Raw genomic sequence first — 142,719 nt, 5'->3', positions numbered from 1 at the left:
CGGACCCCCAGGAGTATGCCTTACCGTTTTTAGTGTCGCTGCTGCTGGGTGGCGGCAACACTCATTAGCTTTGCAGTGCCTTGTCCAAAGGAGTTGCTTGTTCTAAACCATGATGATGAATGGATGGCTCCCCTGCCCCAGGACCCGTGTTATCAGTGCAGGCTCCCAGCTGGCTGCACATGCGCCAGCCCCACAAGCTGCTCAGGGTGTCTTCTTCAAGCCGCAGCAGACAACGCACGTCTTCAGAAATCCAAACTGCTAGGTTAACTGACAAAACTCAGCAGCAGGACTGGGGATTGGTAGTGAAGTTGGCCAGATGTTTTAGCCTGAACATCACTTGTATAAATATAGCAGAAAAGTGCTGAGCAACCTAAAAGGTTGGGAGGTAGAAACCTGTCCCCACCTTGCTGTAAATGACACGTGTGCCTCCCAGACTCGTGAGCTGGAGAGCGGGGCTCTGGGAGATCAGAGCGTGAGACTGGGGTTTCATGGCTGCCCTTGTAAACACCTGGGAACCACCCTGAGAGGGTCTCCCTGCCAGGTGGGAAGTGACGCCAGGTGGCCGTCTGTACAGCAGAGACAGAACCCTCAGAGGGAAATGAGTCGGTCAGCACCTTGAGGTTGGATCTGTGAGGGTGAGTGCGTATTGCATAGACACTCGGTCGATGCTTATTAAATGGCCTCCTAAGACATTCCTTGTCAGAGACCGTTCCTGCAATTTACAAGCAGAGTAACTATCCCTAAATTCCTCTTCGGAGACTCAGTTTGCTTGGTATTAAAATGGGTGTAATCATCGTGCTACCTCATAGAATGATGAGAAGGCTAAACAACTGTGCTCAGCACAGGCTCTGATCAGCAATAGCAATGTTAATCAGTATTAAAATAACAATTATGGTTCCCTTCTCTATATCATAGACACGTGTTTTCCATATTGTCTAGATACAAGTTAATTTTATTTGAAATATTTATCTTTTTAAAGATCCACTCACTTGCTTGAAAGGCTGAGTGACAGAGAGGGAGACATCACGCATGTGTTGATTCACTTCCCAAATGCTCCCAGCAGCCACACCTGGCCCCACGGGCTCCGGCCCGGGCGGAGAGCAAGCCTCCACGGACGTGGGCCGTTACCTGCTGCCTGGCCCCACGGGCTCCGGCCCGGGCGGAGAGCAAGCCTCCACGGACGTGGGCCTTTACCTGCTGTATCCTGGATGCAGTGGCAGCAAACTGAATCATGACCAGAGTTGTCAAGACTCCAGCCATCGCCCTGTAGGAGTCCCAAACCACAGACAGCATAACTTGCTGCACCACGCTGCCTGGCCCATTATTGTTGTTGTTGTTGTTATTTTTATTGGAATGTCAGAGGAAGCTCTTCTGTCCATTCATTCACTCCCCAGGCGGCTGCAATGGCCAGAGTTGAGCCAATCCAAATCCAGGAACTCGGGCTGTGCCCATATCTGGCCCTATTTAAAAAGTTTACTGGGGGGCCCGGCATGGTAGCCTAGCGGCTAAGTCCTCACCTTGCACACACAAGGATCCCATATGGGCGACAGTTTGTGTGGCCCCACTTCCCATCCAACTCCCTGCTTGTGGTCTGGGAAAGCGGTGGAGGATGGCCCAAAGCCTTAGGGCCCTGTACCCATGTGGAAGACCCAGAAGAAGCTCTGGGCTCCTGGCTTCAGATCGGCGCAGCTCTGGCTGTTGTGGTTAATTGGGGAGTGAATCAGCAGATGAAAAATCTTCCTCTCTGCCTCTCCTCTTCTCTGTATATCTGACTTTCCAATAAAAATGAAATAAATCATAAAAAAAGTTTACTGGGGTGGCGCAGTAGTCTAGTGGCTAAAGTCTTCACCTTACACATTTCTGGATCCCAGGACACCAGTTTGTGTCCCAGCAGCTCTACTTCCAATCCAGCTCCCTGCTTGTGGCCTGGGAAAGCAGTCAAGGACAGTCCAAAGCCTTGAGACCCTGCACCCATGTGGGAGACCTGGAGGAAGCTCCTGGCTCCTGGCTTCGGATTGGTGCAGCTCTGGCTATTGCAGCCGCTTGGGGAGTGAATCATCGGAGGGAAGATCTTCCTCTCTGTCTCTTCTCTATGTATAGCTGACTTTCCAATAATAGATATTGCTCTGACCCTCCCTGGTGAAGGGCTTGAGTGAGCCGCGAAGCATTGTTCTTGGAATACAGTTCTTACGAAGATGTAAGAGAAAGAAAAAAGCCCAAGGCAATAAAACATCAAGGGAAGGCTTCATAACAGGTTACTGGCTGAGAGCCTTTGGACAAGGTAACTTGGAAGCATAACAGAGAAAGATGAATAGGCATGCTGTCCAAGGCAGGAGCCAAGGCGGCCTGCACCGCGACGGTGGTTACAACCTCTCGAGATGCTGCCAAGCCACCCGTGCTGGCTGACTTGGGCTCATTTGGACCCCTCAGGGTCTCTGACCCCCGATCCGAAATGGAGGAAAGCGAAGCGCGATGCAGCGAGGACACGTAGCTGTTCCCAGGGAGCCCTGGCAGAGTCCGCACCTAACTGGACCCCAGAAGCCAGGCCGGGTGCACTGCCTGGGGTCTGGCAGGGTCAAGAGTTGGTGTTCTGGAGGGTTGAAGAGACAAGTTTGGGCAGAAGGGAAGGAGCAAGTAGACAGGAGAAAGAAATAGGATTTTAAAAAGGAAAGAAGTCGCTGCCGGGCCAACCTGCCAAAACCCAAACACACAAAGCGCTCTTGTTTCAGCTCCGAGTCCTGCTGCCGTCTTATGTAACAGAGGCCTGCGGGCGGCGGCCTTTGCCTGGCCCATCACCTCCTTTGGCGAGCCCCAACAGAAAGGAGACTGTTCCCGGACGGTTCAAGGCCCTGGTCTGCTGGCTTCCCTGGCCTTCTGCACCCGCAGCCCTCCCTGAAGCCATGGGGAAGAGAACCGCAGTGCCCATCTTCCCAGGGGACTGGAGTGCGCACTACAGACCCCGCCCCCCCCCCCCCACCTCCCAGAGCTGTGCCCTCCCGGAGCCTTGCCTGCAACACACGAGCGAGCGCCATTCTCAAAAGCAAACAACCTCCACCTCCAAGTGCCCTCGCCTGGCAGGGCCCCAGGGAGGACATTGTGGTCTTATTGGTTTCCCAGATTAGAGAGCAAACCCCCAGCTGAGTTCTGCAGAGGGCGCACATGGGGACCCCCCCCCCCCCCGACAGCCTAGTGGCTTCAGCCAAATCCACTTTCAGATCCTTTCAGCTTGGGTAAACCCGCTCACGTCAACCCCAGGCTTTTCTATGGTGCTGTGTATGTAGTATGGATGGTTGTTTGTTGCTGGGATTCGGCCTCGCTGACTTGGCTACACGGAAGAACGGGACTTGTTACACAAACAGCTGCACACCACCAGCTTATGTTGGAATACAAACAGGTGTTTCACACCCTCCTAGGCATGGATTTCAATAATGGTTTGCATCTAAATAAACATAACCTCAACCTGTGAATTCCTTGTTCCGGGAGTTTTCTGTTTGTTTGTTTGAAGTGCCTTGACACACTTCTGTATATAGCGTGAAAAGCTGGACACTCCACCAACCCATGATGCTGCTTTTAAGTAACTCAACAGTTGTACACATTTATGGAGTTCAGTGTGGTATTTCTTTTTAACGATTTATTTTATTTTTATTGGAAACACAGATATGCAGAGAGGAGGAGAGACAGAGAGGAAGATCTTCCATCCAATGATTCACTCTCCAAGTAACCGCAACGGCCGGTGCTGTGCTAATCCGAAGCCAGGAGCCAGGAACTTCCTCCAGGTCTCCCACATGGGTGCAGGGTCCCAAGGCTTTGGGTCATCCTCAACTGCTTTCCCAGGCCACAAACAGGGAGCTGGATAGGAAGTAGAGCTGCCGGGATTAGAACCGGTGCCCATATGGGATCCCGGCGCGTTCAAGGCGAGGACTTTAGCTGCTAGGCCACCACACCGGGCCCCAGTGTGTTATTTTGACACGTGTGTACAATTTGTGGTGTTCACAGGGTAGGGGGCAGGCCTGGTGGGGGTTATTGGGAGTTGCCCCAACTAGGCTGCAGCTCCCACTGGTTTGCAGGAGGGTCGAATGTGAAGTGGGCAGAGTCAGGCTTGACTGCAACAACCATTGGTTCTCATGGAAGACAGGGCTGGAAACAGAACGGACCCAGCAAATGCAACCACTAGCATATGCATAAGCTGATTGGGGTGACGGACTGTGTAAGACCCTGTACTGGCAAGCACACAGAAGAATCAGGTCTGGGATCATCTCAGATGAAGTTTCTTTGGGTATCCCTCCAGCTAAACTGCTGATCTCAGAACCCCAACCATGAAGAGACTGTGTCAGCCAGTTGATTCTGAAGAGATTTCATCATGCTTGGAATGGTGAAACTGGCAGCAATTAAGAACTATTGAACTATCAGTACTGCTTGAGCAGGACCCTCGGAGTGTGCCCCACATTGGGGACCTGGGACGGGTGGGGCTTCTCCCTTTATCTCTCCCCTTAACCCAGATACAGAAAATAATAATAATAATAATATTAGTGTGGAAACAATGGTCTTAACCACTTTCCTGTAGCCCTTGACCCTTTGTGCCCTAATCAACTATGTAAAGATTATCAAAACAAAAGAATAAAAATATTTATGGTGTTCAATCAAGGTAATTAGAATATATGTCATCTCAAGCATTCATCATAGGCATAGTGGGTTAAGCCGTTACCTACAGTACCAGCAACCCAGCAAATAGTCACTGGCTGGCAACACAGCCAATGGGAAAGTGTAGAAGATGGCCCTTGTGGTTGATTCCATGCACCCGCATGGGAGACCAGAAGGAGCTCCTGGCCCCTGGCTTTGAGCTGCCTAACCCTGGCCATTGTGGCCACTTGGGGAATGAACCAGCAGATGCAAGATTGTCTCTCTGTCTCTCCTCCTCTCTTTGTAACTCTGCCTTTCAAATAATTTTGTTTCAATCTTTAAAAAAGAAAACATTGGAAAGGCAGGACTGTATAATTACTGAGCCTCTGTGGCCCAAAGGAGGCACCAAACAGGCAGCATTTGGAACCACATGTTGGTGTGGCCATGGGAGCCTCCACTTAGCAGACGCCTCAGGCACCATTAAGGAGCTTGTACGTTAAAGTTGGACAAGGTTATCTGCAGTCTAGGCTGCAGAAACATGAGGTGAGAAATGAAGGCAGAAGGTAGGGTGGGCCTTAGATCCTTCCCTGGTTCATGTGTAGCTTGTAAGTCTCAGGTGAGCCTACCTGCGTGTGCCACTCCCAGATCAGTGTTTGGTCCCTGCATTCCTGGCCCCAGTGTCTGGTCCCTGCACTCCTGGCCCCAGTGTCTGGTCCCTGCATTCCTGGTTTGCCTGCATTCCTGGCCCCAGTGAAGCCGTTTTCCCCCAGGCCGTGCAATGTGGCTGCGCCCCTTCTCCCAAAAGCAGGAGCTGGACGTTTCTCTTCCTTGCTGATAGAGTTAGCAATGAATCACTTGGAAGGGTACAGGACATTAGCAATTGTAGTTACTATAACGAAACACTTGAGGCAAGCTGCTTGTAAAAAAAAAGAAGTTTGTTTCAGTTCATGATCCTGGTCCAAAGACAACATGCTGCAGCTGGGGGATCCTGAGGCAGCATACAGCGCAGCCAGGAAGCGCATTTGAACATGGGAACTCTCATGGTCTTCTTAAAAAGATTTATTTTATTTGAAAAGCAGATTCTACAGAGAGAAAAGCAGAATGTCTTCCATCTCTTGGTTCACTCCCCAAGTAGCTGCAATCATCAGAACTGAGCTGATTCAAAGCCAGGAGCCAGGAGCTTCTTCCAGGTCTCCCTCATTGTGCTGGAGCCCAAGCATTTGAACCAGCCACCACTGCTTTCTCAGCACACTGGCACAGAACTGGATCAGAATTGGAGCAACCAGGATATGAATCAGCACCCATATGGGATGTTGATACCACGGGGTAGAGAATTAGTTTGCTATACCACCATGCTGACCCCTTAAGAAGTATTTATTTATTTATTTCAAGCACCATGGTGTAGTAGGCTAAGCCAGCCTCTGGCACCAGATCCTATATAAGCGCCATTTTGAGTCCCACTCACTGGCTCTACTTCTGATCTAGCTCACTGCTTGTGGCCTGGCAAAGCAGCAGAGGATGGTATAAGTCCTTAGGCCCCCGTACCCATGTGGGAACCCAGAAGAAGTTCCTGGTGCCTGGCGTAAGATCAGCTCAGCTCTGGCCTTTGAAACTGTTTCAGGAGTGAGCCAGCAGATAGAAGATAGCCCCCACCCCTAGATCTTGGGCCTGCCAGTGGGTACTGTGATCCAGCCTGACATGACTTGTTATCCTTGATTTTATTCTTTTGGAGATTTTTTTAAAAGATTTAATTATTTTCATTGGAATATCAGATTTTTTTAAAAAGATTTATTTATGTTTATTGGAAAGTCAGATATACAGAGAGGAGAGAAAGAGAGGAAGATTTTCTGTTGATGATTCACTGCCCGAGCAGCTGCAATGGTTGGAGCTGAGTCAGTCTGGAGCCAGGAGCCAGGAGCCAGGAGCCTCCTCCGGGTTTCCCACACCTCCCATGCAGGTGCAGGGTTCCAAGATTTGGGCCATCCTCGACAGCTTTCCCAGGCCACAAGCAGGGAGCTGGATGGGAAGTGGAGCAACCGGGATTAGAACCGGTGCCCATATGGGATCCTGGTGCGTTTAAGATGAGGAACTTAACCATTATGCTATCACGCTGGGCCCTGGAATAGCAGATTTACAGAGAGAAGAAAAGACAGAGAAAATGATCTTCCATCTGCTGGTTACTCCCCAAGTGGCCACAGTGGCCAGTTTGAAGCCAGGAGCCAGGAGGCCTCTTCTGGATCTTTCTCGTGGGTTCAGCATCCAAAGGTTTTGGGTCATCCTCCTCTGCTTCCTCAGGTCATGAGCAGGGAGCTGGATCGGAAGTGGGGCAGCCGGGACATGAACCGGTGCCCATATGGGATGCTAACACTTACGATGGGGAGTTAGTCAATGAGCCACGCCAGCAGCCCCTCACTTTTATTCTTTCACTCTAATTGTAGTGGGATGAGAAAAACAATTCAGATAAATGTTAGGTGTCCAGCCTAACATAACCTGAAGCTTGCCATCTAGGGAGTGAACCAGCAGATGGAAGATTTGACTCTCACTGTAACTCTGGCTTGTATTTTTAAGACTTATTTATTTTTATTACGAAGTCAGATATACAGAGAGGAGGAGAGACAGAGAGGAAGAGCTTCCATCCAATGATTCACTCCCCAAATGACTGCAACAGTGGGTGCTGCGCTGATCTGAAGTCGGGAGCCAGGAACTTCCTCCAGGTCTAGCTTTGTGCCCTTCCTCGACTACTTTCCCAGGCCACAGGCAGGGAGCTGGATGGGAAGCGGGGCTGCCGGGATTAGAACCGGTGCCCGTATGGGATCCTGGCACGTTCAAGGCGAGGACTTTAGCTGCTAGGCCACCACACCAGGCCCTACTCTTTGCATGTTAATGAGATGTGTCTGACATGAGAATGGTCTTCCATCAAAGTGAAGAGAGGACCCTGACAAATGCAGCAAGGTGACCATCCTGCAGCTGCGTTGGCACAGGACCCTAGCCACGACCTGAGAGACTGTGAGGCTGAGGGAGGGGGCTGTGCCTTCCTCCTGTTCCTCACATCCTCAAGCTAAGGCCCCAGAACGACTGCAACTGTCACTCCAATTTCTTAAAAAGCCAAAACTGTGCAGATAACTTGACAAACACGCCTGAGAAATTGGCGTAGCCTAAGCATTTAAGCTAATCTGGAACACACTTTTGCTTCTTCCATTGAAACCTTCAATTTACCTTAACATTTAGTGTTCTAAAAATAAGGGGTATCTAAACTAAGAAAAATCAGGATTTGACAAGAGATGAAAATAACAGATCGGCTGACCACTTTCTAATAATTTGAATTTCACGTTTTTTTTTTTCCCCTAGTCAATGTGAATTTCTTCTCTGGACTTTGGTGAGGGTACTGTGACTGCTAACTGAGTGGCATTTGGCCTCCTATGACAAAACCATTGGGGAAGAGGATATTGTCAGCATTTTGTGGCCAGCTCTGTGTATCAGCAGCAAAGGATGTGGCTATAAGAAACTTGGCATCATGAACTACGGTGTAACAACTATAAGGGGATACAGGGAAACAAGGGGAGCACCCAGGCGGCAGTGAACATCAACATCAGATGGTCCCATGCAGGGCTTGGGTGAGAAGCTCTCCAGTGACTACCCGTGGCGGCTGGACGGCAGGCTCATCCTCTGTGTGTTAGTGCCACCTGCTGCTGCCTTGTCACAGGACGGCCACTGGAGAATCAGCACGATGAGGACCACAGCAGCTCACTTTGTTGACATCAAATACTCAATATTGATGTTAATGAGCAGTTAGCACAAATATGTTCTTCTTTCCCTTTCTGTGAGTCATAAAAGTCCGTAAGATGTTTGCGGAGGACAGGAAGCTTCTATTTGGAAATTTGTTTCTATTTCCCAGCATGCAACTAAGTACATTCATCCTAAAGTCTGCTTATGGTAAACAGTTTAAAATGCAGGAAAAATTATTAGGAAATAGATTGCTTTTTGCAGCACTCTATCAGAGGGTTCATATACATCAAATCCTTTTGAAAAAAAATAATTGCATGAATTCATCCTAAGTTATTTAGAGCAGCCAATCCAGAGCTTTATATAATGAAAGTGAAAGCAATTGTCCTGGCTGGTCCGATGGTAGTGGGTTATCAGAACTTATTAACATTAGCTCACTAAAGTTGGTATACAACCCCCCACTGCTAAATTTGACTGGCTTTTTGCCATTTGAATTCATATTCAATCCAAAACCCAGATTTGTCAAACACTCATTCTGGGAAAAAGCACTCTTATGTGAATTCACTTTTAAAACAAAGAACAATGTCGTTTTTCTGGTTTCAATCACATCCTTTTTAAACCAAAAATGGTATTCTGCAGATTATTTGTACCTAGACTAAATGCTAAACAGTGTCCTGTATCTTGGGAGATTACAGAATGCCTTGTCTTTAATAGCCACCTGCCCCAGCTGTCAGATTTCAGCCCCTCTGGCAGGTGTTCAGCCAGAGGGTGGCATGCTGAGAGAAGAAAGGGCTGTCAGGGCACTTGCCAAGGTGGTCTAGGGTCGACCACTCAAGAGGAATGGCCAGTGCTCAGGGGCCCATGTACAAGGTTATATGATGGCCTCTCCTGAGGTTGTCTGTGAGGTCTCTCCTTCTCTCTGTAACTGCTTTTCCAATAAAAATAGCTTCTTTTTTTTATGATTTAGTCATTATTTTATTGGAAAGGCAGATAGGAGGGACAGCAGCAAAAGTCCTCGCCTTCCACACCCCGGGGGTTCCCATATGGGCGCCGGTTCTAATCCCGGCAGCTCCACTTCCCATCCAGCTCCCTGCTTGTGGCCTGAGAAAGCAGTCGAGGTCGGCCCAAAGCCTGGACACCCTGCACTCAATGTGGGAGACCCAGAAGAAGCTACTGGTTCTTGGCCTCAGATTGGTCAGCTTTGACTGTTGCGGCCCCTTGGGGAGTGGAAGATCTCTTTCTCTCCTCCTCTCTGTATATCTGACTTTCCAACCAAAAAAAATTCTGTTTCCACTCAACTTTCTAGTGGGAAGTTGAGTGGAAGCAAAATTGTGATGTTCTGTATGGTTAAAAAACAAATTTGTGTAGGGGCCAGTGTGATGGCTCAACTGGCTAATCCCATGTGGGTGCTGGTTTGTGTCCCAGCTGCTCCACTTCCCATTCGGCTTCCTGCTTACCACCAGGGAAAGCAGCAGAGGATGGCCCAAAGTTTTGGGACCCTGAACCCACATGGGAGATCCTGAGGGGGTTCCTGGCTTCAGGTCAGCTCAGCTCCAGCATGGCAGACTTCTGGGAAGTAAATCAGCAACGGAAGATCTTTCACTCTGTCTCTCCTTCTCTCTGTAACTGCTTTTCCAATAAAAATAGCTTCTTTTTTAAAAAGATTTAGTCATTATTTTTATTGGAAAGGCAGAAACAGAGAGGAGGAGAAACAGAGAGAAAGATCTTCCCTCTGTTGGTTCACTCCTCCAGTGTCTGCAATGGCTGGAGCTGAGCTGATCTGAAATCAGGACACAGGATCTTCTTCCACATTTCCCACGTGGGCGCAGGAGCCCAAGGCCTTGAGCCATCCTCCCCTGATTTCCCAGGCACATGAACAGGGAGCTAGATTGGAAGTGGAGCAACCGGGACTCAACTGGCATCCACTTGAGATGCCAGCACTACAGGCAAAGGGTTAGCCTGTTAAGGCACCTAACCATCCTCGCACTATACATTTTCATTTTTGTGCTTCTCTGATGGCTGGAGCTCCATTTGTCCTAACAGCACCTGCTCTGTGCACACACCCAAGTCCCATCCAGCCTGCACAAAAGTGCCTTTGCCAGCTCATCTTAGTTTCTTTTCTTTTCTACCTCTTTCTCTGGAGTTTTGACAGCAAGAGTGCATCAGGCTTGAAATAAATAGTCATATAAAGCAAAAAACTGTCAACTTGGAGCTGGGAAGACAAACACTGCTTGTGACCCCAGGTGAGGAGGCTGCAAGCTGCAGAGGGAGGTTGGGGTGGGTTTTTATTGTAATGTTATCAGCTGTGACACAGCTAACAGTTAATCACCACATCAATCCATCCATATGACATAATTATCATCTCTGCTTAAAACATCAGAGCCTGCTAGCAAGTATCATTAAGTCTAAATTGGTTCCCTGGGCAATGTTCTAATTACAACGTTTGAATTTTTTAAATGAACTCAAGGAAAGATTAGTTTCATGCTGTAATTATTGATTTCCTCCTATAGGACAGGAATATGCACAATGTATTCTGGAAGTAAATGATCATGGTCTCCTTGTAGCACAAAAGTGGGCTTATTTGATTAATCAAAGTAATTACTTCTCATTTCTTATCAGAATATATACCAAAATATATTATATTCCACTCACTATATAGTATATATAATACAGTAATATATGGTACTATAATGTAAATAATATAAAGAAATGTGAATGCAGAATGCAACTTTTAATATTCACGATAGTGTACGCAACATCGGATATCAGAAAATATGTTATATTTCACATTGTAGATATTCTTTTTAGGAAATATGCGTAAGTAGGAAATAACAAAGTGTCATTTCCAGAAACAAGTTAAATGACTGTGCAAAGTAGCACAGGTACACAGAATGTGAAATAAATTAGGCTGCAGGGAAGTTGTCTTTTGACTAAAGTAGCCATCGCAGTCCTGGAATTCAGCCTGTATCTCCCTGGGCCCTGCAGTGTGGGCCTGGGGGCAGCTGGGCTGGCCATCGGGCAAGTCTGCCGGGAATGTGGCCCAGGACTACATGTGGAAGTCCAAGTGTCCATCCACTGCCAGAGGTGTAAGCAAAACACAACGTGTGCTTGCACAGGGACGCGTGCGTCACGGAAAGAACTGTTGATCCTCATGACCTGCGTGCATCTTGAAATCATTACGCTAAGGGAGAGGACCGTGGTCCCATTTACATGAAACATTCAGACTATGCAAATCTAGACAGATGGTAGGTTAGTGGCTATCAAGGTTTGGCAGTCAAGGAAATGTGGTGTGACTGCTGGTGGCTTGGGGGTTTCTTTTCAGGGTAATGCAAATGAACCCCACCGCATCAGTCTTCACACACCTTCCCGCTTCCCCCGCCAGTCCATGAAAGTTCCTTCGTGACAGAAGGCACAGGGAGCTCTCTTCTCTCGGGCAGGAAGCTGCCCCTGGGGCCATGATGCTCTCAGATGTTCTGGGAGAGGTAGTGATTGGCACAACCTGGTCGGTGAAGCCAGAGCCGTCCCCTGTCCACGTCCCACCAGCTGCGTTAGTTATCAACAGGTGTGGTTCCATCTTCTTGTCAGGCAACCACCCATGGCCCTGACCGCACATGGATGGCCACTTGCACTGCACCTCGGTTGGTTTCTGTGAGAGCAGGTGAGAGTGGACCTTGCTGGCCAGAAGCAGCATGCGTAAGAGCCGAAAGCAAGTGGCATGAACAGGTGTCTGTGGAAAGTCCTTGCTTTGCACGCGTTGGGGTGCCATATGGATGCTGGTTCATATCCTGGTTACTCCACTTCCAATCCAGCTCCTGGCTTGTGGCCTGGGAAAGCAGTCGAGGATGGCCCAAAGCCTTGGGACCCTGCACCTGCGTGGGAGACCAGAAAGATGCTCCTGGCTCCTGGGTTCAAATCAGCTCAGCTCTGACCGTTGGGTTCACTTGAGGAGTGAGCCAGCGGACAAAAGTCCAACACAGAACAAAGGCAGGAGGAAGCAGCAGCACAGGAGTCCGATTGCTTCTTCAACTGGTTCAGGACCACCAGGACGCAGGCCCCGCAGGGGGCGAGCTCATCAAGGACCACACGTGGTGAACCTGTTGGAGTACTACTTGGTTCCAGATACGCATCATGAGACTGATGATGACGAAGAAGGCAAAGAAGGAGAGTGGGATGAAGAAGATGACCAGTGGAAGACACTGAGGGATTTCTCCAGTCCCTGGAAGCAAGTTGCCGTCTGCTTGTTTTTTATTTTTCCCCCGCTTGATGCTCACTCGGTCTGTTTTTGAGGTCTGTTTACTCCAAAGCCATCACCTGATTGTGGGTTAACACCTTAGGCAGAATACAGCAGGAAGAGAATCTCGTACCCTTTCTGTTCCAAATGCGTCATCACCCCTTCTGGTCTCCACACACTGTTCGGAATCAACACCACTGTGCTTTGGGGAAAAGCGAGCCTTCCTGCTCCCCTGGCCCAGCCCGGAGCTGGCAGCTGCCAGGCCCTGTGTCGTGCACAGAGTTCTAGCTTTTCCCTGCTTTCTCTGTATGTTGGGCTCAGAGATTACACTGTGTCTTTGATGTGAATATGGACAGCACTGGCCAACATGTATCTGTCTACCTTCTCTCATTTAGAAAAAGAAAGAAAAAACTTTTAAAAACGTGGTACTAGAAAGTCAGCGAAGGGTCGTTTTGAGATGTTTGGGTGGGTTCTGTGGGCAGTCTGACCACATGGCTTCTCCCTTGGCATGCTTCGTTGTGATTAACAGACATTCTTGCAGTCTAAGATGACACTTACAAAATAAAAATTCTCTCCTAATGTTGACCTGAGCCCTGCCACCCAACGGGAAGAACCAACAGAACCTGCGGGGTCTTCTTTGGAGTTGACATTCTCTATTGTAGTTTTGTTCCTGTTTATTTTTAAATTTTCTTTTGGTTTTACCGGAAGAGAAAACATGTTAATCGTTTTTAATGTGTACAAGTTGTTTTTTTTACAATAAAACTAATTGTGGACACACACAACGCATTGGCACACACCACCCCCTCCCTGCCTTCAGCTCAGTTTTGCTGTGAGCTTAAAACTGCTCTGAAAACGGTGTGTTTTAAAAACAAAAGCAAAAAGACCAAAGCTCCACAGGCTGGCGATTGTGCATACAAGAAATAGAGCTGTTCACAGTACATCGCAGCTTGAAATTCTTTGAGGCTTAATTGAAAATGTCATTAATGTTAAAATGAATGGATGTAAAACTACATCTCAATTTGATTACTTTAAAAGCTAAAAAATAATCTTTAAAAATAGGGGCCTAGGACACAACAAAATGAAATTCTTTTAAATTTGGTAAGAACAATGTTCAGTTCGTACATGAAATACTCAACCAAATTTGAACATGAAAAAATCTTTACGATGGCAGTTCCTTTTTTCCCCCCTGCAATTGTTAGGGGCCTGATTTAAAAGTGAAGGACAAATAGAGAAAACAATGGTTGTTGCAGATGCCCACTCGAGTTGCCCTGAAAGCCATTTTGTCGTCCAGGACTGTTCACAAGGATCAGCGCGGAGTCCACCTGCTGAGCCTGGAAGCATGAAGGGATCGCGCGGGGCTGAGTGGCCGCAGTCGCGCCCCATGCGGCGGGCAGGGAGAGGCGGTCTGCCCGCTGGCAGGCGCTGGAACCGAGGACCTTGCCCAGGCCGCCAGGAAGGCTCCAGGCCCCGGAGTCTGCGGCAGCTGCTGTTTTGCATAAAAATCACCCAGAATGCTCAGAGCGGGGCTGCTTCAGAGAGCTTTGATTTCAACGACTTTTACTAATAAAGTCAAGGTACTTAGTATATACAGTGTAAGTTTGAAGCGTGTATTTATATATTTTAAGGCAAGGATGCCTATGAAAAAATCACCATAACTGTAAAAGCAACAGCAGTTTTGAGGCTTATATTGGTAATGGCATATCCTGTACATTCGGCTGGTCCGAGTGCAGTGGTGCTTACAACTAATTGATCACAACCAGTTACAGATTTCTTTGTTCCTTCTCCACCCCCACTGCTTCACTTGACCGGTCTTTTGCTGCCAAAGGGAACTTTAAAAGTGATTTTGCTTTCCTCCGAGAATACTATTCCCTTTAAGACTTGGTAGCACCAAACTTTGCTTTCCTTAATTACTGACAAAATAAAGACCCTCCTCTTATTAAATACCTGACTTTTAGCAAGTAAGATTTATTTTTGGCTTCAGATTACCGTTTTATGCCACGTTAGCAGAATGTGTTATATCTAATTTGGGACATATACTTCTAACTATTAACCCAAATTCAAACTTGACTATTGCTGCGGTCTAAATAGGTCCCGTGAGCTTCGTGTGTTGGAAATACAATCCCTTCTGCAGGTGTTGGGGGGTGAGGACACAGGGGAGATGTTTTGGGCTTGAAGATTTAGAGCCACTGTTTCTAAAATGGGCTTGCAGGAGTGGGTTCCCGCTCCTCTGGCATCTCCCACCTGTGCTGGCCCAGACGCCCACGCCCACGCCCTGATGGACTGCCCAGCCTTCAGAACTCGGCCAGAAATCGCCATCCTTTCCCAAGAGCCACAGGGTCTGCGGTGTGCTGCGACAGTGGCGCGGCTGCTTAGGAAAGAACTTACCCCAAGTCTTTCCCCCCACCCCTGGAGTTATTGTGGGACTCCAGGTTCCCTCTTCCTGGGCATCCATTTGCTCTGCTGGTGAAGAATCTTCAGGAGAGCCTGGACTCCTGACCAGCCTGTGGTGTCCTGGACACCTGACCAACCTGTGGTGTCCCATAACCTGCGTGCCGAGAGCTGTGTGCCAAGGCGAGAGAAGCGCACGGTGCGCTCTGTGCTGCCTAGCTCCCCGGCACCAGCGGCTCTGTGTCCTCCGAGCTGCCTAGCTCCTCGGCACCACCAGCTCTCCCACTGTCCCCCAGACGCGTTCTCTCTCCCATTTACTTGCTTGCAGTGCTCGGCTCTACCAGCTGGGCAGTAGGGTGATGGGTTCTGTGGCTCTGTTGCCGTGATTTTGCTGTTTTTTTTTTTTTTTTTTTTTTTTTTAAATCAGGGAGTTACAGAACGCTCAGGCGTGCTCTTGGCCCTGAACACAGTAAACTCAGCAGCTGCCCTTGGGAACTCCAGGAACCTCAGCTTCTCCCTTTGCAAGATGGCAGTGGCCTGCCCTGCTAACTCAGCAAGCCCGTGCAGAATATTAACTGAAGAATGCAATAACTCTGCACCTTGCGAAAAAGAATACAAATGTATTGGTTGCCTTGATCCCACATGGACCATGGCCAACAGCCGATTGCTGTAATTTTTTTTATCATGGTTATTTAAAATTTTTAGGGTATCATTTATTGCCATTATTCTTCAGAAGCAATAATGGCCGCTGCCAGTTGCTGGCAACTGTACATGGTGATATCTGCCGGCTGGACAAGTCCGCTCTAAGACAGACTGGAAAGGCATGAGGCCTGGACGGAGACCCATGCCTTGGCTTTCCTGAGGCGTCTGCTAGGAATGACACCCTCCTTCTTGGGGCACTCCTCCAGACTGAAACGCGATGGTAACCATGGAAGCACTTAACAAGAGTGCCTGCGCCTAGGCTAGCACCATTTCACCTTATTAAACACCCAGCTGTGGCAGGCACCCTTCAGTGGCCCATCAGCACGGCAGTCCAGCGAAGGGACGGGGCAGAGCCGCTGCAGGTGCACGTGTGTGTCTGGGGGGAAGGTAGCTGGAGCCTCCCGGCGGGACGCTGCAGGGCCCAGCAGAGCAGGGAGGAGAGAACAGCTCCCATGGCCACGCTGCAGCGTGCGCTGCCCTCTCCCGCCCCCACGCTGCTTGCACACCCGCAGACTTAGTGGTCCCCCCTTCCAAAACACATTCTCGTTGAGCGCTTTCACATTTTCATCTTCAAAACGAGCGTGTCAGCTTTGAAACGTTTCCCAGTGCTGTCTGCTGGGTGTGCGTCTCTTGTTCTTTGTGTATCAGAACAGCTGAAAACCCTGAGTTTCAGAGACTCAGCCTTTCATTTTCCTGTTTTTCTCCATCTCTCTTTCTCTTCTTTGTTTGCAGATGACTTACAAGATGTAGAAATGGCACGCAATCCACACAGTATTAAGAAGTGGCAAAAAAAAATATCAAAGCCCTACTCACTCTGCTGCATTCCTTCTGCCACAAAGAGAAAACATCGCTGCTCTGAGTGTTGACTTCCAAAGGCAAAAGACCAGTCAAGTGCAGTAGTGAGGAGGGGGGAATTGTTGAACGAGGAGTTCGACCTGTAACTGACTGTGAACAATCAATTGTGATGGCTCACTACCTTCGGACCAGCCAATTGCAATGCCTGCTGCTGGCGGTATTTAAAGCTCACACAGCTTCTCACTTTTACCTTAGAGTGATATTTCTGCACGCACTGGGCCATGACTATACGAACGGTCTCCATGACCTACACTTTCTGAACATTCCCCCAAAGCATCCCGTTATCCATCGGTGGAATAAACGTGTTTCGCAGCAGGAACCAGATGTGGCTGTTTCTTGCTGAGCATCCTGGGAAGCACACATGCAAAACTAGCCCTCGTCACAGGGCCGGCCCCTGCGAGCAGAGCCGCCCAATCGGCCTCGCTTCCTTTGTCTCCTTCGCGAGCCTCGGGGCAGCGCTGGTTCCGGACCCCAAGGACACGGTCCAGCCGAGGAAGCCCCGAGTGAGGGCAGCGCCCCCCCGGCCCGGCCGGGGAACATGGGGCCGGAGGAGGCGAGTCGGACGGCACCTTGGAGACCTCCCAGGTTGTCCGAGCTGGAAGGGGCAGCCGGAGGCCAGGGCGGCGGCCCGTGGCTGACGGTGCTGCCCAGAGCCCGGGGACGGCAAGCCCTTGGGGTCCGCAGGCGCTGGACAGAGCCCGAGGACCCGCCCGCGCCACACCTGCGACGCTCCTGGCCCCTGCACAGCGTGGAGCGGTGCCCATTGTGAGGCCTGGACACTCCCAGGGCACCAGCAGCCAGCGGCCAGGGACTCCGCTTCCTCCCCGGGACTGGCTGATGGCAGTTTGGCTGGAAGGGGCTGACCACACAGAGCTGCCGGTCACCCTTCCCGCAGCAGGTGGGGATGGGCTTCTCGGGGTCCCCTGGATCCTGCCAGCAGCACTTGCTGACCCAGTTGTGTGACTTCCAAGACCTCTTCACCACCTCCCCTGAATGGCTTCAGCCTCCAGGTTTCTTATTTATTTATTTTTTTAAAGAAGATGCAATTTTTGTTAGTTTGAAAGAATTACACAGAGATCTTCCATCCACTGGTTCTTACCCCAGACGGCCTGCGTGGCCAGGGTGGGGCCAGGCTCAAGCCAGGAGCCAGGCACTTCCTCCCTGTCGCTCGTGTGGGTGCAGGGGCCCAAGCTGGTGACCATCCCCTACTGCTTTCCCAGGTGCAGTAGCCGGGACTCAAACCTGCGTAGCTGCAACGCCCACCCAGCTTCCAAGTTTTCTCTCCCACATAAATGTCCCTTTTGCTTTTAGGAAGGGCCGCTCCTTGTCTCCGTATTTGTCTGACCACGGATCCTCCAAGCACAGCAGGGAAGGGCTGTAAGTGCCAGTGGGTGACACTGGCCCTGTTCTGCCGGCTTTTTGGGATTTGCCTTCTGGAACGTTAGGCCTCCCCCTGTGACTGCATGTGTGGCAAGAACACACAGGATCTTGGACACAGCCCCCTGGGAAAACAGCACAGCCCCTGGCTTGCAAAGCCAGAGGAGCTGGTGGGAAGGAGTAGCCCCGTTCTCCGCGATGGTCATGGCGAGCCTGGCAACTAGTTCACTCCTCCATCGGAGCTGATCCTCCAGGGCAGGGGCCTAAGGCATCGGGCCATTTTCTGCTGCTTTCCCAGGCCACAAGCAGGGAGCTGGATGGGAAGTGGAGAAGCTGGGACAGGAACCGGCTTCCTTATGGGATCCCAGCATGTGCAAGGCAAGAATTTAGCCAATAAAACACATTTTAAAATATTTTAAATTCCAACATAAAGATTCCGGCTTTTCTTGAGTAATCAGAATAATTGCAGCAGGTCTAAATCCCCACAGGAAGTGCTGGGCTTGCCAAGCATCAGCCCTACTTTCAGGTGGAACATAGAACCTCAAGTGTGACCTGGGTACCCCCGCTCCCTGTTGCCTCTCACTGCCTTACCTTACCTGTGAGCTTCCTGGGGCACTGGAGAGTTCAAGGTCTCAAAAGGTGCTTGTTAGACCCCAGTTGGTTCTCATTTCTGAGTGAGGCACTTGTCCTAAACAGGGAGAGGGAGGATTTGAAGGCGTCACTGTTGACAGTGATGTGGCTGCCTGAGCCAAAGCCACACAGTCACACCCACACCAGAAAAACCTGCAGGAAGCACTACAGAAGGGCTTCCCTGCACCAGGGTCCCTCCTCCACTCACCACCACTCTCTGCAAGACCCTTCCCCGTCTTCACTGACCAACAAGCACGCCTTTGTCCTCCTCTGCCTTCCACGGCTATCTCAGTAACCCAAGATGTGAACAGATGCACATACTGTGCTCCTTTTGTTTTGCTCTGAGCCAGTGAGAAGAGGGTGAACCGAGGGGAGCCCCTGGGTCGGGCAGTCGTGCCCCTCCCGTGCCGGGTCCTCCAATCCTCCACTTGCTCATTCAGGAGTTAAATTACAGCGTGCTGGACTCTAGGTGGCCTCCTGCTTCTGCTTTTTACCCAAGTCCTTGGCACGACAGGCAGGCAGGTGCGGGTGGAGGTGGGGGAGGATTGAGTCAGGGTGGGAGGAATCAGAGGTTCCCCTCCATCCCGGCAGGGTCTGAGCCCTCTGCCCGACCTGTTGGAGTGACACACACGCTCCTTGCTCTTTGAAATTGTGCACCGAGGTGCCTTAAGGCTCCGGTTTGTCCTTGGGTACTCTAGAGTTCTTCTTGGCCCACAGTTCTCACCCTGGATCCGATCCACAGATGGGGCCCTGGTAGCCAGGGCCTCGAGGAGGAGCCGAGGGCAAGCGTGCTCTCTGAAGGCTGCTGGCACACCAGGGGGGCACGCTGAGGGGCTCTGGGAAGTCCCAAGTGAAAGTCCACGGAGCAGGGCCATGGTGGTCCCTGGCACCTGGAGAGGCAGCTCTGGCCTTTCCCATGCCAGACTTGAATGTGAATGAAGCAGCTACAAACCTCCTTCAGATGCAGGGCGGGTAGTGTGGGAGGGAAGCACACTAACTCTCTTATTTTTTTAAGATTTACTTTATTTGAAAGGCAAAGTTACTGATACACACACACACACACACACACACGCACCCAGAGATCGCCCATCTACTAGTTCATCAGCAGAGAGAAGGATTGGAAGTGGAGCCCACAGGGGATGCTTGTAGATCAGGTGGTGTTTAACACGCTGTGCCACAACTCTGGCTCAGAATGCCAGTCCGGCTTGCCCACATACACAGCCAGCAGTTTTCGAAGAACTTGTTGAATCACTCAGCCCACCTTTGCTTTTCTCTTCTACGGACAGGAAAACCTGCCCTGCCTTTTACACATCGCGTGGGCGAAGGAAGTTTTAGGAAATAGATGCTGAGCTCCAACCTGCAGGTCGACTCTGCAAGCAGGGTTGGCTGCCTTGCACAGGGCCCCACACCCGCAGCTGAGTCTCTACGGTACTGTGGGGCCGGAAGTCACAGCTGAGGACAGGAGCGAAAAGGCCTTCAGGTCGAGGTCTGGCACCTCTCATGTGAATATCATGCTCTGCGCACCAATTTCCTTCAGTGCACGCTGGGAGGCAAGCACTAATTCAGCACACAGAACCGTTGTGAAGGGGGAATGTGGCCACCCCTAATCAGAACTCTGACCCTGGGACTCAGCTGCCACGGTGGGACCTGGAGCAAGGCCCACTGGTTTCCTGATGGCCACAAGCTGGGCACAGCACCAAGCCTGTGCACACAGCTCGTTGACCTTACCAATCCCATGGGAAGTTTTATTATTATTTGAAAGGCAGTTACACATAGAGGGAGGGAGCTCTTCCATGTACTGGTTCACACCTCAAGTGGGCTGGGTCAGACTGAAGCTAGGAGCCAGGAGTTGCATCCAGGTCTCCCATGTGGGTACAGGGGCCCAAGCGCTTGGGTCATCCTCTGCTGCTTTCTCTGGGTCAGCTTAACCCATTAAGCCACAATACTGGCCCTGGGGAAGTTGTTCTTTACAGCAAGCTCAGAGAGGGAAGAGCTTGTCCAAAGCTAAGCTGCACAGCTGAGCAGCAGAGGCAGCTTGGGTTAAAGTTCTAGTAGTTGAGCAGATAAACCGTGCTTGGGATGCCCACACCCGACACGGGAGTGCCCGAGTTTGTCTTGCTCTGTTTTCCATTGCAGCTACCTGCTAAGGTGCACCTGGGAGACAATGGATGATGGCTCAAGTCACTGAGTTCTTACGGACCACGAGTGGGCCCAGACTGAATTTCCATCTCCCAGATATGACCAGGTGCAGCCCTGGCTGTTGCAGGCATTAGGGGTTTGTGGTCTGTCCTTGCCCTGGGGGAATTCCTCCCCCTCCTCTCTGGCTGGCTGCTCTGGACCCCTGCCTGGGGGTCACCCTCTCTGGGCCTACCATCTTCCTGCATATATTCACGATGATATGCTTACCCTGGGTTGGAACTGATGCGCTTTCCTCCGCGGCTCTGAGCCAGCTCCCCGATCCGTGTGGAGATGTCTTCTGACGCAGGGTTACCTCCTGGGCGCTACGGTCTCCAGACTACACCCCTGCCCTCCTGGTTCCATGCAGGGAACATCAACTCACGGTATTTCTCAAAGGTTTGTGGAAAGTAGAATTAGAACATGAGTTCGTTTTGGTGCAAGACTTTTGGAATGTGCGTCTGAGCATTCCAAAAAGTCCATGAAGAACGCCTATGACAAAAAAAAAAACTACATGGATATCAAAAACTTTGTGGCATCCATCTGTTAATTCCACTACCCTAGGCAGACGGGAGGACACGCAGCAGGGTACAGCACACCGGGTCACTGTCGATTTGGAAGCCCTGCAGGCAGCGGGTGCTCTGTGCCTTGGCACTCCCCCTCCCACCATGGCCTGTGGAAAAGCCCAGCCAGGCCCCGGGCCCCGGCCTCTCCACTGCCAGGCTATGTGCACACAGTCACTGCCCACAAAGCCAGGGAGCTGCTGGGTAGGGCACCTGGGTCCTTCTTGGGAGTGCCTGCCTGGGTCAAGTCCTGGCTCTGTTCCCAATTCTAGGTTCCAGCTGACATGGTCCCTAGGCGGCAGCACGTGATGGCACAAGTGGCTGGGTCCCTGCCTCCCCCAAGTTCCAGTTCCTGGCTTCGGTCCAGCCCAGCTCAGTCCTGCTTGTGAAGGGGATCCCAGGAGTGAAACAGCAGAGGGGAACTGGTTTCAAGTAAGAAACATTTTAGAAACACAAAGCTTGGAGCAGGTGACAGGCAAAGAGGAAGGAGTAGCAAGACTTATCAACAGGAACAAATTCCTGGGCGAAATACCACACGAAGCCGTCTGAGCCACAGCACCCTCCAGTGAGGGCAGGCCGGGCTCCTTCCCCAGCCCGAGACCAGCGCTTTGCCATCTCCTCATCCTTTGCCCCTTCCCCAGCACGACAGAACCTGCCTGAGATCACCCCCTGCCCACCAAGCTGGGGCCAGGCCTTCTGTGGCTCCTGGGACACAAGTGACATCATCACTGAGGCTGATGCTGGCGTTTCTGTCCTGCCCTGCCTCCCATCTGTCCACTCCCACCCTGGAACGTTTGTGTCCGGGTCCGGGTCTAGCTCTACACTGACAGGCCCATCTTCTTAGGGTAGCCATCCCTCAGACAATGAGAAAATAAAGGCAAGACCAATGTGGTGTGGCAAAGGTTTTTTTAACTTTAAATTAAAAAAGAAAATACTTTCAGAACAGATTCAGCTTACAAGCTTTAAGGAAATATTAAAGAAAGTGGAAAGCCACCCCCACCCCCAAAAAAATCAAACTCCCAATAAAAATAAATGTATCTTCCATAAAAATCTGGACTAACTATTGGGTCATTCCCGGTTACCCAGTATTCAGAATGTGGGCTAGAATACCAAAATATAAAAAAATTAACAAAACAAAACAAACCCCAAAAGGTCATGGTACTGCCTTGTGAGGCCCCAGCCAAGGCTGCCGCAGCGTCTGCTCGCCCCCGCCCCGTGCAGGCTGCAGGCCTTCAGAGCTCTTCCCTGGTCCGGCTCTGTGTGGTCACGTGTTCGTCTATAAACTTGCTCAAATGCTCCAGATCTCTGTCTCCACCCTCAAACTTAATTGGGTTCTTTTTGTCCCCACTGGGAGCGAAGTAGATGGTGGGGAAGCCATCCACCTTGTAGCGGTCGCTGGTGATGTCGTTGGCGGTGGCGTCCATCTTGGCGATGACCAGGCCCTTCTGGCCTTTGTACTTCTTGGCCAGGCTGGTGTAGACAGGTTCCAGCTGCTTGCAGTGCCCGCACCACGGCGCGTAGAACTCAATGAGGACGTCTTTCTTGGGGTCCAGCACGATGGAGTCGAAGGTCTTCCCCACCACGACTTTGACGGGCCCCTGGTTGCTCTTGGGCACCGGCTGTGACTTGATGACCGGCTTCAGTTTTCCTGTTAAAGCAGGGACGCAGTGGGAAGGCAGTGTCAGTGATCCGGGCTGACCCAGGGGCACGTCACGTGCTCCCTGAGCCAGGAGGGCCATGTCCTCAGCAGCCTCACCCTGACCAAGGGGCACCTTATTCCTCCAGTAACCCATCTCCTACTCTCCCAGTCCTTGCCAAGTGAACCCGGCCTGTGGTCTAGTGGGCTCCAGGCTCTGCCCAGAGCAGGAGTCACTGGGGCCCAGGAGCACTAGGACGGGCACTGGGACATTACTCTCTGACAGCCGCAACAGCCAGGGCTGGGTCAGGTTAAAGTCAGCAGCTTCTTCCCAGTCTCCCATGTGGGTGGAGGGGCCCCAGGCACTGTCCCAGGCCCATTAGCAGGAGTGGGACAGTTTCAGCTGCACAACACAATGCCAACCCCAAGAGGCCTATTTTGAAGGTGTGTTACAATTCCTGACACATTTGTCCTTTTTCTTAAAAGCAAAAACCAAAAGAAAAAACCCCCATAACCAACCAACCAACCAACCAACACCAACCACAGAGAGGAAAGCAGAAGGGCCGGGGGCTGGCTCTGTCCTCGGATTCCACAGAGCCAGGAGGGCAAACAGCTGGACAGAGGCTCCCAGGGGACATGGAGGCCACCGAGGTGCCAGCAGTCACACCCCAACTCTGCCCTTTCTTGGCTGCAGCTGCCAACGCCTCTGCCGGCAGCGAAGCCCTGCTCTTGCCCTGAAATTGAGCTTGCTGAGGCTATGTGATCCTCAACAAACCTATGTCAGGACCCAAATGTGCGCCTGCTTTCAAAGTGAGCAATGGAGGATCTGTTGAAGGGAAAATATTCCTGAATGCTCCCAACTCCTGGCTACCTTTGTGGCTTGAGGTTCAGGCTGCATGGGGGAAAGTGAGAGCGTGCGTGGGAGGGGCCCAGCTGGCCACGCTTCCTGCCCGTGCTGTGCGAGTTGGCACGTGAGGCAGGCAGAGGAGAGCAGCTGACCTTTTTTGAAGGCTGTGACAAACTCGCGGAGGACGTCCGAGTCAAACTCCTCGGGCTCCATGGCGAACTTCCTGCCGCCCTCGTCCAGGATGGCTGCGTTCACGTCCTCCCCGCTCTCGCTGAGGCCCAGGTCCTTCACCTCCGTGCCATAGTCCTCCTCGTCCGCAATGGCAAACGTGTACTCGGGGAAGTCCTTGGCCACCTCCAGGACTTTGTTCCGCCAAAATTGAGTGGCTGCAACGACAAGCCAAGGGCTGTGAGCTCAGCGGTCAGTAGAGCGCCAGCCCCAGCCAAAACCCCAGGAGGGGCTTGAGACGGACACTGTTGATACCCTCCAGCATGGCATCAGTCAGGGGAACATTCCCAAGCACGGTACGCGCTGTGAGCACAGGTGGGTCACGGCCCACAGGCCCAGGAGACACAGCTGCTGCCAGGGAAGGCGTCTTAGCTCTGCCAGCTCCCTCTGAAGAGAATTCCTGACTCAACATTAAACTTGTCTCTCGCTAAAAAGGGAAGGAGAACAGAGCTATGCAGCACATAATGAAAATCTACCCCGGCCACCAGGGCAGGGTTTCTAAAGTGAGGTGCCCTGGGCCATGCAGGTCTTGGGGACTCACCAGCTCTGTAATCGAAGCTGAAGTCGACACTGTAGTAGACGACCACCAGGGGGCGCTTGCTGTAGCGCTTGGCATCGTTGGAGCTCTTGCGGTGGCCGACCAGGGGCAGGGCATGCTTCACTATGTGGTCCTTGATGGCTGATCCCTCCGTGGAATCCTGGCTCCAGGGAGGGCATGGGTTAGGGTGGGCTTCAGTGGACAGAGATACCTCCCACCCCTTTCCAAACTCATCCCTTCTCTTCCTGGGAACACTAACGCTCTTCATGGAGCCCAGAGATTGTTTCAGGCATGTCCTGGGCTGTACAGAACCATCCTTCTTTAGCTCTCCTCCTCATCACAGCCCTGCGAGCAGGTGAGACGAAGCCTGGAGAAACCACATTCTGGCCCACGCATTCTGCCGGGCAACAGCATGGCCTTGGATAAGTAGGAGTCTGAGGGAGCTAAGAGGCTACCACGCGGAGACCAAACACTTCTCTCTGGAAAAGAACCATGGGCTGGCGGGTGTACAGAGCTCAGTGGCCAGGCCAAGGTGGCAGGACTGGGGGGTGCACAGAGCTCAGCGGCCAGGCCGAGGTGGCGGGGCAGGGGGGTGCAGAGAGCTCAGCAGTCAGGCCGAGGTGGCAAGGCTCGTACAGGATCCACACTGGTGCTCTACTCTACGGCCAGGTGGGAGGTCTCAGTGTTAGGTTAGCAGCTGGGCACCATGTTCCAAGGAGGGCTCTGGTTTGATGGCACGAAGTGGGTACAGTGTGTGGAAAAAACACACAAGGAGGGCCCTGGAAGCCCCAGTAAGCAAATGAAAGTAACAAAACCAAACCAGCGCCAAGACACCACCATGTTCCTGCTTTCCCTGCCTGCCCTGTCCTCTTCCGGGTCCACCTCCATGCAGTGGGGTCAGCACAGCCTGGCAGTGACCCCCGGGATGGGTTCAAGAACCCACAAGCTGATTTCCTCCTAATCTTAAGCTCTATTCAGTGAAGCCCTCTGGCATACGGAGCTAGACCCAGGCTTGTCCTGGTCTGGGTGATCCTCTGTACTTCTAGAACTGAATGTGCCATGCCCTTTAGGAAGATGACGTGGGTCTGTTCAGAGTGGGGGATTGGACAGAATCCAGAAAACAGAGAGGGCTTGCCCTTGGCCTGCCAACAAGCGAGGCTTGGCTCTGCCAGCCACACACCTGGTGACAGCCTGGCTAAGCCCACAGCTGAATGGTTGCCAGGGGAGCCTGGTGCTTGCCTTCCAGGAGATATGAGCGGCAGAAACAACTGCTCTGGCAAAAGCAGGTAGAGCCTTGCTAGAGCCTCGGCTCCAGGAGGTACCAGGTACATGAGTTCCCAACTCTGTCCAGTAGACGGGGACGATGAACCAGCCACCTGGCGCCATGCTCCAGTCCCACGCCTCCAGGGAACCGGTGAGGAAGGGCAGGGAGCCCTCAGGCCAGGTGTCCTGGGTGCCCTAGGTAGCCGTCCCTCACCTGTATGTCCACCACGTGGCTCTTGGGCTCAAACTTGGACTGGAATTTCTCAGGCTGCATCACCACCAACTTTCCTGGAGAGACTTTCAAGAACTTTGCTATTTCAGTGCTAAAAGTATGGTGAAACTTGTAATCCTCTCTTAAGTCGTTAGCTGAAAAAAATGATCAGAATAAAATGCAGTTTAATTAAGGTGCCTGAGTGATTGAAGTCTTTTTTTTTTTTAAAATACAGATCAGCCAAAACTACTCAGCAAACAGGTGCCACCTTGCCCATGCCTCTCTGCTGAGGTTTCACATTAAGCACCCACAGAGGGGCGGACAGCGGGTGGGAGATGGAGGCACGCACCCACACGCGCACACACACACACACACACACACACTCTCCCATCTGCTGGTTCACTCCCCAAATTCCCACACAGCCAGAACCAGGAACTCAATCCAGGGGTGCCTGCCTTGTCTGCAGTAGCAGAAGCTGGAGTCGGGAGACACGGCTGAATAACAAACACCTACGCTTGGACATGGCCTGTGGCCGCCTTAACCACTGGACCAAATGCCAGCCCCTCCATGGGGCGTCAACAGTTCCCCCTGAGGTGGGATTCAGCCCAGGATGCAGCCCTTTTGCATTCAACAGACCCTCCTTTATGCAGTGGGTCCTGGGGAAGGGGCTCCTCAAAGGAGGAAGGCAGACAATCAACTGGAAGAGTCCGACTAGGCTCCTCCCCCACCATCCTTAGCAACCAGGCAGAGAGGCACAGTGAGTCTCCCCTACTCCCAGCATGACCACCCCCTCATCCCTGGGCAATGAAGGAGCCAACCCCAGTCCCGGAAGGGAGAGCTCATTCCCACTGAGGCTGTGGGAGTTGTGCCACAGTAGCCACCTTCCCCTGGCCTGGTGGGGCTGTGGGGTGACAACTCACCAGCATCCTGATACTGCTGGTAGGCCGGGTCAGTGTCCCCCTTGAAGACCCCGATGATGATGACATCGTCTCCGTCCTTCAGGAACTCCTGCACCTGCTTCAGGGTGGGGACCTCCTTGGAGGGAGGGCCGGACTGCTCGATCATGTAGTCCACAATCCCTGGGGGCAAAGCAGGCATCTGACCGGGGGCCCTCGGAACTGCCCGCCCCGTCCCACCAGCCAGCTCCTGGCACCTTCAGCGACAGTGCCATCCCACAGGGCGGAGAAGAGGAAGCGGCATACCATATTTTTCTCGTGGACCGTTGTAGTCAAAAGGTCTTCCCTTGCGGAAGATTTTGAGGGTGGGGTAGCCGGAGACCCCAAACCTCTTGGCCAGGTCTGTTTCTGCTGTGGCATCAACTTTTGCCAGGGGAATAGGGGGAGAGCGCTTGTTGAGCTCCTTGGCCGCCTTCTCGTACTCAGGGGCAAGTTTTTTGCAGTGCCCACACCTGCCAGGAGGAAGCCAGCTGTTGAGACCTGCTCCCCTGCAGACTTACCCCCAGCCCATCCTGTGTCCCGACCGAGCATGCCTGCTAGGTGAGGGCGCTGCACAAGGCCCCTCGGGAGACACTAACACCCGGGCAGAGGGGGAGGGCATGCTCACATGCACCTGCGTGCTGCCAGAAGCACCAGGCCAGGAGAGACAATGCCCTCTCCAAGAGAGAGGATTTTCTTGGCTGGGAAGTTGGGGACCAGCATGGACACAAGTCAAAGATGGCTTCATGTAGGCAGTGACAGCTGAGCTGGGATGTGAGTGAGCAAGGAGAGGTGCAGTGGGCAGAGCCAGTGATACCAACAGGAGCCACAACAGCAAGAATGTAACAACCACCCCCTCCCCGACACACACCAATGAGGGTGGAGGAGGAGTGCCCACGAGAAGAACTCTCAACTAAGACAACCATGACACCCGGCCAGGAACCCTCAGGGTCCCCAAAGATGGAGGCATGCATCCCAAGCAGTGACTCAAAGCGAAGACGAGCATTCTCCAAGTAGCACAAGCCTGATGGGCCCACACCACACACACGGCCCGAGCCGTGCCAGCCAGCACCCAGTCCTGGGCCATCCATCAAGGGATGGCACGGTCATTGCTGCATTTCTTCCCATCCACTAGGCCAGTGCCCCCTTTGTAGCAGACCAGCACCTGTCCAGTACCACAGGAGGGTCTTATGGGGGTGCCCGGGACCCACGGCTCCCCACATACAGTGGTATTTTCTTTCTCTTCACCTAGCTTATTTTTCTCTTCAACAATCCATCTGTTGGGGCCAGTGCTGTGCTGCAGTTAGCTTAGCCTCTGCCTTACGGATGCCAGTTCAAGCCCTGGCTGCTCCACTTCCCATCAGGCTTACTGCTAACGTGGCCTGGGATGGCAGCGGAACATGGTCCAAGTGCTTGGGCCCTGGCACCCATACGAGACACCTAGAAGAAGCTCCTGGCTTTGGACTACCCCAGCGCATCATTGTGGCCATTTGGGGAGTGAACCATCAGATGGTAAATCTGTCTCTCCTCTCTGTAAGACTGCCTTTCAAATATAAAATCAAATCTCTTTTGAGCCAAGCACAGTAGCCTAGTAACTAGGGTCCTCATCTTGCACATGCCCGGATCCTATATGAGTGCCAAGTTTGTGTCCCAGCAGTCCCACTTCCCATCCAGCTCCCTGCTTGTGGCCTGGGAAAGCAGTAGAGGATGATCCAAAGCCTTGGGACCCTGCACCTGTGTGGGAGACCTGGAAGAATCTCCAGGCTCCTGGCTTTGGATCGGCACAGCAGTGGCCAATGTAGCCACTTGCGGAGTGAATCAGCAGACAGAGGATCTTCCTCTCTGTCTCTCTTCCTCTCTGTGTATATCTGACTTTCCAGTAAAAGTAAATAAATCATATATATCTTTTGTCTTTTATCTCATACATTACCAGATGTAGTGGTTTTTAAACCACAAAATTTTACATGGTGAAACCCAGAGAGCAGGAGGTTTGTGTGCACAGGGGAGCATGCTGGCCTGGTGCCCTCCCCTCCCCCACGTGGACGGTGAGGCCCTGCACTGAGTGTCGGCCCCAGCCTCTGCCTCTGGATTCGAGGTCCCAATTCTTCCTCTCCTCAGTGAACCCCCAAGGCTCAGTCACAGCATGCATGCTCTAGAGGCAAGTCCTTCTGGGCGGATGGCTCCTAGTCCAGACTCAGTCTGCTGGCTCTCACTCTGGGTGTACACAGCACATTCTAACACCAGGCCTACCCAGGACCAGAACCATCAGGTGACTCCTGGTTGTGCTCCGGGCCATTTCCTGGAATGGCTGACCGGCCCTCACTACTCTCCCTTGCAAAGCCTTTACTCCTTCGGCCGTCTACCCAACCCGACTGCTCCCAGCTGACTCACACAGTTGGTCACACCCCTTCTCCAACAACCTCCCCAGGAAGCAGGGTGGTTGCAGCCACACTGGTTACCGAAAAACTGGGTCCCTCACACACACATTTTTTCTATTTTTCTTGTGGTCGTTCTCTTGAAGAAACAAGCCCTCTCTCCTCTCCCATCCCTACATCTCCCTTCTAGTCACCTCTCATCAGCAGACTGGCTCCTCTGCTTTGGCCTGCAACCTGCAGAGGCCTGCTGTCTGTCTGCCACGCCCTCACCCAGTGCCCAGGAATGTGCTGAATATGGGAAGGCCCCAACCAACATGTAACAGTATGAGACCCAGACCCTTCTTACCAAGGTGCATAAAACTCCACCAAAATGATATCTGCGCCGTTCACCACGTCATCGAAGTTCTCTTTGGTCAGCACCAGCGTGACTTCCGGCGGGGGGGTCCAGTTGGGCTGGGAGACCTCTTTGACCTTAGCGACAATTTCTGAAAGAAACCAAACAAGACCCTGCTGGGTAAGTCCTTCCTCCTCACTCCAGGGCCAGAGGCGGGCAGGACAAGAGAGTGACAGTGTCCCCAAGGAGACCAGGAAACATGACCTCCTGAAATCCAACAGCACCTCTGCAGCTGAGAGAGCTGGAAAGGAGGAAGGTCCACGGGCCCACCTCTACCCCCACAGGCACACCCTGCAGGCTTTCCTACATGGTGCAAGATCTACTGTTGAATCAAACTTCTTTATTCCCAGGCTACAGAACCAGCTGCAAATGACCTGCACTCCATCTGTCTATTAATGCGACCGTGGGTACCTCCCTACCATGTCCAGAGCACTGCTCATGGTATTCAGTCACACCCAGCACAAGTGCACGACTTGTGTCACAAATGAGTTCCAAAATCAAGAGGGATGTCAGAGGAGCAGGGGCTTGTAGCTTCACGCCCCTAAGATGGATTCAACTCCTACAGTGGGACACGGAACCTACTAAAACCCCACTGGGTGGCTCTCAGGACCAGAGGCTGCTGGATCCAGCAGGAAGCCAATCCCGAGGTGTGAGCACAGGCACAGTGGTGGATCGGGGCACACACTGCGGGCCCTCTCCAGCGTCCAGTGGGAGGCACTCGGAGTGGGCCAGCAGAGTGAGCAGTCCACTTTGGCTTACGCTTTCTCATGGGCCAAGTTCCACTCAGTTCAGTGCAGGGGACACACCTCCAAACAGGCATGGATATTTACTTTTAACCTGTTTTACTTATTTTTATTTATTTCAAAGGCAGAGAAACAGACAGACAGACAGACACAGAGCTATTCCCTGATTCACTTCAGGAGGCCGGAGCACGGATACAGGTGGCAGAAGCCCATTTTCAGCCACCACCACCTGTACCTTCCACTGAGGTGCACACCACACCCCAGGCGACCAGGATGGGGAGCAGAGCTGGGTCTCGGACTCTGGCACTTTGATATGGCACAGAGGCATCACAAGCAGCGCCTTAATGCTCCGCCAAACACCTGTTGCTACAGCCATTTTTAGATACCATTTCTTAGGCACTGATATGGCCAAGATATATTTGTTAAATAAAAGCATGAAGGTGCAGAATGGTATTTAAGATAAGCTAGCAACTGCAAAAGCGAGAAACATAGGTACAAACATATTTGCTTTTCTGTACACAAAATACTTCTGGAGAACATCAAAGAGACTTGCCATTCTGGTCACAATCATGAAAGAGACGGTTCACTCTGAAAGACACTTCACTGCACGACCTGATTACGAATCACATACACTTCCCAGTCAACAAACAGGCTGTAAAATTGAGCATCAGGTGACCCACAGTAGGTTCTACCACTGAAAGGCGCAGAAGGGGACTGTCACACCAACTGGAAGGAACCAGGCCACATCCAACTGATCTCATGTTCCACCACTCCAGCACATGTGCCTAATCTGTGGCTTTAAAGAACTGAGCCCTGAGGCCCAGCGCGGTAGCCTAGTGGTTAAATCCTTGCTTTGCATCCAGCTGGATCCTATATGGGCACCAGTTTGTGTCCCAGGTGCTCTACTTCCCATTCAGCTCCCTGTTTGTAGCCTGGGAAAACAGTAGAGGACAGCCCAAAGTCTTGTGATCCTGCACCCATGTGGGTGACCCAGAAGAGGCTCCTGGCTTTGGATTGGCCACTTGGGGGGTGAACCAGTGGATGGAAGATCTTTCTCTCTGTTCCCTTTCTCTCTGTGTATCTGTCTTTAAAATACAATAATAAAGTAAAATAAAATAAAATAAATCTTAAAAAGAATAGAGCCCTATCCGATGGATGCAGCGTCAGGGGCTGCTGCCGTTAGGTCACTAAGAGACACACTGGACAAGCATCTGGGTGCTGCTGGGCACGCCGGCACCCCAGGTGGGGCACCCGGTACACATTCCAGCACCCATGCTTCTGATACTTCTTTGATGCGCACCCTTGGAGGCAGCAAGGTGATGGCTCAGGTCCCTGATACCACAAGACACACAGATGGAGTTCAAGGTCCCTGGTTGCAGCCTGGTCCAGCCAGAGCTGTTAGAGGCATCTGATGAGCCAATCAGTGAGTGGAAAGATCTCTGTCTCTCTCAAATAATGTGAAAATAAGCTGGGGGAAGAGGGGAGAGGAGACGGAGGAACGACATGGCCTTGCTACAGGATGCCATACTTTCACTTGTTCATTCAGTGAATGTGCGCCACGCCAGATGCGGGCCTGAGGGCAGGTGCCGTCCAAGGCCCCTTTGCACGCAGCACTCTGCAGCAGCGGTTCTCGTCATGAGGCTTTGCAAGCCCTGGGTGCCTGTAAGAAACGCCAGTCAGCTGGCTCAACCCGAAACTCACTGAGCGGAAGTCCTCCAGACAACTGTGATGTGTACTAAATGCTGAGACCCACTGAGAGCCAAGGCCGCAGGGGCTGTTTCTCAACACTCCGGGTCTGAGATCCCCCCTGTGCTGGTCTGTCCTACCCAAGGGCAGGTTTAACCGAGATCTCGAAGACCCTAAACCTTCCAGTGAGGAGCTGCCACTCCTGGGGAAGCCAGTTCCCAGTCTCCCCAACTTTCCTTCCTTTCCTACTTCACTGGGAAGAGTCCTGGCCAGCGTCCTCCAGCAACGCAGGTACCTGCTCACCTTCCTGGGTCCTGGAGCCATCGTAGTCCACAGCCTGCCCCTTCTTCAGGATCTTGATGGTAGGATAGCCGCTCACATCAAACCTGCTGGCCAGCATGGACGCTGAGGTCGCGTCAATTTTGGCAACAGCAATGGGAGGATCGTTCTCCTTCAAGACTTTGGCAATCTTTTCGTACTCTGGAGCAAACTGTTTGCAATGTCCACACCTAAGGATCAAGTTTAGCGAAGGTGAAACAGGTTAATGGTACCCCAGAAATTTGAATTCAACAATACACACAGAAACAGGAGCTTTGGGAAGGATCAGGCAGTTAAAGAAGAGACACAATGGGAGAGGCCTGAATGGCTTGGAAGTCCAGCTGTCTCAGGGCTTGTGGTCAGTTCTGCCCGGGGAAACACAAGCTCAGTTTTCCCATCTTTAAGTCGCTCAATGGTCGGTGTGGTGATCCTTCCTCCAGGAGTCTATGAGATGGGACCTTCTCACAGAACTCGTTATCTCTGGTACTCTTGCAAGTGTGCTACAGAGTGTTCAAGAGGCTCCCGACTCACAAGCAAGTCAGCCTTCTGCTGCTGCTATCCTTTCAAAATGAATAAGCACCTTTAGACACTGGTAAGTTTTACAAACACAAACAGCTCTTGGGAGCTGTGAATTGTTAGGTGTTAAGGAGTCCTGATATCAGGACCATAAAACGGAAATAATATCATAACCTTGTTAAAAGAACTGATTATTTATTTGAGAGATAGACAAATATAGGTCCCATATGCTGGTTTGTATCACCAATGCCTGCAACGGCCAGGGTTGGGTTAGGCCTACCGCCTGCCAGGATGTGCATGAGCAGGAACAACAGAGCTGGGACACAGACCCAGGTGCCCCCAGAAGCATACAGCTGCCCCGACAGGATGTTAGCTGCTGGGAAAGATGCCCACCCCCAGCTACCATACAGAAATGTTTGCACTATGCTTAAACATCAGGCACTGGACAGATAACACACACATATCCCTCTCTTTCAGTAACAAAACAGGGAGGGCAAGAAAGAGAAGTGGTTGAGACAAAAACAGAAGAGAGTTGGGGGTTGAGGGACAAGAGTTATCAAGTACTACAAAATGATGGGTCAAAAATAGGAAGACAAGTGGGGTGTCACACTCAGGGAGGCCACCTCCATCGCAGCCCTGCATGGCCAGGGAGCAGGGAGGTGGACAAGAACCTGGCTGTTCCTGGCACTGGTCTTTCAACATGTCTTGCGAAATGCCCACGCCCTAGCTGTGACTACCAGGATGGGTCTTGTATATATAACCACCACCCCGGAAGCCAAGAGGCTCATCATTCAATACAAAGCAGCTCCCAGGTGACAGCGTGTGACTCCCCCACCCCTCACTGGGGGAGGAGGTAGAGCCAGGCCCTGGCTAGCTGTCCTTACCATGGAGCATAGAACTCCAGCAGCACCGTGTCTTTGTCAGCCACAAAGTTGTCAAAGTTCGCATCATTCAGCACCAGGACACCATTTTCTTCCTTAACTTCTAAGTCATCTTCCTCTTCATCGTCCTCTTCCTCCTCCTCTTCTTCATCCTCGATGGCATTTTCTGTTAACACAAGAATTTGAGCAGAAAATATCCACAGTGGTTAAGAAACCATCTAACTCTTTAAAATTCGTCTAGACCCCCAAAACCTCAAAACACTACTACTAGTCCTTGGGATCCACAAGAGATGGGTGGTCACACGCCTCATCATGGAGTTTCTGCTCTATGCGTGCCAGCTGGGGCCACTGGCATGGCTTCATATTCAAGTCACAGTCCAGAATTTATAGTCCGAATGCCTGGACGGGATTTGAAGGGCAGGACAAGCTGCTTCCCACGGTGGAGGCATGTTCAACAGAACTTCTTAGGAGCCCCTAAGACAGCCCAAACAGGGAGCGAGTACTCATTCTCCATCTTCCATCATGGAGGACAGAAAAGCAGTGGCATTTACCTGCAGAATTAACCGACAGCTCCACAGGCCTTAGCACTCCTGAGGGAATCTCCCCTGCACCATCTACAGGGTGGCAAGTTTGTTTTGTTTGCTTTTTGTTTTTAAGATTTGTTTTTTTTTTTTTATTGGAAAGACAGATATACAGAGAGAAGGAGAGACAGAAAGATGTCTCTTCACTGGTTCACTTCGCAAGGGACAGCCACAGTTGGAGCTGAGCTGATCTTAAGCCAGGAGTCAGTAGCTTCTTTCCAGGTCTCCCACGTGGGTGCAGAGTCCCAAGGCTTTGGGCCGTCCTCGATTGCTTTCCCAGGCTACAAGCAGGGAGCTGGATGGAAAGTGGAGCAGCTGGGACACGAACTTGTGCCCATATGGGATCTTGGCAAAGTGAGGATTTAGCCACTAGGCTGCCGTGCTGGGTCCTAAGGTGGCAGTTATTGAGATGATGAATTGAGGGCCCAGAATGTATGACAAATATACAACAAGCATGGAGTGCAGCAGTTGAGACATGCACATCCTATACTGCAGGGCCCGACCTAAGTGCCAGCTGCACTCCCATGTCCAGCTTCCTGCTAAAGGACACTCTGGGAGGCAGCGGGTATCAACTCAAATGGGTCTCTGCTACTCGGGGAGAAGGCCTCGTCTTGGCCTGGCTGAGCCCTGGCTATGGCGTGCATTTGAGGAGTGAACCAGCAGACAGGAGATCTCTGTAGCACACACAGCCTTTCAAATACATGCAACAAAATTTAAAATACATATAAAATTACACCCACGCTTGGAAGCAAAGGGTCCTTTCCAGGACGTGAGAAACTCAGTATGTCTTACTGTAAAGGTTTAACTTAATTTTCTGCCAAACACAGAAAAAAAGAAATTGTGAAACTACAGTTATTATTAAAAGGGGTTCTCCAGTTACCGTTACAACATGAACAGAACTGAGTGCAGCCAGCAGTGCGATCTACGAACTCTGAAGCCAGAAGCTTCCATGGGGCCAATTATTTTTCTCTTCTGCAGAGGATTCCCAGGAGGCACATCAAGAGTGCCAGTTACTACTGGGGGTAAGGTGATGGCCTGAACACCTGCCTGGCAGAGGGCCCCACAGGGCACCTTCCCAGGCCCGGCTGGGAGAGCAGCTTTATCCTTTATTCCTGAGGTCCACTTCCTCCCTCAGACTAACGGCCACCTCCCCCTGCGCATGGTCTCATAATTCCACACACCCTTGCCCCGCAGACAGCCCTGCCCTTTCCTGACCAATGGATTCCTCTCTCCCACTTAAGATAACCTCCTCTTTAGTTTGAAGAGGGACAAGCAACTCTAACACACTGCAAGAAAAACCCCCACTTGAGACACAGGCTCCAGGCTGGCTTTGGGATGCTCCTCCTCACCAGCCCAGAGAGCCAGGCCAGGGCTCAGCGGGAGACACCCGGGGCCCACGCACGACCCCGCCTGCGGGAGGACAGCCTGCCCTGGGTGTGTGTGCTATCCCCACATCTCCCAGGGGAGACATGGGCAGCTTCCTCCACTCCTCTCAGACCCCTCCAGACAACCTTTCCTCGTCTATTTACGTTTCTCAGGAAAGAATCACAGGAGATTAAAACACACATGTTGCTCTGATGTTGTCGGCTAAGAATAAACTGAAAGGGCAAGGAACAGCCCACGCCAAGGCTGACAGCCACCACAACCCAAAGCTGCTTCCACCCCTGTCCCATGGCCCAGTCGCCATAAACCAGAGGACCTCACACTGGGACACTGGTTCTCTGGAGTTACTCTTCAGGTACACAGGGAGGTGTGGCTGCAGCAGCCCTGCCCAGCTGGGAGCTTTCCAGAAGCTAAGCTGGACACCCCTCACTCAAACCCTCCAAGGAATCCGGGGGGTTGACTGCAGAACGTTTTCAAGTTTCTGAAGTTTGCAGCTGGGGTCTGGTGTGGGCCCACTCTCCCTAGCCTGGATCTCTGTTGGTGCCAGCTGGATGGCCCACTGTGGGCAGCCAGGAAGGGTCTCCCACCCACAGCTCTGTCCAGGAAAAGCGGAATTGACATGCAGGTGGAGAAGGATGGAGAGAAAGCACTGGGGGAACTTCACCCACTCTGCAGGTGAGGAGGGCAGGGAGAACTCCACAACCTACCCAATACACAGGGTGCAAGACTCAGCCAGCAAAATGTCTAACACATGCCACATGGGCAAAGACTTTCTGGAGTTTTAAAAATACTTATTTTTATCTGGAAAAGCAAAGTTATGGACAGGAAGGGAGAGAGACAGCAGGAGAGAGAAAAGAGGGAGAGACATATCTTCATTCTGCTGGTTCACTCCTCAAATGCCCACATGGCCAAACACAGGCTGGCCCAAAGTCAAGGGCTTCACCTGGTCTCCCAAAAGTGTGCAGGGGCCCAAGTACCTGGGCCACCTTCACTGTTTTTCCAGGCCATTAGTAGGGAGCTGGATCAGAAGTGGAGCAGCCGGGACTGAAACTGGTGCCTATACAGGATGTCAGCATTGCAGGCAGAGGCTTAACGTGCCTCACTACTAGGCCTACACAGGAAAGCAGATTCCCAAAATGTGGGACCCTAGCTAAGTGGCTGCAAGACCCCCACTCCCACACACTCACCTCATAGCAGCAAGGGACCCTGGCCCAGCCTGCTGTTCACGCTGCAGGCTATGAGCAACAGGATAAACTGCTGCTGTTAGGCCACCACAGGGCAGCTGATGGCAAACACCGGTATGCAAACTGCTATCGGCTATTTGTCATTAGCCCGTGCCAGGCGGTGTGCCAAGCTCAACACATTATTCCACCCCTGGAGGGAAGTCGCTTACACGTACTTTACAGAGAAGGAGAGAGAGGTGAAGTGGAGTGGAGTCACTTGCCCAAAGCTCGTGTGGCAGGTGCCTAATCCCATAACTGTTACGCATCCTGTCACCTTCGATTTCTTTCCCCAACGCCTACGGCTGTAGGTGGAATCGTTCAGGCTGCCCACGTGTTGAAGGCCCGGGATAGAATTCCTTCTCAGGAGTGAAGATACAGGACAGGGCTAACAGTTCCTTAGCACAACACACAAGTGAATTTACACTAAAGTGAATTTACATCTAAACCAGCCAACCCGCAACAAATGCAGGTAACAATCAAGGGCAAAGAGGGCAGGTGACGACACAGAAAAGCCCATCAATGCTTAAGACCTACACAGTATTATGTGCATTTTGAGAGCGAGCGAGAGGGCGGGGGAGGCAACACTGTGACATAAAACTCCTACAGCAGCAGAGGGGGAAGCACAACACCTTGAAGTATCGGGGGCAGGAGGCAGGCACAGCCTCTCCTGTCTGTTGTCTAAGTATCTGGTCGGCCAGGCAGGCCCTCAACCCAGCGGACTTGCTCTGCGCCACCAGGATCCCAGGCCAGAATCGCAGCTGCCATAAGTACCCTGCCACCCACAGTGAAAGCACCCTCACTGCTTCCCAAGCCTGCTACCTGGCCAGGCTGCTCCAGAATCCCTCCACCACTGACTCAAAGCCAAGGCAAGGCACCCACCCACCCACACCTTCAACCCCAAAGTGCATCCCAATGTTTTCTCCGCCCCAGACAGCGTGAAGAATTTGCTTAATCTGGAGCGCCTGGGACCCACCCATGCACCCTGCCACAGTGCGTTGGGGGGGGGGGGGTACCTGAATTTACATAATAACAGGTGATTTGGATAAAGGGGCCAACACGGCCCTGCTACCTGTTTCCCTTCCACAGCTGCATCTTTCAGAGGGCGTTGCTTCTTACTGCCTCTCCTATTTGGGCAAACTCAAACCGTTTGAAAACAGAGTGTAAAGTTCAGATTTCTCCCACACATTCAGATTGGAAATGGGCGTTTATTTGTATTGGAACGAACTCAGCAGGTGAAAGAAAATAGTTCTGAGAAGAGTTACTCCTCATCAACAGGGTGACAACAGGCTGTTTTCTAGGAATAGCGAGTTTTTTTTGAAGCCAGACTTTCTACTTTCCAAAGTTCTCTGGTGTCTGCCTTCGCGGATTTCGAAGAAAACTGCAGACCCCGCGCTTGCCACCCTCGCCGCCCAGGGCCTCCGGGAGGACCGCGCTAAATACTGGTACAAGGCAGGCAGTCTCTAGTTTCCAAAAGACGCAAGCCGAGCGTCTCCCTCGCCCTCACGCCAGAACGCCTGGGTTAAAAATTTGCAAATGTAGAGCCCGTTTTTTTTTTTTTTTTTTTTAATTAGCACGCTCGCTACACGCGGCGGCTCCCGCTCCGGTCCTCACACCCTCACTCCTCCTCCGACACCTACTGAACCATGAGGGACCCTGTCCCATTTCACACTCGGCCACGCCAAGTACTGGCCAGTGTCCACGCTCCCCTTCCCGGGAGCGTTACAAGGGACCACTTTTCCTGCCTCAGGTGGCAGGGGATTCCTCCCCAGCCCAGGCCTCTCGGCCACCCACCTCCCCCTGGATTCCCTGCTTTCGCCACCGTCCCCTGGGACTCCATCAAGTCACCCCCCTTTCCGGAGGGGATGTGTGCTGAGTCCCCTCGGCCCAGTCGCGGGGAGCGCAGGGCGCTGCGTCCCGCCAGGCCCGGGGCACGCACGCCCAGCTCACCTTCCTCGTCCGCCTCCTGGGCGCTAGCCACAGCCAAGAGCTGCGCCAGCGCCAAGAGCAGCAGCAGCAGGCAGGCTTTGCGGGTCCTCATGGCTGCCGGGGCGCAGCGCGGCCTGCTCGCGCCGAGGGCTGCGGGAGCGCTCGGCTCGCTGGGTCCGCCCGACGGACTCCGAGCTGGGCTAGCGACACTGGACGCGAGGAAAAAACCCTCCAGGAAGTCGTCCCCGGCGATTGGCTGGGGGCGGAGGAAGCCGCGGGCCGGCCAATGCGCGCGCGACGCCGGGCGCGCGGGTCGGGGCGCCTCCCACCCGGCCACCCACACCTCCCGTCCGGCGCGCACCCCTCGGCTGCGCGTTTAAAACTCCCAGCGCTAGCGTGAGGTGCCCCCTCCGGATTGGCTGCGTGGCGACCACCAATCAGCGTCTGCCACTCGGTTTGCGGGGAGCGCACAGGCCGAGAGAGGCAGCTGGGGAGAACAAAGGCGGCGGGCCGAGCTCGGCGGGGCGGGCCCTGACGACGCCGCGGGGCCCGATTGGCCGGCGCTGCGGTCGGGGCGGTGCCTGGGAACTGGGATGGGGAGGCTATGCTGACTCACTCCAAACTCGGCAGGAAGAACACGTGTCCATTCCTGGAGCGAAGGCCAGCCAGGCGCTCCGCGCGCGCAGTTGGCTGCGATTGTGAGAGGTCCCATGCCGGGACGAGCAGAGGGGCACGAGTGGGCAGAGGAGGGCACGGGGCTCCCGAGTCTGCTTCGGGTTGCTGGGCTTCTTCATGGAACTTACAAAGGTTGCGCTTCTTTCCTGGTCATGGGCGGCTGCACGGGGATGGGCGCACGGTGTAGTGCATGCTTTCAGGGGCTCATGTGAACACGGCAGGGTATTTTCTAAACGATGCCCCCTGTCATTTGTGCCTCTGGGGATTTTCTGCAAGAGAAATACCACATAGGTAATATAGGTGGTTTGCCTAGGTCCAAGCGGGGTTTTGAGATTTTCCACTCTTGACCACTTTGGAGAAGCAAGCAGGTTAAGAGAATAACTTGTTGCGTCAGGAAAGAAACCCCTGATATGCGTTAGGATTTGAGGCTTTTGACACCTGGAGAGGACAGGGCAGAAACAACGGAAAACCACAATGAAACTCAAGGGTTCCACAGTGTTTTTCTCCATGAAGATTTTGCTAGGGCGATGCAGTGGCTCAGTAAACTAATAATCCGCCTGAGAGCTGCATCCCATGTGGGCACTGGTTTGTCTCCTGGCTGCTCCACTTACCTTCCGATTGTGGCCTGGGAAAGCGGTGGAGGACGGCCTAAAGCCTTGGGACTCTACACCTGCATGGGAGACTAGGAAGAAGCTCCTGGCTTCAGATCTTAGCTCTACCCTTGTGCGGCTGTTTGGGGAAGACCTTTGTCTCTCCTCTTTGTAAATCTGCCTTTACAATAAAATTTTTAAAAATCTTAAAAAAGAAAAGTTTTTCTTACCCTCTTTGAGTTGATTTGTCCATGGGAGTTTGGTAAAGCAGAAAGGTGTGAAGGTAAAATTTTTATTTTTGATTAGGTTACCATAGTTGATTAGAGTGGGGAAGGGTTGAGGGTTAGGGGAAAGTGGGTGAGACCATTGTTTCCACATTTTAGTTTTTCTTCTTTCAGTGTCTGGAGGAAGGGGGGGATAAGGGGAGAAGCTGCACCCAGCCTCCCAACCGCCACAGTACCAGGGCTGGGGAACGGCCACCCGATGTCATCCCAGGGTCCCCAGTGTGGAGCATGCTCCAAGGATTCATGTGCAGGTAAACGTAAGAGCAGTGATTGTTCTGAATGATTTATGAGTGATGTGTCAGATCTCCAGCAGTTCAAAGATCACCCTAAAGAATTCTTCCAAGGCATAAGCACTAGTTGGAATTGTGTATTTTTTCAGAGTGTCCTATGAACCTTTATTAAAGTGAGAAGAAAAAGGACCCCATTGACCCAAATACGCAACCAATATAACCGATTTTCCTAAGCCCCTTTGTTAAGTCAGGTGTAGGAAGGAAGCTTTTTAAAGTGCTTTCTGCTGTGGGTTAAGCTGCCAACTACAGTGCCAGCATCCCAATTGGGGGCAGGCTTAAATCCCAGCTGCTCCACTTTGCATCCCACTCTAGGGAAAAGCAAAGCCCAAGTATTGGGGTTCCTGGAGATATGAAAGAAACTCCTGGCCCACCTGGCCAACCCCTGGCCATTGTGTAGGAAGTAAACCAACAGGTGGAAGTGTAGTCTCTCTCTCATGTAACGCTTAAAAAAAAGATTTACTTATTTATTATTATTGGAAAATCAGATATACAGAGAGGAGAAATACAGAAAGGAAGATCTTCTGTCCACTGGTTCACTCCCTAAGTGGCCACATTGGCTGGAGCTCAGCTGATCCAAAGCCAAGAGCCAGGAGCCTCCTCCAGGTCTCCCACGTGGGTGCAGGGTCCCAAGGCTTTGGGCCATCCTAAACTGCTTCCCCAGGTCACAAGCAGGAAGCTGGATGGGACGTGGGGCTGCTGGGATTAGAACCAGCACCCATATGGGATCCTGGGGGCATGCAAGATGAGAACTTTGGCCACTAGGCTACTACACCAAGCCCTTCTATAACACTTTAAAATAAATAAGTAGCATATATATGGATAGACCAGTGATACCTGGCAGGTGAAAACAAAGAATATTTTTCAGTTTCCTAGTTTCCCAAACCTGATAGTCCAATGAGACCAATGATTAAGATCACAGAGAAAAGACCTTGGCTAAAGTCCTCACACATGCCAGGATACGATAATTGGTACTCTTTGAGATAGAATTGGATGTCTTTTCCCAGTTGGTTCACTATTCTCTGTATCCCTGGCACCCACCTGGTGGGCTTCAACATTTAAAGGAACATTTTGCTATCTTGGGCACACAGCCACTCCTCTGGCTTCCACCTACGGACGAGCCTGCTCAGTGCAGTCATGGGTTCAAGGCTTAGCTCTGACTAGAGACCATTATTTCCCTTAAACTTATATGATACTATGCCTTGATTTTCTCTTCTTCTTCACCACAGACTTATTTCCATGTTTGCATGTGGACATTCACACAATTAATCCTTTCGGTGAGGTTTTTGGTCTCTTCCAGGAAGCTGCCAGTCACCTCTCTGGGACCGTTGAGTTTTTCCTGTTTCGTTTGTACTCTTCTTTCAGATTTTGAAAATTCCCCCTCCTTTTGTTTTTAACTTTTGGCAACAAAGCAACTCATGGAGATAACTGCTGGTTGGTTTCTTTGAGCATTTGGCCGTTATTCCTAGAAGCTGCATTTCCTGGATGTCTGATTAAGGGTGGTTCAAGATTCCCTGCCTGGAAACCAGGACACCTGCAGAGTTCCAGCACAATCCCCAGTTAGGTGTGAGATTCTGAATGAGACATGTATGGTGGGTTCTGTTTTCTTCTCTGCAATGTTGGAGATTGGATAAAACAAAACAAATCCGCCTTAAGCTCCTTGTAGTTCTAAAATTACTTAAAATTGTTAAGTTATTCTATATGCTGTAAAAAAGACTTCTTTCAATGTTTATTTGAAAGGCAGAAAGACACTGCCATCTTCCATCTGTAGATTCAGTCTGCATTAATTCTGGCTGAGCCGTGGTAAAGCCAAGAGCCTGGAATTCCATCTGTATGTCCAAGGGCTGGTGAGGACCCAAGCATCTGAGCCCACATCTACTGTAAGATGAGGCAGTAGAGCCAAGGATTGAACCCACAGAGTCCAACGTGGGACTTGTGCGTCATAACAGCATCTTAACTGGAGCTGCTGGGCCAGACACCGACCCACAATTTCACATAAACGCATAAGAGGCCATCAAGTCATTTCTGGGACTGTGTACGTATGTGTGCTGTTTTCCCCTTATTTGCATGAACTCCCTCCCTCACTCCCTCCTTACACATTTACAACATATATAATTAAGACATGTATGCATGTGGGCTACAAATTAAACAGAACACAGGATCAGAACCCCAAAGTACCAGAATTTGCACAATTTGTTGTCTTCCATTTATTTTCCTATTTTCTACCTGTTGGATCTTCTATTTTACTTTCTACAGGTTTGTCACTAATCCTAAAATTTTATTAATCCATTTCTCTCAACAACTTAGAAGTTATTTCCACATGCCTTCTTTTCCGTAAGCTTAAGTTCTTATTTCACAATAATGGTATTTCCTCCAATTATTATGAGTGCTTTTTTTTTGAAATTTTTGTTTTCACTTCCTAAATTATGATTCACTGAGGATTTTTTCTTCCTCTTTATATGAAAGTTCAAGTGCTTATAATCTTTGCAAATCTTCATCTCTAAGATTGAAGCAACAGACAATTTAATTAGAATCTTTATGTAACTGTTCATGCAACACTTTTTTTTCCTCCTTAAAGATTTATTTATTTATAAATCTGGATCAGATTTATAGAGAGAAGGAGAGACAGATCTTCTGTCTGCTGGTTTACTCCTTAAATGGCCTCAACAGCTGGAGCTGAGCCAATCTAAAGCCAGGAGCCAGGAGCTTCTTCTGGGTCTCCCACATGGGTGCACAGTCCCAAGGCTTTGGGCCGTCCTCTACTGCTCTCTCAGGCCACAGGCAGGGAGCTGGATGGGAAGTGGAGCAGCTGGGCCACAAACCAGTGCCATATGGGGTCCTAGTGCATGCAAGGCGAAGACTTCAGCCATTAGGTTACTGCGCCACGCCCTCCTGAACTGTTCTGCTGGGTTATGTTCCCTCAGCTCCAGTCAGCCTGGATCATTGCAAACAACTGGCTAAGCCTTTCCTTCGCATCAGGCTGGGCTGGAGGACGGTAGGATTTGGCATGCACTCTGGCGTGCTCAGCTAATTTGGATTTATAGATGAAGCCCTTCCCACAGTCCCCGCAGGCAAAGGGCCTGTCGGGCCTGTGGATGCGCTGGTGCCGAAGCATGTGGCCTCTTTCCCGGAAGTTTTTATCACACTCAGGGCAATGGAAAGGTCTCTCCCCTGTGTGCAGGCCCTGGTGGCTAAGCAGCTGGGCCTTCAGACGGAAGCTCTTGTCACACTTGGGACACTGGAAGGGCTTCTCTCCCGTGTGCGTCCTGATGTGTTCGATGAGCTTGGACTGTTTGGCAAAGCCCTTGCCACACTCACAGGAGAAGGGCATCTTGCCGCCGTGCAGCAGCTGGTGGGCCTTCATGTCGGCCTTCACGCGGTAGCTCTTGCCGCACTGCGGGCACTGGAAGGGCCTCTCCCCGGTGTGCAGGCGCTGGTGGCTCAGCAGCTGCCCTTTCAGGCGGAAGCTCCGCTCGCACTGCGGGCACGGGAAGGGCCTCTCCCCGCTGTGGACGCGGAAGTGCTCGGTGAGCTTGGACTGCCTGGTGAAGCCCTTGCCACACTCCCCGCACGAGAAGGGCCGCTCCTTGCTGTGAGTGCGCAGGTGCGCCTTGAGGATGCCCTTCAGGCGGAAGCTCCTGTCGCACTCCGGACACCGGAAGGGCCTCTCCCCACTGTGCACCCTCAGGTGCTCGCGCAGCTTGCACTGGTGCGTGAAGCCCCTGCCACACTCTCCGCAGGAGAACGGCCTTTCTCCGCCGTGTCGGAGCCTGTGGGTTCTCAACATGCTCTTCAGACGGAAGCTCTGCCCACACTCCAGGCACCGGAAGGGCTTCTCCTCCGTGTGCAGCCGCTGGTGCCTCAGCAGCTGTCCCCGTTGGCGGAAGCTCCTGTCACACTCGGCACACAGGAAGGGCTTCTCTCCGGGGAAGCCTGTGCCACGCTTCCGGCAGGAGATGCGTCGCTCCCCACCGTGTCCACGCACGCGGAAGCACTTGCTGCGCCCTGGACACTGGCGGGGCTTTTCTCCCGCGTGTGCCAAGTGGCCTGCAAGCTTGGCGCTCGTGGAGAAGCACCTGCAGCACTCAGGGCAAGTGCGGGGCTGCTGTCCGCCGCACCTGCGCTGCAGGGCCTCCGCGCCCACTTCCCCATGGCAGGGCTCCTCACAGTCCACGCGTGGACCTAGCTTTTGTCCTGGTTGTACACTGGTGACGGCCCTGCGGCCTCCTTTCCAGGGCCCCGGCCTCACTGTGCCATGCAGGCATGGCTGCGCCTGCGCATTGCTCCTCAGGTGGAAACTCTTGCCACATGCGGGAAGCTGAGCAGCCCTCTCCCCCTTGTGCGTGAGGCGGTGGCTGAGAAGGGTCCGCTTATGGCAGAAGCACATTTTGCATTCAGGACACTGGAATGGGCTCTTCCTAGAGTGGGCAGTCAGATGTCTCAGCAGATACTGCGTCAGGCAGAAGCTCTCCCCGCACTCCTGGCATGGGACGTGCCTCTCTGTCCGGGGGACGTTGTCCTGCTGCTGCTGTGGCCCAGCTCGTGTGCTGCACGTCAAGGCCTTATGTGGCAGGTCGGCGGAGTGACTCCTCTGGCTCTTCACTAAATGCTCCTTCTTGCGACAGCTTTCCCCGCAGTCAGGGCAGGGGCGCTCGGGGGCCTCCTGGGACAGCCCCAGCACTCTGTGACCTGGGATTCCTTCCCTGTGTGGACATCTGGAGCCGTAGACTGCTGCCTTAGCAGCACCTGGGCTATGTCTCTGTAGATTCTCGGTCTCTGCCTCCATGAGGCCTTGGGCAAGCCCGAAGGAAACATCCTCCCTGTCGTCTGAGGTGAGCCTGAAAGAATGCTGACTCTGAAGCGGGTCTGACTGGAAATGGCATTTAATTTCTCCTGAGCTCACAGGCTGCTGGCTTCCTGAAACTGAAGACAAACAGTCAGTTAGTTTTCCTGTCAACGGTGTCAAGTAGTCTGTGCCAGTTCCCCGGGGGAGCCTGGGAACCAGGCTTCCATATCGTGTGGGTCTGCTTTCATCACCAAAATGAATTTGGTCATAGTCTGTGAAACTAAACTGAACAAACTTAGATTTTTAAAAACGGAAGGGGCTGGTGTTGTAGTGTGACACATGAAGATGCTGTCTGGTGCCAACAGCTAACAACACAGGCAACGATTTTGAGTCCCGGATGCACCACTTCTGATCCAGTTCCTCGTAATGCACCTGGGAAAAGCAGAGGACGATGGCCCAAGTCCTTGGGCCCATGCCACCCACATGGGAGGCCTGGAAGAAGCTCTTGGTTGTCTGTCCCAGCTGCTGTGGTCTTCTGGGAGTAAATCAGAGGATGAAAGAGCTCTCTCTTTCTCTGTAACTTTTTCTTCCTTCCTGTAACTCTTTCAAGTAAATAAGTATGCGTGCACCCCTGAGTGCTGACCCACTGCTTCTGAAGCGCCCCAGTCCAGCAGACAGTACATCATTCTTACCTGACATGGATGTAGATACATACAGACACTGACAGCAGTGAAGGCCCTAACAGAGACCCTGACTGATGACATCTATGCCATCTGTGATCCATCTTAAGACCAGTCTGCAGGAGCAGGCTGACTCCTCTCTCCCTGCTCCCATTCCTACCAATGCTCTTAAAAGGTTCCTGAAAGAAGTAATAATAAATGGGAAAGAGGAAAGCGATTTATGGATAAAGACCTCCGAAATAAACAATTTGACACGACTCCTTGGCATGAAGCACCCATTAGACTTTTTCATCCTATATGTTGTTTATTTATATTGATTTGAATATCACATCAGCTAGGTCTGGACCAGGTTGAAGCCAGAAGCCCAGAACTCCATTTGAGCCTCCAATATGGGTGCCAGGGACTCATCTGCTTAAACTGCCTCTCCACTGGCATCAGCAGGAAGCTGGATTCGAAGCAGAGATGCGACTCAAAGCTATGTTCTCCAGTATGAGTTGTGGGCCTCCCAAGCTGTACCTTAACTCCATGCCAAAAGCCACTCTCATTCTGAACTCGGATGCCTTTTAAATAAGATCTATCTCTCTATCTATCTCTCTATCTATCTATCTATCATCTATCTTTCTGTCTAGTCTAACTGGAAGGCAGAGTAACAGCGAAAGAAAGGGAGAGAGGAAGAGATCTTCCACGTGTTGGTTGACTCCTCAGTTGGCTACCACACACAGGTCTGGACCAAGCCAAAGCCAGAAGCCAGGAACTCTGTCCTGGCCTCCCTGATGGGTGACAGGGGCCCACATACTTGAGGCATCCTCTGCTGAGTTGAACATCTATTAGAAGGAAGGTAGATCGGAGGCAGAGCAGCCAGGGCACTCAAATGCTGGCCCCCTAAAACTGACTTTAATGAACCCCAAAATGTTGGCTGCTTCCATTATTACAAGAAACAAATAAGGAGAGCTAGATGGCAAGCATTTAAAGACACAGCAGCCTCTGGACAGCCAAGAAGCCCATTGGTCGCAAGGATCCCGGTAAGCGACCTCTACATTAGCTCTTTGCCTCCTTTAAGATAGCTTCCAGCACTGGCTCCTGCCATGCGACAGGGATCATGTTAACACTGTATTCACGATCACTGTCAGTGCTTTTACTATTTTCATTTTACACAACAGAAACTGAAATACTCTGAGATTTAATAACTTGACTAAAGTCATCCAGAAAAAGCAAGATCCAGACTTCAGCCAGAATCCGCACTCCTAAGCACTGTGCTTTATTGCCTTTCTTTAGACTTTCAGATGTCAAATATCAGCTTGGTCAAACAAGAAGATATAATCAGAGAACAGAAACTAGGAAATCTCAACATGGCATCTTAAGACCATGGCTCTGATTTCTTAATACTTACCCCAAAGCGACTGTCCCTCAGTTGCTGTATCAACATCGGCGGAGGAGTGAATGATGCTTTCTGATTTCTGCGACTCTTCAGAACTTCTGGACGGCTCTCCCTCCTGTTCAATCCAGGATATTAGTTCCGGTTTGGGAAGTCCACTATCTGCACAGAGAAGTCAGGTGGGGAGTTGGGACTTCCTTAAACACTCGATGTAAAGCACAATAATTACTTCTACAGTTCTCTAAACGGAACAATATACAAGAAGTGCTGGAACAATATATCAGGAGGGATGAAAAGAAAACAGGTTACAGACTTACATAAAGAGGAACCAAGCTGACCCCTTACCACACAGTACTTCTAATTTCTCTGCACTTGTTGGGCCAGGTGTGTTGCTGTAATTTTGTCATGCCCCCAGGTGTCTGCAATGCTGTGTTTTGTCCAAAAACAAAATGGCAATTATCCTTTAAAATTTATCTGAGAGACAGAGCTCTCGCCCACTGGTTTACTCCCCAGATACCTGCCACAGCCACAAGTAGATGGGCTGAAATCAGAAGCTGGTCTTTCTGAGTTAGCTCTATGCCACCTATGTCCTAGGGACAGACACATCAAATGGCCGAGAGTCCCTCAGGGAGCCAGGCTCATGGCCCGGCCATGCAATGGGACATTGCTTACCTAGAGAGACAAGCGTCTCATAATTGGCTCGCATTACGTTTCTATAAAGCTGTTTCTGCGAGGCCTCCAGATGGCGCCACTCCTGCTCTGAGAAGTAGATGGCAACATCCTCAAAAGTCAGAGGGAACTGCAATGACAGACATGACCCACGGTCGCGAGAGCTTCAGGCGCTCCAGCCCTGCCCACCATTCGCTTACAGGTTAGCAGACTCCTGCTGCTAACCATGACAGCCCCGCCACCTCCAAGTGCTTCTGAACTGTTGATGCTGGTGTACACGCACGTGTGTGTGTGTGTGAGATGAAGGTAGGGTTTGGCAATGGAAACAAATCACTCTGAAACCTCATAGGGGTTAATCTGTCATGGGTCTCTTTCCAGGTCAATATTTGAAGACAAATCTATTTTTTGGTAAGTCATATGCCATGAGCACACATACTCTACCATTAAGATGCGTATTGTTTCCACATCATCTATAATATACAAATGCAATGCTCCTTTGTACCTCATGGCATATTCATGCTTTTACTTCCACAGGATAGAGTCTAAGATGGGGAATTCCTAAACATAAGGGTATATAGGCTGCTTCCGTTTTTACAGGTGCCGTCTGAAATCTCCTTGTTTGTGTGCTTGCCAGTATAGAATCCTCCTGGACGTGACTTGTCTGTGTTTCAATGCTTCTGTTGTCATGACTTTGTGGGTTCCAGCAGCTCAGACTCCTTCCTGCTGATTCTGACACAGGGGCTCCTCCAGGTGCATCAGGCTGGTGCCTCAGTTGGACCCAGCTGCCTTTCTGTTTAGCTTCCTTCTTTTTCTGATCATTTTCCTTCCCACATTTTAGGAAGTTGTTTTGACTCTTAGAGCGCTTCCTATTGGGCTTATGCAATGCTATCGTAGGTTAAGCCTGTGCCTGCAACATCAGCTTCCCATTTGGGCACCAGTTCTAGTCCCGGCTGCTCCACATCTGATGCAGCTTCCTGCCTATGGCCTGGGAAAGCAGCAGAGGATGGTTCAAGTGCTTTGAAAAGCTCTGGCTGTTGTGGCCATCTGGGGAGTGGGCCAGCAGATGAAAGATGTCTTTCTCACTGCCTCCACTTTTCTCTTGCTGTAAAGCTGCCTTTTCAAACTAAAGTAAATGGATTTTTAAAAATGTATGTGTTAGATGGACAATAGAAGAGTTAAAGCTTTGTTTTAAGTTGCATGAGTTTTGAGTAGCATGATGATATCGGATGCTAACCTCCTCTCTCCCACCCAGAATACGCATCTTCCCTCTGTCGGTGTGTCCTGGCTGCATACACTCTCTGCATGTTTTAACTCAGTACCCTTCATAGTCATTAATCAACTGTCCCAATACTGCAGTGCTTACGGCCAGTAACCTTGTTCTACTTAAGAATAGCCCCAAAACACTGGAGGAGCAACAATGGTCCTGATGTGGATACGGCAGAAAGAAGCAATGAACACTTGGCTCTAGTTGAAAAAGGGGAAAGTTAGTTTACCTAATTAAAAAAAAAAAAAAAGGCATGCTGATGTTGCTAAGATCGCCAGTAGAATTCTATCTGTGAAATTGTGAGCAGGAGAAAATTTTACGTTTTGTTATTCCACTCTAAAAGTTATGCTTTCAGTTATGCTTAAGATAGAGAAAAAAAGGCACCAAATTAGGTTTTTACTGTCTGTCTCAGGCATCTCTGAGGCTCTTGGAGTACATATTCTGTGGTGAGGGACAGCCACTACAAGTTTTCCAGTGGCTTTTAGAATCTGTTTAAGTTCACAAACAATGACACTGTCCCTTGATGTCACTTGCGAACGTATTTTTATTTTATTTTATTTTATTTTTATTTTATTGTAAGCAGCCTTTGCATCTAGCCTCATGGCATATCTCCCACCTACTTACAATTTTCTCTATTAAGGTGATGTGTGTCTTCTGCAGATTTAATCCCCAACCGTTGCAACTATGCAACAACAAAAAAGTTATTCGATAACAAAAACGCCTACTTATAAAATAAAAAGCTTCATTTTCAACAAACCATTAAATAATCCATATGTACTCTTTCTGAGCTTTTTACATCCTCTTTTACACTTCTCCTAAAGTAGCTTCCTTTCTTACTCTACCCACGCATCCCCATATCAGCACTAAATTCTGACCAAACATTTCAAGCACCCAGAATCTCACGTTCTTTTTTAAAACCTGTACGCCATCCGGGGGCTATGGCGTAAAATCGTGGTAAGTCCGCAGCCCCTTTTTCCCAGCCCGCTCCCCCACGCTACCGGGTCTCACTGCCGGCTCGTCTGGATTGCTAGCTCGGCTTTGTTTAGGGGTTCGACCATGGACTCCCCCTTGGGCCCAGACCCGACCCCTAGAATCTAAGCGACCCTCAGTCCTAACCCATCCGCTGCATGCGCCCACGAGGACCCACAGGAACCCGAGCATCCGCGCTGGGCGGCCGCTCTTACCGGAGTCCGCTGGGCCATGGCCCAGTCCAGCCGCCGCTGGGTCCGCACTCGGGCAGCGCTCGGATCGCCCCGCAAACCCAGCCCCGGGCGTGGCGCGCGTCTGGACGCAGGCGGGCCAGGACGCGCTCTCCTCCCCACAGCGCCCCTGCCGGCGGGAGGAGCAGGCGCGGCCACAACCCACCTGTCAGGACCCACCTTGGGCTCTCCAAAGAGAAAGAGGGAGTGAAGGTCCTGGAGACACATTCATCCTAGACAGAGACTGCGGGAGCAAGAGGGAGGGGTCTGGTTTGGTTCCTCCTCATAGCTGAATCTGAGCCTAGGCTGGGGCTCAAGGATTCCTCTGTGAGGTGATCCGGGGAATCAAGCCAGGGAGTTGGTACATGTAAGTGCATGGAATAATAATAATAATAAAGTATAGTTTACCTTCTGATGGATTAAAAACCAACTACTGAGCTTGTGCCTAACCAGAGTGTTTAATTTAAGCAGACAAATACAGGCGTCACAGGCCTAGGCTCTGGGGCCAACGACCAATGGGACACACACTGTTACCCCTTTCAACTTCCAGTTAGATAAGAATTTGCAAGTAGTGACTTAATGCCAGACCTATATCATGATGATCTTAGGGCTCTCATTATCTACAGTTCTAGTTCCTCTCTGGAAACACAATCAAGAAAGGACCTAAACTATTTGTAAATACAGCTTTCTGACAAATAATCCTTGACTAAAATTCTCAAAAACTCTGACAGAAATCTGATGGACTCGAGAAGTTGCTAATGATAAACAAGATAAAAAGTAATCATCAGTAAACTTTTCTTGCAGTTGAGTCCACCACAGCATGCCTGTTAGTAGGTTGTAACTCTATTTGTTGTTTTCACAATTGGCTACATTCTTACTGGTTTTAGATTTTGGGCCTTTCAGAATTCTACAGTACCGCAATTCTCAAAATGATATTGTACTTCAACGATACTTTAAGATGATGGCTCTTACCCACAAAACTAAAAAGATTTATTTTAAAAATACACATTTTTATTGGGCCCGGCGGCGTGGTCTACTGGCTAAAGTCCTCCCCTTGAAAGCCCCGGGATCCCATATGGGCGCCGGTTCTAATCCCGGCAGCTCCACTTCCCATCCAGCTCCCTGCTTGTGGCCTGGGAAAGCAGGAGAGGACGGCCCAATGCATTGGGACCCTGCCCCCACGTGGGAGACCCAGGGGAGGTTCCTGGTTCCCGGCTTTGGATCGGCGCATACCGGCCCGTTATGGCTCACTTGGGGAAACATCGGATGGAAGATCTTCCTCTCTGTCTCTCCTACTCTCTGTTTATCCGGCTTTCCAATAATAATAAAATCTTTTAAAAAATAAAAATATATATATTTTATTGGAAAAGCAAATCAGACTTTACAGAGAGAAGGAAAGACAGAAACATCCTTTCTCTGTCGATTCACTCCCTAAATAGCTGTATTAGCCAGAGCTGAGCCAATCCGAAGCAAGGAGCCAGGAGCTTCTTTCGGGTCTCCCACGCAGGTGCAGGGTCCCAAGGCTTTCTGTCGTCCTCCACTGCTTTCCCAGGCCACAAGCAGGGAACTGGATGGGAAGTGGAACAGCAGGGACATGAATCAGTTTCCACACGGATGTTGGCAGTTGGAGGTGAAGGGGCATGAAGGCCTCTGAAAATGTTAATTTTTTTTTAAAGATTTTATTATTATTGAAAAGCCAGATATACAGAGAGGAGGAAAGACAGAGAGGAAGATCTTCCATCCAATGTTTCACTCCCCAAGTGAGCTGCAACGGGCCGGTGTGTGCCGATCCAAAGCCGGGAACCTGGAACCTCTCCCGGGTCTCCCATGCAGGTGCAGGGTCCCAAAGCTTTGGCCCGTCCTCGACTGCTTTCCTAGGCCACAAGCAGGGAGCTGGATGGGAAGTGGGGCTGCCGGGATTAGAACCGGCACCCATATGGGATCCCGGGGCTTTCAAGGCGAGGACTTTAGCCACTAGGCCACGCCGCCGGGCCCTGAAAATGTTAATTTTGACAGCTGACTCCAGGTAAAAGTAGCCTAAGGACCTCTGCTTCTAAAACCCTTTGTTGCTTAAAATATAACTGAAAGGGTTTTTTTTTTTAAGAATTATTTATTTTTATTGGTAAGTCAGATACAGAGAGATGAGCAGAGACAAAGACCTTCCGTCTGATGATTCATTCCCCAAGTGACTGCAACGGCCGGTGGTGCTTCACAGATCCGAAGTCAGGAGCCAGGAACTTCCTCCAGGTCTCCCACACAGAAGCAGGGTCCCAAGGCCTTGGTCTGTCCTCGGCTGCTTTCCCAGGCCACAGACAGGGAGCTGGATGGAAAGTGGAGCTGCCGGGATTAGAATTGGAGCCAATATGGGATCACCAGGATGTTAGATCGGAAGCGGAGCAGCCGGAATTTGAACTGGTACCCACATGGGATGCCTGTGTCACAGGCAGGGGCTTCACGTGCCACACCTCCATGCCAGCCCCAAGTGCCTTCTTTTCCATATTCATTTATCTGACCACCAAATATATGTATTTCACCTGGCAGGCATGTAAATGTACCTTTGGGGATACATGTGAAGTTAATTATCCTATTGATCACATATTCGTTTATACCATTCATGAAGAAGCAGTTGTACCTCAGACTCTTTTTCTCTTAAGCATTTTGTACCTCCAAAGATAAGGGGTTTTTTTAAACTCTCTCATTAAAAAGCAAGCACAACAAGCCTGGAGTGTATTTGAATAACACAGAAAATAAATCATACTTACATTTCAGATTGCTCAAAAAGCACTGACATTCGTATGATGGCAGAACTGCAAAGCTGTGGTAGCTCCTGGTTTTGTTGTGACGCTCTGAGTAAATATCCTTAAAAAGGCGGAAACTTTTAGTGTCCTGGAAGCGAACACACATTATAAAAAAACCTTCATTGCTGGATGGTCGTGCACACTGCCCCTCAGGAGCCGAGGCTGCCAAACCCGTGCCCCAGCTGCTCTACTTCCTCTGATTGGGAAAATCAATAGAAGAGGGCCTCAAGTGCTTGGGGCCCTGCCAACCACAGGGGAGCCCCAGAAGAAGCTCCTGGCTCCCGGCTTTGGTCTGGCCCAGTCCTAGCCGTATCGGTCAGCTAGGGGGTGAATCAGCAGATGGAAAATCACATTCTCTTGAACTCTGCCTTTCAAATAAAATAAGTCCTTAAGAAAGCAGCAAACACAACAAAACAGTGGCCCAAACGGTGCAGTTAATAGTCCCCTCACAGCAGACTTCAGGGAAAAATGGTTTATGTGGTGGATGGGAAAAATGCTGTCCAACTGGAAACTATAAGCAATACAGTAAGACACAGCGCTTAGACAAATGCCTCCCTGACCCCGTGAAAGAAAGCTTGATATCATCCTATGAGAGCTGGACTCTGCATCTCCAGATACGACTTATCACTGAAGAAAAAAAATGATCCATTCTGGCAAATGTCTTCAGGAGCTGAGTCATATGAACACACAGGGTTCAGGCAGGAGTGCCCAACATCTGATGGGATGCAGATGGATTGTGAATAAGGCTGACAGATGCTGGTTAGGAGAGCAGGTGCACCTCCGGTTCCTCCTCTAAAGCCTGGGCTCAAGGAAAGCCCAGAGGTCTGGGTTAGATGGGAACTGCTGTGCCCGTGGCTCACAGATGAAGCAACTCACAGCACCCAACACAGACAGACATGCTGACATGATGTGTATTCTTGCTGCCCTGGAAACTACGGCCTGGAATCTTCTCCAGTGCCTAACTACACCAGTGCTTGAAGACATGGAACCCAAAAATGTTGTGGAGAAGTCCTCGGCTGCCACGATGTGACACCAAGCCATCAGAAGCATCTTTATGGGACACACGTGAAGGCCTGTGATTAGTCCATGCTCAGCTGGAGATGCTGTGTGTCCGTCAGAGATTTATCAGAAGAATGATGGCATCCACCTCCCTATAGAAAGGACACAGGTCAGTTCCAATCTTAACTCCCCGGCTGAGGCTGTGAGGAGGTGGGATCATTGGTGGGTTGATCAGCTCATAAGGACAGAGCCCTCAGGAGGACAGGCTTGGTGTCCTTAGAACAACAGGGCTCTGGCTGTGAGGAGGTGGGATCATTGGTGGGTTGATCAGCTCATAAGGACAGAGCCCTCAGGAGGACAGGCTTGGGGTCCTTAGGACAACAGGGCTCTGCTTGCTGCTCTGACCTTCCATCAAGTGAAGCAGCACACAGAAGAGGCCATCAGCCCATTATGAACGGGATGCTCACCAGACACCCCAGCTGCTGGCAGCTTCAGCATGGGCCTTCCAGCCCAAGGAATTGTGACAAATATGCATCTGCCTTTTTATGGGCTGAGCAGGACTGTTGTTCTGTTACAGCAGCTGGAATGTGCTAGGAGAGGGACTTTGGATCTGGAAATTAGGCTCACACGTATACATCGGGGCTCACTTGGACACCATGGCAACATAAATGTCTTGCCAAAGAACATCTAAAGGTAGGATAACACTAACGTCTCACTGTTTTAAGGATAGATCACAACAAGGGAGGTGTATACTAACAAGAAAATAGGGAAATGAGAATATTTCATTCTCTTTATATCTGTATTCTCATAGTAATAATGAATTGATTGTAACACTGATTCAAAATATGAATAGCACAATAATAATAAAATACAACCTTTAATATATTTGAGAAGGAATATTCCTTTCTACAAGGGAATAATACCAGAGTTAAAAATACATAAGGAGAACTGAAAGCTTAAATTTCCAAAGTACACAAATGAGTCTAAAAGTTGACCATAGATACATCAGGAGTGGATTGCAAAATGTGGAGATCATGCCAGTGTAGGACAATATTTATGTGTTGATGAATTGCCAATATCCACATGTTGGTTCTGAGAATCATTTTTTGGTAATGATCATTGAGAAGTCTAAATTAAAGATTCAGCAGTTGATGTTAGAGGCAGTTGCTCCAAAAGGAGTCAAAATTACTGCTGCATCACCCCCATGTGCACCTTGTTGGGTAAGAAATGATAGAAATGATAGAGTGGAGAGTGGGAACAGAATTCAGTCCTCTGGAGAGACTCGAGTCATTGCAGTGAAGACATTGAGTTCACATGGCTGTTCAGAAGTTTTTCATAGGAAGTATTTTGCTTCTTCTGACAGCTTACCACCGTAGTTCACCATGGTTCTGGTGGTTCATGGCATCTGGGAGGGAACAAGAGAGGGAAACCAAATGAGAATCTTGGTCATGTCCTGCTGATAAATGAGTCTATGGGGATGCTCAGAAGTGACAGAGGCCAGAGCCAAACTGAGATCCTGAGGAGCTGCCGTGCTGAGCCACAGGCTGAGAGAGGGAATATAGAGAAGGCAGAGGCAGAAAGCAGAGGGTAGAAGAGCCCCTCCCTGAGCTGAAGGTGTTGCCTGTGGTGCAAGAGGGGGGCACTCTGCCCTCCTCTAAAGAGCAGCTGCTGATGTCACCAAATCCCCTCCGCATCCCCTGCCCTTGGTCTTCAGCAAGTCAGTGTTTGCTCCCATTTCTGAGGGGTGAGTGTTCCTCACAGTAAATCATGCACATACAATCAGAATGCCCAATCGGTACAGGGGCTCAACAGAGGGAGAAAATGGAAAATGGCAAAGAGAAATATGTCTCTCCCTTTCCCACGACTGCACGTGGACCCCTGCAACGTGAGTGCTCACAACGTCTGGAGACTTACACATCCTCAGGTGCATTAGGGCGTCACTATCATCCGCAGAGGCCAGCAGGGAGTATGCAAATCACATCACACAGGGAAGGGCACCGTGAGTGGAGCTAAACACAGGGGGATCACCCACACGGGGGTCTACCTCTCTGGCTGAGCAAGGAGCAAGCTCCTGCCTCTGGCCCGTCTCACGGCCAGCAGGGCAAGGTCCAAGGGCGCTGGTCAGGACTGTCCTTTTCCACGGGAGCCAGGGGAACCTCATTAACCCACTAGGTCAGTGTCAGACACACATCACCCAAACCCTGAAGGCGTGTGACCCACCTTCAGGCCTCCTTTGCACCCCGACTCTCAACACCAGACAAAACCCCAGCTGGCCTCTTGAGACAAGGCTCTGAATTCCAGCTGACTGCCATTCCATGGGAATGTGGCAGGGTTGTGCCTGCTCACACACACTGGGCTGAGGCAGAACAGGAGCAGAGCTTGGGGGGCTCTTCGGCAACCCAGACCACCCGAAGGTCTCGCATGTACATGGATACTGCGGGACACAGGCCCCAGCTCCAAGGGCCGGCATTGGAACCCTGAGGCAGAACCTGGAAGAGCCTTCTAGACTGGCTGAATCCAGTCAACTCGTCTCACAAGGCAGAGGCTAGGCGGCTCGCGAGAGACACACGAGCCCCACAGCTGGTTGCTGGATGTGGATGCAAATGCTGAGGGCCTTGGGCACCAGGGGCTGTCACCAGCCCAAGAGTGTCAGGGAGAGGATGGTGTGATGCCAGAACACCTGTGTCTGGGGGAATAGTGTCACTGCGGAGGTGCAAGGAGCCAGGCATGACCCAACAAGAGGCTGGGCTTTAGCAGGGCTGACTGGGCTGGGCTTTAGCAGGGCTGTGCTTTTGGCCACCACACTTTACATTCACACAGGACAGATATTTGTGGCATCTTACACTTACCCAAGGGGGCATAGGTATAGCACCATTGGGGGCATTTGTAGAAAAATAACAAGTGTCACAGGAGTCAGTGTCCACGGGGAGACTCACCATACACACGGAGGAGCCGGGCCAAAGGACCCTCTCGCATGTGTCCATTGTTTTTCTCGAAATGGTCCTCTATTTTGACATCGGCTTGGGGCTCCATATATTGAGTCCCCTGAGCTTTCCAAGGGGTGTGAGAGAACACTCTGTGGGATGCCAGCCAGGGTGGCTGTCGGGAGGCTCTGTTGGGGTGTGAGGAAACGGTGTTCATGAATGGGGCACAGCACTCTGGCTGACTACTTCCCACCATCCCACGTGGGCACCAGCCTCTGTGGCCAGAGCAATAGGGCACAAGCAGCCATTTCCCTCCGGGGACAGAGGGTGGCTGCGCTAGTCTCCGGGGAGCTAGACAGAGACATAGATATGGACGCAGAAGGACAGCAGTGGAGAGGGGCAAAAGTCGGCTTGCATATTTGGCTGCCAACTGAGCCAAGTGCATTGGTAATCGATGGTGATGTTCAGACTGTTTTATGGATTTACTCTCCTGAAACCACCCATTGGGGATCATGACACACACTGCACCTCATCAAAAGAAAGAGGGACAGGGCGCACCTCAAACAGGCAGAGGAATCCATAAGGGCTCAAGAATCGCCTGCAAGGACCATGGAGACACAACCAATCCTGACAATGTTTACAAGTCAAAGTATAGGCATACCAGGGTTGGGAAGACTGGGAGGGTGGCAGTCTTGTCCTCAGAGACACATGAAGGCATGAACCACCATAGATACCAAGGCACCCTGGGGCCCATCCTGTCTCTCCCTCTCCCACGACTGCACGTGGACCCCTCCCTGCAAGTGAGTACCCACAACGTCTGGAGACTTACACATCCTCAGGTGCAGTTACGGTGTCTTCCTCATCTGCAGAGGCCCGCATTGAGGCTGCAAATCACATCACACAGGGAAGGGCACCGTGAGTGGAGCTAAACACAGGGGGATCACCCACAGGGGGGTCTACCTCTCTGGCTGAGCAAGGAGCAAGCTCCTGGCTCTTGGCTGTCTCATCGCCAGCAGGGCAAGGTTACAGTACACTGGACACCACTGTCTTTTTCCATGGAAGTCAAGGGAATCTAATTTGAACACAGGGTCAGTGTAAGTCATACATGACTTAAAGCATGAAACTGTATGAACCAACTTCAGGTCCGTTTTGTACCCTGACTCTCAACACCAGACAAAACCCCAATAGGCCACTTGAAACAAGGCTCTGAATTCCAGCTGTCTGCCATTGCATGGGAATGTGGCAGGGTTGTACCTGCTCACAAACACTAGCCTGAGGCAGAACAGGAGCAGAGCGTCTGGGTTCCGGGAAGCTAGAACACCTGAAGGTCACAATGTACACAGACTGAAGGACAGAGGTCATAGTACCAACGCAGGAAATGGGGACGCTGAGGCAGAACCTGGAAGAGCCTTCTAGACTGGCTGAATCCAGTCAACTCGTCTCACAAGGGAGAGGCTAGTCAGCTCACAAAGAGACACACGAGCCCCACAGCTGGTTGCTGGATGTGGATGCAAATGCTGAGGGCCTTGGGCACCAGGGGCTGTCACCAGCCCAAGAATGTCAGGGAGAGGCTGGCGTGAGCCTAACAACATGTGTGTGTCCAGCGGGATGGGTGCTGGCTTTTAGCAAAAGCCTAGGAGCTATAGGCACAGAGTCCAATGTGCAGAAACCAGTGCCACAATGGAGGTACAGAGAGCATGGCATGAATGACCCAGCACGAGCGGCAGGGCTGAGCCTCAGCATGACTGTGCTTTGGCCTCCACATTCTACATTCACCCAGGACTGACATTTGTGGCATCTGGGGCTTTCCCAGGGGGCATAGGCATAGCTCTGTGGGGGTAAGTTGTAAAAAACAAAAAGTATCATGGAACACTGTGCCCAAAGAGAGACTCACCATATACACGGAGGAGCCGGGCCAGGGGACCCTCGCGCATGCGTCCATTGTTTTTCTCGAAATGGTCCTGTAGACCGACTTGTGCTTCTGCCTTTGTTGATGGAGCTCCATGGCATTTCCAGGGTGTCCGTGGGCACTTCTCTGGGTTCCTGAGACAGGGTGGCTCACGCCTGGGGCTGTTGGGGTGTGAGGCAGGGGATGGTCATGACTCTGGCTGACTCCTTCCTACCATCCCACGTGGGCACCAGCCTCTGTGGCCAGAGCAATAGGGCACAAGCAGCCATTTCCCTCCGGGGCCAGAGGGTAGCTGCGCTAGGCTCCGGGGAGCTAGACAGAGACATAGATATGGAGGCACAAGGAGAGCAGGGCAGAGGGGCACAAGCTTGCCTGCCAGCCAGGCCTGCCTAACAAGCGAATCAAGGGCTCTGGTGACCAATGGGACCACCCTCCCCAGGCCCCCACCACCCCCACCACCACGGCTCACTCCAGCTCCGGGGCAACCCTCAGAGCAAATGTCCGTCCCTTCAAGGCCGCACGCCTGGCTGCAGCAAGTGCACCTGCTGAGCCACTTGAGCACCCCACCTCTCAGGCTCCCCACCCCTGACCAGCACAGGCCCCAGGACATCTCTCCAGCCCCTGCTTGCTGCCTTAAGACTCTCCTCATGCCACCCACACAGCATCCTGACACAGGCACGGGAAATCACCACAGGGCAGAGAGGGACAGGCCTCCCCTCACAGACTCAGAGGAGCCCATAAGGGCTCAAGAATCGCCTGCAAGCACCACGGGCACACAACCAACCCTGACAATGTCTCTAAAGCAAAGTGTAGGCCTGTCAGAGTTGGAACGCCCGGGATGGGTGGCAGTGCTGGTCTCAGACACAACAGGCCATGAGCCAGCATGGGTGCCATGGGACCCTGGGGCCCATCCTGTCTCTCCCTCTCCCACAACTGCACGTGGACCCCTGTAACGTGAGTGCCCACAACGTCTGGAGACTTACACATCCTCAGGTGCAGTTAGGGCGTCTTCCTCATCCGCAGAGGCCCGCGCTGACGCTGCAAATCACATCACACAGGGAAGGGCACCGTGAGTGGAGCTAAACACAGGGGGATCACCCACACAGGGGTCTACCTCTCTGGCTGAGCAAGGAGCAAGCTCCTGCCTCTGGCCCGTCTCACGGCCAGCAGGGCAAGGTCCAAGGGCGCTGGTCAGGACTGCCCTTTTCCACGGGAGCCAGGGGAACCTCATTAACGCACTAGGTCAGTGTCAGACACACATCACCCAAACCCTGAAGGCGTGTGACCCACCTTCAGGCCTCCTTTGCACCCCGACTCTCAACACCAGACAAAACCCCAGCTGGCCTCTTGAGACAAGGCTCTGAATTCCAGCTGACTGCCATTCCATGGGAATGTGGCAGGGTTGTGTGATGGAGTCCATGCAGTAGGTGTGAATAACACGAAGGTGTGAAGAGAACAGCTCCCTGACTGGCAGGGCCCGGGGAGCTACCAGCTGCTTAGCAGGGCTAAGTGGATTCATCTCTGACCACCTTGACGCAGTTTTCACTCCCTTCGCATGGGCACTCAACCACCCCACTAAGAATTTTGTAATCTATTGAGGCATTGTCTGCTCCTGTGAGATGGATTTTACAACCAATGTGAGCTTAAGAGTTAATGTTACTGACGGAACTTGAGCTGTGGTTATGCATCAAGGTGAAGGAATTCATGATGGGGGAAGGGTTTGGGGTGAAGGGGGGGGGGAATCCCAGTACCTATGAAATTGTGTCATGTAATGCAATGTAATTAATGAATAAATGAATATTAAAGAAAAAAAAAAGTTAATGTTACTGAGGATGTCCTGGTGAGTGGGCCTTTAACTACACACAGGAGTATAATTAAGTCTGTGCTGTTTACCCATTGCCATAAAATCTGGCCCAGATATTTAGCATGCTTTCTGGGGAATGGCTTGATAAGAGGAACCCTAAAAGTTATCCTATTACTGTGACCCTAAAGGTCATTCTGCTATGACAAAGAATATAGTTCCTGTGACCCTAAAGGCCATACTGCTATGATGAAGAATATAGCTACTGTAACCCTGAAGTCTATCCTGCTAAGGCAAAAAATATGGTTACTGTGGTCTTAAAGGTTAGCCTGTCCTTGCATTTCTTTAGAATATAGAAAATGTAGCTGTTTTAGTTGTTTTCATAAAATTTTTAGCGAGAGGAAATACAGGGTGATTTCACTAATATCATAAAGATATATTTTTTGATTATTATTTGATCACTTATGAAGTTTTAGAGCCTGCAGTTGTAGAGGAATGTAATGTTCATAACTTTTTGTCTTAGATCTTCATGATTTTTCTCTCTTCATGTATTTCTCCCATTTAGTGACAGATAAGTTGTAGAATAAGAATTGTATTAGGAGTGTATTACTGCATAAGATGTGTTGTCTACTGAGAAACTCTTGGTTGCAACGTTGGAATGGATAATGCCTTGTCTAATACTGAAACAATTTGTGGAATTGTCTTTGGAAACACTCACTCATCCATTGTAGAGTTGAAACTTAAATAGAGTAACTTAGCTCATTGCTAACTGCAATTCTTTCCGCCGTTGTTTCCCTTGCTTTAACAAACTGTGAGCTTACAGACCTACGGCCAACTAATGTCAATAACCCCGATCCCCATAGACCAAGGCCCCAGTCCTTTTAACTCATACGTAATTCAAGGTAGGGGTCTGGTTGACACAGATGGCACCTAGGTTATAGCCCAGACCTGAGGAGAGCAGATGAAGACTGGCAAGCCAAGATAAGCAAGGAATGTGGAATCCTTCCTCAATCATTTCTCAAAAAGTTGTAAATTGTGTCCCCCTGAAGCTATGTCAATATGCCCCTAAGAAAAAACTTTGTACTGCTTCTGTATAAATAAAGCCGACAGCTTTCTCGCTTAGTCCACTACGATCAAGGAATCTGGTGGACCGTCTCCTTTCTTTTACTTCATGCCTCATCCACGCACCCTTCCCGAGCTCCGAACCTCGGCCGGAGCTGGACTCTGGCAGTTGTGCCTGCTCACACACACTGGGCTGAGGCAGAACAGGAGCAGAGTTTGGGGGGCTCTTCAGCAACCTAGACCACCTGAAGGTCTCGCATATACATGTATACTGCAGGACACAGGCCCCAGCTCCAAGGGCTGGCATTGGAACCCTGAGGCAGAACCTGGAAGAGCCTTCTAGACTGGCTGAATCCAGTCAACTCGTCTCACAAGGGAGAGGCTAGGAGGCTCGCGAGAGACACACGAGCCCCACAGCTGGTTGCTGGATGTGGATGCAAATGCTGAGGGCCTTGGGCACCAGGGGCTGTCATCAGCCCAAGAGCGTCAGGGAGAGGATGGTGTGAGGCCAGAATACCTGTGTCTGGGGGAATAGTGTCATAGGGGAGGTGCAGGGAGCCAGGCATGACCCAACGCCAGGGGCTGGCCTGGGCAGGGCTGGACTGGCCTGAACTTTAACAGGGCTGTGCTTTGTCCTCCACACTTTACATTCACACAGGACAGATATTTGTGGCATCTTACACTTACCCAAGGGGGCATAGGTATAGCACCATTGGGGGCATTTGTAGAAAAATAACAAGTGTCACAGGAGTCAGTGTCCACGGGGAGACTCACCATACACACGGAGGAGCCGGGCCAAAGGACCCTCTCGCATGTGTCCATTGTTTTTCTCGAAATGGTCCTCTATTTTGACATCGGCTTGGGGCTCCATATATTGAGTCCCCTGGGCTTTCCAAGGGGTGTGAGAGAACACTTTGTGGGATGCCAGCCAGGGTGGCTGTCGGGAGGCTCTGTTGGGGTGTGAGGAAACGGTGTTCATGAATGGGGCACAGCACTATGGCTGACTACTTCCCACCATCCCACGTGGGCACCAGCCTCTGTGGCCAGAGCAATAGGGCACAAGCAGCCATTTCCCTCCGGGGACAGAGGGTGGCTGCGCTAGTCTCCGGGGAGCTAGACAGAGACATAGATATGGAGGCAGAGGGAGAGCAGTGGAGAGGGGCAAAAGTCGGCTTGCATATTTGGCTGCCAACTGAGCCAAGTGCATTGGTAAACGATGGTGATGTTCAGACTGTTTTATGGATTTACTCTCCTGAAACCACCCATTGGGGATCATGACACACACTGCACCTCATCAAAAGAAAGAGGGACAGGGCGCACCTCAAACAGGCAGAGGAATCCATAAGGGCTCAAGAATCGCCTGCAAGGACCATGGAGACACAACCAATCCTGACAATGTTTACAAGTCAAAGTATAGGCATACCAGGGTTGGGAAGACTGGGAGGGTGGCAGTCTTGTCCTCAGAGACACATGAAGGCAAGAACCACCATAAACACCAGGGGACCCTGGGGCCCATCCTGTCTCTCCCTCTCCCACGACTGCACGTGGACCCCTGCAAGTGAGTATCCACAACGTCTGGAGACTTACACATCCTCAGGTGCAGTTACGGTGTCTTCCTCATCCGCAGAGGCCCGCATTGAGGCTGCAAATCACATCACACAGGGAAGGGCACCGTGAGTGGAGCTAAACACAGGGGGATCACCCACAGGGGGGTCTACCTCTCTGGCTGAGCAAGGAGCAAGCTCCTGGCTCTTGGCTGTCTCATCGCCAGCAGGGCAAGGTTACAGTACACTGGACACCACTGTCTTTTTCCATGGAAGTCAAGGGAATCTAATTTGAACACAGGGTCAGTGTAAGCCATACATGACTTAAAGCATGAAACTGTATGAACCAACTTCAGGGCTGTTTTGTACCCCGACTCTCAACACCAGACAAAACCCCAAGTGGCCACTTGAAACAAGGCTCTGAATTCCAGCTGTCTGCCATTGCATGGGAATGTGGCAGGGTTGTACCTGCTCACAAACACTAGCCTGAGGCAGAACAGGAGCAGAGCGTCTGGGTTCCGGGAAGCTAGAACACCTGAAGGTCACAATGTACATAGATACTGAAGGACAGAGGTCATAGTACCAACGCAGGGAATTGGGACGCTGAGGTAGAATACAGAAGAGCCTTCAAGACTGGCTGAATCCAGTCAGTTTATATCAGAAATGAGAGCTAGTCAGCTCACAAAGAGACACACGAGCCCCACAGCTGGTTGCTGGATGTGGATGCAAATGCTGAGGGCCTTGGGCACCAGGGGCTGTCACCAGCCCAAGAGTGTCAGGAAGAGGCTGGCGTGAGCCTAACAACATGTGTGTGTCCAGCGGGATGGGTGCTGGCTTTTAGCAAAAGCCTAGGAGCTATAGGCACAGAGTCCAATGTGCAGAAACCAGTGTCACAATGGAGGTACGGAGAGCATGGCATGAATGACCCAGCACGAGCGGCAGGGCTGAGCCTCAGCATGACTGTGCTTTGGCCTCCACATTCTACATTCACCCAGGACTGACATTTGTGGCATCTGGGGCTTTCCCAGGGGGCATAGGCATAGCTCTGTGGGGGTAAGTTGTAAAAAACAAAAAGTATCACGGAACACTGTGTCCAAAGAGAGACTCACCATATACACGGAGGAGCCGGGCCAGGGGACCCTCGCGCATGCGTCCATTGTTTTTCTCGAAATGGTCCTGTAGACCGACTTGTGCTTCTGCCTTTGTTGATGGAGCTCCATGGCATTTCCAGGGTGTCCGTGGGCACTTCTCTGGGTTCCTGAGACAGGGTGGCTCACGCCTGGGGCTGTTGGGGTGTGAGGCAGGGGATGGTCATGACTCTGGCTGACTCCTTCCTACCATCCCACGTGGGCACCAGCCTCTGTGGCCAGAGCAATAGGGCACAAGCAGCCATTTCCCTCCGGGGCCAGAGGGTGGCTGCGCTAGGCTCCGGGGAGCTAGACAGAGACATAGATAAGGAGGCAGAGGGAGAGCAGGGCAGAGGGACACAAGATTGCCTGCCAGCCGCCAGGCCTGCCTAACAAGCGAATCAAGGGCTCTGGTGACCAATGGGACCACCCTCCCCAGGCCCCCACCACCCCCACCACCACGGCTCACTCCAGCTCCGGGGCAACCCTCAGAGCAAATGTCCGTCCCTTCAAGGCCGCACACCTGGCTGCAGCAAGTGCACCTGCTGAGCCATTTGAGCACCCCACCTCTCAGGCTCCCCACCCTTGACCAGCACAGGCCCCAGGACATCTCTCCAGCCCCTGCTTGCTGCCTTAAGACTCTCCTCATGCCACCCACACAGCATCCTGACACAGGCATGGGAAATCACCACAGGGCAGAGAGGGACAGGCCTCCCCTCACAGACTCAGAGGAGCCCATAAGGGCTCAAGAATCGCCTGCAAGCACCACGGGCACACAACCAACCCTGACAGTGTCTCTAAAGCAAAGTGTAGGCCTGTCAGAGTTGGAACGCCCGGGATGGGTGGCAGTGCTGGTCTCAGACACAACAGGCCATGAGCCAGCATGGGTGCCATGGGACCCTGGGGCCCATCCTGTCTCTCCCTCTCCCACGACTGCACGTGGACCCCTGTAACGTGAGTGCCCACAACGTCTGGAGACTTACACATCCTCAGGTGCAGTTAGGGTGTCTTCCTCATCCGCAGAGGCCCGCGCTGACGCTGCAAATCACATCACACAGGGAAGGGCACCGTGAGTGGAGCTAAACACAGGGGGATCACCCACACGGGGGTCTACCTCTCTGGCTGAGCAAGGAGCAAGCTCCTGCCTCTGGCCCGTCTCACGACCAGCAGGGCAAGGTCCAAGGACGCCGGTCAGGACTGTCCTTTTCCACGGGAGCCAGGGGAACCTCATTAACGCACTAAGTCAGTGTCAGACACACATCACCCAAACCCTGAAGGCGTGTGACCCACCTTCAGACCTCCTTTGCACCCCGACTCTCAACACCAGACAAAACCCCAGCTGGCCTCTTGAGACAAGGCTCTGAATTCCAGCTGACTGCCATTCCATGGGAATGTGGCAGGGTTGTGCCTGCTCACACACACTGGGCTGAGGCAGAACAGGAGCAGAGCTTGGGGGGCTCTTCGGCAACCCAGACCACCTGAAGGTCTCGCATGTACATGGATACTGCGGGACACAGGCCCCAGCTCCAAGGGCCGGCATTGGAACCCTGAGGCAGAACCTGGAAGAGCCTTCTAGACTGCCTGAATCCAGTCAACTCGTCTCACAAGGCAGAGGCTAGGCGGCTCGCGAGAGACACATGAGCCCCACAGCTGGTTGCTGGATGTGGATGCAAATGCTGAGGGCCTTGGGCACCAGGGGTTGTCACCAGCCAAAGAGTGCCAGGGAGAGGATGGTGTGAGGTCAGAACACCTGTGTCTGGGGGAATAGCGTCACTGCGGAGGTGCAAGGAGCCAGGCATGACCCAACGCCAGGGGCTGGGCTGGCCTGGGCTGGGCTGGGCTTTAGCAGGGCTGTGCTTTTGGCCTCCACACTCTGCACTCACACTCACACTCACCCAGGACTGACACGTGCACCACCTGGCACTCACACAGGGCAGCAGGAGGCAGCCCAGCCGGGTGGGCCTTTGCTAAAGAGATGGCAAGTGTCAAGGGAGACTGTGTCTACGGGGAGACTCACCGCCAATGCTGAGGGCACGGGCCAGGGCACCCTCTTGCACGCAGTCACCATTGTTCAAGCGCAGCTGCTGCAGCCACTCACGTGGCACTTCCGGCATCGTGGGCTCAGTCCCACGGGCTTCCCAGGGTGTCCCAGGGCACATTTGGGGGCCGTCCAGACAGGGTGGCTCACGCCTGGGGCTGTTGGGGTGTGAGGCAGGGGATGGTCATGACTCTGGCTGACTCCTTCCTACCATCCCACTAGCCTCTGTGGCCAGAGCAATAGGGCACAAGCAGCCATTTCCCTCCGGGGCCAGAGGGTAGCTGCACTAGGCTCCGGGGAGCTAGACAGAGACATAGATATGGAGGCAGAGGGAGAGCAGTGGAGAGGGGCAAAAGTCGGCTTGCATATTTGGCTGCCAACTGAGCCAAGTGCATTGGTAAACGATGGTGATGTTCAGACTGTTTTATGGATTTACTCTCCTGAAACCACCCATTGGGGATCATGACACACACTGCACCTCATCAAAAGAAAGAGGGACAGGGCGCACCTCAAACAGGCAGAGGAATCCATAAGGGCTCAAGAATCGCCTGCAAGGACCATGGAGACACAACCAATCCTGACAATGTTTACAAGTCAAAGTATAGGCATACCAGGGTTGGGAAGACTGGGAGGGTGGCAGTCTTGTCCTCAGAGACACATGAAGGCATGAACCACCATAGATACAAGGGGACTTGGGGCCCATCCTGTCTCTCCCTCTCCCACAACTGCACGTGGACCCCTGCAAGTGAGTACCCACAACGTCTGGAGACTTACACATCCTCAGGTGCAGTTACGGTGTCTTCCTCATCCGCAGAGGCCCGCATTGAGGCTGCAAATCACATCACACAGGGAAGGGCACCGTGAGTGGAGCTAAACACAGGGGGATCACCCACAGGGGGGTCTACCTCTCTGGCTGAGCAAGGAGCAAGCTCCTGGCTCTTGGCTGTCTCATCGCCAGCAGGGCAAGGTTACAGTACACTGGACACCACTGTCTTTTTCCATGGAAGTCAAGGGAATCTAATTTGAACACAGGGTCAGTGTAAGTCATACATGACTTAGAGCATGAAACTGTATGAACCAACTTCAGGTCCGTTTTGTACCCCGGCTCTCAACACCAGACAAAACCCCAAGTGGCCACTTGAAACAAGGCTCTGAATTCCAGCTGTCTGCCATTGCATGGGAATGTGGCAGGGTTGTACCTGCTCACAAACACTAGCCTGAGGCAGAACAGGAGCAGAGCGTCTGGGTTCCGGGAAGCTAGAACACCTGAAGGTCACAATGTACATAGATACTGAAGGACAGAGGTCATAGTACCAACACAGGGAATTGGGACGCCGAGGTAGAATACAGAAGAGCCTTCTAAACAGGCTGAATCCAGTCAGTTTATATCAGAAATGAGAGCTAGTCAGCTCACAAAGAGACACACGAGCCCCACAGCTGGTTGCTGGATGTGGATGCAAATGCTGAGGGCCTTGGGCACCAGGGGCTGTCACCAGCCCAAGAGTGTCAGGGAGAGGATGGTGTGAGGCCAGAACACCTGTGTCTGGGGGAATAGCGTCACTGCGGAGGTGCAAGGAGCCAGGCATGACCCAACGCCAGGGGCTGGGCTGGCCTGGGCTGGGCTGGGCTTTAGCAGGGCTGTGCTTTTGGCCTCCACACTCTGCACTCACACTCACACTCACCCAGGACTGACACGTGCGCCACCTGGCACTCACACAGGGCAGCAGGAGGCAGCCCAGCCGAGTGGGCCTTTGCCAAAGAGATGGCAAGTGTCAAGGGAGACTGTGTCCACGGGGAGACTCACCGCCAATGCTGAGGGCATGGGCCAGGGCACCCTTTTGCACGCAGTCACCATTGTTCAAGCGCAGCTGCTGCAGCCACTCACGTGGCACTTCCGGCATCGTGGGCTCAGTCCCACGGGCTTCCCAGGGTGTCCCAGGGCACATTTGGGGGCCGTCCAGACAGGGTGGCTCACGCCTGGGGCTGTTGGGGTGTGAGGCAGGGGATGGTCATGACTCTGGCTGACTCCTTCCTACCATCCCACGTGGGCACCAGCCTCTGTGGCCAGAGCAATAGGGCACAAGCAGCCATTTCCCTCCGGGGCCAGAGGGTAGCTGCGCTAGGCTCCGGGGAGCTAGACAGAGACATAGATAAGGAGGCACAAGGAGAGCAGGGCAGAGGGGCACAAGCTTGCCAGGCCTGCCTAACAAGCGAATCAAGGGCTCTGGTGACCAATGGGACCACCCTCCCCAGGCCCCCACCACCCCCACCACCACGGCTCACTCCAGCTCCGGGGCAACCCTCAGAGCAAATGTCCGTCCCTTCAAGGCCGCACGCCTGGCTGCAGCAAGTGCACCTGCTGAGCCACTTGAGCACCCCACCTCTCAGGCTCCCCACCCCTGACCAGCACAGGCCCCAGGACATCTCTCCAGCCCCTGCTTGCTGCCTTAAGACTCTCCTCATGCCACCCACACAGCATCCTGACACAGGCACGGGAAATCACCACAGGGCAGAGAGGGACAGGCCTCCCCTCACAGACTCAGAGGAGCCCATAAGGGCTCAAGAATCGCCTGCAAGCACCACGGGCACACAACCAACCCTGACAATGTCTCTAAAGCAAAGTGTAGGCCTGTCAGAGTTGGAACGCCCGGGATGGGTGGCAGTGCTGGTCTCAGACACAACAGGCCATGAGCCAGCATGGGTGCCATGGGACCCTGGGGCCCATCCTGTCTCTCCCTCTCCCACGACTGCACGTGGACCCCTGTAACGTGAGTGCCCACAACGTCTGGAGACTTACACATCCTCAGGTGCAGTTAGGGCGTCTTCCTCATCCGCAGAGGCCCGCACTGACGCTGCAAATCACATCACACAGGGAAGGGCACCGTGAGTGGAGCTAAACACAGGGGGATCACCCACACGGGGGTCTACCTCTCTGGCTGAGCAAGGAGCAAGCTCCTGCCTCTGGCCCGTCTCACGGCCAGCAGGGCAAGGTCCAAGGACGCTGGTCAGGACTGTCCTTTTCCGCGGGAGCCAGGGGAACCTCATTAACCCACTAAGTCAGTGTCAGACACACATCACCCAAACCCTGAAGGCGTGTGACCCACCTTCAGACCTCCTTTGCACCCCGACTCTCAACACCAGACAAAACCCCAGCTGGCCTCTTGAGACAAGGCTCTGAATTCCAGCTGACTGCCATTCCATGGGAATGTGGCAGGGTTGTGCCTGCTCACACACACTGGGCTGAGGCAGAACAGGAGCAGAGCTTGGGGGGCTCTTCGGCAACCCAGACCACCTGAAGGTCTCGCATGTACATGGATACTGCGGGACACAGGCCCCAGCTCCAAGGGCCGGCATTGGAACCCTGAGGCAGAACCTGGAAGAGCCTTCTAGACTGCCTGAATCCAGTCAACTCGTCTCACAAGGCAGAGGCTAGGCGGCTCGCGAGAGACACACGAGCCCCACAGCTGGTTGCTGGATGTGGATGCAAATGCTGAGGGCCTTGGGCACCAGGGGCTGTCACCAGCCCAAGAGTGTCAGGGAGAGGATGGTGTGAGGCCAGAACACCTGTGTCTGGGGGAATAGTGTCACTGCGGAGGTGCAAGGAGCCAGGCATGACCCAACGCCAGGGGCTGGGCTGGCCTGGGCTGGGCTGGGCTTTAGCAGGGCTGTGCTTTTGGCCTCCACACTCTGCACTCACACTCACACTCACCCAGGACTGACACGTGCGCCACCTGGCACTCACACAGGGCAGCAGGAGGCAGCCCAGCCGGGTGGGGCTTTGCCAAAGAGATGGCAAGTGTCAAGGGAGACTGTGTCCACGGGGAGACTCACCGCCAATGCTGAGGGCACGGGCCAGGGCACCCTCTTGCACGCAGTCACCATTGTTCAAGCGCAGCTGCTGCAGCCACTCACGTGGCACTTCCGGCATCGTGGGCTCAGTCCCACGGGCTTCCCAGGGTGTCCCAGGGCACATTTGGGGGCCGTCCAGACAGGGTGGCTCACGCCTGGGGCTGTTGGGGTGTGAGGCAGGGGATGGTCATGACTCTGGCTGACTCCTTCCTACCATCCCACTAGCCTCTGTGGCCAGAGCAATAGGGCACAAGCAGCCATTTCCCTCCGGGGCCAGAGGGTAGCTGCACTAGGCTCCGGGGAGCTAGACAGAGACATAGATATGGAGGCAGAGGGAGAGCAGTGGAGAGGGGCAAAAGTCGGCTTGCATATTTGGCTGCCAACTGAGCCAAGTGCATTGGTAAACGATGGTGATGTTCAGACTGTTTTATGGATTTACTCTCCTGAAACCACCCATTGGGGATCATGACACACACTGCACCTCATCAAAAGAAAGAGGGACAGGGCGCACCTCAAACAGGCAGAGGAATCCATAAGGGCTCAAGAATCGCCTGCAAGGACCATGGAGACACAACCAATCCTGACAATGTTTACAAGTCAAAGTATAGGCATACCAGGGTTGGGAAGACTGGGAGGGTGGCAGTCTTGTCCTCAGAGACACATGAAGGCATGAACCACCATAGATACAAGGGGACTTGGGGCCCATCCTGTCTCTCCCTCTCCCACGACTGCACGTGGACCCCTGCAAGTGAGTACCCACAACGTCTGGAGACTTACACATCCTCAGGTGCAGTTACGGTGTCTTCCTCATCCGCAGAGGCCCGCATTGAGGCTGCAAATCACATCACACAGGGAAGGGCACCGTGAGTGGAGCTAAACACAGGGGGATCACCCACAGGGGGGTCTACCTCTCTGGCTGAGCAAGGAGCAAGCTCCTGGCTCTTGGCTGTCTCATCGCCAGCAGGGCAAGGTTACAGTACACTGGACACCACTGTCTTTTTCCATGGAAGTCAAGGGAATCTAATTTGAACACAGGGTCAGTGTAAGTCATACATGACTTAGAGCATGAAACTGTATGAACCAACTTCAGGTCCGTTTTGTACCCCGGCTCTCAACACCAGACAAAACCCCAAGTGGCCACTTGAAACAAGGCTCTGAATTCCAGCTGTCTGCCATTGCATGGGAATGTGGCAGGGTTGTACCTGCTCACAAACACTAGCCTGAGGCAGAACAGGAGCAGAGCGTCTGGGTTCCGGGAAGCTAGAACACCTGAAGGTCACAATGTACATAGATACTGAAGGACAGAGGTCATAGTACCAACACAGGGAATTGGGACGCCGAGGTAGAATACAGAAGAGCCTTCTAAACAGGCTGAATCCAGTCAGTTTATATCAGAAATGAGAGCTAGTCAGCTCACAAAGAGACACACGAGCCCCACAGCTGGTTGCTGGATGTGGATGCAAATGCTGAGGGCCTTGGGCACCAGGGGCTGTCACCAGCCCAAGAGTGTCAGGGAGAGGATGGTGTGAGGCCAGAACACCTGTGTCTGGGGGAATAGCGTCACTGCGGAGGTGCAAGGAGCCAGGCATGACCCAACGCCAGGGGCTGGGCTGGCCTGGGCTGGGCTGGGCTTTAGCAGGGCTGTGCTTTTGGCCTCCACACTCTGCACTCACACTCACACTCACCCAGGACTGACACGTGCACCACCTGGCACTCACACAGGGCAGCAGGAGGCAGCCCAGCCGAGTGGGCCTTTGCCAAAGAGATGGCAAGTGTCAAGGGAGACTGTGTCCACGGGGAGACTCACCGCCAATGCTGAGGGCATGGGCCAGGGCACCCTTTTGCACGCAGTCACCATTGTTCAAGCGCAGCTGCTGCAGCCACTCACGTGGCACTTCCGGCATCGTGGGCTCAGTCCCACGGGCTTCCCAGGGTGTCCCAGGGCACATTTGGGGGCCGTCCAGACAGGGTGGCTCACGCCTGGGGCTGTTGGGGTGTGAGGCAGGGGATGGTCATGACTCTGGCTGACTCCTTCCTACCATCCCACGTGGGCACCAGCCTCTGTGGCCAGAGCAATAGGGCACAAGCAGCCATTTCCCTCCGGGGCCAGAGGGTAGCTGCGCTAGGCTCCGGGGAGCTAGACAGAGACATAGATAAGGAGGCACAAGGAGAGCAGGGCAGAGGGGCACAAGCTTGCCAGGCCTGCCTAACAAGCGAATCAAGGGCTCTGGTGACCAATGGGACCACCCTCCCCAGGCCCCCACCACCCCCACCACCACGGCTCACTCCAGCTCCGGGGCAACCCTCAGAGCAAATGTCCGTCCCTTCAAGGCCGCACGCCTGGCTGCAGCAAGTGCACCTGCTGAGCCACTTGAGCACCCCACCTCTCAGGCTCCCCACCCCTGACCAGCACAGGCCCCAGGACATCTCTCCAGCCCCTGCTTGCTGCCTTAAGACTCTCCTCATGCCACCCACACAGCATCCTGACACAGGCACGGGAAATCACCACAGGGCAGAGAGGGACAGGCCTCCCCTCACAGACTCAGAGGAGCCCATAAGGGCTCAAGAATCGCCTGCAAGCACCACGGGCACACAACCAACCCTGACAATGTCTCTAAAGCAAAGTGTAGGCCTGTCAGAGTTGGAACGCCCGGGATGGGTGGCAGTGCTGGTCTCAGACACAACAGGCCATGAGCCAGCATGGGTGCCATGGGACCCTGGGGCCCATCCTGTCTCTCCCTCTCCCACGACTGCACGTGGACCCCTGTAACGTGAGTGCCCACAACGTCTGGAGACTTACACATCCTCAGGTGCAGTTAGGGCGTCTTCCTCATCCGCAGAGGCCCGCACTGACGCTGCAAATCACATCACACAGGGAAGGGCACCGTGAGTGGAGCTAAACACAGGGGGATCACCCACACGGGGGTCTACCTCTCTGGCTGAGCAAGGAGCAAGCTCCTGCCTCTGGCCCGTCTCACGGCCAGCAGGGCAAGGTCCAAGGACGCTGGTCAGGACTGTCCTTTTCCGCGGGAGCCAGGGGAACCTCATTAACGCACTAAGTCAGTGTCAGACACACATCACCCAAACCCTGAAGGCGTGTGACCCACCTTCAGACCTCCTTTGCACCCCGACTCTCAACACCAGACAAAACCCCAGCTGGCCTCTTGAGACAAGGCTCTGAATTCCAGCTGACTGCCATTCCATGGGAATGTGGCAGGGTTGTGCCTGCTCACACACACTGGGCTGAGGCAGAACAGGAGCAGAGCTTGGGGGGCTCTTCGGCAACCCAGACCACCTGAAGGTCTCGCATGTACATGGATACTGCGGGACACAGGCCCCAGCTCCAAGGGCCGGCATTGGAACCCTGAGGCAGAACCTGGAAGAGCCTTCTAGACTGCCTGAATCCAGTCAACTCGTCTCACAAGGCAGAGGCTAGGCGGCTCGCGAGAGACACACGAGCCCCACAGCTGGTTGCTGGATGTGGATGCAAATGCTGAGGGCCTTGGGCACCAGGGGCTGTCACCAGCCCAAGAGTGTCAGGGAGAGGATGGTGTGAGGCCAGAACACCTGTGTCTGGGGGAATAGTGTCACTGCGGAGGTGCAAGGAGCCAGGCATGACCCAACGCCAGGGGCTGGGCTGGCCTGGGCTGGGCTGGGCTTTAGCAGGGCTGTGCTTTTGGCCTCCACACTCTGCACTCACACTCACACTCACCCAGGACTGACACGTGCGCCACCTGGCACTCACACAGGGCAGCAGGAGGCAGCCCAGCCGGGTGGGCCTTTGCTAAAGAGATGGCAAGTGTCAAGGGAGACTGTGTCCACAGGGAGACTCACCGCCAATGCTGAGGGCACGGGCCAGGGCACCCTCTTGCACGCAGTCACCATTGTTCAAGCGCAGCTGCTGCAGCCACTCACGTGGCACTTCCGGCATCGTGGGCTCAGTCCCACGGGCTTCCCAGGGTGTCCCAGGGCACATTTGGGGGCCGTCCAGACAGGGTGGCTCACGCCTGGGGCTGTTGGGGTGTGAGGCAGGGGATGGTCATGACTCTGGCTGACTCCTTCCTACCATCCCACGTGGGCACCAGCCTCTGTGGCCAGAGCAATAGGGCACAAGCAGCCATTTCCCTCCGGGGCCAGAGGGTAGCTGCACTAGGCTCCGGGGAGCTAGACAGAGACATAGATATGGAGGCAGAGGGAGAGCAGTGGAGAGGGGCAAAAGTCGGCTTGCATATTTGGCTGCCAACTGAGCCAAGTGCATTGGTAAACGATGGTGATGTTCAGACTGTTTTATGGATTTACTCTCCTGAAACCACCCATTGGGGATCATGACACACACTGCACCTCATCAAAAGAAAGAGGGACAGGGCGCACCTCAAACAGGCAGAGGAATCCATAAGGGCTCAAGAATCGCCTGCAAGGACCATGGAGACACAACCAATCCTGACAATGTTTACAAGTCAAAGTATAGGCATACCAGGGTTGGGAAGACTGGGAGGGTGGCAGTCTTGTCCTCAGAGACACATGAAGGCATGAACCACCATAGATACAAGGGGACTTGGGGCCCATCCTGTCTCTCCCTCTCCCACAACTGCACGTGGACCCCTGCAAGTGAGTACCCACAACGTCTGGAGACTTACACATCCTCAGGTGCAGTTACGGTGTCTTCCTCATCCGCAGAGGCCCGCATTGAGGCTGCAAATCACATCACACAGGGAAGGGCACCGTGAGTGGAGCTAAACACAGGGGGATCACCCACAGGGGGGTCTACCTCTCTGGCTGAGCAAGGAGCAAGCTCCTGGCTCTTGGCTGTCTCATCGCCAGCAGGGCAAGGTTACAGTACACTGGACACCACTGTCTTTTTCCATGGAAGTCAAGGGAATCTAATTTGAACACAGGGTCAGTGTAAGTCATACATGACTTAGAGCATGAAACTGTATGAACCAACTTCAGGTCCGTTTTGTACCCCGGCTCTCAACACCAGACAAAACCCCAAGTGGCCACTTGAAACAAGGCTCTGAATTCCAGCTGTCTGCCATTGCATGGGAATGTGGCAGGGTTGTACCTGCTCACAAACACTAGCCTGAGGCAGAACAGGAGCAGAGCGTCTGGGTTCCGGGAAGCTAGAACACCTGAAGGTCACAATGTACATAGATACTGAAGGACAGAGGTCATAGTACCAACACAGGGAATTGGGACGCCGAGGTAGAATACAGAAGAGCCTTCTAAACAGGCTGAATCCAGTCAGTTTATATCAGAAATGAGAGCTAGTCAGCTCACAAAGAGACACACGAGCCCCACAGCTGGTTGCTGGATGTGGATGCAAATGCTGAGGGCCTTGGGCACCAGGGGCTGTCACCAGCCCAAGAGTGTCAGGGAGAGGATGGTGTGAGGCCAGAACACCTGTGTCTGGGGGAATAGCGTCACTGCGGAGGTGCAAGGAGCCAGGCATGACCCAACGCCAGGGGCTGGGCTGGCCTGGGCTGGGCTGGGCTTTAGCAGGGCTGTGCTTTTGGCCTCCACACTCTGCACTCACACTCACACTCACCCAGGACTGACACGTGCGCCACCTGGCACTCACACAGGGCAGCAGGAGGCAGCCCAGCCGAGTGGGCCTTTGCCAAAGAGATGGCAAGTGTCAAGGGAGACTGTGTCCACGGGGAGACTCACCGCCAATGCTGAGGGCATGGGCCAGGGCACCCTTTTGCACGCAGTCACCATTGTTCAAGCGCAGCTGCTGCAGCCACTCACGTGGCACTTCCGGCATCGTGGGCTCAGTCCCACGGGCTTCCCAGGGTGTCCCAGGGCACATTTGGGGGCCGTCCAGACAGGGTGGCTCACGCCTGGGGCTGTTGGGGTGTGAGGCAGGGGATGGTCATGACTCTGGCTGACTCCTTCCTACCATCCCACGTGGGCACCAGCCTCTGTGGCCAGAGCAATAGGGCACAAGCAGCCATTTCCCTCCGGGGCCAGAGGGTAGCTGCGCTAGGCTCCGGGGAGCTAGACAGAGACATAGATAAGGAGGCACAAGGAGAGCAGGGCAGAGGGGCACAAGCTTGCCAGGCCTGCCTAACAAGCGAATCAAGGGCTCTGGTGACCAATGGGACCACCCTCCCCAGGCCCCCACCACCCCCACCACCACGGCTCACTCCAGCTCCGGGGCAACCCTCAGAGCAAATGTCCGTCCCTTCAAGGCCGCACGCCTGGCTGCAGCAAGTGCACCTGCTGAGCCACTTGAGCACCCCACCTCTCAGGCTCCCCACCCCTGACCAGCACAGGCCCCAGGACATCTCTCCAGCCCCTGCTTGCTGCCTTAAGACTCTCCTCATGCCACCCACACAGCATCCTGACACAGGCACGGGAAATCACCACAGGGCAGAGAGGGACAGGCCTCCCCTCACAGACTCAGAGGAGCCCATAAGGGCTCAAGAATCGCCTGCAAGCACCACGGGCACACAACCAACCCTGACAATGTCTCTAAAGCAAAGTGTAGGCCTGTCAGAGTTGGAACGCCCGGGATGGGTGGCAGTGCTGGTCTCAGACACAACAGGCCATGAGCCAGCATGGGTGCCATGGGACCCTGGGGCCCATCCTGTCTCTCCCTCTCCCACGACTGCACGTGGACCCCTGTAACGTGAGTGCCCACAACGTCTGGAGACTTACACATCCTCAGGTGCAGTTAGGGCGTCTTCCTCATCCGCAGAGGCCCGCACTGACGCTGCAAATCACATCACACAGGGAAGGGCACCGTGAGTGGAGCTAAACACAGGGGGATCACCCACACGGGGGTCTACCTCTCTGGCTGAGCAAGGAGCAAGCTCCTGCCTCTGGCCCGTCTCACGGCCAGCAGGGCAAGGTCCAAGGGCGCTGGTCAGGACTGTCCTTTTCCGCGGGAGCCAGGGGAACCTCATTAACCCACTAAGTCAGTGTCAGACACACATCACCCAAACCCTGAAGGCGTGTGACCCACCTTCAGACCTCCTTTGCACCCCGACTCTCAACACCAGACAAAACCCCAGCTGGCCTCTTGAGACAAGGCTCTGAATTCCAGCTGACTGCCATTCCATGGGAATGTGGCAGGGTTGTGCCTGCTCACACACACTGGGCTGAGGCAGAACAGGAGCAGAGCTTGGGGGGCTCTTCGGCAACCCAGACCACCTGAAGGTCTCGCATGTACATGGATACTGCGGGACACAGGCCCCAGCTCCAAGGGCCGGCATTGGAACCCTGAGGCAGAACCTGGAAGAGCCTTCTAGACTGCCTGAATCCAGTCAACTCGTCTCACAAGGCAGAGGCTAGGCGGCTCGCGAGAGACACACGAGCCCCACAGCTGGTTGCTGGATGTGGATGCAAATGCTGAGGGCCTTGGGCACCAGGGGTTGTCACCAGCCCAAGAGTGTCAGGGAGAGGATGGTGTGAGGCCAGAACACCTGTGTCTGGGGGAATAGTGTCACTGCGGAGGTGCAAGGAGCCAGGCATGACCCAACGCCAGGGGCTGGGCTGGCCTGGGCTGGGCTGGGCTTTAGCAGGGCTGTGCTTTTGGCCTCCACACTCTGCACTCACACTCACACTCACCCAGGACTGACACGTGCGCCACCTGGCACTCACACAGGGCAGCAGGAGGCAGCCCAGCCGGGTGGGCCTTTGCTAAAGAGATGGCAAGTGTCAAGGGAGACTGTGTCCACGGGGAGACTCACCGCCAATGCTGAGGGCACGGGCCAGGGCACCCTCTTGCACGCAGTCACCATTGTTCAAGCGCAGCTGCTGCAGCCACTCACGTGGCACTTCCGGCATCGTGGGCTCAGTCCCACGGGCTTCCCAGGGTGTCCCAGGGCACATTTGGGGGCCGTCCAGACAGGGTGGCTCACGCCTGGGGCTGTTGGGGTGTGAGGCAGGGGATGGTCATGACTCTGGCTGACTCCTTCCTACCATCCCACGTGGGCACCAGCCTCTGTGGCCAGAGCAATAGGGCACAAGCAGCCATTTCCCTCCGGGGCCAGAGGGTAGCTGCACTAGGCTCCGGGGAGCTAGACAGAGACATAGATATGGAGGCAGAGGGAGAGCAGTGGAGAGGGGCAAAAGTCGGCTTGCATATTTGGCTGCCAACTGAGCCAAGTGCATTGGTAAACGATGGTGATGTTCAGACTGTTTTATGGATTTACTCTCCTGAAACCACCCATTGGGGATCATGACACACACTGCACCTCATCAAAAGAAAGAGGGACAGGGCGCACCTCAAACAGGCAGAGGAATCCATAAGGGCTCAAGAATCGCCTGCAAGGACCATGGAGACACAACCAATCCTGACAATGTTTACAAGTCAAAGTATAGGCATACCAGGGTTGGGAAGACTGGGAGGGTGGCAGTCTTGTCCTCAGAGACACATGAAGGCATGAACCACCATAGATACAAGGGGACTTGGGGCCCATCCTGTCTCTCCCTCTCCCACAACTGCACGTGGACCCCTGCAAGTGAGTACCCACAACGTCTGGAGACTTACACATCCTCAGGTGCAGTTACGGTGTCTTCCTCATCCGCAGAGGCCCGCATTGAGGCTGCAAATCACATCACACAGGGAAGGGCACCGTGAGTGGAGCTAAACACAGGGGGATCACCCACAGGGGGGTCTACCTCTCTGGCTGAGCAAGGAGCAAGCTCCTGGCTCTTGGCTGTCTCATCGCCAGCAGGGCAAGGTTACAGTACACTGGACACCACTGTCTTTTTCCATGGAAGTCAAGGGAATCTAATTTGAACACAGGGTCAGTGTAAGTCATACATGACTTAGAGCATGAAACTGTATGAACCAACTTCAGGTCCGTTTTGTACCCCGGCTCTCAACACCAGACAAAACCCCAAGTGGCCACTTGAAACAAGGCTCTGAATTCCAGCTGTCTGCCATTGCATGGGAATGTGGCAGGGTTGTACCTGCTCACAAACACTAGCCTGAGGCAGAACAGGAGCAGAGCGTCTGGGTTCCGGGAAGCTAGAACACCTGAAGGTCACAATGTACATAGATACTGAAGGACAGAGGTCATAGTACCAACACAGGGAATTGGGACGCCGAGGTAGAATACAGAAGAGCCTTCTAAACAGGCTGAATCCAGTCAGTTTATATCAGAAATGAGAGCTAGTCAGCTCACAAAGAGACACACGAGCCCCACAGCTGGTTGCTGGATGTGGATGCAAATGCTGAGGGCCTTGGGCACCAGGGGCTGTCACCAGCCCAAGAGTGTCAGGGAGAGGATGGTGTGAGGCCAGAACACCTGTGTCTGGGGGAATAGCGTCACTGCGGAGGTGCAAGGAGCCAGGCATGACCCAACGCCAGGGGCTGGGCTGGCCTGGGCTGGGCTGGGCTTTAGCAGGGCTGTGCTTTTGGCCTCCACACTCTGCACTCACACTCACACTCACCCAGGACTGACACGTGCACCACCTGGCACTCACACAGGGCAGCAGGAGGCAGCCCAGCCGAGTGGGCCTTTGCCAAAGAGATGGCAAGTGTCAAGGGAGACTGTGTCCACGGGGAGACTCACCGCCAATGCTGAGGGCATGGGCCAGGGCACCCTTTTGCACGCAGTCACCATTGTTCAAGCGCAGCTGCTGCAGCCACTCACGTGGCACTTCCGGCATCGTGGGCTCAGTCCCACGGGCTTCCCAGGGTGTCCCAGGGCACATTTGGGGGCCGTCCAGACAGGGTGGCTCACGCCTGGGGCTGTTGGGGTGTGAGGCAGGGGATGGTCATGACTCTGGCTGACTCCTTCCTACCATCCCACGTGGGCACCAGCCTCTGTGGCCAGAGCAATAGGGCACAAGCAGCCATTTCCCTCCGGGGCCAGAGGGTAGCTGCACTAGGCTCCGGGGAGCTAGACAGAGACATAGATATGGAGGCAGAGGGAGAGCAGTGGAGAGGGGCAAAAGTCGGCTTGCATATTTGGCTGCCAACTGAGCCAAGTGCATTGGTAAACGATGGTGATGTTCAGACTGTTTTATGGATTTACTCTCCTGAAACCACCCATTGGGGATCATGACACACACTGCACCTCATCAAAAGAAAGAGGGACAGGGCGCACCTCAAACAGGCAGAGGAATCCATAAGGGCTCAAGAATCGCCTGCAAGGACCATGGAGACACAACCAATCCTGACAATGTTTACAAGTCAAAGTATAGGCATACCAGGGTTGGGAAGACTGGGAGGGTGGCAGTCTTGTCCTCAGAGACACATGAAGGCATGAACCACCATAGATACAAGGGGACTTGGGGCCCATCCTGTCTCTCCCTCTCCCACAACTGCACGTGGACCCCTGCAAGTGAGTACCCACAACGTCTGGAGACTTACACATCCTCAGGTGCAGTTACGGTGTCTTCCTCATCCGCAGAGGCCCGCATTGAGGCTGCAAATCACATCACACAGGGAAGGGCACCGTGAGTGGAGCTAAACACAGGGGGATCACCCACAGGGGGGTCTACCTCTCTGGCTGAGCAAGGAGCAAGCTCCTGGCTCTTGGCTGTCTCATCGCCAGCAGGGCAAGGTTACAGTACACTGGACACCACTGTCTTTTTCCATGGAAGTCAAGGGAATCTAATTTGAACACAGGGTCAGTGTAAGTCATACATGACTTAGAGCATGAAACTGTATGAACCAACTTCAGGTCCGTTTTGTACCCCGGCTCTCAACACCAGACAAAACCCCAAGTGGCCACTTGAAACAAGGCTCTGAATTCCAGCTGTCTGCCATTGCATGGGAATGTGGCAGGGTTGTACCTGCTCACAAACACTAGCCTGAGGCAGAACAGGAGCAGAGCGTCTGGGTTCCGGGAAGCTAGAACACCTGAAGGTCACAATGTACATAGATACTGAAGGACAGAGGTCATAGTACCAACACAGGGAATTGGGACGCCGAGGTAGAATACAGAAGAGCCTTCTAAACAGGCTGAATCCAGTCAGTTTATATCAGAAATGAGAGCTAGTCAGCTCACAAAGAGACACACGAGCCCCACAGCTGGTTGCTGGATGTGGATGCAAATGCTGAGGGCCTTGGGCACCAGGGGCTGTCACCAGCCCAAGAGTGTCAGGGAGAGGATGGTGTGAGGCCAGAACACCTGTGTCTGGGGGAATAGTGTCACTGCGGAGGTGCAAGGAGCCAGGCATGACCCAACGCCAGGGGCTGGGCTGGCCTGGGCTGGGCTGGGCTTTAGCAGGGCTGTGCTTTTGGCCTCCACACTCTGCACTCACACTCACACTCACCCAGGACTGACACGTGCGCCACCTGGCACTCACACAGGGCAGCAGGAGGCAGCCCAGCCGAGTGGGCCTTTGCCAAAGAGATGGCAAGTGTCAAGGGAGACTGTGTCCACGGGGAGACTCACCGCCAATGCTGAGGGCATGGGCCAGGGCACCCTTTTGCACGCAGTCACCATTGTTCAAGCGCAGCTGCTGCAGCCACTCACGTGGCACTTCCGGCATCATGGGCTCAGTCCCACGGGCTTCCCAGGGTGTCCCAGGGCACATTTGGGGGCCGTCCAGACAGGGTGGCTCACGCCTGGGGCTGTTGGGGTGTGAGGCAGGGGATGGTCATGACTCTGGCTGACTCCTTCCTACCATCCCACGTGGGCACCAGCCTCTGTGGCCAGAGCAATAGGGCACAAGCAGCCATTTCCCTCCGGGGCCAGAGGGTAGCTGCACTAGGCTCCGGGGAGCTAGACAGAGACATAGATATGGAGGCACAAGGAGAGCAGGGCAGAAGGGCACAAGCTTGCCAGGCCTGCCTAACAAGCGAATCAAGGGCTCTGGTGACCAATGGGACCACCCTCCCCAGGCCCCCACCACCCCCACCACCATGGCTCACTCCAGCTCCGGGGCAACCCTCAGAGCAAATGTCCGTCCCTTCAAGGCCGCACGCCTGGCTGCAGCAAGTGCACCTGCTGAGCCACTTGAGCACCCCACCTCTCAGGCTCCCCACCCCTGACCAGCACAGGCCCCAGGACATCTCTCCAGCCCCTGCTTGCTGCCTTAAGACTCTCCTCATGCCACCCACACAGCATCCTGACACAGGCACGGGAAATCACCACAGGGCAGAGAGGGACAGGCCTCCCCTCACAGACTCAGAGGAGCCCATAAGGGCTCAAGAATCGCCTGCAAGCACCACGGGCACACAACCAACCCTGACAATGTCTCTAAAGCAAAGTGTAGGCCTGTCAGAGTTGGAACGCCCGGGATGGGTGGCAGTGCTGGTCTCAGACACAACAGGCCATGAGCCAGCATGGGTGCCATGGGACCCTGGGGCCCATCCTGTCTCTCCCTCTCCCACGACTGCACGTGGACCCCTGTAACGTGAGTGCCCACAACGTCTGGAGACTTACACATCCTCAGGTGCAGTTAGGGCGTCTTCCTCATCCGCAGAGGCCCGCACTGACGCTGCAAATCACATCACACAGGGAAGGGCACCGTGAGTGGAGCTAAACACAGGGGGATCACCCACACGGGGGTCTACCTCTCTGGCTGAGCAAGGAGCAAGCTCCTGCCTCTGGCCCGTCTCACGGCCAGCAGGGCAAGGTCCAAGGACGCTGGTCAGGACTGTCCTTTTCCATGGGAGCCAGGGGAACCTCATTAACCCACTAGGTCAGTGTCAGACACACATCACCCAAACCCTGAAGGCGTATGACCCACCTTCAGGCCTCCTTTGCAGCCCGACTCTCAACACCAGACAAAACCCCAATTGGCCTCTTGAGACAAGGCTCTGAATTCCAGCTGACTGCCATTTCATGGGAATGTGGCAGGGTTGTGCCTGCTCACACACACTGGGCTGAGGCAGAACAGGAGCAGAGCTTGGGGGGCTCTTCGGCAACCCAGACCACCTGAAGGTCTCGCATGTACATGGATACTGCGGGACACAGGCCCCAGCTCCAAGGGCCGGCATTGGAACCCTGAGGCAGAACCTGGAAGAGCCTTCTAGACTGCCTGAATCCAGTCAACTCGTCTCACAAGGCAGAGGCTAGGCGGCTCGCGAGAGACACACGAGCCCCACAGCTGGTTGCTGGATGTGGATGCAAATGCTGAGGGCCTTGGGCACCAGGGGCTGTCACCAGCCCAAGAGTGTCAGGGAGAGGATGGTGTGAGGCCAGAACACCTGTGTCTGGGGGAATAGTGTCACTGCGGAGGTGCAAGGAGCCAGGCATGACCCAACGCCAGGGGCTGGGCTGGCCTGGGCTTTAGCAGGGCTGTGCTTTTGGCCTCCACACTCTGTACTCACACTCACACTCACACTCACCCAGGACTGACACGTGCGCCACCTGGCACTCACACAGGACAGCAGGAGGCAGCCCAGCCGAGTGGGCCATTGCTAAAGAGATGGCAAGTGTCAAGGGAGACTGTGTCCACGGGGAGACTCACCGCCAATGCTGAGGGCACGGGCCAGGGCACCCTCTTGCACGCAGTCACCATTGTTGTCCAAGCGCTGCTGCTGCAGCTGAAACTCACGTGGCACTTCCGGCATCGTGGGCTCAGTCCCACGGGCTTCCCAGGGTGTCCCAGGGCACATTTGGGGGCCGTCCAGACAGGGTGGCTCACGCCTGGGGCTGTTGGGGTGTGAGGCAGGGGATGGTCATGACTCTGGCTGACTCCTTCCTACCATCCCACGTGGGCACCAGCCTCTGTGGCCAGAGCAATAGGGCACAAGCAGCCATTTCCCTCCGGGGCCAGAGGGTAGCTGCACTAGGCTCCGGGGAGCTAGACAGAGACATAGATATGGAGGCAGAGGGAGAGCAGTGGAGAGGGGCAAAAGTCGGCTTGCATATTTGGCTGCCAACTGAGCCAAGTGCATTGGTAAACGATGGTGATGTTCAGACTGTTTTATGGATTTACTCTCCTGAAACCACCCATTGGGGATCATGACACACACTGCACCTCATCAAAAGAAAGAGGGACAGGGCGCACCTCAAACAGGCAGAGGAATCCATAAGGGCTCAAGAATCGCCTGCAAGGACCATGGAGACACAACCAATCCTGACAATGTTTACAAGTCAAAGTATAGGCATACCAGGGTTGGGAAGACTGGGAGGGTGGCAGTCTTGTCCTCAGAGACACATGAAGGCATGAACCACCATAGATACAAGGGGACTTGGGGCCCATCCTGTCTCTCCCTCTCCCACAACTGCACGTGGACCCCTGCAAGTGAGTACCCACAACGTCTGGAGACTTACACATCCTCAGGTGCAGTTACGGTGTCTTCCTCATCCACAGAGGCCCGCATTGAGGCTGCAAATCACATCACACAGGGAAGGGCACCGTGAGTGGAGCTAAACACAGGGGGATCACCCACAGGGGGGTCTACCTCTCTGGCTGAGCAAGGAGCAAGCTCCTGGCTCTTGGCTGTCTCATCGCCAGCAGGGCAAGGTTACAGTACACTGGACACCACTGTCTTTTTCCATGGAAGTCAAGGGAATCTAATTTGAACACAGGGTCAGTGTAAGTCATACATGACTTAGAGCATGAAACTGTATGAACCAACTTCAGGTCCGTTTTGTACCCCGGCTCTCAACACCAGACAAAACCCCAAGTGGCCACTTGAAACAAGGCTCTGAATTCCAGCTGTCTGCCATTGCATGGGAATGTGGCAGGGTTGTACCTGCTCACAAACACTAGCCTGAGGCAGAACAGGAGCAGAGCGTCTGGGTTCCGGGAAGCTAGAACACCTGAAGGTCACAATGTACATAGATACTGAAGGACAGAGGTCATAGTACCAACACAGGGAATTGGGACGCTGAGGTAGAATACAGAAGAGCCTTCTAAACGGGCTGAATCCAGTCAGTTTATATCAGAAATGAGAGCTAGTCAGCTCACAAAGAGACACACGAGCCCCACAGCTGGTTGCTGGATGTGGATGCAAACGCTGAGGGCCTTGGGCACCAGGGGCTGTCACCAGCCCAAGAGTGTCAGGGAGAGGATGGTGTGAGGCCAGAACACCTGTGTCTGGGGGAATAGTGTCACTGCGGAGGTGCAAGGAGCCAGGCATGACCCAACGCCAGGGGCTGGGCTGGCCTGGGCTGGGCTGGGCTTTAGCAGGGCTGTGCTTTTGGCCTCCACACTCTGCACTCACACTCACACTCACCCAGGACTGACACGTGCGCCACCTGGCACTCACACAGGGCAGCAGGAGGCAGCCCAGCCGAGTGGGCCTTTGCCAAAGAGATGGCAAGTGTCAAGGGAGACTGTGTCCACGGGGAGACTCACCGCCAATGCTGAGGGCATGGGCCAGGGCACCCTTTTGCACGCAGTCACCATTGTTCAAGCGCAGCTGCTGCAGCCACTCACGTGGCACTTCCGGCATCATGGGCTCAGTCCCACGGGCTTCCCAGGGTGTCCCAGGGCACATTTGGGGGCCGTCCAGACAGGGTGGCTCACGCCTGGGGCTGTTGGGGTGTGAGGCAGGGGATGGTCATGACTCTGGCTGACTCCTTCCTACCATCCCACGTGGGCACCAGCCTCTGTGGCCAGAGCAATAGGGCACAAGCAGCCATTTCCCTCCGGGGCCAGAGGGTAGCTGCGCTAGGCTCCGGGGAGCTAGACAGAGACATAGATATGGAGGCACAAGGAGAGCAGGGCAGAAGGGCACAAGCTTGCCAGGCCTGCCTAACAAGCGAATCAAGGGCTCTGGTGACCAATGGGACCACCCTCCCCAGGCCCCCACCACCCCCACCACCATGGCTCACTCCAGCTCCGGGGCAACCCTCAGAGCAAATGTCCGTCCCTTCAAGGCCGCACGCCTGGCTGCAGCAAGTGCACCTGCTGAGCCACTTGAGCACCCCACCTCTCAGGCTCCCCACCCCTGACCAGCACAGGCCCCAGGACATCTCTCCAGCCCCTGCTTGCTGCCTTAAGACTCTCCTCATGCCACCCACACAGCATCCTGACACAGGCACGGGAAATCACCACAGGGCAGAGAGGGACAGGCCTCCCCTCACAGACTCAGAGGAGCCCATAAGGGCTCAAGAATCGCCTGCAAGCACCACGGGCACACAACCAACCCTGACAATGTCTCTAAAGCAAAGTGTAGGCCTGTCAGAGTTGGAACGCCCGGGATGGGTGGCAGTGCTGGTCTCAGACACAACAGGCCATGAGCCAGCATGGGTGCCATGGGACCCTGGGGCCCATCCTGTCTCTCCCTCTCCCACGACTGCACGTGGACCCCTGTAACGTGAGTGCCCACAACGTCTGGAGACTTACACATCCTCAGGTGCAGTTAGGGTGTCTTCCTCATCCGCAGAGGCCCGCACTGACGCTGCAAATCACATCACACAGGGAAGGGCACCGTGAGTGGAGCTAAACACAGGGGGATCACCCACACGGGGGTCTACCTCTCTGGCTGAGCAAGGAGCAAGCTCCTGCCTCTGGCCCGTCTCACGGCCAGCAGGGCAAGGTCCAAGGACGCTGGTCAGGACTGTCCTTTTCCGCGGGAGCCAGGGGAACCTCATTAACCCACTAAGTCAGTGTCAGACACACATCACCCAAACCCTGAAGGCGTGTGACCCACCTTCAGGCCTCCTTTGCACCCCGACTCTCAACACCAGACAAAACCCCAGCTGGCCTCTTGAGACAAGGCTCTGAATTCCAGCTGACTGCCATTCCATGGGAATGTGGCAGGGTTGTGCCTGCTCACACACACTGGGCTGAGGCAGAACAGGAGCAGAGCTTGGGGGGCTCTTCGGCAACCCAGACCACCTGAAGGTCTCGCATGTACATGGATACTGCGGGACACAGGCCCCAGCTCCAAGGGCCGGCATTGGAACCCTGAGGCAGAACCTGGAAGAGCCTTCTAGACTGCCTGAATCCAGTCAACTCGTCTCACAAGGCAGAGGCTAGGCGGCTCGCGAGAGACACACGAGCCCCACAGCTGGTTGCTGGATGTGGATGCAAATGCTGAGGGCCTTGGGCACCAGGGGCTGTCACCAGCCCAAGAGTGTCAGGGAGAGGATGGTGTGAGGCCAGAACACCTGTGTCTGGGGGAATAGTGTCACTGCGGAGGTGCAAGGAGCCAGGCATGACCCAACGCCAGGGGCTGGGCTGGCCTGGGCTGGGCTGGGCTTTAGCAGGGCTGTGCTTTTGGCCTCCACACTCTGCACTCACACTCACACTCACCCAGGACTGACACGTGCGCCACCTGGCACTCACACAGGGCAGCAGGAGGCAGCCCAGCCGAGTGGGCCTTTGCCAAAGAGATGGCAAGTGTCAAGGGAGACTGTGTCCACGGGGAGACTCACCGCCAATGCTGAGGGCACGGGCCAGGGCACCCTCTTGCACGCAGTCACCATTGTTCAAGCGCAGCTGCTGCAGCCACTCACGTGGCACTTCCGGCATCGTGGGCTCAGTCCCACGGGCTTCCCAGGGTGTCCCAGGGCACATTTGGGGGCCGTCCAGACAGGGTGGCTCACGCCTGGGGCTGTTGGGGTGTGAGGCAGGGGATGGTCATGACTCTGGCTGACTCCTTCCTACCATCCCACGTGGGCACCAGCCTCTGTGGCCAGAGCAATAGGGCACAAGCAGCCATTTCCCTCCGGGGCCAGAGGGTAGCTGCACTAGGCTCCGGGGAGCTAGACAGAGACATAGATATGGAGGCAGAGGGAGAGCAGTGGAGAGGGGCAAAAGTCGGCTTGCATATTTGGCTGCCAACTGAGCCAAGTGCATTGGTAAACGATGGTGATGTTCAGACTGTTTTATGGATTTACTCTCCTGAAACCACCCATTGGGGATCATGACACACACTGCACCTCATCAAAAGAAAGAGGGACAGGGCGCACCTCAAACAGGCAGAGGAATCCATAAGGGCTCAAGAATCGCCTGCAAGGACCATGGAGACACAACCAATCCTGACAATGTTTACAAGTCAAAGTGTAGGCATACCAGGGTTGGGAAGACTGGGAGGGTGGCAGTCTTGTCCTCAGAGACACATGAAGGCATGAACCACCATAGATACAAGGGGACTTGGGGCCCATCCTGTCTCTCCCTCTCCCACGACTGCACGTGGACCCCTGCAAGTGAGTACCCACAACGTCTGGAGACTTACACATCCTCAGGTGCAGTTACGGTGTCTTCCTCATCCGCAGAGGCCCGCATTGAGGCTGCAAATCACATCACACAGGGAAGGGCACCGTGAGTGGAGCTAAACACAGGGGGATCACCCACAGGGGGGTCTACCTCTCTGGCTGAGCAAGGAGCAAGCTCCTGGCTCTTGGCTGTCTCATCGCCAGCAGGGCAAGGTTACAGTACACTGGACACCACTGTCTTTTTCCATGGAAGTCAAGGGAATCTAATTTGAACACAGGGTCAGTGTAAGTCATACATGACTTAGAGCATGAAACTGTATGAACCAACTTCAGGTCCGTTTTGTACCCCGGCTCTCAACACCAGACAAAACCCCAAGTGGCCACTTGAAACAAGGCTCTGAATTCCAGCTGTCTGCCATTGCATGGGAATGTGGCAGGGTTGTACCTGCTCACAAACACTAGCCTGAGGCAGAACAGGAGCAGAGCGTCTGGGTTCCGGGAAGCTAGAACACCTGAAGGTCACAATGTACATAGATACTGAAGGACAGAGGTCATAGTACCAACACAGGGAATTGGGACGCCGAGGTAGAATACAGAAGAGCCTTCTAAACAGGCTGAATCCAGTCAGTTTATATCAGAAATGAGAGCTAGTCAGCTCACAAAGAGACACACGAGCCCCACAGCTGGTTGCTGGATGTGGATGCAAATGCTGAGGGCCTTGGGCACCAGGGGCTGTCACCAGCCCGAGTGTCAGGGAGAGGATGGTGTGAGGCCAGAACACCTGTGTCTGGGGGAATAGTGTCACTGCGGAGGTGCAAGGAGCCAGGCATGACCCAACGCCAGGGGCTGGGCTGGCCTGGGCTGGGCTGGGCTTTAGCAGGGCTGTGCTTTTGGCCTCCACACTCTGCACTCACACTCACACTCACCCAGGACTGACACGTGCGCCACCTGGCACTCACACAGGACAGCAGGAGGCAGCCCAGCCGGGTGGGCCATTGCTAAAGAGATGGCAAGTGTCAAGGGAGACTGTGTCCACGGGGAGACTCACCGCCAATGCTGAGGGCACGGGCCAGGGCACCCTCTTGCACGCAGTCACCATTGTTGTCCAAGCGCTGCTGCTGCAGCTGAAACTCACGTGGCACTTCCGGCATCGTGGGCTCAGTCCCACGGGCTTCCCAGGGTGTCCCAGGGCACATTTGGGGGCCGTCCAGACAGGGTGGCTCACGCCTGGGGCTGTTGGGGTGTGAGGCAGGGGATGGTCATGACTCTGGCTGACTCCTTCCTATCATCCCACGTGGGCACCAGCCTCTGTGGCCAGAGCAATAGGGCACAAGCAGCCATTTCCCTCCGGGGCCAGAGGGTAGCTGCGCCAGACTCCGGGGAGCTAGACAGAGACATAGATATGGAGGCACAAGGAGAGCAGGGCAGAGGGGCACAAGCTTGCCTGCCAGCCAGCTGCCCTGCCAGCCGCCAGGCCTAACAAGTGAATCAAGGGCTCTGGTGGCCAATGGGACCACCCTCCCCAGGACCAAACCCCAAGACCTCACTCCCACTGAGAGACATCACTGAGAGCAAATGATGTCCTGCACACCTGGCTGTAGCAACTGCACCTGCTGAACACCCTGACCACCACACTGCTCAGTCTCCAGATTCCTGACCAAAACAGGCCCCAGGATATCTCTACAGCAGGTGCTTGCTGGCTCAAGACTATCCTCAGGCCACTCACAGAGCATCCTCACACACACAGGAACGCATCACAGGGCAAACAGGGACAGGCCTTCCCTCACCGAAGCAGAACAATCACCAAGGCCTCAAGTTTGCCTGTAAAATCGCCCGTTGTATCTAACCCAAACACTGTCTTTATTGCAGAAAATGCTGTTACCAGAACAGAACCATGGCAATGCACAGGCTGCTGGCATATTTGTCCTCAGCACATGCTAGGTCTGAGGCTGCTTGTACCCCATGCTGTCTGAGATTCTCCGTGGATCCCTGCCACTGAGTGGCCACATCATCTGGCTGCTTACCTGTCTTGCAACGAATCATACTGCGTGTCCGTTGCCTCCGCAGGTATCTCTGCAACTGCAAAGAACATTGGACAGTGATTTGGTGAGACCCTCAGTTAACTGCTTACAGACCTCACAGGGACATCCTGACCATCTAGCTGATTCATCCATCTGGATGTGGGTGATGAAGCCGTTTTTGGAGACCATGGGTCCTAGTATCTCTTAATGGATCCTTAGGACCTGACACCGTCCTTTTGGAGAGAACACCACATGCGCCCTTCCTCAGGCTCCCGTCTTTAGAAACCAGTGAGCATCTTGGATCCCAAGTACTACTACCAACACTGGGTAAGCTCATGATTGCCAACACTCTGTCATCCAGCCCTTTCCCAGCCAGCATCAAGGAGCAATGGAACAGTGTGCTGTGCTGATGCATGCCCATTGGCTGGAGCCAACACGTCTACAGGAACCCTGCTCCACATGATCCTCGGTGCTCCGTTGCCAGGCTTAGAAATGTGTGCTCTCTATAAAGATGAGGCCCCAGACCTGATGCCCAAAGATGGAACACTGAGACCAGGACAGAGCCTTCTAGAGGTCTGCTGAGCCCAATGCATCCATTTCCTAGCACTTGGGAGATGGTGGCACCTGACAGGCAGAGAACTCCCTTCTTCCAATGCCCAGAGATGCAATGTGAGGACAGTGGAGTGTTCAACGGGACAAATGTGCTCAGTCAACTCCTCTCACAAGCTGCAGGGCATGGGCCTCTGTGGAGGGAGTTGTGTGCCGCAGCTGAATGGTGCAGGTGGATAGGAAAGCTGAGGGGCTGGACCGTAAGGGAGTGTCCCGAGGCAATGAATGTCACACCGAGTTAGGCCGTGGGCCTCCAGCATCACTTTTTCATTAGCCAGACAAGTCCTGGCTGGTGCCTTACGGGTAGAAGGCACAGAGGATGAGTTGGGGTGCCACTTACCCTGGGGAGGGCTTACGTAAGCCCCCCCAGACATGACCCACAGCCTACAGCCTGGGAAAGCTGTAGGTCCTCAATTCCCCAGCATGTGCTTCAGAACCCACACTCTGTGTTCTCACACCTTGGAGCACTGAGCCAACTCACAATCCTCTAGAGCAGGGCAGGCAGGTCGGTCAGTATCTACCAGGACAGAGCCCACATCTGGAGGTAGCCCTTGGTCCTGGGAGTACTCACTTGTCACGCTGCTGGCCGTGCAGTGGTATGCATCTTGACCAACGGCATAACCCTCGGTGGAAGCATGGTAGTAAGTGTCTGCCACGTTGGTGGCCGTAGTGCATGCCCAATAGCTTCCTGAGGGCCCAGGTGCGACATCACACTCGTACAGCCAAGGCCTGCGGGGTGTGAAGATATGGAGTTTCACAATGGGGGCGCTGGACACCCAGGGACTTTTCCTGCCCTTTTCTCCTGTCACAGTGCACCTGGGGCCAAAGGACTAGGACACAAGCAGCAGTTCCCCTTCCTGGAGTGGCCACCCACATGGGGGCTCCAGGAGTGCTGCTGGAGACACAGCCTCAGACCCAGACAGAGAAGTCTGCAGAGAGCAGCTGTGAGGGCACAAGACTGCCTGCCCAGCCAAGGAGTTAAAGCTCTGATGAGCAATAGCACTGCCCGCCTTGCTGACCCAACACCAGTCTGAGGGCTCTATTGTGCTGTGAGGCAAGATACCCATGAGTGGGGCACCACATTCTGGTTGACTCTATCCTGTTATCCCAAGTGGGCATCAGCCTCTGTGGCAATCACAGCAGTAGGGCACAAGCAGCCGTTTCCCTCAGGGGTCAGAGGGCAGCTGCTCTAGGCTCCTGGGAGCTAGAAACAGACACAGAGACTGAGGTGGAGGAAGAGCAGGGCAGAGAGGCACAAGCTTGCCTGCTGGCAAGCCTGACTGGCAAGTGAGCCAAGGGCTCTGGTGACCAATGGGACCACCCTCCCCAGGACCAAACCCCAAGACCTCACTCCCACTGAGAGACATCACTGAGAGCAAATGATGTCCTGCACACCTGGCTGTAGCAACTGCACCTGCTGAACACCCTGACCACCCCACTGCTCAGCCTCTCCACCCCTGACCAGAACAGGCCCCAGGACATCTCTCCAGTCCCTGCTTGCTGGCTCAAGACTATCCTCAGGCCACTCACAGAGTATCCTCACACACACACACTCAAAGGAACGCATCACAGGGCAAACAGGGACAGGCCTTCCCTCACAGAGGCAGAACAATCACCAAGGCCTCAAGTTTGCCTGTAAGATCACCCGTTGTATCTAACCCAAACACTGTCTTTGTTGCAGAAAATGCTGTTACCAGAACAGAACCATGGCAATGCACAGGCTGCTGGCATATTTGTCCTCAGCACATGCTAGGTCTGAGGCTCCTTGTACCCCATGCTGTCTGAGATTCTCCGTGGATCCCTGCCACTGAGTGGCCACATCATCTGGCTGCTTACCTGTCTCGGAACGAATCATACTGCGTGTCCGTTGCCTCCGCAGGTATCTCTGCAACTGCAAAGAACATTGGACAGTGATTTGGTGAGACCCTCAGTTAACCGCTTACAGACCTCACAGGGACATCCTGACCATCTAGCTGATTCATCCATCTGGATGTGGGTGATGAAGCCGTTTTTGAAGATCATGGGTCCTAGTATCTCTTAATGGATCCTTAGGACCTGACACCGTCCTTTTGGAGAGAACACCACATGCGCCCTTCCTCAGGCTCCCGTCTTTAGAAACCAGTAGAGCATTTTGGATCCCAAGCATTACTACCAACACTGGGTAAGCTCATGATTGCCAACACTCTGTCATCCAGCCCTTTCCCAGCCAGCATCAAGGAGCAATGGAACAGTGTGCTGTGCTGATGCATGCCCATTGGCTGGAGCCAACACGTCTACAGGAACCCTGCTCCACATGATCCTCGGTGCTCCGTTGCCAGGCTTAGAAATGTGTGCTCTCTATAAAGATGAGGCCCCAGACCTGATGCCCAAAGATGGAACACTGAGACCAGGACAGAGCCTTCTAGAGGTCTGCTGAGCCCAATGCATCCATTTCCTAGCACTTGGGAGATGGTGGCACCTGACAGGCAGAGAACTCCCTTCTTCCAATGCCCAGAGATGCAATGTGAGGACAGTGGAGTGTTCAACGGGACAAATGTGCTCAGTCAACTCCTCTCACAAGCTGCAGGGCATGGGCCTCTGTGGAGGGAGTTGTGTGCCGCAGCTGAATGGTGCAGGTGGATAGGAAAGCTGAGGGGCTGGACCGTAAGGGAGTGTCCCGAGGCAATGAATGTCACACCGAGTTAGGCCGTGGGCCTCCAGCATCACTTTTTCATTAGCCAGACAAGTCCTGGCTGGTGCCTTACGGGTAGAAGGCACAGAGGATGAGTTGGGGTGCCACTCACCCTGGGGAGGGCTTACGTAAGCCCCCCCAGACATGACCCACAGCCTACAGCCTGGGAAAGCTGTAGGTCCTCAATTCCCCAGCATGTGCTTCAGAACCCACACTCTGTGTTCTCACACCTTGGAGCACTGAGCCAACTCACAATCCTCTAGAGCAGGGCAGGCAGGTCGGTCAGTATCTACCAGGACAGAGCCCACATCTGGAGGTAGCCCTTGGTCCTGGGAGTACTCACTTGTCACGCTACTGGCCGTGCAGTGGTATGCATCTTGAGCAACGGCATAACCCTCGGTGGAAGCGTGGTAGTAAGTGTCTGCCACGTTGGTGGCCGTAGCGCATGCCCAATAGCTTCCTGAGGGCCCAGGTGCGACATCACACTCGTACAGCCAAGGCCTGCGGGGTGTGAAGATATGGAGTTTCACAATGGGGGTGGGGTCTCTGGACACCCAGGGACTTTTCCTGCCCTTTTCTCCTGTCACAGTGCACCTGGGGCCAAAGGACTAGGACACAAGCAGCAGTTCCCCTTCCTGGAGTGGCCACCCACATGGGGGCTCCAGGAGTGCTGCTGGAGACACAGCCTCAGACCCAGACAGAGAAGTCTGCAGAGAGCAGCTGTGAGGGCACAAGACTGCCTGCCCAGCCAAGGAGCTTAAAGCTCTGATGAGCAATAGCACTGCCCGCCTTGCTGACCCAACACCAGTCTGAGGGCTCTATTGTGCTGTGAGGCAAGATACCCATGAGTGGGGCACCACATTCTGGTTGACTCTATCCTGTCATCCCAAGTGGGCATTAGCCTCTGTGGCAATCACAGCAGTAGGGCACAAGCAGCCGTTTCCCTCAGGGGTCAGAGGGCAGCTGCTCTAGGCTCCTGGGAGCTAGAAACAGACACAGAGACTGAGGTAGAGGAAGAGCAGGGCAGAGAGGCACAAGCTTGCCTGCTGGCAAGCCTGACTGGCAAGTGAGCCAAGGGCTCTGGTGGCCAATGGGACCACCCTCCCCAGGACCAAACCCCAAGACCTCACTCCCACTGAGAGACATCACTGAGAGCAAATGATGCCCTGCACACCTGGCTGTAGCAACTGCACCTGCTGAACACCCTGACCACCCCACTGCTCAGCCTCTCCACCCCTGTCCAGAACAGGCCCCAGGACATCTCTCCAGCCCCTCCTTGCTGGCTCAAGACTATCCTCAGGCCACTCACAGAGCATCCTCACACACACACACTCAAAGGAACGCATCACAGGGCAAACAGGGACAGGCCTTCCCTCACAGAAGCAGAACAATCACCAAGGCCTCAAGTTTGCCTGTAAGATAGCCCGTTGAATCTAACTCAAACACTGTCTTTGTTGCAGAAAATGCTGTTACCAGAACAGAACCATGGCAATGCACAGGCTGCTGGCATATTTGTCCTCAGCACATGCTAGGTCTGAGGCTCCTTGTACCCCATGCTGTCTGAGATTCTCCGTGGATCCCTGCCACTGAGTGGCCACATCATCTGGCTGCTTACCTGTCTTGGAACGAATCATACTGCGTGTCCGTTGCCTCCGCAGGTATCTCTGCAACTGCAAAGAACATTGGACAGTGATTTGGTGAGACCCTCAGTTAACTGCTTACAGACCTCACAGGGACATCCTGACCATCTAGCTGATTCATCCATCTGGATGTGGGTGATGAAGCCGTTTTTGAAGATCATGGGTCCTAGCATCGCTTAATGGATCCTTAGGACCTGACACCATCCTTTTGGAGAGAACACCACATGCGCCCTTCCTCAGGCTCCCGTCTTTAGAAACCAGTAGAGCATCTTGGATCCCAAGTATTACTACCAACACTGGGTAAGCTCATGATTGCCAACACTCTGTCATCCAGCCCTTTCCCAGCCAGCATCAAGGAGCAATGGAACAGTGTGCTGTGCTGATGCATGCCCATTGGCTGGAGCCAACACGTCTACAGGAACCCTGCTCCACATGATCCTCGGTGCTCCATTGCCAGGCTTAGAAATGTGTGCTCTCTATAAAGATGAGGCCCCAGACCTGATGCCCAAAGATGGAACACTGAGACCAGGACAGAGCCTTCTAGAGGTCTGCTGAGCCCAATGCATCCATTTCCTAGCACTTGGGAGATGGTGGCACCTGACAGGCAGAGAACTCCCTTCTTCCAATGCCCAGAGATGCAATGTGAGGACAGTGGAGTGTTCAACGGGACAAATGTGCTCAGTCAACTCCTCTCACAAGCTGCAGGGCATGGGCCTCTGTGGAGGGAGTTGTGTGCCGCAGCTGAATGGTGCAGGTGGATAGGAAAGCTGAGGGGCTGGACCGTAAGGGAGTGTCCCGAGGCAATGAATGTCACACCGAGTTAGGCTGTGGGCCTCCAGCATCACTTTTTCATTAGCCAGACAAGTCCTGGCTGGTGCCTTACGGGTAGAAGGCACAGAGGATGAGTTGGGGTGCCACTCACCCTGGGGAGGGCTTACGTAAGCCCCCCCAGACATGACCCACAGCCTACAGCCTGGGAAAGCTGTAGGTCCTCAATTCCCCAGCATGTGCTTCAGAACCCACACTCTGTGTTCTCACACCTTGGAGCACTGAGCCAACTCACAATCCTCTAGAGCAGGGCAGGCAGGTCGGTCAGTATCTACCAGGACAGAGCCCACATCTGGAGGTAGCCCTTGGTCCTGGGAGTACTCACTTGTCACGCTACTGGCCGTGCAGTGGTATGCATCTTGACCAACGGCATAACCCTCGGTGGAAGCGTGGTAGTAAGTGTCTGCCACGTTGGTGGCCGTAGCGCATGCCCAATAGCTTCCTGAGGGCCCAGGTGCGACATCACACTCGTACAGCCAAGGCCTGCGGGGTGTGAAGATATGGAGTTTCACAATGGGGGCGCTGGACACCCAGGGACTTTTCCTGCCCTTTTCTCCTGTCACAGTGCACCTGGGGCCAAAGGACTAGGACACAAGCAGCAGTTCCCCTTCCTGGAGTGGCCACCCACATGGGGGCTCCAGGAGTGCTGCTGGAGACACAGCCTCAGACCCAGACAGAGAAGTCTGCAGAGAGCAGCTGTGAGGGCACAAGACTGCCTGCCCAGCCAAGGAGCTTAAAGCTCTGATGAGCAATAGCACTGCCCACCTTGCTGACCCAACACCAGTCTGAGGACTCTATTGTGCTGTGAGGCAAGATACCCATGAGTGGGGCACCACATTCTGGTTGACTGTATCCTGTCATCCCAAGTGGGCATCAGCCTCTGTGGCAATCACAGCAGTAGGGCACAAGCAGCCGTTTCCCTCAGGGGTCAGAGGGCAGCTGCTCTAGGCTCCTGGGAGCTAGAAAGAGAGACATAGAGACTGAGGTGGAGGAAGAGCAAGAGAGAGGCACAAGCTTGCCTGCTGGCAAGCCTGACTGGCAAGTGAGCCAAGGGCTCTGGTGACCAATGGGACCACCCTCCCCAGGACCAAACCCCAAGACCTCACTCCCACTGAGAGACATCACTGAGAGCAAATGATGCCCTGCACACCTGGCTGTAGCAACTGCACCTGCTGAACACCCTGACCACCCCACTGCTCAGCCTCTCCACCCCTGACCAGAACAGGCCCCAGGACATCTCTCCAGCCCCTCCTTGCTGGCTCAAGACTATCCTCAGGCCACTCACAGAGTATCCTCACACACACACACTCAAAGGAACGCATCACAGGGCAAACAGGGACAGGCCTTCCCTCACAGAGGCAGAACAATCACCAAGGCCTCAAGTTTGCCTGTAAGATCACCCGTTGTATCTAACCCAAACACTGTCTTTGTTGCAGAAAATGCTGTTACCAGAACAGAACCATGGCAATGCACAGGCTGCTGGCATATTTGTCCTCAGCACATGCTAGGTCTGAGGCTCCTTGTACCCCATGCTGTCTGAGATTCTCCGTGGATCCCTGCCACTGAGTGGCCACATCATCTGGCTGCTTACCTGTCTCGGAACGAATCATACTGCGTGTCCGTTGCCTCCGCAGGTATCTCTGCAACTGCAAAGAACATTGGACAGTGATTTGGTGAGACCCTCAGTTAACCGCTTACAGACCTCACAGGGACATCCTCACCACCTAGCTGATTCATCCATCTGGATGTGGGTGATGAAGCCGTTTTTGGAGACCATGGGTCCTAGTATCTCTTAATGGATCCTTAGGACCTGACACCGTCCTTTTGGAGAGAACACCACATGCGCCCTTCCTCAGGCTCCCGTCTTTAGAAACCAGTAGAGCATCTTGGACCCCAAGTATTACTACCAACACTGGGAAAGCTCATGATTGCCAACACTCTGTCATCCAGCCCTTTCCCAGCCAGCATCAAGGAGCAATGGAACAGTGTGCTGTGCTGATGCATGCCCATTGGCTGGAGCCAACACGTCTACAGGAACCCTGCTCCACATGATCCTCGGTGCTCCGTTGCCAGGCTTAGAAATGTGTGCTCTCTATAAAGATGAGGCCCCAGACCTGATGCCCAAAGATGGAACACTGAGACCAGGACAGAGCCTTCTAGAGGTCTGCTGAGCCCAATGCATCCATTTCCTAGCACTTGGGAGATGGTGGCACCTGACAGGCAGAGAACTCCCTTCTTCCAATGCCCAGAGATGCAATGTGAGGACAGTGGAGTGTTCAACGGGACAAATGTGCTCAGTCAACTCATCTCACAAGCTGCAGGGCATGGGCCTCTGTGGAGGGAGTTGTGTGCCGCAGCTGAATGGTGCAGGTGGATAGGAAAGCTGAGGGGCTGGACCGTAAGGGAGTGTCCCGAGGCAATGAATGTCACACCGAGTTAGGCCGTGGGCCTCCAGCATCACTTTTTCATTAGCCAGACAAGTCCTGGCTGGTGCCTTACGGGTAGAAGGCACAGAGGATGAGTTGGGGTGCCACTCACCCTGGGGAGGGCTTACGTAAGCCCCCCCAGACATGACCCACAGCCTACAGCCTGGGAAAGCTGTAGGTCCTCAATTCCCCAGCATGTGCTTCAGAACCCACACTCTGTGTTCTCACACCTTGGAGCACTGAGCCAACTCACAATCCTCTAGAGCAGGGCAGGCAGGTCGGTCAGTATCTACCAGGACAGAGCCCACATCTGGAGGTAGCCCTTGGTCCTGGGAGTACTCACTTGTCACACTGCTGGCTGTGCAGTGGTATGCATCTTGACCAACGGCATAACCCTCGGTGGAAGCATGGTAGTAAGTGTCTGCCACGTTGGTGGCCGTAGCGCATGCCCAATAGCTTCCTGAGGGCCCAGGTGCGACATCACACTCGTACAGCCAAGGCCTGCGGGGTGTGAAGATATGGAGTTTCACAATGGGGGCGCTGGACACCCAGGGACTTTTCCTGCCCTTTTCTCCTGTCACAGTGCACCTGGGGCCAAAGGACTAGGACACAAGCAGCAGTTCCCCTTCCTGGAGTGGCCACCCACATGGGGGTTCCAGGAGTGCTGCTGGAGACACAGCCTCAGACCCAGACAGAGAAGTCTGCAGAGAGCAGCTGTGAGGGCACAAGACTGCCTGCCCAGCCAAGGAGCTTAAAGCTCTGATGAGCAATAGCACTGCCCACCTTGCTGACCCAACACCAGTCTGAGGGCTCTATTGTGCTGTGAGGCAAGATACCCATGAGTGGGGCACCACATTCTGGTTGACTCTATCCTGTCATCCCAAGTGGGCATCAGCCTCTGTGGCAATCACAGCAGTAGGGCACAAGCAGCCGTTTCCCTCAGGGGTCAGAGGGCAGCTGCTCTAGGCTCCTGGGAGCTAGAAAGAGAGACATAGAGACTGAGGTGGAGGAAGAGCAGGGCAGAGAGGCACAAGCTTGCCTGCTGGCAAGCCTGACTGGCAAGTGAGCCAAGGGCTCTGGTGGCCAATGGGACCACCCTCCCCAGGACCAAACCCCAAGACCTCACTCCCACTGAGAGACATCACTGAGAGCAAATGATACCCTGCACACCTGGCTGTAGCAACTGCACCTGCTGAACACCCTGACCACCCCACTGCTCAGCCTCTCCACCCCTGTCCAGAACAGGCCCCAGGACATCTCTCCAGCCCCTCCTTGCTGGCTCAAGACTATCCTCAGGCCACTCACAGAGCATCCTCACACACACACACTCAAAGGAACGCATCACAGGGCAAACAGGGACAGGCCTTCCCTCACCGAAGCAGAACAATCACCAAGGCCTCAAGTTTGCCTGTAAGATAGCCCGTTGAATCTAACTCAAACACTGTCTTTGTTGCAGAAAATGCTGTTACCAGAACAGAACCATGGCAATGCACAGGCTGCTGGCATATTTGTCCTCAGCACATGCTAGGTCTGAGGCTCCTTGTACCCCATGCTGTCTGAGATTCTCCGTGGATCCCTGCCACTGAGTGGCCACATCATCTGGCTGCTTACCTGTCTTGGAACGAATCATACTGCGTGTCCGTTGCCTCCGCAGGTATCTCTGCAACTGCAAAGAACATTGGACAGTGATTTGGTGAGACCCTCAGTTAACTGCTTACAGACCTCACAGGGACATCCTCACCACCTAGCTGATTCATCCATCTGGATGTGGGTGATGAATCCGTTTTTGAAGATCATGGGTCCTAGTATCTCTTAATGGATCCTTAGGACCTGACACCGTCCTTTTGGAGAGAACACCACATGCGCCCTTCCTCAGGCTCCCGTCTTTAGAAACCAGTAGAGCATCTTGGATCCCAAGTATTACTACCAACACTGGGTAAGCTCATGATTGCCAACACTCTGTCATCCAGCCCTTTCCCAGCCAGCATCAAGGAGCAATGGAACAGTGTGCTGTGCTGATGCATGCCCATTGGCTGGAGCCAACACGTCTACAGGAACCCTGCTCCACATGATCCTCGGTGCTCCGTTGCCAGGCTTAGAAATGTGTGCTCTCCATAAAGATGAGGCCCCAGACCTGATGCCCAAAGATGGAACACTGAGACCAGGACAGAGCCTTCTAGAGGTCTGCTGAGCCCAATGCATCCATTTCCTAGCACTTGGGAGATGGTGGCACCTGACAGGCAGAGAACTCCCTTCTTCCAATGCCCAGAGATGCAATGTGAGGACAGTGGAGTGTTCAACGGGACAAATGTGCTCAGTCAACTCCTCTCACAAGCTGCAGGGCATGGGCCTCTGTGGAGGGAGTTGTGTGCCGCAGCTGAATGGTGCAGGTGGATAGGAAAGCTGAGGGGCTGGACCGTAAGGGAGTGTCCCGAGGCAATGAATGTCACACCGAGTTAGGCCGTGGGCCTCCAGCATCACTTTTTCATTAGCCAGACAAGTCCTGGCTGGTGCCTTACGGGTAGAAGGCACAGAGGATGAGTTGGGGTGCCACTTACCCTGGGGAGGGCTTACGTAAGCCCCCCAGACATGACCCACAGCCTACAGCCTGGGAAAGCTGTAGGTCCTCAATTCCCCAGCATGTGCTTCAGAACCCACACTCTGTGTTCTCACACCTTGGAGCACTGAGCCAACTCACAATCCTCTAGAGCAGGACAGGCAGGTCGGTCAGTATCTACCAGGACAGAGCCCACATCTGGAGGTAGCCCTTGGTCCTGGGAGTACTCACTTGTCACGCTACTGGCCGTGCAGTGGTATGCATCTTGAGCAACGGCATAACCCTCGGTGGAAGCATGGTAGTAAGTGTCTGCCACATTGGTGGCCGTAGTGCATGCCCAATAGCTTCCTGAGGGCCCAGGTGCGACATCACACTCGTACAGCCAAGGCCTGCGGGGTGTGAAGATATGGAGTTTCACAATGGGGGCGCTGGACACCCAGGGACTTTTCCTGCCCTTTTCTCCTGTCACAGTGCACCTGGGGCCAAAGGACTAGGACACAAGCAGCAGTTCCCCTTCCTGGAGTGGCCACCCACATGGGGGCTCCAGGAGTGCTGCTGGAGACACAGCCTCAGACCCAGACAGAGAAGTCTGCAGAGAGCAGCTGTGAGGGCACAAGACTGCCTGCCCAGCCAAGGAGCTAAAAGCTCTGATGAGCAATAGCACTGCCTCCTTCCTGACCCTACGGGAGTCCCATTGAATATGTGAGTTCTCATTGAGACTGAACAAGTTTTGAATTCCAATGTTTTTCCCTCACCATTTGTTCCTGCTAATATTCTTTAACCACTCAGTCTCCACTGATTTCGCCCTCCACCTTCATGACAGCACTTTCTTGACCCCCTGTTTCTTTTGAAGAAACACCTGGCCTTATTTCACAGCATCCCATAATGAATTTGCAGACATGTTCAGGAAATAAGCATACTAAAGAGTGGTCAACCTCTCCTCACCCAGGCAGAGTACAGACCATCACCTCAAGAAGTTTGTCTAAAGGCCAGTGGCTCTGAGCCTTCTAGTGTCTCTCAAAGGCAAAAAATGGCAAAAATGGCAGTTAGTAAAGGGAAAACTTGTTTAGACTCCCATCAAAAATGGCTACATTGTCCTGAGAGATATGTGGGCCAGGCCACATGTGCTGGCCACATGTGCTGGCCCATTCTCTGTCTCCCAGCACAGCAACTTTGCATGGATACCTGCATTTAAGCAGCCACATGGTCTGCAGACTTACCCGGCCTGTGGAGAATATGGTCCGTCCAGAGCAGCAGCTGTCTGGGCAGCTATACCAAACAGGGAAAGGCACCATCAGTAGGTCACCCAGCCCTATGGGGAAGGCCACAGGCACATCCACGTCCTTCTGGCTGCCACCTCCTGGCTTGAGGACATCCCCAGAGTAGGTGGATGCATCTCCAATGGCTTTGACCCACCCTGCCTGCTTTGAGAGTCAGAGGTCCTATACTGGCCAGTGGGGTAGGAAACCAAGCACACCTCCTATGATGTGAGTTTGTGTAATCATTAGGGCATCTTTACAGCCCTATTCTCACCAGCAGCTACAGTCTGTCTGGTTCTTGGGATAACACTTTAATACAGTCCTCTCCAACTACTGGAAAGGGACAGCAGAACACTGCCCTGTGGCCAATGGGTGAAGGCATGACATTTGAACTGTGCCTCTGGTCCACCTGGAACCTGCAGCCTTCACGACACCTTCCACATCAGTGGCCCCTGACAGAGGAGACTTGGATAGAATGGGCATTAGTGCACGGCAGGTGCTTAGAAGTCTGGGGAGCTCAGTCAACTCATCTCTGAAACAATGGAGCACAAGGACTGCTGGATGGCACTGTGTGCCAATTCCTGCAGGTGGACACAGAGGAAGATCCTGAGAGCTGAAACTATAATGTGCATCATCTAGGCATGAATGCCACAACGGGTGTGGCTATAGGCCACTGTCATCCATTCCTTACCAGTGTATTGGTGCTGGCCAGCACTTCATGGGCACAAGGCCCAAGGCTGGGTGGGATGGAGCATCACCTGGGTGTGACCCAATGACAAGGGGTTTGCCTGAACTGCAGACTCTCCCTTTTCCAAGATGTGTGTTCGAATCTAACCTCTGAAGCTCCACAGCATTGAATGCCTGTCCTTTTGTAGCCCCTGTAACTGCCTAGGGCCTGGTGACAGCAGGACGGACAGGTGGCTATCTACTGGGATAGTTGCTGTGTCATAGGGGAGTCCTTTGCCCTGAGAGCACTCACCACTGAAGCTGACTGACATGAAGAGGTGTTGTTCTTCCACATGGTAATCCCCGTTGGAATAGGTTTGGCTGTACGAGGTTACCACGTGTGTGGTCACACTATACAAGCATGTGAGTTCCACTGCTGAGCCATTTGGGACATCAATCTGCTCCATCCTGGGTTGTTCAGGGCTGAGCCTACTGGAGTTGGAAGAACAAGTAGTTCAGACATGGGGTTCCTGTCTCCCACCATTTCTGTCCTAATTTCCCTGACAAAAGGAATCTACCTGTGTCCATAAGAACACAGGAAAAGCAGCAGCTCCCATCCCTGGCCACAGAGCAGCAGAGTCCTCCTGCATGAGAAGGGAGCCGAGATCTCTTATGAACACCATGGCCACAACCCCCACGACAGACACACACCATACTTCCTGCAGAAGCTGTGTCTCACCCACGTGAGTGAACACTGCCCCAGCGCACTGAGGCTCTGCTGCGGCACCTACACCCCTGGCACCTCTCTCCCACCTCCAGGGCCAAAGGGCTGTTGCTCAGCTTTTCATTGCTGGCTTGGAGCTTTCCTTCAGTCCCAGTTTGCACCTTCTGCACAAAGAAGTTCAGATTCTAGCTGAAATTAACAGCAGGCTAGACAATGTTCAGGCTCCTCTGAGGAAGGCCCTGCAGACATTGTTGTCACACAAGACTGTTCCAAAGGCCACTGTAACTGAGCAAACGCAGTGGCAAAGGGAGGAGGCAGAGGTCATCTCTGAGCAGGCCAGTGAAAGGGGCAGTGTTGTCTTCAGAGACAGCAGGACTGAGCCAACCTGGGTGGTGAGGGTCCCTGGGGACAAATATGTGTCTTCCAATATCTGAACCTCATGTACATTCCTATAACATGTGTGGCCACGTGATCTGGGACTGACCTGTGTTCAGAAGCATCCAGGGTGTTTTCACCATCTGAGGCAGTCAGCAGGTGAGCTGCAGAACACATTAAGCAGAGAAGAGCATTGTGAGTACACGTAACCACGTGGGAACGACCCACAGGATTTCTACATCTCTGGATGAAGCAGCAGGAAACTTGTGGCTCTGGGACATCCCAGTAACAGAAGGATGAGGATCTAAGATATTGTCAGGACTGTCCATCTCAATGGGAGCCAGAGGAACATCGTCTGTGCATTGGTTCAGAAAGCATACACATCATTAGATCACTGGGGGATGTGACCATCTAGGGCCACATCTGCACCCACACTCTCACCACCAAGCCACAACCCATCTGGCCTCTGAGAGACAAGGCTCAGAAATCCATCCTTGTGCCATATAAACAAAGGCACAGCACTGTACCAGGTCAATGCATCTGGGTGGAGGCAAAGTAAGAGCAGAGCCTCAAGGTAATCCTGGCACCCAGGACCACACAAAAGGCTTGCATTTGGAGTCTACTGAAGGAGAGAGGATTCAGCTCAATAGACCGGGGTGAATACTGAGAGTGAACATGGCAGAGCCTTCTAGATTGGTTGAATCCACTCAACCCATCTCAGAATGCAGAGGTGAGTGGGCTAACAAGAAGGAACTGAGCCACATATCGGGTAGAAGGCTGTGGGTGCAAATGTTGAGGACCTTGGCGATCAGAAGTGTCACCAGGTTATAAGTGTCAGCAGGCAGGTGTGGGCATGAGCCTACCATACCTGCGTCAACCAGCTGAATGTGTGCCAGCCACGGGCATCTAGGGGCAGCAGGCAGTGTCTGAAGTGCAGGGAACTGTGTCACAGGGGAGGTGAAGGGAGCCAGGCATGACCCACCCCAAGGGTTTTTTCTGAGCTTCAGCATGGCTGTGCTTTGGCCAACAGTCTGCATTCAGTCAGGACTGACCCTGTGCCCTGCTGCACTCACACAGGGCAGCAGGAGGCAATCCAACCTGGTGGGCATGTCCTCAAGAGACCATGATTGACAACGAAGCCCAAGACCCTGGGAAGACTCACCACCCAGACAGATATCCTGGGCCAAGCGATCCTCTAGAGTGGGATCACCACTGCGATCCAAAGACTCCTGGGGTTCGGTGGCCACCTGGCAGGTCATGGGATACGATCCCCAGACTTCCCCAGTGGTCCCAGGGCACACCTTGAGGCCTTTCAGCCAGGGTGATTCGCAACTGGACCTGTTGGGGTGTGAGGGAAGGGATGTTCATGAGTCAGGCACTGCACTCTGGCTGATTCTTCCTGTCATCCCAAGTGGGCAGAGTGCCTCTGTGGTCAGAGCAATAGGGCACAAAAAGCCATTTCCCTTAGGGGCCACAGGGCAGTTGCCCTAGGCTCCTAGAGTTAGTCAGAGACATAGATACAGAGGTGGAGGGAGAGCAGGTGAGAGGGGGAGACTGCTGCCTGTGTGGTAACGGAGCCAACGGCTGCAATGACCAATGCGACCTCCCTCTCCAGGGCTTTACCACTATTCCTTCTCCAGATGTATGTCACTCCTGAAAGCAAACATTCCTTTTTGGCCACACCTCTGGCTGCAACAGCAGCACCTGCTGAACAGCTTGAGCACCCCACCTCTCAAACTTTCCACCCCGACCCAGTGCAGTTCCCTCGCCATTTCCTCTGTCCTTGCTTGAAGAGAGCTCAAGGCTCTCTTCAGTCACATTTCAGGCCACCACGGCAGATGCCCACACATGCATGGGAAATAAACACAAAACAAAGATGGATCAGTCTCCCCTCGACAGAGCCACCAAAGCTTCCGGTAGGACACACACAGACCACTGCATCCAAACCAACCCAGACAATGCCTCTGAGGCAGAGTGGGAATATGAGAGCAGTACATTGGGGATGTCCGGGGTGGTTAGCAATGTTGTCCTCAAAGATGGGAGGGGATTCATCAGTGTCAGTGCCATGGGTTCCTGGAGTGCATCCTTCATCTCTTACAACTGACACTCCATGTAGAATCCATAAACCTGAGTTCCACACATTCTGGAGTCTTACATGTCCTTTGAAGCATCCAGGGCATCATCACCATTCACGGAGTCCGACGGTGAAGCTGTAAATCACATCACAAAGGGAAGGGCATTGGGAGTGTAGCCAACCACATGGTGATGACCCTCAGGGACGTCTACCCTTCTGGGTGAGCAAGCACCAAGCTTCTTGTTTTGTGACATCCTGGGGCCAGAAAGGTGAGAATCTAAGCAAGTAGGCAAGACTGTCCATTTCAATGGGAGCCAGGTGGACATCATGTCACTGCTGGGTCAGGGTGACACACACATCACCTACACCCTGAAGAGGTGGAACCACCTTAGGCCGTTTTCACAACCCAGTTTCACCACTGGCCCACAGCCCAACTGGCCTCTGAGAGACAGGCTCTGAAATCCAGTCCTGTCCCTTTCCAGGGGCAGGCCAAGCACTGTGCCAGGTCACTGCCACTGGATGGAGGCATAATATGAACAGACTCAGCAGGCTACTTGGATACCCAGGTCCACCTGGGGTGGATGGGGCTTTCATTTAAGTGATTTCAGTGTGACAGAGCAACGGCTTCATTGGCCAGAGCATGAATACATAGGAGGAACTAAGCAGAGCCTTATGGGTTGGTTGAATCCAGTCAACTCATCTCACAAGGGAGAGGCCAGTGGGATCAGCAGAGGGACATGAGCCCCACATCTGTTGGATGGACATGGATGCAAATGCTGATGCCTTGGCCAACAGGGGATGTCACCAGGCCATGAGTGACAGGGAGAGGTTGCAGTGAACCCACCACAGTCATCTGGCCAGCTGGATGGGTACCAGCCAGAGCACCAAGGGGCTGTAAGCATAGAGGCCACAGTGCAGGGACTAGTGTCGCGGGGGAGAGGGGGTGTTGGTTGCAGGGAGCCAGGCATGACCCAACACGAGGTGGGGCTAGATTGAGCAGTAGATCCTTTTTAGCAGGGCTGTCCTTCAGATTTGAGAGTCTGTTCACATAGGACTGACCATTGTGTCATCCTGCACTCACCCAAGGCAGCAAGTAGCCCAGCCTGGTTGGCATTTCCTCGGGGACCCCAACTGTTAAGAGGATTTCTGTCCCTGGGAAGACTCACCACCTAAACAGATGGACTGGGTCAGGTGATCTTCTCGCTCGAGGTTACCATTGGTGTCAAACAATGTCTGGGGCTTCACTGTCACCCCTGGGCTCATGGTCTGAGACCCCCAGGTTTCACCAGTGGTTCCAGGGAACACCTCAAGTGGTTCCAGCCAGGGTGTTTCGTGGCTGGGCCTGTTGGGGTGCAAGTAAAGAGAAGTTACAAATGTGCTGGAATGTGACTGATGCCCTCTGTGTTCTGATACTGGCAGAGAGACTTTGTGGCCACAGCAATAGGACACAGGCAGCCATTCCCCTCAGGGTCAAAGGCACAACTGCCTAAGGCTTATGGAAGGTGGCAGCCAGAGACTGAGATACAGGGGCCAGTGTAGAGTTGCTGAGGGGAGGAAAAAGCTGCCTGCCTAGCACTTTAGCAATGGGAATCCCCTCCTGGCTATATTCCACGGGTCTTGCTCAAGCTGTTGGTCACTCTTGAGAGCAAGTGTCACCAGAATTCTGCAAGCCTGGCCATTTTAAATGCACCTGCTGAATAGTTTGACCACCCTGCTTTGGCTCTCCACCCATTCCCCACCACTCTCCAGGCCATTTCCTCAGCTTCTGTTTCCTGGATCAAAGCTCTCTTCTAGTGCTCTCTCTCTATTCTTGGTGGTGCCCTTATATGCATGGGAAATGACCACCACACAAATAGGGATTGCCCTCCCTCACAGAGGCAGAGTAGCCGCCAAGGCCTCAAGAACCACCTGCAGGAACACTGGATTGGAACCACCCCAGATGATGCCTCTCGTACTGAGAGTAGGAATCATCAGAGCAAACTGTGTGCTTTAACAACTGGAAACAACAGGGCAGAGACCCATCAGTTGCTCCTGTGAAGCCAGGACAGACATCATTTTGTCACGGAATTTCCTTGGACAGGCCACTGGAATTGAGCAAATCCACTGGCAAAGAAGCAAGCAAAGAGAACTCTCTGGCCAGTCCCATGACAACGGGCTGGGCTTTCCCGTCATCAGATAGTCTGGAGACTTACCTGCACTTGTCAGGATCCAGGGAAGGGTCTTCTACATCCAAAGGTGTTTGGAGCTCTGCAAATCACATTCGACAGAGAAGGCCATGGGGCTCCAGTGGCGCAATCGGTTAGCGAGCGGTACTTACATGACAGAGAAGGCCACCTGAAATGGTTTCCCAACTACATGGGGACCACTCAGGGACATCCGTGTCCTCTAGATGAGCCATGTGGTGGGTTCAGTGTCATTCCCTGGGACTACTATGTTATTCTGCAGCCCACTAGCTGGAATGTCTGCTCTCAGTGGTGACAGGGCATTTCACGTGTACAGATGGCAACCACACTTCCCACAGCTACAGCATGGGCACACACCAGCACAACTATCATGTCTTCTGCTATATCACCCCTATCCATTCCCCATCTCACTCTTACAACGGCAAAGACCAATTTATGCCAGGCATTGTTCAAGTTCATGTGGCACACCACACTGAGCTTACACATAGTCCTTTCAGTAACACACTAGGGGCAAGGTGGAGGGGCTACAGGATAGATGAGGGCAATCAACTGGGCTGAGAGAATTCTGGGTAGCAACTCCATTCAAAAGGTATCTAAGGAAACAAAGGAGTACACAGCCTGAGAGGTTCTGCACTGTGTGCACTTCATGTCCCTGCCACACTCCCTCCACTTCCTGGCAGTCTCCTGCCAAGCAGGTGATTCATAGGCCACACTCAGTGTTTCTCAGCTGCTTTGCATGCAATGATCTGCCATTTGGCTCATAGGTGTCCGGACAAGGCCTTGGATTATGACTTTACCCACGCTAAGTACTCATGTGTTTCACAAGGCATTCTGGAATCTCTCAAGTTGAATCTTCTAACAATGGTTCAGTCTGCTTCAGTGCCAAGTCTTAGTTTAAACACATATGAGTAAGGCTGGCATGCGAGTTTACCCATGAAACATGTGGCAGTGCTGTTCCTGCACTATGTCCTTTCTGATACCACACAGTTGTCATGTACCTTTCATGTCACAGGCTCTGGTTGACACAGAGGGATCAACTCTGGGCCCTTGTAGGATGTTTGCCTCTTCCAGATCATGTTGTTGCTTTTCAACGAGCCTGTGTAAAGATGTGATAAAATGTTAACAGCTGGGAATTCATGTCCCAGAGCGTCTTACCTGACTTTCACATCACACAAAAAAAGTTGTCACCAAATTAAACATGCCATTTCCTCTAGGAGAGCACATCCCCTTTCCCCTTTAGTCAGGAAGCTTCCAATCTCAGTTCCAATTAACTACCCACAATTTCCCAGTGTTACCTGGGGCTGGTGAATTCCTGGTGAGCTGTCAAATCTTCATGAATTTGCTGCACTGTAATTAGGACAGATATAATCAGACAGGGTTGGCAAATTAGGGAAATTTCTTTATACATGAACAATCCAGAGACCAGCCCTGACAGGGGCACTCGGACCCTCCATTTGAGAACTGGATCCCAGAAGAGAAACATTCCATTCATAGCTTATCAGGACTGCCTGATTTTCTTTCCTTCTTTAAAAAAAGATTTATTTATTTCTAATGGAAAGGCAGATCAAATTGACAGAGAAACGAAGATACAGAGAGAAAGATCTTCCAACTACTGGCTCACTCCCCCAAGTGTCTGCAATGACCAGAGTTGAGCCAATCTGAAGCCAGGAGCCAGGAACTTCCTCTGGGTCTCCCACATGGGTACAGGGTACTAAGGCTCTGGGCCAACCTCAACTGTTGCCCCATGCCACATGCAGGGAACTGTAGGGGAAGTGAAGCATCCCGGACATGAACCAATGCTTACATGGGATCCCAGCACATTCAACGAAAGGATTTACCCACTGGACTATCATGGCAGGCCCTTAATTCTTTTTTTTTTTAAGGCAAAGGGTTAAATGTCCTGATGTGAAAACCATGGCCTCGACATCCTGAGTCCTGTGAAACAACTACCATCACTTCCCCTGCCAGCCTTTGGTCTTGGGAATAGGTATCTGTGCATTGCCAAGGAACAGATGCCTCATCCACACTCCTCCCATCAGCCATCCAGGTTGTGCTAACTGAGTGAATTCAGACACTGAGGTGAGTCTGACGGGTGGAATGCAAAAACACTCCTCTGAGGACAGTCCTGCGCTGCTCTACAGAAACAGAGGCACCACAGCACCCAGACCTACAGGGCTCACTGCTGCCTCCAGGATCTTGTCAGCATGAGAAGGGCAGCATGGATTATGTCTGGATAGAAACGGCTCCTTAGCTATAAGCCCACTTGTAAGACACAAAGAAAGAACCAGGGCCAGTGAGATTTACACTGTCTTTGGCAGAGAGGCAGATGATGCCACTGACGTCAGGAAGTCAGAGAACCTTAAAAGACAAGCTTAGCTGCCTCCAGCACCTGATCCAATGCAGTGGGTCAAGGGTCATATCCTATTTAAAAGACACAAGGGACTATTTCAGATTTGAGTATTACATCAACATTTTTAGCTACACTCTATAGAGAAGGAGACAGAACAACAGAAAAGCACTTATGTGTGAAAACAGGCTGTGGGTAGATCTGAGGCCTTCCATCACTTTAGTGTGGCTAACACACTGCCTCTGGCCACAGCATCTGTCCTGAGTTTTACAACCCAGAGGATGATGCCCCCTGCTCCAGGGTCAATTTCAGCAGGGAGCAGGAGAGCCTTGCAATTCTCAGAACTTCAAACATCTCCTTTAAAGGCCATGACCAGAACTATTGGATGTGCAGAGACAAATGGGAAATGTGCTCTGCTAGAGTGGGGAGCCTGTTGTCACCCTGAGATTCTCCGCCACCAGGACCCGGCCATCTTACCTGGGCTAAGCTTTCCAACAAGATAGTCTGTCAGCTCCAGCAGCTCAGCAAGTCTTTGTGATAAGTCTGGGCCGTGATTGTTACAAAAGTCCTGCTGGCTGAGAATGTCCTGGAGGTTTTTATGAACGAGGAGAAAGAGATTTCTCCACTCCTGTGACTGCGGCAGATCTTGACTTGGAACACAGCATTTCCTAAGGTAAGACAGCAGGGACAAGGCAAAGGTGGAAAGAGATCCATGATATGTTCTCTGTGTTTCTACACACAGAGAATCGGTGAGAATGTACTCAGAGCCCTCCAACCAGCATCACAGCCTCTGTGTGGGAAAACACCCATGCCAGAGAGAAGGCAACGGTTGAACCAGAGCTTCCTTTCTTAGAAGGAGACCTTGTGAGACTCCTGGACACTGGGCCCACCTTGTATTCTGTAAATGACATCATCACTCATCCCTGGCGCCTTCATCAAGACAACCCTTCAGGTCCACACTGGAACAGTAGACCTTTTCCTTGCAAAATGCATTGAGTGGACACAAAGACACATGGAAACACACGGGCTTAACTGTGTTTATCAGAAAGAATGACTTCCAGGGTGACCCTAAGACAGTGTCCACAGCCATTCCCTATGTGCTGGAGATGGAGTGATTGAGGTGGTGATCCTGCAACATTGTGTGCAAATGAAATGTTTCTAAGCTGATCAGCTTCTTTTGTTAAATTTTATATGTTATATTACAGTTAAGAAATTCTTTGTTGCTACAGGAAAAGAGGTTCTAAATAACCATTGCAACCCATAATTTTTCTGCATGCTCCATGAATCTGAATGAGGCATGTGCCCACCATATAGGTCCCTGCCCTTCTCCTTACCCCACCAGCTCTTGGCTCCCCAGCTGACCTGCTCCACATCAGGGGTGCACTCACCTTCACCCTCCCCCTCCCCCCGTCTACTGTCAGAGAGCCCTCTTACTTTTGGTTCTCCGTAGACATCAGGTCCTCTGCCAGCAACTGTGGCTTCTCCCTCAGCAGGGATTCAATCAGATCTTTATACCCTTCACATCCTGAGAAAACACACACACAAACACACACATGCCTGCCTCAGTGGACAGCTGGCCAAGCTGCTGAGGTCATCATCTTTTAGGATGGGGAGCTCCACCAGGGTCGGTGATAATACACTCATTTCCTTATCTGTATTTCTCTACCCTACCCTCCTCCTGAGAGATGGCATTGAATAATCTGCATTTTGTTCATTTTTATTCAGGAATTGTTCTCTAATTCATTATCTTTCCTTTCAACTCAATATGTTGGGTATTGCGTGCTAAAGAGTTTACTTTCAACTGACACTCTTGCCAAAAACTCAACTGCTTTACAAATGGTAGAATAAAGAAAACGTAAAAATCAAAGAAAATGGAGAAAGACAAGTCTAGCCAGATAATAAGCAACAAGTATAAACAATAATCAGATGGCATGATGTTCAACTTCACTTGCGTCAACTTTAGCCATGAAACATGGAAATCGTGGTAGCATTTATTCTTATCAACTAGTTTGGCCAAGATTTGAAAGAAAGTTTGCCAAAACACTGTATTTCCAGCAAATGAACAAACAGCAGTTCAAATGCGGACAAAGCAACTTAATAGGTAACAGAGCTGGCACCAGACAGGACCAGACTGCTATCCTCTGACCTCCCATTCTGAAGCATGAACTCTGAATCCACTAAGTAGGGGCACAAATGAGTGATTCCCTGGGTTGTTGGCAAGCTCCCAGCACTGGGAATGTCTCTTTGGTGCTGGAGATTTGAAATTTTCACATTTGTGGGGTTTTGAAAGATATCAAAGGTCACATCTGGATAGAAATGTGTCATTAATTCACAGGATCCAAAGACCTTGAGCAAAGCACACCCATATGCTGACAACAAGTAGTAGAATTACTAAGTGGCAAATGACATATGCTCCATGCAAAGCAGCATCCTGCGCTTATGTGAAATATGACTTATAGTTCATTGTAACCATACAAAGGTAGAACTAAGTAACATGACGGCAACAGATGAGCAATCCAGGATACACAGACAATGGGCCACATGCAGTGGAGCCCAGAGAAGGCCCGAAGCCCTGCTCTGCCCTCTGCATTAAGCTGCCACATCACGTCTCCAGTGCTTTCTGCCTCTTCAGGAAGAACCTGTACTCCAGGAACACACTTTCTCTCACCAGAGCAATCCCTGTTCTTGACGGGATTACTTAAAGAAGCCAACTTTCAGGGCAGAGTGAATCCTCTACTGCCATAGGGCATCATTGTGTACTCTGACCCCACATCCCATAATGTCACCACCACAGTCTGTTTCAGTCCAAACTGAACAGAAACTTGGACAGAGTGGAGCTCATTCACCCTAGACTTGAACACCCATTGATGTGACACATCTGCACATCTGGTACAGCACACTGAGGAGACCAAGGAAAATTATGTGGCTTCCTCCAAACACAAACAGCTATTTCCCTGATGGTACCAGGAATCCTTTGGTGGGATTCCACCTCACTTCCCAACCTGTACCACAAAGAAAACATGGCAGATCTGCTGAAGTTGATATTTCATTCTCATGTTAAATACTAACTTCTCCTCTTCTCAGAAAATAACAGCATGCAATGCATTTGGTGGAGGGAATAAAGGAACCAAGTAAGACAGGCCGGTCACGTGCGAGACAAGTGAAATCAAATACTCAGCACATTTTTGGGGTTATAGACACAAAACTTACGATGTTCCTGAAGGTGATTGGCCAGGATATAGGCATTTGCCTCGGCTTGAATAATTCGTTTCTTCAAGTCTTTTAGCTCCTCTTGGCTTTTCGCCAATTGGGAGCACAATTCCTCGTTGGTCTCTACCTTGTTTTTTATTCCCTGATCAGGTGGATTCAGATTCAGTGCCATGGTGATGGTAAACGTGACACAGGTAGAGCCAAGGACTAGAAAGAAGAGATATAAGCCAATAATTACTCAAACAAATCAAGTGAAACCACTTTCATTAAGACTGAGAAGTAACAGTAACTGTAGTTCCCAACTTACGGTTATGGAATCATCCACAACTTTTAAAAGCTGTGAAATCTCAAATCAGTCGGTTGTCAGAGCTATCAGAGCATAAGCTCCTGCCAGTCGCCCAACCTCTGAAAGAGTGAGGTACCCTGCCAGGTAACTCGACAGTTACCACCATGGAATCAGAACACGGGTGATGTCACAGAACCTCAGGAGCCAATGCCCTCCAACTGCCTCAGCCTGGCCGACGAGGCTTCCTGATTTCTCTTAAAGGTCCTCTACAGATGGGGCCACCCATTCTCCCACAGCCATAGGCTGTACCGCTGTGCTGCCACTTTAGTCCTGCCATGTGTCCAAAACTCTAAGCGTGTATCACGTCACTGATGCCTCTGTGTCAGTGAAACTCTAAGGCAAACCTAGTTTCCTGACAACTTTGACTTGAAGGACTCTCAGAAAGTCCCTCCCTCCTTATCTTCAGGTCAAAACAGATCACACGACCTTTCCACCACTGAGAAATGTTGAAGGAAAAACTGCCCCAACATTGTTTTCAGACTCTTCTGCTGTTTTTCCTATACCCATTAATATGTTAGGACCAAAAGAAGAGCTGAACACTAAATGAAGGGTTCATTTTAAAGCATCTTAGGCCTGGCCTCAATATACGTCTTGCCGTGCTCAGGTGTCAGTGGGTTTCCACTGACGGGGCGCCTCACAGGCAATTCATTCAACTGAGAACCAGTAAGATGCTCCTGCATCTTCAGTCCACAGAGGTGGTCTGGTCTCTTTCGTTGCATAGTTATCATCACCAACATGAAATTTCATACTTGTCACTTGTGGGCTTCATTTGTGTACCCAAAGAGATGTTTTAGAATACCAAGAGATTCACAGGGCTGATATATAACCATTAAATATATAGTATGACAGTTTATCTGGGTGGACTTACAAAGTCGATGTGACTTCTTTCCTTCCTCTCTTTCTTCTTTCAAGATTTACTTATTTTTATCAGTAATACAGATAAAATTGATAGAGAGAAGGAGATACAGAATGATCCTCCATCTGCTGGCCCACTCCTCCAATTGCCACAATGGTGGAGCTGAGCTGATCTGAAGCTGACAGCCAGGATATTCTTCCACATCTCCCACGCAGACACAGGGTCCCAAGGCTTTGGGCCATCTTCTACTGCTCTCCCAGGCCATAAGCAGAAAGCTGAATAGGAAGTAGAGCAGCTGGGACATGAACCGGTATCCACACTGGTTGGGATCCTGGGACCTACAAAGTGATAATTCAGTCATTAAGCCATTGTTTTAATCCATGTGACTTTCTTCATACCTTCAATTTTCCACATATTGACAGAACAGAAGCAGTTTTCATGGAGCATCGCTTGATGCAGTTTCTCATGGTGCTTGAATTCCAACCACGAGCCTGGTCCCCCACTGCAGGCCACCTTACCAATCACCTAGGTAACATCTCAGTCTCTACAACGTCCTAAAGGCTTTCAGAAATGTAAGTTAAAAAAAAAAAAAAAAAAAAAAGAAATGTAAGTTAATATGGCATGGACCTCACATTCCATAGGAGAACAATTTGGGGCACATTCTTCATTTAAACATTGTAAATTAAAGATTAAGCTTTACATGTCCTAAAACAGGGTAAGTTTGGGGCAGTTTTAATTTAAAAAAATGACAGAGACAGTAACTCTTAAAACTTTCATTCCTGGCATTTGGCTAAGCACTGCACGTATAACATTTCAATTCACTCATAATCCACGAGAACCTAAGTAAAAGCAGAGACAGCAACTCAACTTAAAAATAAACAACAGACAGACCTAAGAACAGAACAGGTACTTCTTAGACAAAGACAAAAATGGACTCATGATGAAATTGTTAAATAGATCTTGACAACAGGATGCTGGACAACCTGTCATTGTTCGTATCTGCAAAGACAGGATACACTTAGGTGGCAGAATGATGGACTTATGACTTCATGAAACTAGGCATTGAAATAAGTCACTAGGGGCAGGGAACTTGGGAGAGAAGGTGAAATCCCAGAGCCTACCTGCATCATACAAAAATATGATGAGAAAAGAAAAGGATTTGAAGCAGAAAAATAAAATTTTAAAAGTGGACAACAAGTACATGTATATCTCATTTTACTGCACACCATGTGTTATAGATGTTTTACAAAATAAGTTTATAGCAACCATGAAACAGGTAATTTAATACTACCATCTTTGCAGCATGCCTTTATTTTATATCTGTGCTATATTGTATAAATCTCACAGTGTTTTGAATTGAATATTTCTTACCATATTTCTTATATTGATCGGAGATCACTTACCTTTGGTGCTTCTATTATAATTACTATCGGGCATTATAAACTTTTCCCACCTAAGAAAAGAAGCTTCCTAAATGTTGCATGTGCTATGACTGCTCCACTGACCAATTATTCCTCCCCTACTCAGCCCCATTCTCTGTATTCCCCTACTTCCCTGGGAAAATATGGGAATTTTGGCCAATTAATAACTGCACCATGGAGTGCAATTCCTAGTTCTGACTTTGACTCCAGAGTCCTTTCCGTGACAACACTGGAAGATGGCAGATCATGACTCAAGTTGCCGGATTCCTGTCACATCCCTGGGCTGCACTCCTACTCCTGGTTGCTGCTGTGGCTCGACCACTGACCTTGAGAATCTTTGGAGAATGAGTCAGTAAATAGGAGATCTTTTATCTCTCTCTCTTTGTATATTTCAAAAAAGAAAGAAAGAAAGAAAGAAAGAAAGAAAGAAAGAAAGAAAGAAAGAAAGAAAGAAAGAAAGAAAAAGAGAGAAAGAAAGAAAATGTAATATCCAACTGATCAAAAGACCTGTGAGTCTGTTAGGTCAAGCCAAAAGCCAGAGATGACTAAGCTTAGTGGAGAAGATGGGTCAGAATCTGTGAAAGGCAGAAAGCAAGGTATCCTGAGACACCAGTTGGCCAAGTTGTGAACACAAAGGCAACATGCAAGAAATATCTAATGCATACTACTCTGCAGGGAACACATGAATGACAAGAACACAAAAACTTGTGTATTACTGATATCGGGAAGACTGATAAAACATCAAATCCATCATGACACTTCCTGGCTTATATAAAACCGAAAGCAGAGGACAGCTGTAACACTCCTTACTTCTGTGAAGGTTGAGAGAGGTGAAGAAATTGAAGAAGAAAATATCTGAAGCTAGCAGGGGTGGGCTCACGGGGTTGGAGAATCATCATACCTGCTCCAAATGAATACCAGATAAAGTTGATATCAGAGCCACAGTAGGCTTTCCAGAAGACCTAGCTAAGGTCATTGATGGAGGAAGCTACACTGAACAACAGATCTTCAACATAAACAAACAAGAAAGCATTTTGTTGGAAGAAGATGCCCCTGGGACTTTGACAGCTAGAGAGAAGGTGAGTGTGCTGTCAGGGGCTTATGCAACTGCTGACTTCAAGTTAAATTGATGCTCACTTGTCATGCTGAAAATCCTAAGGCCCTTAAGAACTGCCCTAGGCCCACTCTGCCTGTGCTCTATACATCAAACAGCAAAGGCTACATGACAGAGTATTGGCTAACACTGTGGTTTACTGAGGAGCTGAAGCCCATTGTAGAGAATTACTGCTCAGGAAAAAAAAAATCCTTCCTAAATAGTATTGCTCACTGACAATGTATATGGTCACCAAAGAGCCCTGATAAATGAACAAGACTGATATTGTGTCCACATCTAGTAACCCAAAAACTCATCCTCCTCGTCATGGTTCCAGGAGTGATTGTTATTAAGCAAACATATTAGAGAGACATACAGTGTCACTGCCGGTTAAGCAGCCTCCTACAACATTCCATCCCATCTAGGTGCTCCCCATGTCCTGGTGCACCATTTCTGATTCAACTCTGTTATTGACCTTGGGAAGCAGTAGATGGTCTAAGTGTTTGGGTCCCTACTACTCACAAGGGAGACCCAGATGAAGCCCCCGCTTCCTGGCTTCAGATTGCCCCACTCTGGCCACTGTGGTCATTTTCAGTTCAACCAGTGGACTGAAAATTCTCTCTCCTTGACTCTGTATGCTTCTTTTCCTCTACCTCTATAATTCTGATTTTCAAATGAATAAATAAATCATTATAAAAAGAAATATATTCCATAAAACCGTATCTTCTATATGTTACAATTCTTGGATCTGGACAAAATAAACTGAAAGTCTTCTGGAAATGTTCACTATTCCAGATTCCATTAAGAACATTGGAAAGAAACTGACTCAAATTCTCATGGTTGACTTTTTCTTTCTAAAGATTTTTTAGAGCCCGGTGGCGTGGCCTAGAGGTTAAAGCCTCGCCTTGAACGCCCCGGGATCCCAATGCATTGGGCCGTCCTCGACTGCTTTCCCAGGCCACAAGCAGGGAGCTGGATGGGAAGTGGAGCTGCCAGGATTAGAACTGGCGCCCATATGGGATCCTGGGGCGTTCAAGGCGAGGACTTTTTAATTCCAGCAGTCCTGCTTCCCATTCAGCTCCCTGCTTGTAGCCTGGGAAAGCAGTCGAGAATGGCCCAAGGCCTTTGGACCCTGCACCTGCATGGGAGACCCAGAAGAGCTCCTGGCTCCCAGCTTCAGATCGGCGCAGTACCGGCTGTTGAGGTCACTTGGGGAGTGAATCATCAGATGGAAGATCTTTCTCTCTGACTCTCCTCCTCTCTGTAAATCCCCTTTCCAATAAAAATAAAGAAATCTTTATTAAAAAAAAAAAAAGAATCAAAACCTGAATGATTTTGAGGAAACACTAGAGAAATCCCAACAGATTAAATCAAGAATTCTTATAAGCACCTTCTTCATAAATGAGTTCACTGATATGGGGCAGTTGTTGCAGGGTCAGGAGCGGTCACAAACGGCTGAGAACAGTTATGCATATTTATAAAATGATTCAGTAAGGGGGGAGACAAATAATATACGAGAAGAAACAAACTCAATATGTAAAAAAAGTACTACTGGAAATGGATGCAACATAATTCATGCACAAAGTGATTTTTTTTCATTCCCCTAAATAGCAAATTCGTTCACTGTCACAGAACAAAGAAGAATGCATGGTGTAAGTGCATATAACTACAGGTTCTGGGATGGGGACATAAGATTTCTCCTACAGTTTCTATTATCACAGTGATCTGAGAATTATTTAATAATTTTTAGAATAACATTTAAAGTATATGGAGATTTTAATCTCTGTCAATATTTTTAAATATAACTAATAAAGCTAGTCAACCATTACACATCAATTCCTATTCAGTGTAAGCATTTTTTTGTTCTGAAAGCCAAAATTACTAAGTGAGCAAAAAAATACAGAGAAACCTTTCATCTATTGATTCACTAACCAGGTGAATACCTACCCTGAGCAAGTCCAGGAGCTTCATTCAGGAATCCTTTCACAGCAAGTGTCTGGGTCTGTGAGCGCACTGAGGTGGACTTGGTCAGCCAACAGTCTGTGGCAAGATCGCAGCCCTGGAGCAACAAAGCCAATGATGTCTCAGAACTACCAAAACCACTCAAGTAACACTCATGGAACCTCCCTTCCCACATCAGGGTCTCTAACACGTCATCAATGTCTGTGCCCCATCTCTGGATGCTGATGTAGCTTGGCAGCAAGGAGCAGCCCTCTTCCTCTCCCCTCACCAACAGGAGAAAAAACAAAGAACAAAGAACTGAACTGTCCCACCCACGACCTCCATGGCTTGACCCTCCCGGCTCTAACTGGAGGCACGCATATGCACACATCCCTCTCAACTATGTAAACAATATGAAAATTAAAATTTTGAAGAAAAGGAAACCCACACTAGTAGAAGAGGTCCAAACACTTATTCCATCTCCCCCTCCTTTCCATAGGCCACCAGCAGGGGCTGTTTTAGAAGCAGAACATCCAGCAGGGGCTGTTTTAGAAGTAGAACATCCACATTTAGAGGATGCTGGCATCACAGGCGATGGCTTTATCTGTATACCACAAAGCCAGCATCGATGGTAAACTTAAATACCAGCCAGTTCTTATTATAGCAGACATTTGTAATCAGTGTCTGTAAATAGAACCACATGCTACACTTATAATTAAAAGTAAGTTATTTTTTACTTGAGCATTCACAATTATGTTGCTTGGCATAATTGTTGTATTGCTTTCTTTAATATAGCCAGTCACTACCTAATCATTCAACCTTCACTTTCAATCATTATTTTTTTCATAATACTCTTCAGCTCCCTCTTATTTTGGTACTCATGACATGATAGACAGCTATATTATATAGTCAACTATATTAGATATATTTTTAAAGAAGCAACATTTTAGGTCTCGGCGAGGTGGCCTAGCAGCTGCAGTCCTTACCTTGTACGTGCCAGGATCCCATATGGGAGCTGGTTTTGATCCCGGCGGCTCCGCTTCCCATCCAGCTCCCTGTTGGTGGCCTGGGAAAGCAGTCAAGGATGGCCCAAGGCCTTGGGAACCTGTACCTCCGTAGGAAACCTGAAGGAGGTTCCTGCCTCCTAACTTTGGATCAGCTCAGCTATAGCCATTGTGGTCACCTGGGGAATGCACTGTCAAAGGCAAAATCTTCTTCTCTGTCTCTCCTCCTCTCTGTATATCTGACTTTGCAATAAAAAAAAAAAATCCTTAAAAACACAGAAACAAAATTTTAGATATGTTTGTTACAAAGAAATTTGTATCAATGGTAAATCTATTTCAAGAGTAAACTGTTAAATATTTCTTGACAACAGAATCATGGACTTGACATCATTGTCTATGCCTACAATGTTAGGATACACTTCAATACAAGAATGATGGCCCAGTGGCTGTTGTTAAAGGACTATAAGCACTGTTATTCTATAGGGAGAGATGGGGGAGAGGAATGGAGAGGGAGGAGGGAAATCCCTGAGCCTAAGAAACTATATCATTGGGGGGAAAAAAAAAGAGTAAACGGAACTGGTCTATGAAAATCACAACTAGAACCTGAGTGAGTAAAGTTGCTTTAATATGTAGATTTGAAAGAATTATTTTTCACTGCAAATCACAGTTATCCCTGAATACACTGTTGAAGCAATAAGAAAGTAACATAAATAGCAAAATTCGCCATATAGAAGAAATCTTTCAAAAGATAATATAAAACAAACACTTCAGAATAGAAACACACATGAATACACAAGGGCACAGCATCTCTCAAACGAATAATAAATCAGTCCCAGAATGAAACTATTGTGTGGCCAAACAAACAGTACGTGGCTGCCAGACTGAATTAAACTTCTTAAACAGTAACATAAATCTTAGTACTATGGCATTCCACAGATGGCAGCATGCTATCTGATGGATGGAAAGGGCTGCATGAACATAACATTAAGACTCTAACCAGCAAAAGAACAACACACTGAGCAAGTTTCACAGGGTAACAGAAATTTCTCATATTTGCTTTGTCACTGTAACTCATGTCTTGCCAACCCAACATCATAAAAAAGGAGGAGGACATATGTGGAATGTAGAAAAAGGAGAAATCAGCAAATGATGACTTATGTAAAAACAGGTACAAAAAAGAACATTCTGAGAAAGGATATAAAATATGATGAATGCATTGATTAGACATAATTCCTTTTTGTTGCTGTTGCTGCAAAGTCAGATGTACAGAGAGGAGGAGAGACAGAGAGGAAGATCTGTCTGATGATTCACTCCCTAAGTGAGTGCAATGACCAGAACTGAGCCCATCCAAAGCCAGGAGCTTCCTCCAGGTCTCCCACGCAGGGGCAGGGTCCAAGGCTTTGGGCCGTCCTGGACTGCTTTCTTAGGCCACAAGCAGGGAGCAGGATGGGAAGTAGGGCTGCCAAGATTAGAACCATCGCCCATACGGGATCCCAACGTGTTCAAGGTGGGCACTTTAGCTGCTAGGCCACAGCACCAGGCCCATAAAAATTTATGTAGGCCCTGAAGATTTCCTCATGGAAGCTATTGTATAATTTTTAGGAGCAGTGTTAAAGATCAACAATCCCAGAATCAGATGAACACTTCCTAGAGCAGTATCAAAAATCATTATCTCGTGACAGATAAAGCAAAAAAAAAAAAAAAAAAAAAAAGTGATGCCATGTACAAACAACTTTCTTTTCTTCAGAATTTACCTCACAGACCCTAAAGTTAAGAGAAATATTTTTGAGAATGAAGAAATATTGTGACTCACAATGGTATTGCTTTAGGTGACTTTAACAAAGTCTGTGGGGAAATAACATGCAGGTTATCATTGTAACAAATAAATTGATGGGCCTAGTACGTGGCCTGGCAGCTAAACGTCCTTGCCTTGAATGTGCCGGGATCCCATATGGGCACCGATTCTAATCCTAGCAGCTCCACTTCCCATCCAGCTCCCTGCCTATGGCCTGGGAAAGCAGTCGAGGACGGCCCAAAGCCTTGGGACCCTGCACCCCCGTGGGAGACCCGGAAGAGCTCCTGTCTCTGGTTTTGGATCTGTGCAGCACTGGCTGCTGTGGTCACTTGGGGAGTGAATCATCGGATGGAAGATCTTCCTCTCTGTCTCTCTTCCTCTCTCTCTTCCTCTCTCTCTCTCTCTCTCTCTCTCTCTCTCTCTCTCTGACTTTGTAATAAAAATAAATAAATCTTTAAAAAATATATAGAGTGATGGAAAAATTTATTTTCAGCAACCCAGAGAAATTTCTCCAAGAAGCAGATGCTCTCACCACTTGACAGGAAATGGGAATCACTCCGAGAGCAAACTGAGGATTCCAATACAAATTCCAACATGGTGGCTTGATAACAGAAAAGCTGGCTGAGGAGGGAGTTGAGGCCTGCAACCCTTCTTCATTCAGGCTGCAGCTCCCAAATTTAACGATGGGACTATCACACTCTCAAACGGTCATGAAAAACTTTTTATACTGCCCAACTGGGGTCAAATGTTTCTTCCATGACTGGCAGTATTTCTCTGACCTTGGATTATCTGCAACTTTTGTCAAGGAGCCACCAGTTCCTGATGACCGATCTGGCCAGCATTCTCCCAGCCAGTGGGCTGTGACTTCAGAGCCCCAACGGCTGCTGGCTTCACCTAACAGCTGTCACTGAGTGACTGCTATGTAGCTGGACTCACAGACTGGGGGCCTTTTCCCTAGCTTGGATTGCAACGTGGGTGTTGAGCGCCCCATGTATGTAAAGCTTCTACCACACTCCTCACAAGAGAAAGGCCTCTCCCTGCTATGACGGCGCAGATGGGTCTCCAGACTCCTCTTCTGCAGGAAGCCTTTGCCACACTGCGGACAGCAGAAGGGCTTCTCGCCGCTGTGGACTCGAATGTGTTCTGTGAGCCTGTACTGCTGCGTGAAACTTTTGTCACACTTCACACAAGAGAATGGCTTTTTGCCACCGTGCTGGAGCAGGTGGCTTTTCAGATTTCCTTTGAGGCGGAAGCTTTTATCACATTCAGGACACTGGTGGGGCTTCTCTCCACTGTGGACTCGCAGATGCTCAGCAAGCTGGGACGGCTGGGTGTAGGTCTTGCTGCAATCACTACATGCGAAGGGCTTCTCGTCCCTGTGCATCCGCTGGTGGGACTTGACGGAGGCCTTCCAGAAGAAGCTCTTGTCACACTCAGGACACTGCCAAGGCTCCTGCCCACCGTGAAGCCTCATGTGCTCAGTGAGATGCGAGCAACAGCAGAAACTCTGGCTGCACTCACCGCAGGAGAACAGCTTTCCCGAGCTGTGGCTCTTGAAGTGCTGGGTGAGCCTTGACTGCCGAGCAAAGCTCTCTTTGCACGCTCCACAGGGAAATTCCTTTGGCCGGCTGTGGAGCCTGGTGTGGCGCGCGAGCTTGGAGGGCCGGGTAAACCTCTTGCCACGCTCCCCGCAGGAGAATGGCTTCTCCTCGCTGTGCAGACGCTGATGGGCCTTCATGGCGTTCCTCCAGAAGAAGCTCCTGCCACACTCCGCACACTGGAAGAGTTTCCTCCGTCATGCTGGAATCGATGGGCTTTGAGGCTCCTCTTCTGGCGGAAACTTTTATTACACTCAGGACACGGGAAGGGTTTCTCGCCCATGTGCACTCTGACATGCTCAGTGAGCTTCATCCTGTAAATGAACTTCCTCCCACACTGGTCACACGAAAACGGCTTCTCTCCACTGTGTGTCCTCTGGTGAGTCTTCAAGGCTGCCTTTCGAGAAAAGCTCCGGCCACACTCGGTGCTGTGGAAGGGCTTCTTCCCACTGTGCTGCCAGAGGTGGACCTTCAGACTTCTCAAGCGGAAGCTCCTGCCACACTGCGGACGCCGGAAGGGCTTCTCGCTGCTCTGCAGCCGGAGGCGCTCATGGAGCTTGCACTGCTGGATGAAACCCTTGCCGCACTCGGCACAGCGGAACGCCCTCTCCCCTTGGTGCAGACACAGGTGTTTCTTCAAGTCGGCTTTGTACCGGAAGGTCTTGCCACATTCTGGGCACGGGAAGTGCCGCTGCCCTGTGTGGACAACCTGGTGCGTGATGAGACTGCACTTCAGGTAGTAGCTCTTCTCACACTGACTGCACTGGAATCGCTTCTTCCTACACAGCAACACTGGGCTCCGGCCGAGTTCCCGATTCCCTCTGGATTTGTCTCTGTGCAGTGGATGTTGATAGGGCTGCCTCTGGGAGTGGCTCCTCTGGTGCTTTGCCAGGTCGCGCTTCACCTCAAAGACTTCCCTGCAGACACAGCAAGAATAACATCCTGACCCAGGCAGAACTTCCAGGTGACCTGGAACATTTGGAGGCTCAGGCCACGGAGCTTGCTTGGCCTGACTGGATGCTGTGAGGTTCAGCTTTGGATTTAGACTCTCTATTTCCTGGAGACCTGGAGAGTGTAAGGTGGTTCTTTGATCAGATGAATTCTTTTTTTCCTTTTCCGATAAGGAAGCACACAAGTCTTGCTCTTGAAGACCACTGAAACGGCATCCCTCCTCCTCTGCCCTGAAAGTCCCTTGGTTATCTAAAGAGAAAAAAAGTATTACTCTCATTAGCAATACGCCTACCACACTGGGGTTCAAGGACTGTTTCGTGTCACTCACAGAGAAGAAAAGGGAATGCCATGACCCAATGACTGCGGTGTCTGCCTCCCATAACCCCTGCATTCCTTTCACCATGTGTGAAGAAACAGGCTAGTATGAAAATAAAAACTGTAGGGCCCAGCATGGTAGCTTAGTGGCTAAAGTCCTTGCCTTGCACGCCAGGATCCCATATGGGCACTGGTTCATATCCCAGCAGCCCAACTTCCCATCCAGCTCCCTGTTTTTGGTCTGTAAAAGCAGTTAAGAACAATCCAAGGCCTTAGGATCCTGTACCCATGTGGGAGACCTGGAAGAAGCTCCCGGCTCCTGGCTTTGGATCGGCTCAGCTCTGGCTGCTGCAGCCACTTGGACAGAGAATTAGCAGATGCAAAATCTTTCCTCTCTATCTCTCCTCCTCTCTGTATATCTGACTTTCCAATAATAAAAAAAAAAAAAAGAAAGAAAGAAAAGAAAAACTGTAAGCAAACCAATATTGTGAGGCTAGGGATGACCCCTGAGAGGGTCAGCGGAAGTTGGAGATGTTGAGTTCCTGAGAATCTGTATCATTACTGTATTTCCTTAAATCTGAAATAAACAATGCAATATTTATACATGAAGGCTGGGGTCATATTGTTATCTTTCTTCTATACCGAGTTTCAGAAAAATGTCTCTGGAAGAAATGTTATTAAAAAGATATCTTTCTGGCACTGGTGTTGTGAGGCAGTTAGTTTAGCTGCTGCCTATTATAATGGGATCCTGTATGAGTGCTGGTTTCTCTTCTGGCAGTTCCGTTTCCAATCCAGCTTCCGGCTAATGAGCTTGGGAAAGTAGTGGAGCATGCGCCGTGTAATGAGGCCCCTGCCACCCAGAGGAAATACCTGGCTGGGATTCCCAGCTCCTGGCTTCAGCTTAGCCCAGCCTTGGGTATGTGGCCGTCTGGGGAGTGAACAACAAGCAGACGGAAGAGCTTTCTCTCTCTGTCCCTCTGTCTGTGTAACTCTGCCTTTCAAATTAATAAATCTGAAACAATTATATCTTTTCTAGGAACCATCAAACAGCAATTCACTGAATTCAGAATCAATACTTTAGAAAACATTCCCTTTCCCAAAGGACTTGGCATTGTAAAATGGTATCTGTATAAGATGAGTCACTGCTGTTCCTAAGTACAGCCCGTGAGGACAGGAGCAAAGGAGACTTCAGTTATCACATCATTCTTACCCACTACAACTGAAGGGAACACTTTCAGACACTCACCTGAGCCACTCTATTTCAGCGCTGCTGCTTCTGCAACTGAATTAAGTGACAGAATTCTGTTAATTTTACTTTCCTCTATTTTTATTTCTTTGAAAGACTTAGGCAAATTTTTTTCTTTTTCATGACTTAGCCCTTTATTTGAGAGGCAGAATGTTAGAAGAGAGGAGAGAGAGATCCTCCAACAATTAGTTCACTCCTCAACAGCAGCAATGGTCGGGGCTAGGTCAGGCAGCAGCCAGGCTCAGGACCGCAGTCCATGTCTCACACAAGGATGGCAGGAGCCTACTGCCCTGAGCTGTCACAGCTGCCCACCAGGGTCTGCACGAACACGAAGCTGGGGTCAAGGGGTCAGAGGTGGAGGTTGAACTTCATCTATCCACGTGACGTGTGGGTGCCTGAACTGGAATCCTAACTGCTAGGGTAAAACACCTACCACATATATATGTTTTTTTAAATTCATTTTTATTATAAAAGGCAAAGAGACAGAGATCTCCCATCTGCTGCTTCACTTGCCAAATGTCTGCAAAAGGCAAGGTTGGGCCAGGTCAACACTAGGAGGCAAGAATTCAATCCAGATTTCTCACTTGGTATCAGGGACCCAACTCCTTATGCCATCACCTTTCAGAGTGCACATCAGCAGGAAGGTGGAATGCCACACCTCCTGGTCTCCCACATGGAGAGCAGAAATCTAAGTTCTATGGGCATTTGGGGAGTGAACCAAGAGAGGGATGATGTTTCTCTCTCTGTGATTCCAACTGTCCAACAAAAACCAGTAAATCTTTTTTTAAAACAATGTGTCTTCTGTTATTCATCTCATCTTTCTGCCTGTCTCCCCTCTCTGTAATTTCGCCTTTCCAAAAAAAAAAAAAAAAAAAAATCCAAAAAACTTATTTTTATTGGAAAGGCAGAATTACAGGGCGAGAGAGAGATCTTCCATTTTCTGGTTCACTCCCCAAATGGCTGCTACAGCCAGAACTGGGTCAGCCTCAAGCTAGGAGCCAGGAGCTTCTTCTGGGTATCCCATGTGGGCACAGGGCCCAAGGACTTGGGCTGTCCTCCCGTTTCCCAGGCTACAAGCAGGCAGCCAGATCAAAAGTAAAACAACTGGGGCACAAACTGGCACCCTTATGGGATGTCGGTGCTTAGAGGTGGAAGTCTAACCAATAACCTAGAAAGACTCAGGAAATAAGGTTAGGAAGATTAAAAGATTCATGACCTTGAATCCATTTTACTCACCACAACATGGGGACTTTCTAGGATTCTTCAAGTCCAACGGCTCATCAGTACAAGGGCCAGTTGTCTTTCTTGCAGCATCTAAGCTTCCCTGGTCTCGGGTTAATAGCATCCTCCCTTGTTCTATCCAGGTGATCAAATCTGGCTTGGACCAAGCACAGCCTGCAAAGACAGTCCACCCAGACACACTATGGGTTTGCTAAGTAGTTGACTGAAAAACCAGTTCTAGGAGACATGAGGCTAAAGTGAGGTAAAAAGAGGGAAGTCCTTAGAATTACATGAAGACAATGGAATACAACCTATCCATGATTAGTCAGCTTAAATATTTTTTTCAATATTTTACAAAATTAAATGAAGCAGAGAAATGAAGGATTATGAAGATCTTAAAAAGCACTTATTCATTGAACTGTAATTCTGCAACAAGGTGGAAGAATCCACCATGGGGGAAGGGCATGGGGAGGGGTTGGGGGAATCCCAGAGCCTATGAAACTGTCACATAATGCAATGTAATTAATAAAAAAAAAAATAAAATAAATGAATAAATATGCTAGCAAGAAAGTGGTAGAAAAACTCACAAGTAGCAACAAGTTTCAATAAAGAATGCTTAAATATTAATAAAAAAAGCACTTATTCAAAAGTGTTCATAAGAGCTTTCTGAGTAGGAGAAAAATTATTTTTTTCTTCATGGACTTAAGCAGAGAACCTTGATCACTACACTTTTCCAATTAGAAGCTTTACAACCAGGGAAACAAAATACTGTTGCGCCAAAATTCTTGGTAAACTTAGTGAAAGAAACAGGAGTTGTTCGATGACTGCATTAGTGGCAGAGTAATACAGTCTAACAGCCCAAGACCGAAGAGAAGAAAGGGATTTTATGAACCAGTAAAAGGGTTCTTCCCCTTCGGCGGCATTGCCCAATACTCAGCCAGGGATCCATAGCTGTAAGAGCAAACCACGTCTCACAGCATTAGCAGCACAAGCACCATGCTTGTTCGAAATGCAGACCCCTGGGCCTTGGCCTGGACCTGCTGAGTCCTAATCGCCGGGGCTGGGATTTGGATGATCTATAGAGAAAACCATTTGCAAATAATACCATTTGGCTTTAAAAATGTGTGAAAATCAGAATGAATTTTCCAATTCATTCTGGAGCATCCTTGCTGCTTGCCCACACAGGAGCACGGAACTGGACCAGATGAGCCGAAAGCGGGGCATGTGGAACGCTGGCTTCACAGCCGGGCCCTCCCCACCTCACTCCTGTGTTTGCCCCCTACAAGAGGTTCACTGGTGAAGAGACACTTAACAGTGAACTGCTCTAGTTAAAAAGAAACTAGACATTTCTTTTTCCCTATGCGGAGTGACATGGGAGCTAAGGCACTGTCCTCACATCTTGTAGGAACTCAACCTCCAACCAAAGGACTGCCACAAACACGGAGCACTATCTCAGGAGACTTATCTTACAGACGGTCCCTGTGCTCCTCCACCCCATCTCCAGCCACACCTTCCCCAAAACAGGCTAGCCCAGGACACTAGAATCCATGCTGGCCAAGAGAGGTTGGGAAAAGGGAGTGTAAAGAAAAACGTAAGGTTGGGTCCAGACCGGTAGCCTAGTGGCTAAAGGCCTCGCCTTGCATGCACCGGGATTGATCCCCATTGATCCACTTTCCTTCCAGCTCCCTGCTTGTGGCCTGGGAAAGCAGCCAAGGACAGCACAAAGCCTTGGATGCCAGCACCTGTGAAGACAGCCAGGAGGGTCCCGGCTCCTGACTTCCCATTGGCTCAGCTCTGGCCACTGTGGCCAGTTGGGAGTAAAGCAGCAGATGGAAGATCTGTCTTTCCTTCTCTGTAAATCTGACTTTCCAACAGAAGGATAACAGTAAGATAATTTAGTTTCAGGTCCCCGTGGTAGCCTAGCAGCTAAAGTCCTCGGTTTGCATGGACCAGAATCCCATATGGGTGTTGGGTCTAATCCCAGCAGCCTTGCTTCCCATCCAGCTCCCTGCTTATGGCCTGGGAAAGCAGTCGAGGATGGCCCAAAGCTTTGGGATCCTGTGGCAGATTGGAACAGGCTCCTGGCTCCTGGCTCCTGGCTTTGGATCGGCGCAGCTCCTACTATTGTGGCCACTTGGGGAGTGAATCAGCGGATGGAAGATCTTTCTTTCTGTCCCTCCTCCTCCTATCGGTATATCTGACTTTCCAATAAAAAATAAAGATAACTGAATTTCAGTGGGGGGGGCAGAAGGAACACCTGCAGGTCCAAGCAGGTTATACTTAACTGAGTGTCACAGAAAACTCCGATTTTTTCATTGCGGTATTGAGTGAGAGACAGCCCGACCCCGACTCTTCCCAGACCCCGACTCTCCCCCGACGCCCAGCCTCCCTCGACCCCGAGCCTACCCCCACCACCCTGAACCTCTCACGACCCTGAGGCCAAGCCTCCCCCGACCCTCCCCCTCCCCCGACTCTACCCATCCCCCGAGCCTTCCCCGACCTCAGGCCTCCCCTGACCCCGAGCCTCCCACGACCCCAGGCCTCCCAAGACCCCGAGCCTCCCCCGGGCCTCCCCAAGCCGGCTCGCAGCCCCGCGCTCGCCAGCCTCCCCCGCCCCCGCACCGCCTCACTCCCCACAGGTGCCACACGGGACCCACGCCTGCCGCCACACGCACCAGAGTCTCGTCAGAGCCCGCTCCTCCTCCGGCCTCTCCTCCCGAGCCCGGCTCGGCCATCGTGCCCTCCTCGGCAGTCGGCTCCACCGCGAGCGGACTGCGGCTCTGCCCGGCCACGCAGGACCCCGAACCTCCACCAAACCCCCCGGGCCAGCCCTGCGCGGGGCGTGCTGGGACGCGGCTCCGAGCACAGCGCCCCCTGCGGGCGGGAGGAGCAGGCTCCGCCCACCGTGCGTCTCCCCCGCCCGGGGAGGGTCTCACTGGGAGAGCCAGGGAGGGACAGAACTGAAGATGCCAGCCCAGTGCTGCTCTAGGAGTCACACTGCAGCAACCTAGGGGGAAAGTGTGCAGCCTGTGGGAGAACTAAAACAGGATGTGCGTGCCTGAGTGTGTGCACACACATCTGTGTTTGCTGTGGATTAGTGAAATGCACATATATATGCTGTTTACAGTATTTCATTTAAAAGCATGATTTAAAAAAAGACAAAAAATGGCCTAAAGAAAGCAAAACATAACGAAAGCATGAAAGCCCTTGACCGTTTGTACCCTAATCAACTAAGTAAGATTATTTAAAAAAAGAAAGATGCTCTAATCATGAGGGTGCCGACACTAAGCTGGTCAAAAAAACCTAACCTCGGGTCCAGCGCAGTGGCCTAGCAGCTAAAGTCCTCGCCTTGAAAGCGTCGGGATCCCATATGGGCGCCGGGTCTAATCCCAGCAGCTCCACTTCCCATCCAGCTCCCTGCTTGTGGCCTGGGAAAGCATTCGAGGACAGCCCAATGCTTTGGGACCCTGCACCTAAGTGGGAGACCTGGAGGAGGTTCCTGGTTCCCAGCATTGGATTGGCTCAGCACCGGCCATTGTGCTCACTTGGGGAGTGAATCATTGGACGGAAGATCTTCCTCTCTGTCTCTCCTCCTCTCTGTATATCTGACTTTGTAATGAAATACATCTTTAAAAAAAAAAAAAAAAGGAGGAAGTTGGGCCTGGTAATGTAGCCTAGCGGTTCAAGTCCTCACTTTGAATGCATCGTGATCCCATATGGGCACCAGTTTCAATCCTTACGGCCTCGCTTCCCATCCAGCTCCCTGCTTGTGGACTGGGGAAAGCAGTCAGGGATGGCACAAAGCCTTGGGAGCCTGCACCCGCATGTTAGATTTGGAGATTTCTGGCTCCTGGCTGCAGATCGTTGCAGCATTGTCCGTTGCGCTCACTTGGGGAGTGAATCATTGGACGGAAGATCTTTCTCTTTGTCTCTCCTCCTCTCTGTACTGACTATGCAATAAAAATAAATAAATCTATAAAAAATAATAATAAAATAAAATGAATCCTGACAGTTGGTGATCTATGAAAGCTTATGTTTTTTAAAGCTTCTAAGAAGAACTGCTCTCAGCTGGTAACCATTTTCAGTCATTGTAGATAAATAATGCCTACAATTTCCCTGTTATAAATTCTAAATATCGATTTGTATTTTTTTTAAATTCCTAAAGATTTTCTTCTGATTTATACTGTACTGAGCACAAAAAAGCGCTTAATGAAATTAATTATGTTTTCATCGTATCTGGCCTATGAAACATTTGGCATGAAGCATCAACCTTAATTTTTAAGCTTTGACTCCTAGGGGATTAAAGATTATTCACTGGTCCTCCGTCTTCTGTATTTTATGAAAAATCTGTGAGCCTCTCCCACACCGTAAATCTGTCTTTAAGAAATACGCAGGGCTTGGAAAATCAGAAATGCGGGAACATCTCACTGCCCTTAGCAATGGGGGAAGTCTGTGGGCACATATGGACTGCAGCTCATTCCCGTCTTCAGCCGCGTATTAATCAAATATCTTCAGCTGAAAATGCTGTGAAAGAAAGTTAGCAGCTCTGAGAAAAAGGCCTTGCGGACCGCTGCCACAATTTTTCTTCAGCTAAAGCAAATTAACTGATTCACAGGCGATTTGGAAATGGTCTTGTCCTACACATTCGCAAACTATTTTATCAAGATGGAATAGTAGCTATTTTTTCTTTCAAAGGCTGACAGAGAACTCCATCAAGGTAGCTAGATGAACCAATGGTGGCTTTCAGGGAGAGCAGACGGCTTTCCAGAACTTAGAGAATAAACGGATGTGCCTCCTGAGTGAGGCGTGTTTCCGTGTTTGCTGCTGAAGAGATCTTTCTGCCTCTGTTTTCGGAAAATGCCAATGCAGGTGTGCATGCTAGGAAAACCAGGCTGCATATGGCAAATGTAATGACTGGTTAATGAGAATCCCACTAGATGACTTCATGACGTCACTGCTAGGTCTAAACCTTAAGACTATTTTTTTCCAGTCATTGTGTGCCAATTTGAAGCTTAAAATGTAAGCACAATCTTAAATTTTCTGAAAATGTTGCATTCTCTTCAAATAGTACACAAAATTTCAGTCCGTGAGATGGCTTACTGCTATCCCTCTCCAAAAAATCCTCTTTAAAGCTAAGAACCAAATAGAGAGATCTCTTTACCTTAGTAGATTCTTATCTAAAGAAGGATGAATACTTTGGCTGTAATATTACCAAAGTATACAGACAGAGCCTGCTGCCCTACAGAGCTCACATGGAAAATGTTTTACTCAGAAATGCCGATTTCCTGATGAATGGAGTTCGGAGTCAGCAGCCAGAAATGACCTGTTCTGCTCTTAAAAAAACACTTTTAAACATCGACCTGCTGCATTTTTAATTACACATTTATTAAATTATTAAAAATGTTTTCTTATATCTTAGAGGACAGCCTTTTGTTCTAGTGATAGTCTGAATCAGAGAACAGTAATTTTAACTTTCCATTACTTAGTAACCAGTGAGACCTCAAATCCGGAGTGCGGGAGAGCCCTGCCCCCACAGCATTTGTGACTGGTGGGTACTTTTACTGTTCAATGACTTCATTTGCATTTGCTGAAAAGCAAGTCGGAGGGAATTTTGATTCTATGCGTTCTTAACAGTGTAGTGGAAAAGCAGGTTTGTCTGGTTACATTAAAGCACACTGGGTTGATGTGAAATACGCAAAAGTAACCCTTCACACTTCATTTTTGCCTTGTCAAAGAACAGACCTCCAGACTGGATTTCTCTAAAGATGAACTCTAAAGGAGATCGTAGACTAATTAGGAGAGTATTCTAGAAATTTGGAATAAAAAACGGAAGCTTATTTTAGTACAAAAAAAAAATTTAAATCTATACAGCTTTTTTCCCCCAATACTCATTTCTCACGAATTTTTTGAAGAGCCCCTCCTCCCCGTGTAAGGCCCCCCAACAGGGAACACCTTACCATCTGTCTCGAGAGAGTGACTTTTCCCAATGACCACCGAAGACGAGGCTTGATGCAAAAGCAAGAGGCTTTATTCGATCACCAGCGCGCTGGGGCCGGGGCCAGTTCCTCACGCAGGAGGCTGGGCATCGACCTAAGCTAAACCAAGGCTAAAATCATAAAACCATAAAACCATAACCATGACCAGGGAAGGGGAACCCTAAACATAAACAGGGATGGGGAACCCTAAACATAAACAGGGAGGGGGCCATGCAATTAGGGGCGGAGGCTAGTTGCAGGTGCCCCTTATCTCTCAGGCTCCCAGGCTCTATCTAAACTTAATCCTGAAATGTTCCTTCAGCTTTTCACTGTTTTCTACTGCAAGCGAAATACAGAAAGCAAAAAAGCAAATTAAATCCTTCTGTCCTTCCAATCCCAAATGTTCCCTTTCACCCGTATTTGGTTTCACTAGGAGGCAAACGGCGATGCGCCTCCCCGAGGCACTCACATTTGTAGTTTCTGCAAATGACGAGTCTTCCTCAGCACCCCGTCTGTGTGCCGCTTGAACTGAATTCACACCTGACTCACACCCTTGCCCGCTGCCGCCAATCTGGGGGTCGTTCCATAGAAGCGTTTCCTTTCCGGCGCTGCCTGCCAGCTGGGTCCTCCAGAAAAAAAAAAAAAACCACGTTCCAGAACGGGCCTTAAATGACTATCTGTGGAGCCTTCCTCGGGTAAGTTCGAGAAAAGAGAATTCACGTGGGCTCCACAGCAAACCTTGCGCGGACAGGGCGCGGGGCCGGGCGGGGCGGCGCTGCCCGCGGGGGCCGGCAGGGGGCGCACTGGGCACTGCGGCCGGACGGCGCGTCTAGGCCGGCGCGGCTCCCCACAAAGCGCCAGCTGAGGGGTCGCTGCGGCCGGAGCGTGGCCCAACCTGCTCTGACGTCGCAGTCCGACACTGCGGGTCGTCTGCCCGCCTGCGCTCTAGGTCACCTCCCTGCGCGTCCTGAGGCCGGGCAGCCGCGCACGACCCCCCGTCTGCGCGGGGAAGGCGGTGCGGGGCCGGAGAGGAGCAGGCAGCCGGGCCTGTGCGCGGCGGCGGAGGCGACTCTGCAGCCCCGGTCAGCAAGCGCAGAGCCATGGCCGAGGCGGCCCCGGCTCCGGTAAGGGTGACCTGGCAGTCGGGAGGGTCTCGGGGACCTGAGTCCCCAGGGAGGAAGGAGGGCGGGAAGGCCACCGGCAGCGGCGACGCACGGGCGCCACCGGCCACGTCGCCTGTCGCCCTGGGCTCCGCGGCAGCCGGGGGCCGGGAGGGGAGGACTCGGCACGGAACGCCGAGGGTGAGCGCTCGTCCGGTGCCCGGTGGCCTCCAGGTGTGAGGCCGCGCAGGTGCAGGGCTGCAGCCGAGAGGGGCCCCCCCACGCGACAGCTGCTGAAACGGGGAAGTGAGGTCGGGGTGCTGTTGTCATCCGTCAGCCATTCTCGCGACTGTCACCAAACCCTGCCTCTGGCCGGTGTGTGGAGGCGCCCCGGGGACCCCGCTTGCTGGGGGGGATGACCGGTGCAGAGCTGGCCTCTGTTTACGGGAGGCCTGCGGTGGGCCCCGCGGGCCGTCCGTGACCGGGCGGCTACACGGTCATTGCCAAGCAGCAGGAACAGAAGGACTTGGAAGTATCCCTGGGATTTGCCACCTCGGAGGACTCTTAGGCGACCTCAAGGGACTGCCATTTTAGTAGGTCGGGAGCCAACTGGCCCCCTGAGGTGTGAGGGAGGAGGAAAGAACAGAGTTGAGAACACTAGGCAGAGAAATGCCGTCTCCACCCTTGGGCCTGCTTTTTATTTTTGTTTTTAAAGATACTAGGGATGCTTTTGTCCTGTTCAACAGAAATAGAACGGAAGCCACACATAAATTAAAATTCTCCGGTAATCACATTTAAAAACGCAAAAGAAATAGATGAAACTAATTTGAATGATCTCTGTGTGACCCAATGTATTGAAATATTTCAGTGTATAATCATTATTGCAGAATTATTAATGAAATTTTACATTTTTTTTTCCAAACCAAGTCTTCAAAGTCAGGTGTAAGTTTTATACTCACAGAGCATCTTAGTGGCACAGGTACTCAGTGGGCTGGTACAGCTGGTGGCTACTGTGTTGAGCAGTATAAGTGAATCTGACCAAAACGAATCACAAAAGATGGACTCTAAAAATAACAACAACAATGTACCCCCCAAAAAAGGAAAAGGAATTGGCTTGAGGGTAAGTGCAGAGATGAGCTGTAAGTAAGAGGCAACTTTTTCCTGTGGAGAAGAAGCAAAAAGCCTGGATTAAGTTACTGGTAAATCCGATGTGGGAAGAAGTATACAAGTGTTTCGGTCTAATTGCCTTAATTTTCTTTTTAAAGTAGGAGTTCATGTCTTTCCGGAGAGTGAGGGGCTGCGGTGAGCAATCCTTTTTTAAAACTAGTTTTACTTGGGCCCCATGTAGTGGCCTAGTGGCTAAATCCTCACTTTGCAACCACTGGAATCCCATATGGGGCCTTGCTTTGTGTCCCGGCTAATCCACTTCCCATCCAGCTCCCTGCTGGTCTGGGAAAGTAGTAGAGGATGGTCCAAAGTTTTGGGACCCTTACCCTCATGGGAGACCTTGAAGAGACTCTTGGTTCCTGGCTGCAGATCAGCTCAGCTCCAGCCTTTGTGGGCAGTTGGGTAGTAAACCAGTGGATGGAAGATCTTTCTGTCTCTCCTATCTGAAAATCTGCCTTTCCAATAATAAGTAAATAAATCTTTTTAGAAAACTGATTTTGTTTGTTTGAAAGGCACAAAGAGACACATCCTTTCGTCTGCTGATTCTTTACTGAAATGCCTGCAATTGCCAGGGCTGGATCAGGCCACAACCAGGAACCCAGAACTCAACCAAAGTTTCCTATGTGGATTGCACATTCCTGAGTAACTCACCTTTGTTGATGCCCATCAGTGTTCATGTTAGTGGGAAGCTGGAATTGTAAGTAGTGCTGGAACTCAAACCATGGCATCAGATGTGTCTATGAAGAATGGGCCACTGTACCAAACCCTTGCCCCTGGACACTCCTGACCACTCACTGTGTGTCCCCTAAATCAGCAGTGTCAGCTTCAGCTAGGGGCTGGTTCATGTAACATCTCAATTTCCCTCCCAGAACTACTGAATTCAGATTTTATGTTAGCGAGATCACCAAATGATTCTTGTGCCGGTTGGTTTGGGACTAAATGTTCTGCAAGCTGAAGACAGTGTATAGTGAGTGCTTTGTGGAAGGATGGCAGGTGGCATGAGTTCCCTGCGCTAGAGGCCTTGGTAGTAGATGCTGACAGTTTAGTTAGGTGATTTCCTTACACCAGGTCAATCTAAGGCTGGATGGAAGTTAGCTGAGCAAATGGGCAAGGGTCAAGAAGAACATGAGGGCCCAGCGCAGTGGCTTTAGCTAAAGTCCTTCCCTTGAACGCGCTGGGATTCCCTTATGGGTGCCGGTTCTGATCCTAGCGGCCTCACTTCCCATCCAGCTCCCTGCTTGTGGCCTGGAAAAGGCAGCCGAGGATGGCTCAAGGCCTTGCGACACTGCACCCGCGTGGGAGGCCTGGTGGAGGTTCCTGGCTTCTGGCTTCAGATCAGTATAGCTCCGGCCATTACAGCCACTTGGGGAGTGAATCATCAGAGGGAAGATCTTCCTCTCTGTTTCTCCTCTTCTCTGTATATCTGACTTTGCAATAAAAGTAAATAAATCTTAAAAAAAGAAAAGAAAAAGAACATGAATGAAGAGGAGTTGAGAGTAACTGAAGTGATCAACCAGAAAAGAAGGCAAAACCAGTTGCAAATGGAGTCATCCAGGATTACGGGCCACGTGACCTGAGCCTTGGGTAGTGGGTGGAAGAGAGGAGGCTGTACCCAGGGAATCATTTTTATCAAGTTCAGACAAACAGCTTTATGGATGCTGCTTGGTGCCACCTCCTCTCTGTAGACATCCCTTCGCTTTAGACCAGTCTTTTGTTTCAAAGTAAATTCAGTGGTGACAGCCTGCAATTTCTTGGAAAGACCTAGTTCAGTAACTATTATGGGCCAAAGTTTGAATATTTCCATATGTTGGTTCTAGTTCTGCTCCCTTTTGGAGTAACGCATTTCAAGATTAAACAAGTCTGTTGTGCCTTCTGTTTTATAACCTTCACATATTTGAAAACATCTGTCGTATTTCCTCCAGACTGAACATTTTCAATGTATTTAGCTATTACTGCGTGACATGGTTGTGGTTGAAAACAGAGTAGTGGACAGGCCAGATTACATCTCTAAGAGCTTTGTCACAGGGCACTGAATTCAGTAAAGGCAGCAAGGACTTCAGCATTTTAACTTTTTCCAAAGATAAAGTGGCAGCAGCCTGAGCCTTTGAGCCCAAATCGGGAATTATGCCAGATTTTTAAAAATCTATTTATTTTGTTTCTTTGAAAGATGAAGGTACAAAGAGAGGGGGAGATACTTAGAGGGAGCATTCATTTGCTGGTTCACTCTCCGAAAAGCTGTGAAGGCCAGGCCTTGAGCCAGGCCTGAACCAGGCGCCCCAGAGCTTCGTCTCGGTATCCCACAACACTGGCAGAGCCCCTTCAGGAGGGAGGGGACTATATTAGAAGTGGAGCAGCGGGAACTGAAACTGGCCTTCTGGTATAGGTGATCACAGGCTACACCCCAACACTGGCCCGTCAGACTGCACTATCTGATCCAAGCTATCAAAGGAGTACTGTTAGCTTTTGATGGAAATAAACTCCAGAAAGGTGAAACTGAGGCAGGCAGCACCAAAGCTATATTTGGGTTCCTCACAGCTGGACCGTTGAGACTTTCTAATTTGCGTTTAGTTTGGAATGAGTATGCCTTTTAACACTCAGTGTCTTGTTCCATCTCTGCTTCACAGACTTCTGAGTGGGACTCTGAGTGCCTTACGCCCCTACAGCCCCTTTCTCTCCCTACACCCCCAGCAGCAAGTGAAGCACACTTGCAGACAGCAGCCATCTCGCTGTGGACCGTGGTGGCAGCTGTTCAGGCTATAGAACGGAAGGTGGATGTCCACAGCCGGCGACTCCTACACCTGGAAGGCCGGACGGGGACAGCAGAAAAGAAGCTAGCCAGCTGTGAGAAGATGGTGACAGAGCTTGGGAACCAGCTGGATGGCAAGTGGGCCATTCTGGGGACCCTGCTGCAAGAGTATGGACTGCTGCAGAGGCGACTGGAGAACTTGGAGAACCTGTTAAGAAACAGGAACTTCTGGATCCTGCGGCTGCCTCCAGGTATTAAAGGAGATATCCCAAAGGTAACAGCCTCACTTCTACTGTGGAACGGTGCTGCTAGAGCTTGCCTTAGTGCCAGGGGATAGCTCAGCCAGTTAGGTTCATTTCCTTTTCAGATTTCTTGAAGTGGCTTAGGCTGATGGTCTTTCCTGTTTTTCTATTTGGGAAGCCTTCTCTTTTCTCTTTACTGTGCATTTAGAGTGTCAAGCCTCAAAGTAGAACATTCCTTCCGAACCAGTGTTGGCCATTTGGTAGTCAGTTTTCTTCGCTTTTCCTTTTTCCTGCCCATTCTTCCTGAGTCACTGGAAACTTGTTAAGCAGACTAAGTTATCATTTAAATCAATTAACTTGAATTTGTTAATTTTGGTGAAAAAGTTAGGGGGAGAGCAAGCTAAATATATAGTCGAACGGTTAATTTGAGGTTTGGGATTACTCAGGGGTCTAGCACTAACAGATCCTGTACTTTAGCACCTTTCCAGAAATATGCTAGGACCCCATCCTCATAGAGGAAATAGTTAATAAAGAAAAGCACATAAAGATTATTCTAAAGCCATGGAAGCCAACTTTGAAGGCAGCTAGTTTCCAGGTATGCCTGTCTTGCTATCTGGTGATTTATTATTAATCAGATGCCAAGGGAAGTTCTTATAAAAGAGCTTCTGTTAAGCCAAAGGTGAATGATGGGAAAAAACCCAGCTGTGAGAAGATCTGAAGAAGAGCTTTCCAGGCAGCATCCATAGCCAGTGCGGAGACCCTAAGGCACAAACACATTTGTAACAGTGTAGCAGTGAGACCAGCTCATTGGTGTGCCTTAGTGAGTAGAAGCATGGTGAGGAGACATGGGTGAGGGCCAGATCATTCAGGGCGGTTTTCTTCAGCCCTTAATTGATGGATATCACACCTAGAGATTCTGAAATCATAGGTTCAGTATAAAGCCCAAGAATGAATAATTTTTTGGTAATTATTTTATTTTGACATGCTTTACATAATTCGATAGGGCACAAAGGGTCAAGGGCTACAGGAAAGTGGGTAAGACCTTTGTTTCCACGTTATTATTATTGTTTGGGTTTTTTTCTGTATCTGGGGTACCAAGAATGAATAATTTTTAAACTGCAAGGAAAATTCTAGCATATGAAGAGGGTTGTGAACCACTGAGGTAGGGCAGAAGACCAAGGAAAGGAATTTGTATTTTTCACCTAATTGGAATGAGAAGAAATTGGTGAAGCATTAGTTACATACTTTGGAAAAATCACTTTGGCTGCTTTGTGGAAGATGGGTCAAGGTGGACTGGTTAAGACTCGGATGAAGTCTAGACTAACTTGGTGGCGAAGACAGGTTCAGGCACCCACATCTCACTCTGGAGTGTCTGGGTCTGAAGCCTGGCTCAGGCTGCTGACTCCCACTTCCTGCCAGTGCAGACCCTGGGAGGCAATAGTGATGGCTCAGGGCGTTGGATTTCTGCCATCCATGTAGATCTGAATAGGGTTCTCTGGCTTCTGGCTTTGTCCCTGGGCATCTGGGGAGCAAACCGGAAGTTGGGAGTACACTGTCTTGCGTAAAAAGGTAGTTTTTTAAAAATAAGGACACTAGTAGAAAATGAAAGGGCAGCTATGATGGTAGCCGAGACAAGGGTGCCCTGATGGGGGTAGCAGTAGTTGAAGTGGAGACAAATAGATGCAGGGTGCCTTGACAGGAAAATGATGACAGAGCTTAGTAAAGGAGAAATTAGGAGCAATAGTAATTGTAAATTTATTGTATGATAATTTACTTAAAATTTACTGTTCTGAATGCTTTACTTATTTTAAAGCATAGGATACTTAGAGAACTGTAACTTGCTCATAACAGAGTTGTGCCTGAATCTTAAAGTACAAATACAGACATATATATATGTATATTTAATTAATTTATTTGTATTGAAAAGTCAGATTTACAGAGAGAAAGAGAGACAGGAAGATCTGCTGTCCGCAACAGCTGGAGCTGAGCTGATCTGAAGCCAGGAGCCAAAAACTTCTGCTGGGTGTCTCATGTGTGTGCAGGGTCCCAAGGCTTTGGGCCATTCTCTAGTCCTTTCCCAGGCCACAAGCAGAGAACTGGATGGGAAGTGGAGCAGTGGGACATGAACTGGCACCCGTATGGGATTCTGGTTCTTAGAGCAAAGACAGTTCATGAGAGTACATACATATTTTCTTGCTGTAGCTAAAAGACTTGAATGTGCCTGAAGAAATGGTACCATTTTCCGTGGTGCCTGCCCCTGCTTCTGGGGCGGGCTGGCATGCAGGGAATCACTGGGCTGTGCTCCTGCCTCGTCCGTGGCTGTCTTCCCGCTGGGCACTGCTGTGAGCCTTCTCAGGAGGTTCCTGCCCCCATGACCCGTCAAGGGCCTGAGGCACCAGCAGCCGGACACCGAGGCCATGCTGAAAGAAATGGTACCAGCTATAGGCTGTATGCATAAGTGTCCGGATTGGGGATTGTTTGTATGGCAAATGGGAATCAAATAATTTCAGAGATATTTAGAATATTTGTTACCGCCTCTTTTATAAGATAAAATGCTGAAAGATGAGGGCAGGGGAAGGTTTACTGACTGACCAGATCGTGGCGGGCAAGGCTGATCTGTGTGTGATTGTAATTGTAGGTGCCTGTGACGTTTGATGATGTCTCCATCTACTTCTCCACTCCAGAGTGGGAAAAATTAGAAGAATGGCAAAAGGAGCTTTATAAGAATATCATGAAGGGCAACTGCGAGTCTCTCATCTCCATGGGTGAGGCTGAGTTGGCACCCTTTGAAGTGATGACAACTCCCAGAGGTCTCCAAGCAATATCTATTCTTCTTTCCTGTCTCCCCACACTACTTACTCTGGTGCAAGCCAAAGCTGACCCAGTCACAGTTGTCACATAGGAAATGGGGATTTCTCCTTTCACCAGATGCCAGGACATAGAATAAAGTTCTGGTGTAACATGTACCTTCCCTGGGTTATCCTTCACTGAAATAGAATTTGAATGCTTCCTCTTGAGGCACACTGCATACTCCAAGAAGCTAACAGGCAATGGTAATAGAACATGTGCTTTTCCTGCTCACTGACTCTCTTACCTCCTTTCCTTAATTGGTATCAGCCATATGGGGAGGTAGATAGATGGGGTGAAATGACGTGGAATCAGAAAGAAAGTCCCTGGCACTCTGGATCTCAAAGACCGAGCTCAGGCTGGACATGTGTATTTCTCCCTTTGGCAACCCCACTCTCCCTTTTGTTTCTCCTAGACTATGCCAT

The 142,719-nt window shown here is 51.7% G+C and overlaps 4 protein-coding genes and 2 long non-coding RNA genes across 6 annotated transcripts in view; 2 read left to right on the top strand and 4 right to left on the bottom strand.

Annotated features, from left to right (window-relative positions):
- Nucleotides 1-22,255: 22,255 nt before the first annotated feature.
- PDIA4 (protein disulfide isomerase family A member 4) lies at nt 22,256-39,307 on the bottom strand. Its single transcript, XM_004597801.3, has 10 exons — nt 38,970-39,307; nt 33,839-34,001; nt 32,424-32,629; nt 29,644-29,782; nt 27,190-27,395; nt 26,908-27,066; nt 25,991-26,142; nt 24,517-24,673; nt 23,900-24,133; nt 22,256-22,912 (listed from the first exon to the last, which is right to left on the bottom strand). The coding sequence occupies exons 1-10, from the start codon at nt 39,058-39,060 to the stop codon at nt 22,497-22,499; spliced, it is 1,923 nt and encodes a 640-aa protein (XP_004597858.2). The 5' UTR covers nt 39,061-39,307; the 3' UTR covers nt 22,256-22,496.
- A 376-nt stretch (nt 39,308-39,683) lies between these two features.
- LOC131483386 (uncharacterized) lies at nt 39,684-47,641 on the top strand. Its single transcript, XR_009247626.1, has 3 exons — nt 39,684-39,755; nt 40,612-40,748; nt 47,526-47,641. It is a non-coding gene; the product is annotated as an uncharacterized LOC131483386 (long non-coding RNA).
- ZNF786 (zinc finger protein 786) lies at nt 42,953-50,979 on the bottom strand. Its single transcript, XM_058681348.1, has 4 exons — nt 50,743-50,979; nt 48,298-48,424; nt 47,641-47,787; nt 42,953-45,707 (listed from the first exon to the last, which is right to left on the bottom strand). The coding sequence occupies exons 1-4, from the start codon at nt 50,758-50,760 to the stop codon at nt 43,705-43,707; spliced, it is 2,295 nt and encodes a 764-aa protein (XP_058537331.1). The 5' UTR covers nt 50,761-50,979; the 3' UTR covers nt 42,953-43,704.
- A 33,308-nt stretch (nt 50,980-84,287) lies between these two features.
- LOC131477964 (uncharacterized) lies at nt 84,288-88,249 on the bottom strand. Its single transcript, XR_009244218.1, has 3 exons — nt 88,058-88,249; nt 85,001-85,055; nt 84,288-84,376 (listed from the first exon to the last, which is right to left on the bottom strand). It is a non-coding gene; the product is annotated as an uncharacterized LOC131477964 (long non-coding RNA).
- Nucleotides 88,250-123,461: 35,212 nt separating this feature from the next.
- Nucleotides 123,462-130,952, bottom strand: ZNF425 (zinc finger protein 425). The gene is given in 5 exon segments (XM_058681275.1): nt 123,462-123,877; nt 123,880-124,677; nt 124,680-125,684; nt 128,233-128,428; nt 130,893-130,952. Coding segments are annotated over 5 exon segments (2,118 nt in total). The 3' UTR covers nt 123,462-123,818.
- A 4,319-nt stretch (nt 130,953-135,271) lies between these two features.
- ZNF398 (zinc finger protein 398) overlaps nt 135,272-142,719 on the top strand; it is a 14,681-nt gene continuing 7,233 nt past the window's right edge. Inside the window, exons 1-4 of the mRNA XM_004594441.4 lie at nt 135,272-135,316; nt 139,084-139,479; nt 142,086-142,212; nt 142,710-142,719. The exon at nt 142,710-142,719 is cut by the window's right edge and continues 104 nt beyond it. Coding sequence (XP_004594498.2) covers nt 135,293-135,316; nt 139,084-139,479; nt 142,086-142,212; nt 142,710-142,719 — 557 coding nt within the window. The 5' untranslated portion in view covers nt 135,272-135,292. The remainder of the gene's footprint in view (nt 135,317-139,083; nt 139,480-142,085; nt 142,213-142,709) is intronic.

This window comes from Ochotona princeps, chromosome 25 (genome assembly GCF_030435755.1).
Source record: "Ochotona princeps isolate mOchPri1 chromosome 25, mOchPri1.hap1, whole genome shotgun sequence".
NCBI classification, from domain to species: domain Eukaryota; kingdom Metazoa; phylum Chordata; class Mammalia; order Lagomorpha; family Ochotonidae; genus Ochotona; species Ochotona princeps.
This window is presented reverse-complemented; position numbering and strand designations above follow the sequence as displayed.

Coding starts and splice junctions, on each gene's coding strand:
- PDIA4 (XM_004597801.3), bottom strand. CDS start 39,060: ATGAGGACCCGCAAAGCCTGCCTGCTGCTGCTGCTCTTGGCGCTGGCG. Junction 32,630..33,838: donor CTGGAGTTCTATGCTCCATG/GTAAGGACAGCT, acceptor CTTGATCCTTAG/GTGTGGACATTGCAAACAGT. Junction 22,913..23,899: donor TGTCACAGCCTTCAAAAAAG/GTCAGCTGCTCT, acceptor CTGCTTTAACAG/GAAAACTGAAGCCGGTCATC.
- ZNF786 (XM_058681348.1), bottom strand. Junction 47,788..48,297: donor TGAGACGCTTGTCTCTCTAG/GTAAGCAATGTC, acceptor TTCTCTGTGCAG/ATAGTGGACTTCCCAAACCG. Junction 45,708..47,640: donor TGAGGGACAGTCGCTTTGGG/GTAAGTATTAAG, acceptor GTTTGTCTTCAG/TTTCAGGAAGCCAGCAGCCT.